Source organism: Falco peregrinus, chromosome 3 (assembly GCF_023634155.1).
Source record: "Falco peregrinus isolate bFalPer1 chromosome 3, bFalPer1.pri, whole genome shotgun sequence".
Lineage (NCBI taxonomy): Eukaryota > Metazoa > Chordata > Aves > Falconiformes > Falconidae > Falco > Falco peregrinus.
The window spans coordinates 33,214,136-33,346,059 of record NC_073723.1 but is presented as its reverse complement, the minus strand read 5'-3'; the positions used below and the strand labels follow the sequence as shown (position 1 = coordinate 33,346,059).

Here is a 131,924-nt window from a genome sequence, read left to right as displayed (position 1 = left end):
AGTGAAACAGAGCTGTAGTAGGGTTACACAGGAAGGTTTTGGTAGCCGGGGGCTACAGAGGTGGCTGCTGTGAGTAGTAGCCAGAAGCTCCCCTGTGTCCGACAGAGCCAATGCCAGCTGGCTCCGAGACGCGACCCGCTGCTGGCCAAGGCTGAGCCCATCAGCGACAGCGGTAGTGCCTCTGGGATAGCATATTAAGGAGGGGAAAAAAAAAAAAATGGCACATCTGTGCCAGCAGGAGAGAGGAGTGAGACTGAGAGCAACAGCCCTGCAGACACCCAGGTCAGTGCAGAAGGGGCAGGGGGTCCTCCAGGGGCTGGAGCAGAGGTTCCCCTGCAGCCCACGGTGAGGCAGGCTGTGCCCCTGCAGCCTGTGGAGGTCCATGGTGGAGCAAATATCCACCTGCAGCCTGTGGAGGACCCCACGCCAGAGCAGGTGGGTGCCCAAAGGCGGCTGTGACCCCCTGGGCAGCCCGCGTTGGAGCAGCTCCTGGCAGGGCCTGTGGCCCCGTGGAGAGGAGCCCAGGCTGGGGCAGGGCTGCTGGCCCGGCTGTGACCCCGTGGGGGACCCACGCTGGAGCCGGCTGTGCCTGAAGGACGGCACCTGGTGGGGGGGACCCACGCTGGGACAGTTTGAATAACTGCAACCCGTGAGAAGGACCCACATTGGAGAAGTTCACAGAGGACTGTCTCCTATGGGAGAGACCCCACGCTGGAGCAGGGAAAGGGTGGGGAGGAAGAAGAGGCAGAAATGTGTGACGGACTGACTGTAATCCCCATTCTCCTGTGCTGTGCAGCGGGAGGAGGAAGAGAAATTGGGAATTAAGCCTGGAAAGAAGGGAGAGGTGAGGAGAAGGTGTTTTTTCTGGTTTGAATGATAATAAGTAAACTAATTTTCCCAAGTTAAGTCTGTTTTGCCCGTGACGGTGATTGCTAAGTGATCTCCCTGTCTTTATCTCGACCCATGAGCCCTTTGTCATATTTTTCTCTCCCCTGTCTGCTTGAGGAGGGGAGTTTCAGTGGGTACCTGGCATCCAGCCAGAGTCAAACCACCACAGGAAGGTTTCTTGCAGGATTTAGCTTTTAACTTCTTTCAGATTACATTTTCTCTGCAAAGTAGCAGTACTTATTTTGAGTTTATATGTATTATTATATCCTTATATGTAGCTTTTCTTTCTTTTATATGGAATTAATTGACATCAGTTTCTTCAACCGCTGTTTCTTTTAGGGGCTGTTCAGTCATTTCTCCGCAAGGTAATTGCGATTAGTTTCCAGTCAGAATGCTCACATGAATGGGAGGGGAACTGCCTAGTGGTCTGCAATACATTGTGTACAGTATTCTTAAAGGGAAGAACTTGTTGAAAGAAATGGGTGCAGCTGGGCAAGTTGGGGCACAGAAGAGACTGGCTTCCTCTTGGTGGCATTTTAGCATTTGTCCCTGTCCCCTTAGTCCCTGCCCGGTCTCTGCTCTCCCTGCATCCCCAGCAGTGGGCTGCAACTGGCCTCAGAAAGCGGTTGGGAGATGGGAGACAGTGGGAGGGAGTGCAGGCCCGTCATAAATTACTCAAATATTCCATGACTTCAAGGACTTTTTAAAAGAAATATAAAATGCAATGAGGCACTGCTGTTCCTCGCACACATTAGTACAATTCTTATAACCTGTTGTGTTTACATATATTAAAATGTTACACCACAGTTAAAAAAAGTGGGGAGGTTATTTCACAACTACTTGCCTCGAAGCAAAATTGTCATTAGAGGTGCTTTTTGCCTCCTGCCCATGCTCTGTCCTTCCTCTCTCCTCTTTTTAACTAGCAGTTCAACAGGAGCTGTGACAGGCCCCAGGAAAAAACCCAAGGCTGAAATTTCAGTCTGTGCAGAACACGTCCCCTCTGCTCCTGCACTGTCTCAAGGAGTAAGAGGTGCTGGGCAGATGGGATGCTGTGGGATGGTGCCCCCCGTCTGCTGTGCTATGCTTAAGTGTAATATTGTTATGAACAACAACAGTGAGAATTACTGTGCTGGTGGCAGATGGGGTAGGGGCTCTGTCTCCTGCAGCTGGTGTCAGGGCTTTGCATTTTGCCCAGTTCTCCAATCTCCCTCCTTCACCAGTGCTGGTTGCCCTGTATCTTATGAAGCCACTGATGTGACAAGTGAGTAAGTGGAGTTAGGCAGCATCTCTTTCATAGATGATATGGGTGGTGGCAGCGCAGATACATTGGGGTGTATGTTCTGGGAAGCGCTGGTCAGACACGTTGCGTAGGTGTGCTTGGGTAAGTGGCATCTTCAGGGGAAAAACACCCTTCGTGCCAGAGGAGTGAATGCCGAGTGCCCCGGAGGCACCCTGAAGGCTGTGGTGAGAGTGGATGACAATGTCCCATCTCCATCATCCTTGTAGACAACGCTTTGGGCCATCATCTTTCACAGGCTGTGGAACTGTTGCAAGTGCAACTTTCCATTTTTAGTCCTCAAGGTACAACCTGCCCTCCTTTATCTCCCAGCTGATCTCCTGGGATGTATTTGTGAATGACAGGCAGCCCATGTTGATTACTTAGTCTGTGTAAGTAGCTGAGCAGACTTAAAAATCGGGCCTGACGTACAGGAGGCATTTTCTGTGCTTTCCTTGGCTCCAGTAAGAACACTAACCCACACCATAACATAAATGGATTATGATTATTCACTAGAGGCATATGTGGTATACATACATTTGAATACAGCTAAAATCCTTAAAAATTGCCTCTGTATGTTATAAACAGGTATATCATAAAAAGAACTGTTCACACACAAAAAATATTTGGTAAAATTAAAAATAAACTGATGTAGTCTCTATATTCCAGATTAAATAAATACATCAAGGTATCAACTGAAAAGCTTTATCCTCCTTACAAATTAGAACAAGTGGAGTGCATAAGCTTAAATAGTAAGATAAAAGATATTCCTAGGGACCTATATTTTCTGCAAAGGCTTGCTCAACTTCATCAGTCCTGCAAATATTTGGCATATTGGAAGAGATTAGATATGTGAAGAGTCTGAAGTTGCTGTGTTTGTCCAGACAAAAACTTAAAAACCTTCCAGATGTGAGTAACGCTGTTTTATTTTTCAAAGCTTTTTTTCTTCCTGTTGAAGAATAATGTCTTATGAAAACATCTGAGAAAGATATCTTTTTTGAAATTATTATGTAAGTCATGAAAATGCACTTTAATAATTGCATTCTGGAAGGTATTTGAATACTCTTTCGAGCAAGCTGAGGACCTGGGGCTCCAAAACCAGAAGCAGGGTAAGTTCTTATGCCAAGGTATGTTTCTGAAAGAGGAAAGAAAAGAAGGTAAGTATTTGCTGCTTTTCCTAGCTCATAATTTACTTCATAATATGAAAATATCTTCTAACAGTAGCATTGTATAACCAGCAGTCTCAAATGGCTGGGGTTTGGTGAGCTCCTTGAAAGAGAGACCTGTTTTGTAGCTTCACTGACAGCCTTCATTGCACCTGCCTGACTGGTTGGTAGAACTGCAGATTATTTCAATGGTTTTTAAAAACTTTATTTTAATCTCTGACATATTTATCAGTATTTGACATCCTGTGTTTTATGCCACTGGTTTAGTTGTCATGTTTGCTGTGTGCCTGATCTGCTGGCTGGAGTATGTTATCCATCTGTTTCTGAACATTTCATCACAATTTCTGCAAACTGCAGGGTTGACATGGAGGTCTTCGAGAAAACCTACATGGGACAAGAAGCTGGAGAATGTAATGAAAGAATACTTCAAATCCAGCTTGAAAAACTGTGCTGTTAGTAAAAACAATAACAAAAAGATTCTTAAGGAAAATTGCTGATATTCCAAACTTTTACATTTTTACTTTTTATGTCTATTTGTGACAATCAAGTAAAAGTTTCGGGTTTAATGCAGATGAAACTGGATGTCATGCCTCTGATAATGTATTCATGTTTTACAGATTCAGTTATTTCTAAAAGACTGGTAGCTTTCCCAGACATAACAAGTGATATTCCCCCTATAGTGCAAGGACACATTACAAAAAATATGGCAAGTGTCTTTTTCTAGTTAGACAATTTTGAGCTTCTAACATATTTTGTGAAACACCCTTGATGTTATATGTAGGAGTAGAGCTGTTGAGGTTGTTTGGTTTTTTTTAATTTAAAAAAGTGCCTTTAATGGGGGAGGTCTTGGGGCGATGGGGACGGACAGGAAGGACACAGATTGTTTTCCTGAATTAGGCAATAATTGAACTAAGACGTTTGGGCACTATGTGGGTGTACTGAGAAAGCTGTGTATTTAAAATCTGTGTACCAATACATCTTCTACATTGTAGGATATGTGCTGACCTATCCCACGTGATAGCACCTTTAGAAAAAACTTCTTAGCTACAGAGTTTTGGCTCTGGAGCTGGGAGTCTGTGGACTGTTGCAGATCTAGGACATCACTGGGAACAAAAAGAAATGTAGAATAGTTTGCATGACTGGAGCGGTGCACTGGATGGATGCAGGCTTTTTTGGAAGGACAGGCTGGGAAGGTGAGGAGGAGAGGTTTAGCTTAGTGCTCAGCTGTGGTACAGGTGACAGGTCTGGTCATAGCTTATGGGTCAGGACCAGAGGGGTGGCGTATGTAGGCTATGTTGTAGTGGGCGCCTGCTACACATCAACCAAGATGTTTTTACTAATTTTACCAATAGTGGGGTTTTGCACAGTTTGAGTTCCCTAGCCAACTCCAGAGCCTTAAGTTAAAAATAAGACAAAGCAGAGGCTAAATTTGAAAACTATTGCTTAGTAAATACATTTGATCATGAAATCTCCATCAAATCTTGTGTAGGAAAATCCGTGTCTTTTCCCTGCAAGATTTATTTATGTATTTTAAGAAGAATGTGCAAGACAGCCTATTTGTACAAGGTGAAACCAGGTCTCAATATAGGCTTTCTTGCTTTCTCACTTATTTCTCACAATGTATGGTACATATCACAGTGATGCATGTAACATCAGTTTGCCACATGCGCAAACTAAGGTATTACCTTCAAAAAGCAGGCTTTCCAAAACTGATAACAAGCGTTACATGATTTAAGAGTCTTGAAATTGTCTTTATAAACTGCATTGATATGCAATGTTTTCAAGATTAGAGCACTTATAAAAGGTAATTTCAAGGACTGTAATCAAATGTGCACTTTAGTAAGGGGAAAAGATCCAACCCTGTATTGTGCACCATAAAAACAGTGAACTGCTGACTAATATTATATTAGAAGCTAAATGAACAGTCTGAGAATAAACAGGATATCTAGTAAATGTGTAGGCTTAATTTTTTTGGCAGAATCTCTTATGCATAATTACTTATGCATAAGATTTATAAATAAAATACTTTTGGGGGGCTAGAAGTTATTTTAGCTAATTTAAACTATCACCTTAAATAGGAAGGCATAATTAGGATATAATATTAAATAGAAAAGTAATTCCTGAAATTTCTGTCATTAAATTTTAAAAGAAACTTAGCAAAGATCTCTAAAGCCACTTATCCATCAGTCAGAACTTATTCTTTGTTTCTCACAAAGCATTGACACAAGAGCTTTGATTTTGTTTGCACCATTATGTTTAAAATAAAAATCTATAACTGACAATAGTACATTAAAAATGATGCAAAGTGCACCTTTAGAATGATTAAAAAATGAATCTCCGTTCAGTTGTCTACACATCTGTTTTATTCATGGATGCATTCCTACTAATCAGGTGAGTGAACATCATCAGAAAAAATAACAAAGAAATGCACCAATAAAAAAGATAATCTGAAATTTCTTTAAATTCTCTGTATTATTGAAGAATTACTTTAAATAGTTGGGTTTGAATTACTTTAGTTATAGCAATTGGAATATTTGCATTATCTCACTGCTAGTCTTCAGAAGACCAACAGCTGCTGGGTTTTTTCTAAAGCACTGCATTATTCTTAACGGTGTAATTCCCTTAACCTAAAGTCCTCCCTTTATTTCAACAGAAAAGTTTGCAGGAGTTGGTAACTAAATAGTTTTGCTGCTTCAGTTTACATCAATTGTTTTACAAATTAAAAAGCTACTTAAGAATAAAGAAATAAAGACAGATGCTCCATGCATATGCTAAGTTAAAGCTCATCTTCCTTTGCAAAAATTTAGAAGCACATAGTCTCTTCGTGCTTCTAATAAATAATTCTTATATTTTAATCAAACAGCTAATCCTCATTTGCTCTACTAGATCAATCTTGCCACTTGAGTGATGGTTTACTAGAGAGCTAGAAATTGTCAAGCTCAGCCTATTTAAGATCCGAGGCGATCAGAATATCTGAGATTAACACATAAAAATGTCTTTTACTTGACTGATTTTAGATGTACTTTAATTCTGTTATCTGTAAGTGTTTCAGTGCAAATCACAGAGCAATTTTAATAGTAGATTGTCTCAGCATTGAAACACTTCTAGCTTCCAATTTTTCAAATGAAAGTTAATGAATTATTTATTTAAGCACTGTACATATTAATTACATATTGTCAAGAATAAAACTGTCAGTAAATCTTAATTGAAGAACCTTAAAAATTATAGAAGCAGCTTAACTTCTTATTTTGCATGTAGTACATCTCACAAACATTTGCTTTAGAAATAAAGAAGCCTGGGAATAGACAACTCATAACTATACTCAGTAACTCAAATTATATTTTGCATTATGAAAATATGGTTCTGCATGTTGCTCATCTGCCCATGGACATATAAGAAAATATATATATATATTCCACATACTGGTACTTAGGATCTTTTCCAGTCTATTTTCTAAACTAAAATAATATTTAAGCAAATTTCTGGAGTCAGTGCTGAACATATAACTGGCACACAAAGCACATGACATTCTGTTCATTCAGTTAATGGCTTCAAGGCTAGTTTGACCAAGTATTTGAAGGTCTACACACAAAGAGATATGCATTAAATATCCTTTACTTTTTACCTCTTAAGTATAATAACCTGTTTTTTAAATAGTATGAACTAAAATGCAAGGTGGTGGAAAGTGGGGTTGGAATGTGGGTCTCAACTGAGCAAGTACCTTCCAACAGTTGATTTGCAAAATGTCAAAATTTGCTCGTGCTTTTCTAAAATGCAGTGCAGGACAGATGAGTAAATATGAAGCAGGATTTTCGTAGAATACTTTAGTTTTGAAAGGAACTCCGGTAGTCCTCCAGACTGATATCCAGCTCACAGTGGCACTAACTTCAGGTAGACCAGATTATTCTCTTTCACTTTACAAGCATCATCCTTCTGTACAGGGAAAAAGGGGAGGAAAAGCCACTGAGAAATTGGTAGCCATGGACGGAAGAGAAACACTTGTTCTGTGTGTTTGCTTCAGGCTGCAGGTCCCTTTTTCCTGTGGCCTCAGAAAATCTTTAGCTGAAGATTTCCTCTGTTTGAGCTGAGTTTTACAGCTTCTTCAGGTTTGGCCTCCTAGGTCAAAGTGAGGAAGACATTTGTTCAGGGTTTTCTGCTCACTTTGTCTCTGATTGATAGAGCCAGCTAACAGACTAGAACAGCTTTAAAGGTATTTCATCCTATTTACCATGCTGGTGTGTTGTGTTCAGTAAGATTAACTCACCTGATGCTTATTCCTTTAGACAAGTCTTCCATTCCATTCTTATCCTTAGCCATGCGTTTCTCATATGAGCTATCATACTTAAGGCTTTTCAGATAAATCATCTTATTGGAAAGGAGCTGAAGCACTGCAGTGATGCACTGCAGCATCTTTCTGCTGGGGCCGGGGACTATTGAAGTTGTTACTGAAGAACTTCAGCCATTGACCTTAGTCCTTGCTTAAGATTCCTGAGCTCCCACCTGTACACCGTGGTGGCTGTGAACGCAGCCCATGCAAAGAGCTCTTCTTACCACATTTGGGCAGATGATGAGCAGTGCACCCTTCGTTTTCCACTTGAATTTCAGTTTCTTTCTTTTTTTGTTTGTATTTCCAAGGATCTTTTTATGATTGTACCTCCTCTAAATTAGCAGCAGCTGCACATGCCATTAAGGCATATTCTACTTTTTGCACTGCATTAAATGAAGGCCGTATAAGACTGGACTGGACAGCAGTAATGGGCTCCATCACACAGCATTAGCTACCTCACTCAGTGGGTGCTTTGAACTTTTGTAATTCACCCTGAGTGTATCTACGTCACGGAGCACCAGTCCCAACAAGTATGGAGTGTTTCTGGCAGACTTTGTTAGTTGGACATAAACTGTGCCAATTGTTACACAGAAATCACTCATTTCATGTGCTTTTCACCTCTTTTGAAAGGATTTCTCCATCTCAGAGTAGGTAATGATTTCTCTGCATGTTCAGTTCTTACTGCCTCTGCTGCCGCTGCTGGAAGAGTCCCAACTATGTGATGATTTTTTTCAAAATCTGAACTTCATCTGTGCGTATCTGCACTCAGGCCAAGGAGCTAACATCAAATTGTAGTAACAACTCTCAATTATTACTCATGGAGTACATAATGCAAAGAGTGACTTGGAAATGGAAAGTCCTAAATTCTGTTTCCATCTCCCTCAGCCATGCAGGCCCCAAGACACACTTTCATATGTATTTACTTTCTGTAGTGCTGATAACCCTAGCTTTTCCCTAGGTCCTCTTAAAGTTACAGAGTTTGGGAGTAAATGATTTGTGTGTTGGATAATGAACTTTCAACCCCGTAAGAAATGATGTAATGCAGTTAAAAACTGCTCTTGAAAGAGACTGAGGTGGATATGCCTCGTTCCAAATGTGTGTGACTTAAAGGGTCCCATTATGGAAACATAAACGCAGCTTCATAGCCATAATTACTTTAGCTGACATGTTTAGCTGAGCAGCAATAAAACATACATCATCTTAATATGTATTGTTAATCTTGCCAATGATTTATTCCATGCAAGCTAAAATTACCTCGCTGGGTTAGATAGAATGAAGTCAGTGAAAAGCAGCTGAGCTTGATAATTAAGCCAGACAAAAAGTAGGGTTTTTACTGCTTAATATGTTATTGCAATTTATTTAAGTACTAAAAGACAACATGAAATTCCTTTCTTTTAGCTATAATTGGTCCTGCTGTAGATATGTTCAAACAAAACAGATATTTCAGGTATTTCATAACATTAAATACACAAATTTTTATTTCGTTTGGAGAACTGCATTGGAATGTGCTAAGATTTATGTCAATAAATACTTCCAGCCTTGAAATTCTTCTAATAACTCATGGAAGGAAAGCAACAAACAAGAGAAGTTCACTATTTTTCAGAGGCTTTTTAAAATACATTTCTGTCTGTACTTGGGAGAGGACATTTTTGTTTAGGTGTTTTTCTTGCTATTTTTTCTCATCAGAGGGAAGTCAGCATGGCAGTGACAGGAACTGGGAATTTTTGCACTAACAGAAAAGTCAACTTGTGTATTCATTGACATTTGCCATTTGAAAATAATTATTATTTAGCTAAAAAGTACAGCATGTATATTTATCAGGATATTTTCAAGCACTTTAGCGTAAAGGGAGATAATTATATTTCATCAGCTAATAATATCTTTCTTTTCAATTTGGCTTTCAGGACAGTTTTTATAGCATTATTGTGCAAGATGGGCTTCTCAGTTTGTTAAATATTCTTCAGCATTCCATAGTGGTAATCAGACAAGCAATTTCATTTTTTAAAAATTAGAAGCAGTAATTCAAACCTAAAATTTGGAGAAAAAAAACCAACCACGCGTCTTTAATTTTTTTTTGTCAGTGTTGTTTGATATTCTGTAACAGTGTGGAGCAATGTTGTAGTCCAAGTTTTCAAACAGAATACAGTTGGCTTTTTAGTCACGGTTGCACAGTCGCTTAAGGGCACTAGCATTTACATTCTGTATGCCTATGGATATAGGAAAAGACAAATGTCTTCAAAGCAAAGGTCTGATTTGATAACCTATTTGTGGTTATGTCCTGGTTTCAGCTGGGACAGAGTTAATTTTCTTCTGAGTAGCCGGTGCAGTGCTGTGTTTTGGATTTGGTGTGAGAACAGCGCTGACAGCACACGGATGGGTCTGGTTGTTGCCTCGTGATGTTTATACCAAGTCAAGGACTGTTGCGTTCCTTGGGCCCTGCCAGCGAGAGGGCTGGAGGGGCACGGGGCACTGGGAGGGGGCACAGCTGGGACAGCTGACCCAAACTGGCCAAAGGGATATTCCATACCATGGGACGTCATGCTGAGTGTATAAACTGCGGGAAGAAAAAGGAAGGGGGGGACATTCAGCATTATGGCATTTGTCATCCCAAGTAACTGTTACGTGTGATGGAGCCCGGCTTTCCTGGGGATGGCTGAACTCCTGCTTGCCCATGGGAAGCAGTGAATGAATTCCTTGGTTTGCTTTGCTGCATGCCCGGCTTTTGCTTTACCTATTAAATTGTTCTTATCTCAACCCTTGAGTTTTACATTCCTTTCTGATTGTCCTCCCCACCCTTCTGGGTGAGAGGCAGTGAGCGAGCGGCTGCGTGGTGCTTGGCTGCCGGCCAGGGTTAAACCACGACAGTTTGCTCTTAGTTTTTGTTTATGACTGAGTTGTAAAGGTTGTGGTCTTATGCAAGCCTAATTTTTATGAGATGTTGTGAATTGCTGGTTGTTCTTCCTATACTATCAGTTGACCACAGGTGCATCTTTGTGCTTGTTACACAGATCACTGATTTGCTGTGGTAGATAAGGTCATCGAGGTTAAATAGTTTGTCTGTAAAATGATGAATTCTGCAACACGAAAGAGAATTGAGTTACACGTAGATGTGGGATGAGAAATTGAGATCGAATTGTAAATCTCTAGGAAGCATTTGGATGTGCAATACTGAGAAACTGGAAATCCTGAACATGTACTATTCAGCATGTGCATACATTTCTATGGAAGTAAATTAATTTTAATGTGCCCAAAGTATTTGAATTTTAAAGCTCTGTTGTTTTTCTCATTCTGGATGATCCTAAATAGGAGAACTTTTCATTGAAGGACTTGGTATTTGTTTGTTTTCTTATACAGCTGTTTAATCAAAGGCCTTATTCTGTTTTATAATTTATAGGTTTATAAAGCATTTCTAAGACATTGAATATGAATGCATTTTGGGTCCAATGTAAGTGACAGAAATTAATGTTGAAGATGGTCAACACTTTGGAAAACCAAATCTCTTAAGAGCTATTTGAAAGTGGAACTGCTCCCAGCCAACAGTAACAGCTGGATTTCACCACAGCTTGAACAACTTCCCAGCTGGATGTTGCTTCTGCTCCCACTTCTGTAGACACAGTTAACTATTATAAAAAAAATGAGTGAGAAACTTGAGGATCTGTTTACAGTATCTGCTTACCTCATTGCTACTGACAAGTCATCCATTTCATGGAGCTAGAGGCTCGCAGAATTGTCTTGGTTGGAGACATCTCCTAATATCATCAAGTGCAACTCCCTGCTCAAGCAATTGAAATTTCTGGGTCTGTTAGCTATGGATAGAAATGGAGTTAGGTTTTTAAAGATGTTGGACTGAATTTTGAGTAGCGAGTAATGCTAATAGCATCTTGAATTTTGAAGAGAGGAGTTGCTAATCTGCTAGATGCGTCACACAGCTGGACCTTGAGGTGGAAGCAGGGCAGAAGGCTGCTGCAGCCCACTGCCAGAAGTCAGGGTGGTTTTTCTCTGTTGCCACTCTGACTGTCTGACCATCCTGTCTCTTTAGCCTTAGGCTGTTCAGGATCAGATCTGCCTCTAGTTACATGGGTGTCACCCCCTGGCCATGAAGCCAAGTGGCACAGGCTGGCTGGCAGCCTGTCCGACGCTGTGTGGTGCAGCAGCTGCCTTGGGCACTCAGCTGGACCCCGCATGGTGTGCCCGTGGCTCTCAGAAACAGCCATTATTCTTTGTGTGCCTCTCTGATTTTGAAGTTTCTGAAACAAATAGAGGGCAGTTTGTCCAGGTCGCCAGGGCAAAGTTTTTATAGAATGGAAGCAGGTTTTGGAGTGCAGCAGGAGGATTTTTAGGGGTTCGTGGGGACAGAAAAACTTCTGGGATATAACATTGAAGGACTGAGTATCCAGAAAAAGACAGAACTGATGTAACCTTACCCGTATTGCCTTTTGGCCCTGTTTTTTGAAGTGAAACCTCCTCTAAGCTTTGCCTAGTTACCTGGGGCAGCCCCAAAGGTCCAGGGGGTGAGTGAAAAATGAAGCAGTGTGGACACTGAAGGGTCCGATGCATAAGTTCATTTTCTGGCTTTCAATTATTTATCAGTGTGGATGTTTTCCATGAAGTCCAATCACAGTTAGTACTGTGCTGCAGTGCAAATAAAAAATGGTCTAAGTTGGTTTTGTGGTCTCAGAAAACTTTTTTTCTGCAGCAACATTACTGTCCACTCCTTGTTCAATGTTGCCTACAACACAGCAGATAACAGTGGTCCCCATCCTAAGGAACTTTACATTTAAATATTAGTCTTGAAGACAAAATCTAAGTGTAAATTGTGCCTTTGGAGGCCTTTGTGCCTTCTAAACATTTGGAAAAAACCTAACACTTTACAGGATGCTTGACAGAATAGGAATTCAGCAGTATTTGTGGTACAGATTTGTGGAAGACGATTTTGAAATGTTGATGTTACAGCTTTTCTTCAGAAAGTTTATACAGTGTCTTTTATTTGCAGAAGAAAATGAAAATAAACTGAATGTACACCTGCTACCTATAGGGACGGTGCTGTGCTTCTACCCAGTGTGGTCACAGACCGGTTGCTGTTGCTGTGCCATACAGCAAGCAAGGAATGCACTCAGTAGATCAATCAGATTGCTCTCTTTGGTATTGTTTACAATAATTGTTAATTAGTTCCCTAGGATAGTACCTCATTTGTGGTCAAAATAAAATGTACACCAGATGGAGAGAAAATGAATTCTGAAGTAGTAATCTATTCATATATGTAATTATTTCTTGTAAGTCTGTAATGGTGATGTTTTTGGTTGTTTAAACTCCAGCAACAGACAGATCAAGCAGATGACATTGCTTAAACATTAGTTAGGGTTTTATTGGGTAAACCATAAACAATTGATATGTGATAGCTTTTTGACTGGCTTCTTCCATGTGTTGTAATCTGATATTGTGATCAACATTTTTTTGTTTAAAGACTTTTGAGTTCAAATTTTAAAGTTGCAGAAGATGTTTAGATGTGCATAAAGTGTTATTTCTAATATGGTTCAGCATTTTCATTATAAATTCTGCCTTTCCTTAGTTTTGAAATTGACTTTTAAAATGTGGTGGACAGATGTCCTAATATAGAAACAGATACATTGTTAAAAATAAAGAAAAAAGATCAGGTTTGAAATGTTTGGAGTTTTTTGGTTTTTTCTGGAACAAATTTAAACTGAAAGAGGCTCTCATACCTTATTGAAAAACGCTGAGAAAGCATGAATTTATCTTTAGAAATTCTATATTTATACTCGGTCTTTATTCCTATGAATGATTTCATGTGGAAACAGTATTATTGTTACTTTCTTTTATGCTGAGAATCTGATTATTGTGTAATTTCTCTCTCCCCTGAAATGACATTTGTTTCTTATTTCTCACCCTTTTGAAATGATCATGATGTTACAAAGAGAATGCAGATTCAGGAAACGTATTCCTACATGTAATTATATAATTAGTAATTTCAGTGGGATTCTCAGTGTGCTTGGATTTAAGGATGTGCTTAGTAAGCTTCTTCAACTGGTTCAAAGTTACTTATTTTGAAACAATTGTACTAAATCTGCCACTCCTACAGTAGATACTGGTAAGGCTTAAGAAAAAGTAAATAAAAGTTCCATAAACAGGTGCAGATTTTTTTCTATAGGTTTTCTGTTTAGAATAAAGGATGGCTGGAATGCAAACATTTCTGGAGAGTTTTGGCTCTGTGATGGAGCCAGTGAAGACTTTTAGCATGATCTTTTCACTTTGAACAATAAGAATGGCTGAGAGACAACGAACTTCTTTTATACATCTGGGCAAACGGTAAGAGGTATCTCACTAATACTCCAGGTATTCTGACACCTTCCCAAACCTGAACATTTCAGCAAGAGGGTAGTTTAAAAACACCTAAATATTTTTTATTTTGAGGTATAATAAAAATGTAGACATGGCATACTAAATTTATATCCTTCTGACATTAAGAGGATGTTAAGAAGGCTATGGGAGGTGCCCAAGTGTATTGGAAATGACAAAGACCAGAGCTGATTGGGGAACCTTATTTGTGCTTTCCCTTTGAAGGTCTATAAAGGTCACATTTTATATGCAATCAGATTGGATTTCCAAGAACAAAAAGATCAGAGTCAGACTATTTTCATAGCTGCTTTGTCTAAGATATAACATGACAGACACCTGATATAAACCCCAATTATTTCAAAAATTGAAAGAGAACCTAAGCAGATTTTATTTTTTATATTCAGCTAATTTATGTAATGCATATAGTGTTTTTCCTTTGAGTGGGGCATGAATCAAAATCCATTTATGACAAGGAGAAATATGTATTACTGAAGTTTATACAAGTGCTGTCACATAGCTAATGTCCTTGTGGGCACTTGTACAAACTTTGTCTGCATGTAGGAAGACATCCACAAACAGGTTTATCATTCAGAAACCTCAGGAAAAAATATATACATAGAGAATTTTGTAGAACTTAAAAAAAATCTCTGTAATTTATGTACAAAAAATAATGCGTGTCCCATACGGTTTTATTGTTGTGTAGATATTCTAGTTCACGCTGAAAGGTTTGTCCCCTTTTTCCTTTTCAAAAGCAGCTTCATTATAGCATTGTTTCACAGTGTTTCCTGTTTGATGTTACAGTGACATTGTTTTAAGTTGCTGACTCTTTAAGTAGCACACTCTCCAGATAAATGTACAAATAAATAAGGCAACATCACAGTGGGAGATCTTAATTATATAAGGGGTAGATATTAATTATATAAATAGGGACGAGACCCTCAGGCACTGGGGTCTAAGATGGCTCGTGGCAGCAGGAGGTAAAAGAAGACCTGGAAAATGAAGTCACGGTGTGGCAATCTGGGTAGCAGTTCTAATAGCTGCCCAAACCTTTGGTTTCCCTTAGGTTCCCTTTACTCCTTTTTAGTTCTTTACAATCTGCATAAAGGGAAGTCTGCGAGTGTCTTTACGCTGCTTTACCTTCTCATGAACTTCTCTGTAACATTTCCTCCTTCCCCTTATGGATGGCCAGAGAGCATCTGAAATGTAAGAGAGGAGCGTGCACAGAGCTCTTCTGTCCATGGAGACTGAAATTTTAGTTGAATGTGGCGAATTGGTGTCAGTACATGTAGGTGAAATTAGCCTTCTTTCTCATTCAAAATGTATAAGTAAGAACACCAGATTTCTTTGAAGTCTGAAAAGGAGCTCTCTGAATTAATTTAAGTTTCTCCCTCTCATCCTGGTAACAAGGTTTTCTGTACAAATTGTCCCGAGATGTGTCTTAAAGCAAGATATTTTTAGAAATGGTTGTACCTTGGAGAAAGTTTCCCCTCTCTCCAGTGAAACTCTATTACAATTTCAGCTTTGGCAAAATCAACTCAAAGTAACTACAGTCTAAACCAACAAATCTGTGCTACATATGGCTTATTTTATGCACTCTTCTGCCTAACGCCTAACATACAAATATTACAAATTTCTGAATGGAAGATTTGTTTGAAGGAAGTAATTCTAAACTGGGAAAGTGCAAAAGTGATCTGTGATAGAAGAAATTGGTAAATAATTGCATCAGCACATTTGAGCACAAAGGACAGGTTTTAATGGGGTGGAAGGGAAATGCCTGTATGAGAGCCAGAATGTAGAAATCTTGCATAAAAGGAGGAAAAGGAATTGTAAATCAGTGCAAGGGAAGGCAAAATCAACACGAGCTAAAAAGTCTAAATTTCAAAAGTAACAATAGAAAAGAAATTATGAGGGGAAAAGGCAAAAGAAAATTGTTTGTGTCATTTTTGAAAATATGGAACTAAACAAAAGCAACTGCTAAGCACCTGAATCAGCAAACTATCCAGCCATACGCTCAAGTGCATTTTTATTTAACAAAACACTCCACAGCCAATTAAGCAATCACTGGGGTCAGAAGAAATCTTTCCACAACTGAACTATTAAAATTAATTTAATCTCATGGACTTTTTTTTAAATTCACAGAGCCACAGAATGGTCAGGGTTGGAAGACTGACTAGCCCAACACCCTGCTAAAGCAGGTTCTCCTAGAGCAGGTTGCAGTTGTGTCTGGACAGGGTTTGAATGTCTCCAGAGAAGGAGACTCCACACCTTCTCTGGGCAGCCTGTGCCAGAGCTCTGTCACTCCCAAAGTAAAGAAGCTCTTCCTCCTATTCAGGTGGAACCTCCTGTGCTGCAGTTTGCTCCCATTGCCCCTTGTCCTGTCACTGGGCACCACTGAAAAGAGCCTGGCCCCGTCCTCTTGACATTTGGCCTTAAGATACCTGTGTGCATTGATAAGGTCCCCTCTCAGCCTTCTCTTCTCCAGGCTAAACAGGACCACCTCTCTCAGCCTTTCCCCATAAGGGAGATGCTCCAGTCCCCTCATCATCTTTGTAGCCCTGTGCTGGGCCCTCCCCAGCAGTTCCCTGTCTCTCTTGAACTGGGGAGCCCAGCACCGGACACAGCACTCCAGATGTGACCTCACCAGGGCAGAGCAGAGGGGCAGGATCACCTCTCTTGACCTGCTGGCCGCGGTCCTCCCAATGTCCCCCCGGATCCCACTGGCCTTCTTGGCCACCAGGGCACAGCGCTGGCTCATGGGCACCTTGCTGTCCACCTGCACTCCCAGGTCCTTCTCCACAGAGCTGCCTTCCAGCAGGTCAGCCCCAGCCTGTGCTGGTGCGTGCGGTTGTTCCTCCCCAGGTGCAGGACCCTACACTTGCCTCTGTTGGACTTCATTCAGTAAGACGTAGGTTTTGTGTTCCCATTGTGTATGGGATTACAGAAAAGGAGGCTGAGGAATGGATAAAAAAAAATATTTTGTAGTTTATATGTAACATTTTAAATGCATATACAGTGAAAACCACAGTATTCCTGATTACTTTCCAAAATGTATTTGCATATAATCAATCGCTGGTTTTCTGTTTTGGCAATACATGATAAAAATACAAGTCTTTAAACATTTAGGAGTGAGTAGTGGCACAGAATGATCTCAGTTGTCTGTGTTCCCTCACTGTGACAAGGGAGGGTAACAATTTCATAAGGTGTGGAGCTGTCTAGGGGAGATATTGATTATTTTGGAAAACAGCTGAAGTTCTGCCACAGTTGTCTAATAGCAGTGGTGTATTTCTCTTTAAGCACGTTTCAAACTTTTCAAACACCTTAAAAGTCTGATTTAATTAAAGGGGGAACAATTCAGTCATGATGATGAATTAATCATTTCTTTTTAGCGGACCATGGGCAAAGGTCTTATCCTTCTTCCCTGCTCCCTCAAGCAGATCATAGCAGTGCATGCCACAGCCACGCGAAGCACATCGTCCTGTCTTTATCAGCTGTTCTCCACCCTCTCCTTGGTGCCATTTTCATACTCCCAGGAAAAACGAGATGTGTTGTGTTGTGCGATGTGGATAATTTCCCTAGAACCCCAGGGTCTGGGATCATGTTTCAAAGCCATAAGGCTTTTACTGAGAATACATAATTTGCTACTATTCAATGTTAAATTGTCTGACCTGAGCAACAGCTGATACTGCAGAAAGCAGCAAAATGACAGCCTTTTTCTTCATCAATGAGGTCATTAGCCATCACATCAGAAGGGAACAGGAGTATATCTTAACTAGCATTTGAAGTGGAGTTATAAAGAGAGAATGCATTGCTCAAGATCACCTAGAACAGATTTTTCTGCAGTAATAATAGATCAGTAACAATTAGGGCAAAAATGACAGAGTCCAGACCATGCAAGTCTCATCATACATGGAATTACTTTCTTACTTAATCAGTTGCGTAAAATGTGCAGGTAGCTGCATTTGATTGGGTTGTCATATCAATTATTCTTTATTTTTTATGCAAATTAAAATGGACTTTGGCTTAAGAATCAGGGAATATGGATCTGTATAGTGTGAACTTTGAATAAAATATAGGGACTCATCTGGATGACGTCTTTGAATGAGCACTCTCTCTTTTTTTTAATACATTTTCATGGCTTCTTAAGGATGTGGCATGCAAGTCCTTGTGTTCTGAGTTACTGTGCCCAGTACTGTACTGAGTTCCTGACACTTTGGAAGAAAGTGCTGGAGAAATACAACAGGGTTCCTGATTTCAGAGCACTTGGCAAGTACACTGGGGGATTCAGTTTGTCTTATTTCTAAGCTGTTGGAATTATTTTTTTTTTTAATGTGTGGTGGAAACATGTATGGGGTGGTTTAAAATACTTTATTTCAAACTTAAGTATCTTGTGTGTGTGTAGTTCACCAAGTTGCAAGCAAGAATAAGACTTTTTATTGAAGTAAGCAAGATAGTTCAGTACAACTGTTTATTGTGAGTTTTCTGAGGTTACTATTCTTTATAGTAGTAAAGTTGTTTATAAAAATAATGTTCTCATGCCTCTGTATATCTTTCAGGCTTATTCCTGGAACCCATAAAAGTTGATGTTACAATTCAGATTATTAGTAGCACAGAAGTTTTTGACTTCACTCAAACTTCTTAGCCACGAGGGTAGCATTCCATGCAATACACCAGATTTGCTGATGATCATTAAGTCAGTGTGGCAAGCAACAGTTTTGAGGAAGGAAAGCATTTAAGTCTTTCTGGGCCCATCTTTGGAAAGCAACCCCTTTTTTATTTAGTATGCACTGTGCATTCTTCATGTGAGACTTTCTGTGAAGTATGCAGACTACAAGGTAGTCTCATAAAACATGTTTTCAAATATTTTTAATTAAAATGATGAAATAAAGGACTACATGAGTATGCTAATGGTTTAGAATAGGCTTTTCAAGGAGTGTTTTAGTTGTCCCACAGGTTTCATGGAATTTGCTTGGCTGTGGCCCTGGAATTCCACTGGTTTGCTGTCTCTGAGGCCAGAAAGATACTAACTGTTTAAATACTAAATTTTAATTATTACACTTCATAGGCTTTCCTTTTTGAATGGACTTACTTTCTGTCACATGTTGTAAAACCTGTTACCACTGCGATTTATATTATTACAGCCTACAGACCTGGATTAATATGCTGCTTTATACATACACTGTTAATTTAGTTTCCTCAGTGAGGTGGTTAAGTACCCATTTCAGCTGGCTGAAATTAAGCCAATGGGTAAAGTATACGGACACTCAAATCGCAGTTTTTTCTAAGTACTTGCATCAAATGATGTGTCTGTAAGTTAGCAGCAGCACAGTGCATTGTAAGAGTGGGTAGAAATAAGACATTTAGAGGAAAACAAGTGTGATGAGATTATCATGGGATGCAAAAGAAGGGATTTGGTCTGCTGAAGGGTCTGGAGGCAAGGTATTGCTGATTATTGAGGCAGTGGTATCTTCTCCCTGCAAGGGTGTCAGAACAAAAACTTGCCATTGAAGGAAGGCTATGTAAATTGGGATAATCTTTGATTTATTATCCATTCTTCTGCTCTAAGATGATGTAACTCTCACGAGAGAGAATGTGGAAAACTTTCTACATTGCCCACAGTATTTAATGTAGTGTACGTTTTTGGGAAGAAAGGGCAACCCAGAAGATGCTATAGGAAAGTGATTCTTTCTGCATCACTTTCAAAGCAAAAGACAGAGGACATAGATATCATATTTCAGCATTATTTTCCTCTTACTTGAAATTTGTTTAATTAATCTATTATATGACTATTAAAACTATTCTTTTTCTTGATCCTGATGGTAGCTAAGGTTTTCCTCTTTTCCACATAGTCACAGGCAGTAGAGTTACTGTGGCACAGTGGTGGCTTTCTTTTTAGTCACAAGTTGCTATTGTTCCACTAAAGTGAAGTTTGTTGCACTTAACCTTTTTCTGTCTGAAGGTTTGGAGTCAACATATGTTGTCTATTGATATGAAAGACAATTACCATTTTGATAAGCTTCATGTGTGTTTATTTTTCTAATAAGGCTGTCTTATTTTTTGAGTCCACTTGAAAGCGAAGTTAACTGAAGCAAAGGAGTCTTATGCCTGAGGAACAAGTAAAGGAATGTAATAGAGAAAACAGAACCAGGCTGTTGTCAGAGTGGAATAGCAGGACAAGAGGCAATGCTCACAAGCAGCAGCAAGGGAAATTCTGTTTGAGTGCACAGTGGGGAAAAATGCAGCAAGGGGGGTTAAACACAAGAACAGTTTGTCCCCAGAGCTTGTGGAATCTCCATCCTTGGAGATATACAAAATGTTCCTGAGCAGCTTGATCTGGCTTTGAAGTTATCCCTTTTATGATGAAGTATTTGGATGAGATGACCTTTGGAAGTCTCTCCCGTCTCAAATTATTTTATGATTCTAAGGATATCTGGAGATAAAGTTCTTCAGGAATGCTTGTTCCGTTGTTGTGTTCCCAAATAATTCTCTCGTCAGACAAGCTGTAATTGGTGAGCACCTAAACATTCTGTGGTTGATGAGAACATCATATTCATAAAAATTAACTTGAGGTATGAACCCTTTGGTGGCTTAAGAACAGTGAGTTGCATTTTTTGAACATATTAGCATTTTAGACCTGTCTGCTGTTTGTCTAACTAGTAAGGCTGTTGCACCTAAATTCCAGGAAAAATGGAGCCCTGTCACAGGGGATCAGGTCTGGTCTTCCCAGCTGCGCCAGTGCCTCAGTGTCCCACAGCCTTTGGTGGGCCAGGTCTCAGCATTATCATTTACAGATAGGTCTCAGACACGAGGATGAATGTTTCTTCAAGATATATTTACATTCTCAGTACCCACCAATTTGAAATGAAAGGAGACCTGGAGTGAGCAGAGGTTTTGAACCTCATTCTCTGGTGGTCAAGGCTAGAATTGAAACTGGTGAAGAGCTGCTTCTACACAGAGTGGCTGCTCTGCTCCACAGACTGCCAAGCACCTGCCAGCCCATAAGACATGCAAGGGAAGGGGGTCACTTGAGTTTGGATCTGTTGATTTCCAAAGTTACAACGTTCTGCTTTCATTGCATGCCTTATAGGCTGATTTGTGCACTTGATAATCAGAAAATCTGGTTTATGTACTCTGTCTTATGTTTCAATAAGTGAAATAACACAAAGAAACAGATGCCTGTGATTTAAACATTTCTTGAACGTGTGTTTTTGGTGCTGAGACCTTAAACAGCATGCCTCTTGCACAGACAAGTTTACGTCAAGACTAAGGATTACCACAAAATATTTCTGTGTTTAATGTCATTGTATGTGTATACATATTTATATGTTTTCCTTATGAAGATGTGTTCTCAAATGTATGAGTCCATAAATCTTAGTTTTCAGCCTATTTGGTAACACATTCCAGTTTAAAAATAAAAAAAAAGTTTTTGGTTTTTTTTACTAATTTGAAGGTATTTTCAAACTGCTACAAGAAACAACCTTAAAAGAGAAAAAAAATATTACATTTTCTTTACTCATGTTTTCCCCAAGAGATGGACAGTACTGGGTTTTTTAGGCTCATTTTAGATGTGTTAGATGATTTAATATAACTTCCCAAGAACTTAAATTTTTTTTCTTAGCACCTGTGTGACTTTTTATTAGCAGTCAGCTGTAAATATCTCAACAGGAACGGAGTTTAAAAGGATTGTCGCATTATCAGATTATTTTTTGTTTGCCTGTTCTGCACTTGCATTTCTTGTTCATGAGATGAGCTGAGAGCAGACGGTACCTGGGCACTAGGAAATCCTGTCTTAAATCTCTGACCAGTAAATAAGTTTGAAATGTAATGAGTGAACCTTTTATTGATGCTACAGGCTTTTGATTTTTAGCATGTTGTGTTCTTGAACTACATAGTTAACATTATCCAGTTCCAAAACCATCATGTCGTGAGGCTAGGTAGTGCTCTTGGGCTCAGCAATAAACAAAGAGAAATACCAAGTGAAGCCACTCGATGTCGGTGTTGCTTCACACAGTTGTGTGGAGCACAGCATCACCAACGGGGCTGAGAAGCCCGTTGACAAGGAGAGTGTTAAAAGCCGAGCCCAAGCCATTTGAGTCAGGTCTGACTTCTGTGTTGCCTGGACACTCACCTTTATCTTGTGATAATTCTGATTAATCTGTGGCAAAGGAGATATTCTGTCACCATAGTGGCTCCTAATCGTCCTGTATGAAGAAAGGATAGAGACTTAGCTTAATCTGTTTTGTGAAGGGCAAGAGTCATACCTTTTTTAAATTTAGGTCCACCTTGAAGTATTTGATGATGGAAATCAGGAGTACTTTTAGAGTTAGGTATCACTGAAAATAAATGCATTGCAATCAACCGTGGAAGATATATTGGCAAGCTTCAGAGTTTGTGAATTATGTTCGGGTTTTATGCACCAGAATTTCAGAGGACCAATTTCCTTAAATTTCAGTAGTAAATAATTTGCATGCTTAAACATATGCTTTCTCTGTGGTCTAGTTTAAAATTTTATGTAATATGTGTGATTGATAACCTATTTTTTTACAAATTCTCAACATTCAGGAATGCTTTTTTAAAGGTGTGGATTTTTGTCGCTGTTTTTATGTTGTTCCATTTGTTATCACTCTCTTATCTTTCCAGTAGCTTGTATAATAGCCTCGTGTGCTCTGTTCTGTGATTTATGAACTGCACAGTCTGGTCTCTTTGAACTAGTACCTATCACCCCTTATTTTAAATCTGACTTCCATTCCCATCCAGCTGTGCTTTGTCAAACATACTTGGAATTTTTAACAGGATTTCTCTTGGAATTTCAGCTATCTTTCCTAAAGACACAAGCTTTGTGTGATCAAGGTTTTTTTTCTTACATCTTTCATCTAGTATCCTCTTAATCCTTTAGATGTTGTTATCTGTATTTGACAGAACGATAGCAGCATCAAAACTGAGTTCATAGAGATTGTTGGTCAGGGTAGAGGACAAGGATGAATGGAAATCAGTTTCCCCACTGAAGAAAAGGTGAGAAAAGCTCAATCATTATATATTCAGTTGGATCATTTGGTGATATGTACAGTACTAGAATCATACTTTTTTGTGTTTCTCAGAAAAAGCAACTAATAACTAGAAAATAGGCTTTCCTTACATAAGATCATTGAAAAAGCTAATTGTAAAACATCTAACCTTAAAATTGTGTGTGAATATACTGACTTAAATGTATAAAACCAAATGTTCCTCATGCTTCGCTTTTGGTGTTCCAGAGAACGAAGTTTTATATGCCTGCTTCAGGAAAGGAGAGGATCTCATAGTCCTGATATCTCAGGTACATCATGATACAGTTTGAAGTATGACAAATCTGCATAGTCTGGGTGTTTATAGATTATACGTTCATTGGTTAATGAATTTCACCTGGTGGGAAAATGTTTAAACAGGGTGTGTGTGTGATACAATATGTGTTTCAGGATAGTGTTTTTTGATGTTTCTTTAAGATTCAAATGTTAGATTTGTCTAGTGAGGTATAGGCTTGCTGTTATGCATACCTATGCATCTGTTTTCCCTTCAAATTTTTGATTTCTTTTTTCTGGGGGGCTGTAAATGATATGTTGCTTTGTGTCACTAACTAAGAGTACTTTATTAATTTCAAAGTTACAACAAGGAATACTTATTTAAGACTGGCGACGATGTTATCAACTCCAGATTTAATGATAATGCAATTTTTAACTTATCTAAGTAACTGTTGGAGTAAAACAAAACTTCTGCACAAATTCCACATCAGCGTGGACATCCCAAAGACTTTGCATGTGCAGTTCTGTCTGCGTCTAACAGGGCTAATTTTCAAGTCTTAGCTGTAAAGATATTTGCCCTCACGCATGCACACACCCATAGAGAGAAACCATCCCTTGTTATTGGTGAGGGACAAAAGTCTGTTGATACAGCTAATCCTAGGAGTTCAGATACTAGTCTGGGATTGATGAAAATTGTCCAGATTTACTGACTCTGCAAATATAAGGTGGGAAAATCTCAATTATAGATTTTTTCGAACAGCTTCAGCATTTTGATGTGAGAAGTTTGAAGAATGGAGAGTATGTTCTTGTGTGTTTAGTGAAGGTTCTTTGGTTTTGTAATGGGTATTGTTTTGAATATTCAGAGCTTCTAGGGAACGTAATTTGTATTAAACAAAATGGGACTAGTCTCTTTCACACAAGTATCCATATTTGGATTTATTTTTGTACATACAAATTATGTATAGATGTGTTTTATTATATTTTTTCCCCAGAAAATGCTATTATAGTTAAAGGTACTGAACATTTTATCAAAACTAAGCACCTCCTGACAGCTGAGTAACTCTTGCTGTATCTAGAAGGATTCCTGTCTACTTCTGATCATTGGAAGTAGGGAAGGGTCTGTGTTGTGGAACACGTGGCAGCCGTAAAAGCCTTGATTATCCTTGAATTGCACTTCCAAGCTAAAAGCAGGAACACACACACATACAAAACCCCAAACCCAAACTCCACATTAAAAAAAACACTAAAGGAAAATACAAAAAACAAAAACAAAAAGAAAAAAGGAATCAATGCTTAGATGCTTATTCCAGTGAACAGAAGTAGGATAAACCTGTCTTGTGTTTCTTCTATTCTTTAAAAAGTGTGCATGGTTAATGGATGGGCAGGGCAAAGAGTAAGTATGCCTGAAATAGTTAAGAGTGAGAGTCTGTCTTAAGCAATCTTTTCCTGATATTTCTTTTTTTCTTTTTTCATTTTGCACTTCTAAGAGACACAACAATTGACACCACCTAAATGTCACTAAGTAGAATGAACTGTGCTGCATTTGCCCTTGTGTTTTTCTCCCTATTGCATTTGGAAACAAAGCCTCATTTTTCTAAAGTTTTTTCAGATGAATAATGCTTTATTTTAATCTAAATAATAACATTTAAATGAATTTATGTAAATACAATTAAAATATTAAAAATGCATATTTATTTTTATGCCTGATGCAGAATAGTGATTGAGAAGACACTTCACACATATGATGGACCTTACATTTTACATTAAATTTCTGTCCCATGCAGAGATAAAAAATACTTAAAGGAAAGCCACTGTGTCCTTGCTCCATATCCAACAAGACACTTAAATGACTTGACATTCAAAGGTCTTCCATGCTCTTATCACTTTGTGTCTGAGTACTGTGTATTGTACACAAGGTACATGACGTTACTAGTTGGCGAGGCATGTGAGGCACGCAGCAGTGGCAACGGTACGTCCTGTGGCTGAGCACTAGATTAAGGTGGACAGAGGGGTTCCTGGAGCCAGGGAAACCCAAGCAAGAGCTGAGAATCCTACCAGGAGCCAGCAGCTCTCATGAGCAAGGCTGATGCAGCTTGGGCATTGCCATGAGATTTAAATGACCCTGAGGGGTGCTACCATCCAGGGCGTGATGTGGCAGTTTGTGTGGCCATTTGTGTGGCAGGGTGCACAGGGAGGGCCCTGCGCCCTGCTAGCAGGGCCACAGTCAAGGGAAGTGCTCTAGGTCTCTGCTATAACGGTTGGGCACTGGCCTCAGCCTGAAAACCAGTGTTTCTGCAAAGAAAGTCCCTGAGATGTCTGGTGCTTCTACCCAGACAGAACTGGTAAGGAAGGAGATATTAGTACAAAAGTTAGTTTGCAACAAGTGCCCGGATCCTTCTCCTGGAGAAAATGTAAGTACATGCATAAAGTGTGCACAGGCTGATGTTCTGTTATGTCAGGTGGCCGAGTTGCAGGGAAGAGTTAAAAGGCTGTGCAGTATCAGAGGAGCCGAGATGGAGATAGATAGGTGGTTTCAGAACCATGTTCCTGTAGCAGACACCAAAGAAATGAGGCACCTTGGACCCTGGGGACCCACAAAAGCAGGGCTCTGCTTCTGTCTTCACCCTCCAGCATCACAACCAAACCAGATATGAAGCCTCAATGGCTATAGGCACCCACAAGCAAGGTCCACAAGGAGAAGCTGTACCAGCAGCGCACAGTGGATACAATAAAAAGAAACCTTGGGTGCTCATAGTAGGTGACTCTTGGTTAAGGGGCACTGAGACACCCATCTGCCAGTCTGACAAGTACTCATGTGAGGTGTGCTGGCTTCTGGGAGCTAAGGTCTGAGATGTTGCCATGAGGGTTTCACAACTTGCACAGACTACTATCCACTACTACTCTTTCATGTGGGCAAGCCAGAACCTGGGCAGAATCAAGGAAGACCATAAAGCCCTGGGGGTGCAAATAAAAATATTGGTGCCCAAGTTATCTTTTCTTCCATTTTATCTGTTAAAGGAAAGGGTGCATCCAGAAGCAGATGTATAATACAAATCAATTTCTGGCTTAGTGGCTGGTGCCATCATGAGGGTTTTAGTTTCTACAACAAGATATTCTTTAACGGCTATAGCCTGTTAGGGAGGGATGGGATACACCTGTCTAGAAGAGGCAAAGGATTCTTTGGTGGCAGGCTAGCCAACATGGTGAGCTGGGCTTTAAACTGAAGGACTTGGTGGGAGGGGTCTGATATGGCAACGCTTACACCATCACATCCAACTAGTGAATAGGCCAGGCCAACCAGAGCAGCGATATATGTCCCTTAGCTGCCTCCCAAGATGAGTATTCTGGCAAAACTCAAACAGAAGAAGGAAGTTTACAGGATGTAGAAAAAGGGACAGGCCATTTGGGAGGAATATAGGAATGTTGTCAGAGTATATAGGTAGGCGTTGAGGAAGGCTAAGGTCCATCTGGAATTAAATCTGATGATGGACGTCAAGGACAACAGGAAGGGCTTCATCAAATACATCAGTTGTAAAAGGATGACTAGAGAAAATGTGGGCATGCTGCTGAATGAGGTGGGCGCCCTGGTGATGAAGGACACAGAGGAGGCAGTTACTGAATTGTGCCTTTGCTTCAGTCTTTACTGCTAAGGCCAGCCCTCAGGTTTCCCAGACCCTGGAGGAAAGAGGGGAAGTCTGAAGAAAGGAAAACTTTCTACAGAGAAGGATCCTGGGGGGCATTAGGAGGAGCATGGCCATCAGGTTGAGAGAGGTGATTGTCCCCCTCTGCTCTGCCTTGGTGAGGCTCCATCTGGAGTGCTGTGTCCAGTGCTGGGCTCCCCAGTTCAAGAGGGACAGGGAACTGCTGGGGAGGGCCCAGCACAGGGCTACAAAGATGATGAGGGGACTGGAGCATCTCCCTTATGGGGAAAGGCTGAGAGAGGTGGTCCTGTTTAGCCTGGAGAAGAGAAGGCTGAGAGGGGACCTTATCAATGCACACAGGTATCTTAAGGCCAAATGTCAAGAGGACGGGGCCGGGCTCTTTTCAGTGGTGCCCAGTGACAGGACAAGGGGCAACGGGCACAATCTGCAACTCAGGAAGTTCCACCCGAATGTGAGCAAGAACTTCTTTACCTTGGGCATGATAGAGCTCTGGCAGAGGCTGCCCAGAGAGGCTGTGGAGTCTCCTTCTCTGGAGACATTCAAAACTCACCTGGATGTGACTCTGTGCAACCTGCTCTAGGAGAACCTGCTTTAGCAGGGCATTGGACTAGCTGATGTCCAGAGGTCCCTTCCAACTCTGACCATTCTGTGATTACAAGATCAAAAATTACTTGGTGAAGTCTTCATTGAGAGAGCCTTTGCTGCGTGGACTACCAGGAGTAGAAAGGAATAGCTGTGAAGGAGAGTGAACGTCACAAGCATTTTTGGCACTTCCCATGCAGAGCTGATAGCCTGCAGTCCTTCACTGCACTATGAGCTTGTTACATTTAGGTCTGAGGCTTCAGCCTACAGATGCAATCTGTGTATGTTTTTGTCAGTACTTATTGCTACCTGCTGTTTTGCATTTTCTACATAAATAAGCTCTTTACTGTCATTTAGAAGACAAAACATTGACGGAGTAAAACAAATTTGCTAGTACCAGGTTATGGAGGACTTCATGCTTTCCGACTGTGGCCAGAAAATCTACCCCCAGGAGAGGCAAGGCAGCTCTCCTGGGCTTGGCAGGGAGATGCCTGCTCCACTGGGCACTTCCCGCTCATATTAGCATAGCTCAGCCTATATCGCACACACCCCCAGTAATACCTCATTTTGCCACTGGACTGAGGCCAAAAGCACAGGCATTACAAGGAATATAAAGCGGGAGGTTACTGGAAAGAATCACTAACTAACTTGAGACTAGACTAAATTTTTGCAAAGAGCAGAAAATGTGATCTTTGCTACAAACGGTTCTTGAATTTCATTTAGCTCTTTATATGATTGAAGCATTTAATAAGTGTTTTTATTTAGTAAAGTTAGAGAGCAGCTGCAGAATTCCTAAGTGCTTCTGCTCATTTATTCTTTCTCTGTAGTTTTGGAACTGCAAAATCTCCGAAGAAAACTGGAGACTGACACAGATCAGGGTGATTCCTCAGCTGTGCACTCTTCTGAAAGAGGAACTGCTTTTGTGGGGTGGCAATGATGACAGGAGCAAAAAGGAAAAGAAATGCAGTCTGGAGGAAGATCCAGGCTGTTCGCTTTGAAGATGTCAAAGTATGGTGTATGAGAAGGCTGCCCATCTTGAAATGGGTGCCTGTCTACAATTGGAAGGAAAATTTGGTTCCCGATACAGTTTCTGGGATGATGCTAGCCATCCAACAGGTGACTCAAGGTACAGTCAGTTAACTCATTTCAAATTCATATGTTTCAAATCTGGTCATGCTGAATCGGTCTGGTCATCTTTTTCTTTTCTTTTCTTTTTTTTCCCTTGTTTAGTATTAGCATAAAGCTTTGGTTAAAACAAAGGCATGCTTGTATGTTTAGTGTTGATTTAATCTAAATATAAATATAAAGGAAAAAATATATGCTTTTAACTGTTATGTGTACATACTGGATGTGCAAAAGTGGATAGAAATACCTTGTGTTATTGTAGCTAATTTCTGTGAGCTGGAACTTTGTTATATATCCCACCTTTCTGACAAATTTTCACAGACTTAATATAGAAGATAAGAGAGCAGCAACTGTGTTCACACAGCGTATGGTTTTATACAATGTTTTATCAGTTAAATGACTACCTTTTTCCCTATTCCATATGGAAAGCAAAATACATCTACGTGATAATTGCATTGTAAGAAATGCGGTTTGGGAAGAAACATGGGCATTATACCGTAACCTTTGGAAGCCCAGAGCACAGCAGGAAATACTAACCTTCTGTGCATAAAGGGTGCTCCTGCCAGAGGCATTACCCACAGAAAGAATCTGCCTGCATCCATGGCTTGCGTACTTCTGCTTCTGCGTTGATTTAATGCTGTATTATGTTACCTACCACATCTCTTTTCAAGCAGCTATACAAGGCAGGGGTGGAGCTAGACTCCATTTGGTAGCTTAAAAAAAAAAAAAAAGGAAAAGGAAAAACTCCCCCAAAACAAAAGCCTGCACAATTACCTGCAGAAACCTGAAGTCCCAGTAATCTGGGTTTGTAAAGTGATTGCTACTGGGAATTAAATGTTTTTCTCAGTTTTTTGATGTGTCTTTGATAGTGTCACCTTCATTTGGCAATATTTTGTATTTGCCTCAGGTAAATCACAGCTGCTTATCTTGCTCAAATGGACTTTAACTCCTTCCCTTATGTAAACCATGTTGATTCTTTCTTAACAATTTCCCATATTAGTTATGCTTAACTGTCATTGATGTTGTTACATTATAAGCACTCCTTTAATTGAATTATGCTGGAGTTGGAAACAGCTAATTTGTGTAAGTATTTGTGCTTTTAAAGTAATTAGGAACATCTGCATTGGCATGATTTAACTTTAAGAACCTTAATATGTAACACTGCAAAGTATCGGATTTCACTAGTATGTGCCTATACAGCAATTGTATTTAAAATGCTGCTAATAACAGTATTGTTGAAATTCATCAAAAACATTAAGTTAAACAGCAGTTCTGCACTACTGTTAGTTTTAGCCAGGATTTTCTTGTTTGAGTCTTGTACCAAGAAGTAATTTAATGTAACAGATAAATTTAAGAAGATCCTGGGAAGATAGAAATACTGGTTTTATCTTTCTAGATTATTTTTAAGTACTCTAGAAAGAATTTTATCCTTATTTTATGCTGTTTAAAACCAAATACATTGAAACTCTTCCCTCCTGCTGATCTGTTTTTCCTTTCTCTCTCCTCACTACTTTTCAAGATTTCAGAATGATATTAGGGGATTCAAAAGGAGGAGAGTTAGATACCAAAATATTTTACCATGTTTGTGGTGCTTTAGCTTAAACACAACATATTTATTTAGACCCTGTTTGCATTAGCTCTTTTCCTAGTGTTGTAAGCCTTCCAGTTATCAGGACTATCCTTTAATGTCTTCACAGAGAGGGTTATGCAAGAAAATAAAGACTCATTTGTCATACAGCATGAAGGGAAAAGACCCTGAATTTTGAGAGGTCTTATATGTGTCTGTTTCATTCCACCCACAAAACAAGAAGTTTTGTAATTAAATGAAAGCAGAAACTCTAACAATGGTAAGAAAAATTTAGTAACCAGTGGTAACTGACATGCAGAGCAGTGTCATTTGGTGTTGCAGCAACATGTTTAAGTAAATTCAAGTATATGGAAATAAACTTGAGTTATGGTAGCATACAGAAAAAACCTGCAAGTTGTATTCGTAAGCAACAGTTTTCTGAGTGATGGAAGCTGCATATTCCAGGGTAGAGAGCAGTCCAGTAGCTTGAGAATAATTAAGAAAGACCTTCCAACTGGGCTGCATTTTTCACATTTTCCTACTGTGGGATTTCTTACTCATCTGGCCTTGGCCATGTTCAGACTATTCAGGTTGGCAGCTGCTCTGATCTGGTGTAATGTGTCTGTGTTCCAACATCTAAGCTAAATTTTAGATGATATAACTGGCTTCCCTTTGTAAAGGAAGGTAGGAAAGAGGAAAATCACTGTCCTTAGTGTGTCGTAGTGAACGCAACAAAAAAAAAATGCTCATAACTGCTGCTTCTCACAGAATTTTCAGAAACTCTTTATGGAGAATTCGTACACAATAGCAGGTTTTGGTTTCTGCCCTGTAAGTGGGAAAAATAAAAGAGCAAAGTAATATAAATACAGCAATCAATGTATGCAGGTAATGTTTTCTCCCAAAAAGTCTTTTATAAAGGTATAGGATAGTTCAGAATAGCTGTTCTTATGCCATCTTTTATGTTGGACTAAGTTTTAAAGAACTACTACTATTCATCATTCTCAGGGTCAAAATTACTAGATTCTAGATGTGACTTAAAGACTTCAGACTCCTGCAAGATACCTTCAAGTCAGCTACTTGAAAATTGAAACACTTGAGCTCATATTTAGGTTTAAATGTCTTCCATCAGGACACACATGAACTAGAAATTATGTCCCGTGGTGACAGAGTCTAGGAACGGAGTACAAGAAAAGCACGCTACCTGAGTAATTATGTACAGTGTGGAAGAAATAGATCTTTAGAAGGTAAGGTGTTACCTTGCCTAGCACTGAACTAAGTGTAAAACCATATGCCTCAGTGCCTAAGGTGTTAACCTTACTCTCTCACAATGTTATCCAATAAAGAATACAATAGCTATCAAAGAATCCACATGAAATTACGTAATAAATTCTGCAGAGAATTCTGCCACTACTTTTCAAATGCTTTTGAAACCTGTTTAAAGCATGCTGTGCTGGTTTTGTCTGTGGTAGAGTTAATTTTCTTCATAGTAGCTAGTATGGGGCTATGTTTTGGATTTGTGCTGAAAACAGTGTTGATAACACAGGGATGTTTTTAGCTGTTGGTGAGCAGTGCTTACACGGAGTCAAGGCCTTTTCTGCCTTGCATCTTACCCCACCAGCCAGCAGGCTGTGGGTGCACAAGGAGCTGGGAGGGGGCACAGGCAGGACAGCTGACCCCAGCTGGCCAAAGGGATATTCTATGCCACATGGTGTCATGCTCAGCATATAAAGCTGGGGGAAGAAGGCGGAAAGGGGGCGACATTCAGAGTGGTGGCGTTTGTCTTCCCAAGTAACTCTTACGCGTGTTGGACCCCTGCCTTCCTGGGGATGGCTGAACACCTGCCTGCTGATGGGAAGTGGTGAATGAACTCCTTGTTTTGCTTTGCTTGTGCATATGGCTTTTGCTTTACATGTTAAACTGTTTTCATCTCAAACTACAAGTTTTCTCACTTTTACTCTTCTGATCCTCTCCCCCATCCCACTGCGGGGAATGAGTGAGCGAGGGGCTGTGTGGGGCTTAATTGCTGGCTGGGCTTAAACTACAACACATGCCCAAGTCATATTTAACCATTCAGAGGGAATCCATTGATCAACAACATTCAGTACAACAAATGGATCCAGTGCTGGGGTGGAGGTGAGGAGTCCAAGGAATGTGGGAGATGGGAAGGAAAGGCATGGCATTATCACCATGTGCTGCTTGGCATTTGTGATGAGTCATGGCTGAAACCAAGTAATCATTTTCCAAGTTTTCCTGTAGTTGTTTCACTGACCACTAAAAATGCCAAATTAGTCTTAATTCATGAGCCCCAAAATTCAATGCTTAACTCTTATGTCCTATTAATCTATTGAGGCAATACTTCTATGGTCTCTGTGTATATCCTCTAATTTTAGAGGTGTTTAGCTAATTATACAGAAGATGAAGGAAAGTGTCAAAGATAATTATGTTCTTCAGATTTTTTGAAAATGACCAGTGGAAACAGATCCTCCAAGTTCTAAAAAGTGATAATACAAATTTATACCTTGTTAGGCATTAGGTAATCTGTGTAGAAAAAAAAAAAAAAAGAAAAAAAAAGCCCTTTCAAATGCATGAATTACTGGAAAAATTCTGCTGGAACTTGCACTGTCTCAGACTGTAAAGTCAGTCAGCCATGAATAAAAACCAGTAAAAGAATTTAGGCTTCATTAGTTCCAGCTATCATTTAGTAATACAGAGCTCAACACCTTATTTTTCAGACACAGTATTCTTATTATTACTCTGATACCTAAGGCCAAAAAATAACCCTTGAATCTAAAATTAGCTTTGTCATCCAGTCTTCAAGTTTGCTGTATATTTTCACAGACAGTTAAGAAATTTGATTTTCATGTTTTGGTAATCACTACCCAATTCGTCCGTGTTTCTCAAAGACCTGTTATTGATAGACTGCAGCAAGATGTCTCTACATGAACAAAGAAATCCTTTGCTGCTTGGACTATGACTTCATTGCTCTCTTCTCTTTTCCTTTGGAATTTATAAATACCCCATCAACAATCATCATGTAAAGATTTTTCTTTCCGTTTCATTCTGTGTTCTTCCCCCATACACACAAATTCAATTCCTAGGTCCATGTAGATGTCTCATAAATGCCTAATTTGTTTTTTTTTTCTCTCCAATTTGAAATTTTGCTAATAAAACAAACTTTCTGGAGTGTAAATATGTAGTTTGCAACAAGCCACTCTTGTATTTCTTACTAGTCATTGGAGATCTGGTTGATAAGACTTAGCAATTTGCTTATGGAAGTTCGTGAATGACTGCTTTTCCATGAATATTTTTTTTCCTTTTTCTTTTGTTCACTTATTAAACTGTATCTTGACCCACAAGTTTTCTCTCTTTTGCTTTTCTGGTTCTCTCCCCCACCCTTTGAGGGGGAGTGAATGAGTGGCTGGGCGGGTGCTTAGCTGCTGGCCAGGATCAACTCACCACAGGTGTGATTCATCTGACTAAACCTAATCCTTTACTTTGTTAAGTCTGATTGATTATATTGGTAAGATTTCCATGGAGTGTAACAGGCAAGTCACTCAGGTGTAAACACTGATGATGTAGACATCAAAATTTAGGTGAGATGTTTCTCAGCTAGTATATCTGTGTCATTGTGGGTAATAAACAGTTCATGCTCAACATGGTTAAGGCAAGTCTTACTGTTTTCTTTCCTGTAACTCATCCATTGACCTGTCACAATAACACCAGGATTCTTTTTGTGGCTTTTTTGTGTGACCTGGACACCACCTACTTGTATGAGAAGCATACTTTGATCAAGCTGCGTCTGAATTTGTCTCGGTTTCCTTGCATGATAATATTAAGATGCATTATGATGCAGTCTTTCATGTAGCTAAATCTCATAAAGATGTCATTGTGTTTTTTCTGCAGCCTTCTGAACATGTGCTATAGCCCCTTCATATCTCTTCAGAATGCAGCTGCTTAGCTCATTTTCACAGTCTGTGGTAACTTTTTATTGCACCAAGCAAATTACTCATCTTTACTTTCAAGGCCTTTCATAGCTGATCTTTCCTGGCATCATTTATTCATTACCAAGCTGTTGATCCATCTCTCATTAATCCATTTTGCTAGCCGCCTTCATCCAATCTTGTCTTTTTCAAACAAATAGCTTTGTGCCTTCTCTTAGGATTTAAATCATGCAAAGCGTGTTGGCTGGTACATCACATCTCAGTTTTTGCTTTTGGGTTGTTATTTAGAATGTGTTTCTTTGTTTGTGTGTTTGTTTTGGTATTTTTTTTCTGGGTAGAACCACGCATACTGTCCAAAAAGGCTGGCATCTAGAAGCCATGTAGGTAATGCTGCAAACCATCAGTAAGCTTCTCTGACTGTCATGGGCTCTAAAAAATGTAACTCTGAGTTTGTCTGAAAAAGTCTGTACAAATACAAACGTTGTGCAACTGAGTTAATTGATGGAGAACTTATCCCCAGTTAGTCTGCTTGAATATGTTTATTAGTGTACATAATTTATGTACATCATTCTCTATATAGTTAGAGGACACAAATATATCTGAAGTACTTCGGTTAGGATATTATATAATATGAAAATTAAGTGCTTTGCTTAACACATGAAGTTGCTTTACTCTTTCTGGATGTAAATTCCTAATGTAGGTATCTAACTTCAGGCATCAACCCTTCCCCGCAAGCTTCTTCCAAGATCTCGCTTAAGATTTTGGTGACTATAACACTATTCTGCAAGCCACTAATGATCAGAGAGACTCCTGCTTAAACAAACCCATGATTTAAATTCTGTTTTGTCATTCACTGGGTGATGATAATACTTGCAACCTGTACTTTTCATTAAAGCATCTTCGAGCTCTTTACACTGTCCAGTAATAGAAAAGTATATGGGGAAAGAAATTAGAAACACAAAAGTGCTTTTTCTTGAAACACAGAAATGCCTCATGCAAAATCATGTATTGATAGTTTATGGTGCAAAGAATACAGGTTTCAATTATTTGCTACTAATATGAATGTCCAGCATCACAACCGAGTTAGATCCTACTCTGGTTTTAACTGCGATAGAGCCACCAGTCGCTGCTTGGGGACTGGCTCGGCCTCAGTCAGTGGGTGGTGAGCAGTTGTATTGTGCATCACTTCATCTTGTTGGATTTTATTCCTCTCTCCCTTTTTCCTTTTCGTTATTTTTTTTCAAACAATATTTCAACTATTAAACTGGTCTTATCTCAACCTGTGAGTTTTACCTTTTTCGAAATCTCCCCCCACCCCCCATCCCACTGGGGCAGGGAGAAGGAGAGTGAGCAAACAGCTGCATGGTACTTAGTTTCCAGCTGGGGTTAAACCATGACAGTCTCTTCTGAAAAACACAAACCCACAAATGTTTTTTCAGCCTTAGAAAAAAGAGGACAAAACCAAGACATGGTACTTTCTACTTAAATATTTGATCTAAACTGAAGGCTCAGTACAAAATTGGGACTTTATCTCAGTTTTACTGAAGGATAATGACTTTGCACATGAGGGAAATGGTCAAATGCATGGATATGTAACCAAGTTTAAACACAGGAGTTGAAACATACTCAGATCAAGGGCTGAGACAGGTAATTATCATCTCAGAACTCTGAGGGAATACGTAAGTGACGTTGCAAGTCCGGTAACAAGTACCTTTGATGATCCTGTCAAATTTGGAATGATATTCTATGATTAGATCATAGTGAGTATAGTGTTGTATCCAAGTTACAAGTCTGTATTGCAGATGAGGGACTGGACCAGATGCAAGCAATATTTCCCTTCAATGATAATAAAATAATATTTGCATGTATAGCAATAAAGGATACCATAGTGATTGAATCTGCCACACAGTTCTGAAACAAGGCTCTAGGACAGCTAGTGGGTTTTACTTCAGATTTATGTATGCATTCTAAAGACAACTCTGCTGATGCTCTCATTTAGGGGTAATTTTAATGATCTGCTGGAAAATAATTAGCCTATTTGAAAAAAAGGGATTGTTAGGTGGGTTAGGAGCTGCAAAGAGGCTGATAACTACAGGTAGTGCTGACTGTTGATCCACTAGCTGAAATCCAATGTGTAATTTTGTTTGCCTCTCTTCATGGAAGATGATTTTAAGCTTCAGTAGGAGAAGAAAAGGCTAGAAGAAGGATTGGAAAAACAAAGTTTATATTTGGGAGAAGATTTAAATGGCTTGGACAGGTTAATTACAACCAGAGAAAGTTTTTTCCTTATCAGGAAAGGCATTTAACGTAAAAGACAGTTGCAGCACATGATTAAATGAGCATAAAGTAGCAGGAATAAGTTTAGACTTAAAAATGGAAGTAGTTCTAAAAATATTCATTACAATATTGGGATAAAATGATGCATCTGCTTATCACGTAATTGCATTCATAGATGTACTAAATTACATGTTTGCCTGTCATAAGAGGGAAAAGAATACAGAGCACAAGGGGGCTCCTTCACAAGTTTATAGTTCCTTTCAATATCTGCTGATGCTCAAAAAAAATGGGAAGCTTTGAACTGAGGTGTGTCTATCAATAAGTTAAGACAATTCTGTGTGTTTTTTCAAACTGAAAAACTGTCACTGTATTTCTGGATTCAAGCTTTATCTTGCTGAGTTCCTGGTATTTAGCTGAATTCATAAACATTATGTTATTTTTTTAAAATAAACATCTGTCCATGTGCTGTACTGCATATACTCAAAAGTTGCCCATGTGGGAGTATGAGGGTATAAGGTTTGGACTTTCAAATTTATCACATTTAGGACTATAGCGGTTCGTAATTTTAAAAAAAAAATATATTTTTTTGTATTCAGCTAGCGCATGGATATACTTCATATAGTATTTATAAGCAGTGTTATGCATTTGCTGCCTTTTCTATGACCTATCATGATCAAGAAATGCTTTGGATTAAGTGGGTTTTGGTGGGCTGTTTTTTGGGAGGTGGAGGGCTCTTGAGACATACTTCCTCTGAAAGCAAAATATGTAGATGGCATTCGATGAAATTGGTTTTGTTATTCCGGCCAACTTCTTTTTTTCATTCTGCAAGTCCAATAATAACTCACTGAGGATTGGTGTGTTTCGTATGTTTAATTAAAGTTAATTTAATCTTGAGCTGGATTTATTGCTGAACGACTGATTCCTTAACACTGGCTGGAGACCTTGCCATTAAGAAAATGAACTATACTGCCGTCATGCATTCCAGAACTGGTGCCCAGTGTTTTGGAAGGCATGATGCCAAAAACTTTTTATATATATATGTGTGTGTGTGTATATATACACACATACATATATATATATTTTATTTTTTTTTTAGCTTTTCATGGAGGAGCTCCAGCTGTGTCTTCTCAAGGGTGGTGGCTGCTGGGGTTTTTTTCAGACTCTGCCCATAAATGTAGACATAAATATTCTCTGAGCAGACTAACTGGAGCTAATAATTTTATTAAGAGGTAGAGCTGTCTTGTAAATATACATCTGGCATACAAATATCATGTGTAGATGAAACTGAATAAGCATATTTGGAAACAGAGCCAGAAAAATCTCCTAGAGAAGGCATTGGAGAATCCATGTAGGTCATAAATTATTCGTGAAAACGTGTCCAGCTGAACTCTGTTACAGTTCTCCCATACGAAGAATAATGCTGTAAGATGATCATGAAATGTAACATGTTAGTAAGCAAATGTAGGGCAATGTTGCATATTTATACGACTTTCCATCAGAGGAGAAAGGCACTAATGCTGCTGTGCATGCAATATCTCATTTCTAACCTCTTAAAATTGTTCCAAGTTACATATGTGCTAATACAGACCTTCTGACAGAGTACTAGAAATGTGAATTCAGCTTCTGAATGACCTCTAAATCCTTTGGGGCCTAATCTCCATGTGCACGTGTCTTAGTATGACCCGATAAGCCGCACAGATGTCCGAGCCCTGTGCCTGGGGGTGCCAGAGCACCATGGACAGGGACTGACAAGTCCAGGGAATGCTGACTCCCTGAAGGAAGAAGAAGAAATGACTTCACCTATAATCTTCCATGTCAGAGAGACCAGGAAAACCCTTTGTGCTGAGATCCTTGGCCACCAATTTATCAAAATGGATGCCCTTTTCAAGGATTTCAAGAAGTCAGGTTCATCTGATTGAGGCTTGTCATCAGTCACGACTGGTCTTTGTTTCTCCACAGGGTTGATGCTTCTCTGTCCTGGTTTTGGCTGGGATAGAGTTAGTTTTCTTCTTAGCAGCTGGTACGGTGCTGTGTTTTGGATTTAGTATGAGAATAATGTTGATAACACACTGATGTTTTAGTTGTTGCTAAGTAGTGCTTACTCTCAATCAAGCACTTTTCAAGTTCCCCATGCTCTGCCAGTGGGGAGGTGCACAAGAAGCTGGGCAGGAGCAGAGCCAGGGCAGCTGAGCCGAACTAGCCACAGGGATATTCCATACCACAGATCATCAAGCTCAGTATATAAACTGGGGGGAGTTGGCCGGGGGCTGCTGATTGCTGCTCAGGGGCTGGCTGGGCATCGGTCAGCAGGTGGTGAGCAATAGTATTGTGCATCACTTTGGGGTTTTTTTTCCTTTGGGTTTTATTCCTCTCTTCCTCTCTCTTCTGTTCATTACAACTGTTGTTGTTATTATATTTTCTTTCCTTTATTAAATTGTTCTTATCTCAGCCTGTGAGTTTTACCTTTTTCCAGATTCTCCTCCCCATCCCGTTGGGGAGAGCCAGGGGAGTGTGTGAGTGGCTGCGTGATACTTAGTTGCTGTCTGGGGTTAAACCATGACATTCTCAAAAGGCTACCTCATAGTTACCTGCTTGCCAGAAGCTTCTTATGGGTTTCATTCTCTATTTATTCTTACTGAGATGCAGACACCTTTCCCTATAATCCACTTGCAAAATGCCTCTTTAATTTTATTTTAGAGACAATCTCTGTTTGTCTGTCAAGAGTCATAGCTCTTTTTTTCAGGAGCTCCGTTAAAAGAAAATAAAATACTAGATTATTTCCCCCTCCCACCCCCTACCCCCATCTGTTTTTGTGTGTATCCAAGCTTTTTTATGTACAGAAGGGTCAAGCTATCTCAAATAGAGAATTCATAAATGGGTCACAGAGCCCACTTGTTTCTTCTACTGTAATACTTACATATCTTTTGTCTTGAACATGAGGATACAAATGTCAGTATCTGGAGATCTGCAAAGTGGCAGAAACAGAACAGTGCTTTCTCAAACATACCTTTGACACAGTTGTCACATGGTACACTGGCAGAGCTGCATTTCAGATAGTGTTAATTATTGTGAGTTCAGGTACTATGACTAATAGAGCTGAGATGCTTAATTCTCATCAGTCTGAAGGAGACAGTTGCATGGGAAGGAGCTGCACTGAAGCATCCTTCAAAAAAGAGAAAATGGTTGCTAACTCAACATTGTGTGGTCTCTTAAAGATAAATGGTACATTTTTTGAAAAATGTCCTCCCAGCTTGCTTTTACATTCTTCATTTGCCTCAGGCTTTGAATGACAGAAGAACTAAGGAATGATTTTAAGCTCTTATCACTTTCTCTTTAAATAAATCAGTCAGACAGAAGGTATAATGCACATGCACAGCCCCAGCAAATGGTGCCATTAGGAAAGAGATCTGCAAGCATGAGGTGTACATGTGCACCACCGAGAGAGCTGACACTGGACTTTCCAGGTTTTGGAGGTAAATGACATTATTTCCAAAGGATCATTCTGTGTTAATAACTTTTAACAAGCCAGTGTCAAATAATCTTCCAGAACTGTAGGACTGTATAGGAAAATTGTTATGAAATGTAGTATTAAAAGTGTTTTCTGTTTGTTTGGGTTTTTTTTCTTCAGTGAAAGTTAGCTATCCCAGAGTTAGAAATTAAAGCCTGTGATATGAGCCATTGGGTGCCTGATTTGTAGGTTCTCAAAGAAAAATTGGCAGGAGACTTGTTAAAATGTGTTAATTTTACATTTTAGGGCATCTACAGGAAATACTTTTCTTACTATGTAATTCAGGTTTGTGAACAAAAGGAGAAATTATCTTTTTCTGAAGCATCAGACAGTGACCACAACTGCAGATAGCATTTTGAGTGGGATAAGATGTATCAGTGTAATTTTGGGTTCCCTAAATTTGAGGTTGGACCATCTTAATATAGTCACATTTAAAAACAGAATATTACAATAATAAAAAGTTATTTGAATATATACACTACCAGAAAAACTTTTAAATTTATAGCTTTCCACAGTAAGTAGTAAATGAGACAAATTTTGAAACTCCTTGGATTATCTATAGATGTACTACTTTTCCTGCTTCTTCATTTAAATTTCTGATTTGCATATTGTATTTTCAAAAGACATGGTGTAGCTTTGCTCAGAATATACGTATGTAACATGAGTGTATTTCCAGATGCAGAAAATTGTTAACTAGTTGATCATACTCTGATGATTCATAGCTCTTTCTTCGGAAAACATATTTTTTATTGCTGTACGTTTGGCACTAGCCTACTTATCAGAAGCTATCAAACGGAGACCTTTCTCCTGTGATAGGACATGGCCTTGATTCTATTTGTATCAGGCTTGTTATTTTGTAGTTACCTGCATTTGACATTTACCAGAAGTGGTGCAGCAACTCTTGCTTTTTGCTGTGGCATACTAAAAGATTGTTACGCATCTGATGCTAGTCAGAAAGCATGGTTTTCAATGAGACTGTCACACAATGTTATCTTATGATAAGGAGGTAGTTAAAAGAAAGAACAACAATATTGATGTGCTGTATCTGAACTTATTTTTCATTCTTTGTTTGCATTTCTTTCCATGGAATTTATATACTTATTTGAAAACCTTAATGTCACTGCCATAGAGGCTTCTCCATATTACCAGTGAAGACTATGAGATCCTTATTTTATGATCTATTTCTTTTGAGTGTTATTACTGTTTGGAATGAAAAATTTAAAATAATGTTTCCTGTCTTTTGACTACTTCTGGAGCATATGGAATGCATTGTGGTGAAGTTTAATATGAAAATTAATGAAATGAGCTGAAATATACTACTGATTATATCTTTAAAAGTATTTGAACCTTTTAGAACATTATATGCCAAATCAGAAAGCCTGAAGACTTTACTAATTCTGTTTTATAATGCTTCTTTGTTCTTGCACACGATTGACCTGCTTCAGTAATGGGAGCAAAAAGCTAACAAACAGAGCCAGAACTGGAGTCAGAGGCTGGTAATTTTAGCTCTGTCCTGACTGCCATGACCTCACCATGAAAAAAACAGGAGACACAGCTTCTAGAAACTAAGTACAAAAAGATTCTGAAAGGTTTACGCATGAAAGGCAGAAAACAAGGGCTGGGTTTATGTTTAGATTGTCTGCCTGTAAACAAGAGATATTTCTCAGCAACAAGTCTGTGAGTAAAGAAAAATTCCTTTTGGATGTTGGGGCTTTGCTGGGCAGGGTAACCCCTTTTCCACATTTTTACAGGACTCATGCCAGATTTCTGTTGGCCAGTTCTGACTGTAAGGGTTTGCTCAGTTTGTGCCTCTTTGTTCCACTCAGCCCTGTTCAGATAGCTGAGCTGAGCTGTTGACAAAGTTTCTGTGTGGGTGATCTGGGACTGGATTGAGCTTCTTGTGCTCTACCCGCAACATGTACAGTTTATGCTGGATCAAACACAGTCTGACTGTAATTGTCAAATGTTTCAGACTCAGAAGGTCTTAGGAAACATAAAACCAAAGTAAACATATGTAGAGAAGTAAGAATTGGCTTTTACAGCCAGATGGTGACAGAATATCTTGTGGTAGCTGAACCCTTGTTTTCCTCATAAATGTTGAGAGGAAAGAACAGTGTATGCTGTTCTTAAACCTGGATTAATTGGAAATATTGAATAGTAAAAGAGCTAGGAGTCCCTCTTCTGGAAATATTTTAGCTTAGTGTCATGGTTTAACCCCAGCTGGCAGCTGAGCCCCGCGCAGCCGCTAGCTCGCTTACTCACCCCTGCAGTGGGATAGGAGGGAGAATAAGAAAAATAAAAGTGAGAAAACTGTTGAGTTGTCATGAAGACAGCTTAATGGGACAGAAAAGGAAGCAAATAATAAGAATGATGATAGTAATGATAAAAGAATTAGAATACACAAAACAAGTGATGCACAATGCAGTTGCTCGCTGCTCACCAACTGATACCCAGTCAGTTCCTGAGCAGCGGCCCCTGGCCAGGTTTCCCCCCAGTTTACATACTGAGCATTATGTTATATGGTATGCATATCCCTTTGGCCAGTTCGGGTCAGCTGTCCTGGCTGCGCCCCCTCCCAGCTTCTTGTACCCCTCCAGCTTTCTCGCTGGCAGGGCCTGAGAAGCTGCAAATGTCCTTGACTTAGCATAAACACTACTTAGCAACAACTGAAAGCATAAGTGTGTTATCAACATTATTCTCATACTAAATCCAACCCCCAGCAATATACCAGCTACTAGGATTAACATTGTCCCAGCTGAAACCAGGACGCTTAGCCTGCAGTGTATTACTGTACTCTTCAGTGTTGTTTTGTACAACTTCTAAGCTAGCCTCCTCTTGAACTGAGTGGTAAAGTTGTTTAAGGTCAAAATCAATTTGAACTGAACTGTGTCGATTTTATAAGGAAAACTTCAAGGTGCAAAATTAAGACAGCGGAAGCACAAACTTTACAATGATGTGGACACAATCTGCCTTCCGCAAAATGAACTTGATATTTCAAAATATATCTTCCAAAATTGTTAACCTTTCTTGGTGAAGAGGAAGTTTTTGTGCTTCCCTTGTAATAGCTGCTGAAAAGAAAAAAGTAAGGAGGAAAGCATGCAAAGGAACTCAGCTAGGTGAGTTTATGCATTGTGTAGAAGTTCTGCAGCACGCAGATAGGAAATTTTTGGAAATAGGAATGTTTTCAGATGAAAATGTTCTATATTTGTAATTCTCTGGTTCAGTGTTAGAGAATTCTTTTCATTTAATTAGGATCTGAAACAGAGCATTTTGCAGATCATCTTAACCAGGATTTATAGACCTCTTCCCAGTCGATCTTGTAAAGTACAAACCTGGCTCAACATTCAGTGCTGAATCTTGTGTATTTTCCCTATGCTTGTCCACACAGAGAGGTTGCTTCATTTCAATTATGTTGTTATAATTAAAGTATGACTGAACTCAGACTGATTTTACTGAATCCTTAACTTTTTGGAAAGTAAAATAAATTAGCCTTGCATAATGCTTTTTTTGTAAGCCTGGAATATCTGTGAGTGGTATTCTACTAGTGAATAAATTGCCACGTTTGTGGTTTCATGTTTTTTGTTTGTTTGTTCATAAATTGGTTATAGTGGAAGAGATTTTCAGTGCAAGCCTTAAAAATCTTTTTCTCCTTTTCTTTGTTTTTTTCCCCTGTGCTCACTTTTGTCTGGATAGGGTCATGCAGTTCTCTCCTGTGCTGTTTTTATTCTCCTCGGGCACACCCTTCTGTGTTGCTTTTGGGTCAGAACCTTCTTTTATGTCTATTGATCATGGGAACATGGATGTAGAACTATAATTTCAAAGATCTTTCTGGTTCATGATAATGGTGTGCTACAAGAAAAGAGCAGAAGCAATGATTGTACATATGCTAATTAAAAGGCAGAAGGGCAACAAAGTCTATTTCTGTTTTAAAAAGGGCATCAAAGTTTTGAAACATAAATGTTTTAAAATCTCTCCTCTCCAAGCCACAAGTGATAGTGCTGCTTTGTTGAGCGCAGTGTGAGTGAAGATGATCCATGTAAGATCCATCTCAGCAAGATCTTCACAGTAATGTTTTTCTGAGAACAGGTGAACTGTTAGGCCTTGTTTACTTCACAGGGAACTTGATGCCTCTGGCCTTCTGGTGTTTTATTGCCTCCCCCTATCATGTGCTCTTTGTTACAGACTCAAACGAAAATACAAGAGGAGAACTCTTGAATCAAAATTTTGAGAATTGCCACTGAAAGCCTATAAACAAAGATACTCTTTTGGCACTTTGCATATTATTCAAACCCCATACACCAATGTTTCAGGTAAAAAATGCTTTCTGCAGCAGTCAGGAAAGTTTGTGAGAACAATTGTGAGAACAATTAATACTATGCATTTAATTTTCTTTGGAAATTTCAAATGTAACACAGAAGGCAGCCCCATTTCATAGATCTGAATCACCTCTGCCATGTTCATTCTCTCAGCACACACACATATACACTAGCTTAGACTGGCCACTCAGGTTGAAGGTGGACCTTAGAAAAGCATCTTGTGTGTTACAGAAGCCAGTCCTGCCTTCCCCACTGCACGGCAAGGTATTCACCAAGATTTATGGGGCAGCTCTGCCAGGCCATTTCTCCTACTCTTAGTTCCTAGGGGCAGTGAAATGGCAGTAGAGGCTGCTGGTCTGAAGCATAGTCTGGTGAGTGTCTCTTTCTGCTGACTTACAAAAATTCAGTGCAGACTTGGTCGCTGTCTTAGGTTTCTAAAGTTAAACAATCAAAGCTGCTGCTTTGCAGGAATGTCTCTGGTAAAAGATGATTTCTTGGCATATTCTTAGGCTTTCTAAGAAAAAGATGGATGCTGTCTACAGCTAAGCAATAAAGGTAACTGGTAGGTTTGTAAAGTTAAATCCTAACCAATTCAGTTCATTTCCATCTCAATATGAAAATCAAATACTTTCTGTTTCAGGACTGACAGCTTTACATAATGAAAAAAATGTTAATAGCTAAAGGATTAAAAACTCAGGCATCTAAAGACAATGAACACTGGGATATTTTTTTATTTAAGAAATTAGAACAAAGCAGACTGAACGCGCTCCATCCAAACCAAAATTATAGGTTTTGAACTGTTTGTAAGAAATAACCATCTGACTGCCTGGAGCCCTGGCAGTCTCAAAGCCATGTTTGCGAGGGTAGGGGTGAAATGGTGCTGCTTCCTCCTGTGAGGACTGGCTAATAAAAAACGTTTGGAATGACTAATGGAGACAACCTGGAAACATGGTAGCTGGTGCCATAGATTGTATCTGTGACCTAATTGTTTCTGCTGGTGACCAGGACTCAGAAGAAAGTGTGAGGTTTTGGTGACAGGCAATTGATGAAAAACCTTCCATAGTCCTTCCTGATCCTAATTGTATAGTAGTTGACTTATGCTCAAGGTTTTTGTAAATGAAGGTGTGTTTTTTCCTGCTCTAATAAAATCGTAGATGTTTCCTCATTTAAAAAAATTGCATGCAGAACATTTTATCTTCATTAGTGAAGTAATGCCATTCAACTTTCTATAGGGCTGGCCTTTGCTGTTCTGTCTTCAGTCCATCCGGTTTTTGGTTTATATGGCTCTTTCTTCCCTGTCATTATTTACGCCATATTTGGAATGGGACGTCATGTTGCAACAGGTAAGTGTCTATTTGCTAAAAACATTTTCAGAAACAAGAAGTTGGAAACCAAAACTTTTTTTTGTGGGTGTTATAAGCCCAGTGGAAGGAAAGTTATCTGAGAGTAAACACAAATAAAATGGTTTTGTGCTTCTTTTTACAACTGGTTTTTTTGCCAGTTTAAGTACTTCAAAGAGCCTCATTAAGAATATATTGGAGTTACTCCTGCCATTATGATTTAGTATTGCATTGACACTTCCTTTGTAAATTAGTTTATTAAAGGCTTTTGTATTTTAATTCTAGAAATCTGCTTCGGGCTAAGATTTTAACAGAGGGCTCAGCCAACAAGATATGTGCAAACAGGAATGAAAAGGGCTCAATCACTTCTTAAACCACAGAAAACACACATTACTTCTCACCTGTCTGAAACACAAAACCTGCATTTCTCAGGAAAAAAGCTTTCTGTGCCTATTACCTGCTACAGTATTAAAGATAGAGATTCTCCCAATGAGTTCAGTATAACTCCTGTCCACTTGCAGACTAATTAGATGGGCAGTGAAAGGCGTGCCCTAGCTACTATGCTAGTAGCGCTGAGTTACTTGCTTACCCTCAGCAGAGCCAACGGCAGCTGCAAGCCTTGAATGGCTTTGATCTCCTAATAGGTTGGTGAATGCTCTGACTCCAAAGAAACCAAATTATGGATGGAAGTTAGAAATAATACTCACGAGATCGAGCCACAAGCACTTCAGGTGTGCAGAAGTGGGCGCTTGGTGGCCTCTGAAGTTCTCAGGAAGGGTGAGACAGGCCCAGTAGGACTGGGTGAAGGAAGGGAGCCTCTGTGGTTGTCAGAAGATTTTAGCAGGGAGGAGATGTGTTTTCCTTGTGGAGGAGGAAAACTCCTGAAAGGAGGAAAGATGGTTTGGGGTAATCACACACAAAATTAAGTCTGCAGAATCTGATTGCTTGAGTGTATGCTCTTGAGTGTATGCAATGTTTTACTAAGAATTTAGCCACATATTTTGAGCACTTTTTGTTCAAAGTTGCTGTTAAGTTATTGAAAATTGCTGAACAGCTATAAATAGTCTTAGAGAAACAGGAAAGCTGAAGGTTTGTTTTCCCTAGAAGCGCAGAAAATATTTGAGTCTTTTGGTGTTCGAGAAGGATCTGTGGATGCTGTTAGTGATCTGATGCTATAATGAGAGATAGAATGTATTCAACTCATGTAAAAAAAGAGAAGCGTTCCAAAAAAAGTGAAAATTTAGAATCTGGAAAGTAATTTTGACTCTTGAGTAGAGATAGATTAGTATATTTATTAAAACATGAACCTATGTTAAAAAGCTGTTTCAAAATGAATGATTTAGCAGTGTATTATCAATAGTTTGTTGGTGTAAGATTATTAGGAAGACAAGAATCCATCATATGATCATATGCAGGAAAACAGAAAAGTATCTGGCTGACACAAATTCTAGTAATGAAAATGGATGATAAAAAGGGTAAGTACAAGCTGTTAAGTCTGATTTTTATTCTTGGGAGGGATTCCCACTCAGAGAATGATTTTCTGAGTCCCACAGCTCCCTGGTTGTGTATTCCTGTACAGTCCTTGGTGTGGAACCTCCTTCCACAGGTTTCTATTACAGAATTTAATCTTAAGCAAAAAAAAAAACCAACAGAAATGTTCTCTTGTAGTCACGAAGATTTTTTTTAAATAAATGTCTTTGACATATGTTGTTGGTCCTTTCAGTAGAAATGTCTCATGCATTTGTCCCATCAGCCTTGGTTAAGGTGTTACGGTGTGCAGGTTGAACTGGAGCTATACCACCTGCCTCAGATTGCCAAATGCTCCATAATTACTCATGTACATTGATGACAATCTCTTCACCTGCCAGCATTTTCTGTAAGGTCAGCAGGGCTCTCCATATGTATACAGGCTATAAAAGTGCCCTTTGTTAGTGAAGTCTGCCATGCTAATATGAAATAGAAAATTCATCAATGGCCCAGTTTTGTCAACTTTTACTCACTTGAAATGTCTCTTCTGTGAGATAGATGATTTACTTTAAAAGATTACTCACCTGAGCAACTAACCCCTACACCTGTTTGTTGACTGTTTTTGGTGTAATTGAACTTGAGGCACCTTCTGAGAGCACTTCATCTGTCATCATACCACATACAGCTCTTTGATTTTGGATAAAATTTTATATAAATTGTTTTCAAATCCAATTTTATGTAAACTTTTTTGTTGTTGTTGTTGTTGTTAACGGGCAATCTGAAGAGAAAAATATACAACTATCCTGAGCGTTGCTTGAAAAAAAAATATTATAGGCCCAGGTAAAATGTGTATCATGATGCAAAAAAGAAAATGTGATCAAAAAAAATCCTTCATGGTTCAACAGGAGAATTAAGGGGGATGTCATAAGGAAGAGTTTAGCACTTGAAAAACGGAAAGCTTGGACAAATGAGATGAGCAGGAAAGCCATGAAATGTAACAGGTCAAACATATACAGGAAGTTAGAAGGCTAAAAGAAGGGATTTGAAGAATGCCATGGAGAGGATGATCCAACTGTTAGTTAAAGGTTCTTTAAATACAACTACTTCAAGACTTTGGGAAGGAAACTGGTAGGATACCTTCCTGACAAAGGTGTAACAGGGACATTCTGTGACATGGTCACAGAATTGTCAAGTTTCCAGTGTAATTTCACTGTCAGAAGGTCTTTGGAAGGTACCCTGGGAACTGCAGATGTGCCTATAATAAAAGTAAGAATTCTGAAATATATGTATAATCAGAGTTTGTTGGAGAGAAGTTAATATGACTCCCGTAAAGGAAAATCCTACCTCACTGACCTCCTAGAGTATTGTATGAGTGTCAGTAAGCACATGGGAAAAGGAAATACTTTGAATATAAGATATCAGAAGGGTCAGCTACTGATAAGGTTCCACACCAAAGGTTACTAAAGAAACTAAGTTGTCCTTGTGATAGAAGAAAAGTCCTTTATTAATTATTAGCAGGTTAAAGGATAAGAAGCAAAAGGTAGGAATTAGTGGTCATTTTTCATGGTGGAGGTGTCCCTGGTAGGTTCCCAAGGAATTCGTGCTAGGAGGTTTATTCTATGAAGTCTGAGGTGAAGGTAGAACTGTGTTCACTGTGCCCTGCAACAGCAGAAATATCACTTTAAAAGGCTTTTACAGTATAGATTAAAGAAAATACTACAGCAGATGATGAACTTCTGGAACCTGCTCCCAGAGGACATTGTGGAGGCAGAAAATACAAGCAGGTTCAAACAGAGCTTTGACTGATTCGTGAATGCTAGTCCATAAACAAAATCTAAAAGGGATAGATAAGGATACACTTCCCTGACACAACAGCTATGGATGCTGGGAAATTATGAGGGGACTAGTCTGCAGAAAATGGCCAGGCTTGTGTGCTCTCCCTGGGTAACACCTCTGAGGCAGAGTACTGGGCAAGATGGACCATTTGTCTGACACAGTAAGGCATTTTTCACGCTCCTAGATCTCTGCATGAATGTGTTTGTGCTTTTTTATATTGAATTACCATCCTTATTTATCTGCGTGTCATTCAACTTGCTTTACCTTTCTCAGCAAATAAAAAGTTCTCTCATAATCTGCCTCCATTTCTTAGAGTGCAGATTGATGAGGTTTTGAACTTGCACATCTGCTAACTATAATGGGCTAGGTACTGTATATATAGCATGAATTAATTGCCCTAGAAATTTGAATGGTAAACATTTGGGATTCTCAGACGAAAAGCTGTTTCATCTCATCCAGGGTGAGTTAAAAGCCTTTCTGACAGCTTGAAATAATTGTGGGTTGTGTTCGAACCTCTTTTGTTAACATGTCTAAATTAATATGGTCACCAAAAAATTTACATTTAAATTGTCTGTACAAATGGTATTTTACATGAAGAAATGTGTGTTACAAGATTACCTTAAAAATTGTTCTTATCATGACAGGGATGCACAACAATGGCACTAACGGCCAAGTTTTGAGAAAGAGACAGTGAGTGATGAGTACAGACAGATACAGAATTACTGGTGACTGATGTGTGGCTTTTTTTGTAGGTACTTTTGCCTTGACTTCCTTAATATCAGCCAACGCAGTTGAGCGTCTCCTTCCTTCAGTCAGCACTAATTTCACTACAAACAATAATTCAGAAGTTTTGGGCCTATCGGAGTTTGAAATGCAGAGGATTGGAGTTGCAGCAGCAGTTTCATTTCTGGGAGGAATCATTCAGGTCAGTGGCACATACACATTCTATATGCTACTGATGCATTGCACTGGTGACAGCTATGACTTTTGTAATGGTTTTTTTTTGGTTTTTTTTCTGAGAAAAATGAACCATGGATCTGGTCCAATGTTCATGAATGATGTAATTAATGTATTTTAAAAATTTTCTGCTCCTTTTTTTGAGATGTAGTATTTATGAAATTTAAATGTATACATGCTCCTAGGGTGTTGCAATATGAATTAAGACCACATTCAGTCAGCTCTAATATAATATTCAATTGCTGTTGGTGCCCTCTTTCCTTCTCCTTCAGAAAAAAAAAATCATGAATCAGCTCCTGGTAAGCACTGACATATTCCTGAGGTTTTCTATTGCTCTTGGCTTGAAGAGAAATACTATACAATATTCAATAATTAAAAACAGTAGGGAAAACATCTTTAAATTCTCTTTAGAGTTCACACACCCATCATTAAAGCAAAATAAATTAGTAAAACAGATGTCTTTAAGTGATTCCCCAAAGCTTATTCAAATGATCAGAGGTCTTTTAAATTTCTTCTCTCTTCCTATTCTGACCACAAGTGCTGAGTTCCTTTATCCATTGCCAGTTGCTTAGGTCTTCAAAGAAGGTTTCCCTCTTTCCTTGTAAATATTAAAATGGAAGAGATGTTCCAGCACTCAACATTGCAACACCTCCTGGGTAGAAACCTTCTCAAAGAAACCCAGACCCCTGCGCTCGGTGCTTTGAATCCCTCTACTGTGCATGGATGAGCGAAGGAGCCTGGAATGGGATCTCCAGTGGCTGACATGCTTGGCAGGAACTGGGGCATATGCTTATGTTAGTCAGTAGGAAATATCAGTAAGCATGATGATTTCTGTAGCACTTGTTTTCATTCTTTTATTGGTTACAGAACTATGACTTGGGGTAGCGGCATGAGGGAAACCCTATAGACAACGTATGGAGTAGAGCTGGTGCTCATTGTGCCTGGCTGCTGCATGTGTTGTCCCATTGCACCAGTGTGTGCAACACAACACTGCATCCATGTGCAAGGTGCTTGCAATAACAGAGTCCTTTGAGCATACACAGAGCTCTTCATGTGGGAGGGCTGCGTTCACAGCCTGACAATCTCCTATGTTGCCCCCAGAGAGGCCAAAATGCCTCAAGTGGGAAGTTGGTGCCTGCATTTGATTTAACTTCAAAACCTGATGCAGATTTTTTTTGCTTGGCTGCTGCAGAATCCCATTAGGTGTGTAAATCCTCTAGACTTCTTACTCTTTCATTCTGAAAAGTTCTGCTTTTTCACATGCCTCCAGCCACACCAGCTGACTCATCTCAGCCTATGTCCTGTTTAAGCCTGATTGGAATGAGAACTAGAAAATACTCTGCCTGCATCTTCAAAGTGGGTCTGATAGGAAACTGGGCTATGTGCATGGGCTTCTCTCCCAGGTCAGTAATGCCACTTGCATCAGAGTCATGCTAACAAAACTGGTGCTTGTAGTGCCACCACTAGTCATTTATGTGAGTTTAATGGTTAGAGATGAGATTAAAATACTTTTTTCCTAGACGAGTGCCTTGAAACTACTGATACACAATACGCAAGTAAAAGTCTGGATCAAGGCTGTGATCAAGGCTGACCTTGTTATCATCCCAGGTGCTGTTAAGCATTAGAATCCACATTTCTCATCATGATTCCAGGCTCCTGGCTAACAGCTGCTGCAGTTCCCAGATAAGGTGACAGGGCATATCTTACTGTTAATGGGGAGCTAAGTCAGTGACCTGCTTCTACCTATCATGTTAAACTAGAAGCTAATGAATAGCCTGGAATAGATGTGGTATTCTGGCACAAGAGGAATAAGTTGATGCATTTTGAGGCAACAGTTTTCCATTGAAGACACAATGAAATACACAAAGTGGAATTGTCAGTGTAGTTGACAGTTGGGATGGTACTCCTCTGTGAAGGGAGCAGATCTGAGCTATGGTGTCTACTGTTTCATTATTCTGAAAAAAGTCAAAATGCAGTGCTCTAACCAGCTGCTAACTACACAAAGATGACTGATGCTATGACTATTCCACACCTTGAGCAGCTTCCACACAAAGGATGAAATGTCCGTCTCCAAAACAGCTGGTTCCATCTTAGAAATAGTAGGCAAAGACCTGAACCTCCTTGGCCACAAAAGCAATTTGACAGTATTTTTCTAGTACCCTGGCTAAGTACTTTAATCGGCAAATAATGCTAAAGAAAAGAAAGGAAAAAACCAATACAAAATAGTAAGTCATGGAGGGAAGGCAAAGGCAAGAGATGTGTTTTTGCGATTAGCTGCTGTTGCTTGGCTTGTATTTTGTGAAGCCCATAAGTGCGCTTGTGTGTGAGGCAAGCTCTGAGCAGGCTTTGTGAATCTCAGTGCCATCTAGGTATGAAATAAATTAGAACTGGTTTCTGATCATCACATAAGAGTAGGTGGAGCTTATAAGATTTGAAATTTGGGGCTTAGCTGTTTAATTTTTTTTCAAGTAATCGATTTCAGATTGCTAAACTACTTTTTGTATCTAATGTTTGAGGAAGTGTTCATAGAAGAGGGAAGATATTTAGTTATCTTAAGAGGCATTCTGATGAAGATAACAGTATTAAAATAGAAAATAAGCAAACATAAAATAAGACCTGTAATTATCAGAAACATTTAATATAATGCATTCATAGACATAATTTCATTTTTAAAAGCGGAATTGAAGGTATAGTGCAGATTTTTTTATGTTTGTGTAACATACATAAAAAACATATAAACAGGGCATGAAAAGCTAATCAAGTTAATGGAATTATTCCCTGATATTAAATACCTCCGCGGTATTGATGGGAAGAGGAAATGGCAGAACATAACAGATGCCTGTGGAAGAATTTTGTAATTAGAATTGAATGATGCCTTTATAACATTAAAAACAAACAAACACCTCAAAAGAAAGGCTTTTAGGTAAGATTTTTCCCCCTATTATTATATTATATGTGCAGGAACGCTTGCATAAATATAGGTGTCTATAAAAAACATCAATATACTAAACTGAAATTCAACATTAAATTTGCTGAATAAACAGAGGAAAGCCACTTGCAGTGCAAAGTGAGAAAAAAATAATGGTCATCCTAGAAAAAAAAGGCTTTATTCTCTTAAGGACTGCAATGCTACAGACTTCAGTTGTGCTACTCTGCTGTAAATGAGAAATAGGTGGTTATTGCATTCGAGTCTTCTACAGTTTCATTGGTAAATTTTTCAGCTACTGCATTATAAAAACTTACATATAATTTGTTTCTAATATACAGTATTGAAAATAGAAAGTATTTCTGGTTATCAGGAGAACAAATTTACATGGTCTATTATCAGTTTACTTAGTAACGAATGAGCACATTTGAAGATGAAGTGTGCTTTTGCAAGGTTAGTATTCATGTCCAAAGATTTTTTTCCCTGTGGGGAAAATTATGCTGCACTATTCTATGTTACACAGAGTTTTTCATGAGGTACAAACATGAGCCTTTATTGTACAGTGATAATCAGGAAAAGAGTTAACTTTTCTTTCACAGTGGAAATAACTTCTTGCAGGCTTATTGAAAAATACAGGTGGGCTGGATGGCAGTCCTGGTTCCCACCATTGTACAGCATGCTACATATTAGTCCAGAAAGACCACAGAAAGAAGTCTTCTACAGGTCCTGGAGTGAGGAAAGGTCACTCCACACACCACCAGAAGCTACCAAACACTCTCAAGCCATCCAGAATGAACTTCAGAGCTGCATTTCAGAAGACCAAAAGCTAACAATTAGAATGTATATTGAAACAGCCTAAGAAGAATTTTAAATGGATGACTTAGTTAAGGGGAACTGTCTGTGTCTGACTGTTGTCTCCAGGTGGTCCATAGATGTCTTCACTTTTGCAACCTCTGATTTTGAGATAACTGATACAACATACTAAATGAGAAGCTCACAGTCTGCTCCCCTCCAAGAGAGATTCCTGATGGCTGACTTTGTTTTCTTGGCCCATGCAGCAAATTACCGGAAAGAATACCACCACTTTTTGTTCATTTTAATGGTGAAAAAAAGTTGCATCTTCCAGAACATTGAGTTTTGAGGGGTTTAAAATCTATTCTCTAAAACTGGATACAAGCAGCGGGTAACACGATATCAGCCTTTCAATTACTGTGGACAAAAAGTTTGACATTAGTGATTCCCAAAGAGCTGTTAAATGATAAAAAATTTTACTGGCCATAAAGCTAGATTGACTACACAGTGAGAGTGGAATTTTAACAATAATAAACTAAGCGTGTTGTCATGGGAAGAAAGTATTGAAAGTGGACAAGAACCAAAAGGGCTTGAATTAATGAACATAGAGGGCTTTGCTTTTTTCAATTACTCATTTCACTTCTCCTGGCTAAAACCCTGTTCTCTTCTTCTACTTGTCAAATTCCAGAACAGTAAAGACAGCTGCAGGAAAAGGTTCCCTGTGTATTATCTTTCTTCCATTCTAAACTTTAGTTTTCAATATTATTCTATATTTTTGTTCAGAAATCTCACCTTCCACCATTTCTGTCTAATCACTTGGTTTTATAACTTGTTTCCATGACCTTTTCTCCTTTACTGTGCATTAACTCAAGGCAGCTTTTCCTTACTTTCTCCTGTGTTTTATTCCTTTCCCTGACAGCTCCTGATTTCATTCACATTAATTTAATCAAGAATGTCTACCTGGCGAAAGCAAAGTTCATCTCAAGAAAGCTATTTCTTAATGAGCCTTTTTACATAGTATGATGTACTGGAAAAGCTGCACAAATAAACTAGTTATGTGCCTTTCAAACCGTTTTTGTCACTATAATTGTTCTCTCTCTAAAACACTCCTTCATCCCCTAGAAACTGAATTTTGAAAAACAGACAATTCTGGAGACAATCTTAAAATATATGAAAATTTTCTTTCTTTTACAGTTTAAGAAAAGCCTAGTATTAGTATAAATAATGAAAAGAGAAACCCATTTACCTTTGACATTATTTTATTTTTTTTTTAGTTTTTGCTGTTCTGACACTTCACTGTCAGTTTTCCCTGTAGTTCATCTGTAGAAGGAAGAAAAATCATGCCATATATCAGAAAATAAGATGGAAATTCCTCAAAACTGAGCATCACAACCACAATGAAGATAAAGTAGATTGTTAGAAATTTCCTTAAGAATATTTTACTTCCTACATTTTGGTTATTGCTTAGCGGGTGAAACATTTTATGACATAATGCAATGTGATGCAATTTTATGCTGTCAGCTCAGCTTAGTTTCAAACAGTGTTTACCCAAAAAGCAGTGGCAGCCAAGCTATGTGCCTGTTGCCTGGCACGGAGGGTTCACTGGAGAGTCAGTCTGGGCCTGTATAAATGCTAAAAATTTTATCTGTCAAGGAAACTCACATGCAACTGGATTTGGGAGACTGGTTTCAGAACAGCTTCTTGCCCCATCTTGATCTAAGCAGTTTCTGTAGATGACTCATGTTGCAAGGACAGCAGGAGTTTCTCACAGCAGCTTATGCTGACAATCCCACTCTCCTCCCTGGGTGTTTTCTGTTCTGGTGCTTCATTATTAGATCTTCACCATGGAAGATACGTGGATGCACATTATATTTATTTAACTAGAATGTAAATAAATACTAAGATGTACGTGTTGATGAAGCTTTTGTTTCTGGAGCTACCTTCTGTAGTAACAGGCGGGGATCAAATGTAGGCTGCTGCTTGTTTAACTGAGTGGCTGCAGAAACTGTCTACCTGAAACCATACAGTTTGGATGTAGTTTACATAACCTACGGTTATAAAAACCCAATAAAAACTGGTTTTGAAATATGACCTTTTAGTTACTATCTGTGAAGCATCTCCCTAAAATAAAATGAAGATTTAAAGTAAAAAAATGAAAGTTAAAAAAAAAGAAGTAAATATGAGTGGTGCTGAAGTTGTGAAGTCCTGCAATCATGTTTCCATGTCACTGTAATTCACCATAATAACTTCATCTGAAATGCTAATATTAACTAATATTTCTCTGTGACATTATGTAGTTCACAGAATTGTCTCTGTGGTTTTGATTCCACAGCTAAATAAACATCCATCTCATTCTCTGGAAAACAAGGTATTACACAGTTAGAAATTTTGCATCCATACAATGCAAACTGATCTTAGAAAACAAACAAAAATTCACTAGGGAAGGGAGAATTTAATTCTTATTGAACTTTGCTACTGTGAAAAATGTTCTAAATACATGAATAGACGCACTATTAGAACAAACATCTAAACAAAATATCTGAAGTTAGTAATTATCAGTTTTAGGCCCAACTAACTAAATTATTACTTACTGAGGGTAGAACAGTAATTATCACTATGGGGGTCCAATCTTGAATGGTAATCGATATTCTGATTGTTCGTAGTACAGTGCCATTCACATGCTATTAGGGGGAGTTAGAAAAAAAATCTCAGAATTAATCTCTCAGATGGAAGAGGAAATTGTTCACTAGAGCTTTCTGTAGTAAATTAAAAGCCACTCACTTTGGTATTTTTATATCTTTCGTGCTATTATGGCTCACTGCGTACAGGTGAGGTTCATGATGAAAACACAAATAGTGTTCAGGTATAAAGAATGATAACATTTAGAATTATTCTTTTAGCTTCAGAACAAAACAAAATAAAGCAAAGATGACTGTCACATATTCCAAAAGGATGATATTTAGTATGCTAAACACAAAATAATCCTCTTAGAAAGTATTGTAATGAACAACTTTATGCCAAGAACATGTACCTTTTCAGGCATAAGAATAACAAATGCAAGACTATAGATGTATGAAATTGTTTTTTTATCTAATGAATCTGCAGAACTCATTTTAAGAGGAGATGATTTAAATGTAACTTAATATCTTAATATGGATCTGAAAAGGATTAATTGTTATGCAAACCACAGTAGCACCTGTAGGTATGTAACAACCTTGGTCAAAGAATTAAGAGGTGTCAGATCTCATTCTTCAGAGGAAAAGAGTGATTGCCGTCTAGGATAAGGGGAGAAAATGCAGCAGGACACAATAATACCTTGGGTATTTGGCTTATATTGCTACGAAGTATCTACAATAGCTGTAGATTCAGCTGTAGTCCAGATTCCTGGATTAGAGAGGAATGTTATTCTTTCATTATATGCTTGTACTCTGAAATAACTTCTGTAAAAATTGCAACAAAGCTGAAATAATTGTCAAGGTCAAATACAGATGAGCCAAAGCCTGCTCTTCTATTTCTAGCAGAGAAATCCAATTTGTATATGTGATTGTGTTTATGAAATTGGACATTGAAGTTTTCTTCCTTTTTTAAGTTTTCTGACTATATACATATATTCTACTTTAAGTTAGGTCAAGCATTTGCCACATGCATAGGAAGCAGATTTTAAAGGTCTTTAAAATAGTTTACTTTTACTATAAGTTTATAAAGTTTGTTCATACAGAACACATAACTATATAAACATCCCTTTTTGTCTGTAAAGAAGATAAATATTTTTATATCCTCCACCATGTGAAGCAACTTCTGTTGCTTCCTCACCTGGATACCTGTAAACCCAGACACCTCAACATATGAAGCTGATGTAACTAGAGATAGTGGACTGGTGATACTTGATGTATTTGATATTATGATATTGCAGCATGAGAGCATCAAGTATCATGGTATATTGAACTGTATGTGCAGAGACAGTGGGATATCAGGAGACTAAGCGTCCGCAGGAGGAGCAAAGCAGTTGTGTGACTGCATGAGAAGGAAAACTGATGATGATGCAGCCTGGGGTGGGGCAGGGCTCTGTGGGATGATGGAGCTCTCACCATGGACTCATCGCTCTGTAGTTTTAGCACCTAACACATTTTGCAGCTGTTGAAATTGCTAACATTGGGAATCCTGGTATCAACGTGCTGGCAGTTTGTAAGCTGGACAAAGATATATGGCCCTTTGCCTGTGCAGGCTGAATAGCAGTGGGGCAGGAATGAGTCTTAGCATCACCCTTGCCTTTTGAGTTGCTTTACTTCATGTTGCTGTGTTGAGCTGACGTTTTTATAGTGTTTCTTGTGCTCACGTATTTAAGTGGGAGAGAATACTAAGCATTGCATGAAGACAGTTTCTCTGATCCTCCTTTTTTACTAAACTAATGTTAAAGTCTGGTAAACTAGTGATGTGAGTAAGATAATTCAGGTAAACCCACAGAGCTTCAGTGGGTTCTGTTTTCAGGTATTGTTGTCCTTCAAAGGATTTTTGCTTCTTATCTTTATCTTATTTATCTTACAGTTTATTAAAAGGACTCTGGCACATTTTCCTATCACCAGGAAGCTGCATTTTATTGTAATTGCTGATACTCGTACCTTTGCCTTTTAGGTAGCAATGTTTATGCTGCAGTTGGGCAGTGCCACTTTCTTGTTAACAGAACCAGTGATAAGCGCGATGACCACGGGAGCAGCTACACATGTTGTGACTTCTCAAGTGAAGTATCTGCTGGGAATGAAAATGCCGTATATATCAGGACCACTGGGATTTTTTCATGTGAGTTCAGTAAAAGACATGGGTTATTCCATTAGCTAATACTTTCTTAAATAACTGCACTATTTGGCTATATGTAAGTGTAAGAAATTTGTTAGGCATATGTGTGAATGAATGGAAGATGTAATATCAAAATGTTAATCTTGCTAGGTCTGTTTGTGAGAACAGATTAGGAAAACCTGATGAAGAATTAGCAGAAATGGGTCTTCTTTTGAAAGGATACAGTAATCAATTTGAAATATTTGTATTACAGCACCAATGATTACATTTATTATCCTGAGCAATTACACACTTTAACAGGGAGGATTAACTCTTTCTGGATCAGCATGTGGGAGGGATATATCCAAACACCAGTCCAAACATATTTTCTTCATATTTTGCTGAATGACAGCTGACAGCTTATTTTGGGGTAAAAGGAAAATAAACCATGATTTGTAGATCTCCTATGCAAAAGTTACCTTACCTATGTTACTCATTGCTTTATGACATGATACTACTTTGCCAAAACCACAGAAAATGTACAGCTTTAAGGTATTTTTTGTACAATGCATACAGCCTTTCATACAGTATCATGACTACTCCCTTTGGAAAGTAGATATTGTTGGCTGAAACCTTAAAGGGCCAAGCTGTATAGTCTTACTGCGTAAAAGTTATAAGAACATATTCTTTATGGTAACTTATACCAATAAACCCTGAGTTTAGGTGCTGTGAGCATAATCTCTTGGCAGAAGCATTAGTTACAAGAGTATTTTGTTACAAGAGCATTAGTTACAAGAGTATATTGCAAGAGTATTTGTCAAAATGGTATTTTGCTCATAATAAAATTTTATTTACTTGCTGAGGTGACATTTAATTGCATTTATAGCAACAAATGAATTGATTACCAGATGAAGTGAGGCTTCGTCTAGTTAGCCACTAGATTAAGACACCTTATTTAAAAGCACTATATTTTCTTGTAATGCTGTGCTCTTTATTTTTTCCTATTATTTGGGAGGATTTGTTAATGTGAACTCTGTGATGAGAATATGTTGGTTTTAGACTGCTATTTCATAGTATTTTATAAATTTGATAACATTTCTTATGACTAATCCATTGGTAAGTTTTTTACAGGACCAATTTATTAATGAGAATCAGGAGCATGCAATAAATAAAATTTATTTATCTTGACAAGTTATTTATCTTGTAGGGACATAACTAAAAGTGTCATAGCTATTTTTATGAGTAGTCAGTTGGCCTGTAAGACTATTCATCATATATCAAAATATTATTTAATTTTTTTAAAGCCTTTTCATAAATACTTCTTAATATAAAATGTGACTAGCCTTTTTTTCATGGTGTTTCCATGGTGACTATACTTATATATAGGAATATTGTCATCTTTTAGATATGACTGGTGTTAAGCACCACAGCCAAGACATAATCAAAATATACATTATGAGCAATAATAAAGAACAGCAGTGATACGAAGAAATATTTCCACGTTGGTGTGTTGGTGATATCATAAATGAGGTCATTGAAATTCTCTGAAAGAAATCTATTCCCTTATCCCTTGTATTTTTTAATGTATTTGAAGTAAGTTCTTTGCTATTCACTTCACTTTTGAAATGAAACCCCTCTGAACGTTTTTCAAAGAAAATATTTCCTGATTTTGCTAAGGTTCTGAATGGCTCTTTAGAATTGCATGAAAACAAATGAACAAACAAAAACCCCTCTGTACAACTTAAAAGAATAAGAAAAATGTCTCCTTACTTAGAAGGGACAATTTTACCATACAGGTATTTTAAAAGGTTTCTGGTACCTGTTCAGACTTATGGATTGCTTTAAAAAGATCCAGTACCTCAGTCAGAAGCATCAGATTCAGATTTTAATAATAATTTTTATATATAATAAAATAATAAAAATTATACTAATTAGATATGTGTTAGTGTGCACATGTAACTAGAGAGTGAAAGGCAAATTTGGCATGTCTCTCTGGGCATGTTCTTTACTCCAAATTCTTGAAACCCAAAGACTGGTATTTTTGCTCACATTTTCTTTTTCTTTCTCCACTCCAAATCACCTCCCACTCACAAAGCCAATTGCTTTGCCTCAGGCAGCCTTTGGGTTGGCAAAGCAAGAATAAGAATGTTTAATAAAGTGTGATAGGAGAGTTGAAAGTAAGGCAAGCCCGTGAAATGGATTCTTTATAGCAAGTGAGATCATGATTAAATATGTAAAAATGAGCTTTGCATATGGAGAACATATCTACTACACTGGCATTGAGCCTATGGGATCTTTGTGTTTACACAGTTTATGTAATTTATTAAATATCATTTTCGCTGTACGTGGTTTGTAATACTCCAACTGAGCTGCACATTGCAGCATCAATCAGTATTTTGCAAATGGGAAGGACAAGGTGAAGGTAAAGAAAAATGGTGAAGGAAGGTTACGTGTAAGATCTAATTTTTACAAGGGAGAAGAAAAGTGTCATCAAGATTTACTTAATATCTGAAATCACAAAAACATATTTTCCTTTTATCCCAGTGTAGATATATTTAATCCTTCCACAGGTTTCTGAGAAAATGCAGCACTGCATAATGAGCTGCAACATAACAAACTGACTTTCCAAAACAGGGTCTTTTGTAGTTGTGTTGAAAAATCCTTCATGTTCCTGCTATTACTCCTTTCCCCCCCCCCCCCCCCAGTTTATTCACTATACAGTTCACAGTAGTCGCCCGCACTTTTTTTCCCACAGTGTGTTCCAATTGTCTAATAAGCACCATAATGAAACATATTTGAAAATGCAGTGAGGTCATCTACTATTAAACTGTATTAAATATTTTAAGTAATATGTTCTCTTAATTCTTTTGTTTACCTCGACATCTATACTCACTTTAGAATCTTTTGGATTTTCATATCTACATTAAAGAAAAAGAACTCAGAGCATTTCATTAGCACATCAGAATACACATAGTTTCTAGAATATAAACCATTACATTATTCATATATGTGATATTGCCCTATGAAAGCAGGTGAAAATATAGTGGATTTCAAAGCCATTAATTTCCCATGAGAATAGGGACATTCAGTGTCAGTATATATATGTGTGCAAAGTTAGAGAATTGCTTTTTCCACTTATGTGCAAATTTGCATCGATTGCCAAAAAGTTCACTGATTCCTCCTATTATTGTCAGATTATTTCCATTAAAAATCTTTACACAAAACTAGCAACAACAATAAAAAAAGGCAATTAAAAAGCTCAATTAATATATTATTGCTGTGTTTTAGAATGTTGTTAATTATATAATGACACAACAAATTGTTTTGTACACTGCAATATCAAACTAAATTCTGCTACATGACTTCTAAATTATTTCTGTAAGTGCATCACCAAAATATGTAAAATACTGAATTCATAATGAGGTTTGTGATGAACATTTGTAAGTATTTCTTTTGAATCAGATGCCAGTGCTACGACAAGCTTGAACTTTAGGTCCTTATGTTTAGGATTTACATTTTCGGCTCGGCTGAATACAGTAACTGACTGGACAGTATAACATGTGAACTGTATAGCATAGAGAGATGGATTTAGTATATGTTAGCTACATTCATGTTAAGAACCACACTCTTTCTCTTTCTGAAGAGCCTGTGAGCGGTTTGATTACCTGGGAACAGACTAGTCAATAGAAGCTCTTTAGCCTGGTGTAGTAAATGATTTAATATCTATGTATTACTGCCAGCATTGTTTCAGTGTACCGCAGACACTGCAGAACTTGTACGAGCAACAAAACATTGACTGATGTAAACCGTATACTGAAGGGCACAATTTGAAGAGAAACACCACAGAATACACAAGACAGATCATATAAAGTATTTATTGCAAAGTCTGAAAAAGCTGTGACAAAGGTCTACAAGATTTAGCTATATATTTTAAGAATTAAATGGAAGCTTCTTTTTTATAAAGAAGAACAGAAATTATAAAAGCTTATACGTATCTCTTTGTAAGCCTTCATTCCAATCGTATTCACCCAATCTCACTCATGTCTCTCTTTGTCTAGGAAAATTAAATTAAATGCCATAAACGCAGAGAGCTGATACTGACACTTCAGTAGACACCGTTCATTCCAAATTAAGCCCATATCCCTTTGACTTCAACGATTATCAATCAGTCTATTTCTTCCCTTTTCTTACCACTTCATCTTAGATCTAGCACAGCCTTTCGTGAGTCTGTGGGCGCAGTTTGCAATACAGTTTTCCAGATCGCCTCCTTTTATCCTAATTAATCACATCTTCTGCTTCGCACAGAGCCAAATCCTGTGCTCTCTTGAAAATGTGTTCTTGGAAAATTATGGGTATAGAGACTAGTCCCAAGCCACTCAAGACACAATCCACACATTATCTGATTACAGTGGGGCCATATGTGGTTAAAAACTGTGGTTTCATTACCATTCTTCAGATTTATGACATATATAGATCATATTATTTAACAAGTAGATTTTGAAATGTTTTCCTGGGTTCTGAGAAATGTTTGTGCTGGGTTATACTGTGCATCCTTAATCACAATTCCAAGGGCTAAATTTCCAAGGCCTGGACTAAAATTTTGTCTATTTGTCTGTAACCAGTTTTAGGTGTTTTTCAAATATTTTTTTCCCATTGTAGATTATGAAAATATTCTTAGAAAGCATGAGAGAGGAAAGATCAGGAAATTATTTTAATTTACTCATTCTTCAAAATGAGCGTCATCTCTTCAAGGAGTGATAGAATCAGAACAGGACAAAAAAACTTTTATCATCATATTGACCACCTTTCTGCTAAAACAAGGTTCTTTCCTAAGATATTTTTTCTAGTACTTCTCCCTGTGCAATACAAATATATGTATTTAAGCTCCAAACTGTCAAACCATGTTAGCTTTATACATGTATTTGTGAATGGGTTCTCTGGGGCAGAAAATTATTAATGTTTATTTTGATAAAACGACAAGTGTCACTTTTCATTTATTTTAGTGGTCTGAGTCATTACCAGGGAAAACACTTTTTTTTTAATATTATTAGTTCAAGCCTCAACCGCTTGATTTTATTATCCATAATGTTGTGGTTTAAAAAGAAGTTACTGTGATGCAGTCTAAATCTACATCCTAGATTTTAACTTCTCTTCCCTCCGTGGTTTACATATCAGGCTACACAATAGTTCCCAGAATATAAATGCAGAATCCCAGGGACTGAGGCTACCTTGGTTTTTTTCCCCTGCAGCTTTAGTAAGCATGTGTATTATATCAATTTTCTTGCCTCTCTTTTCCTCCAGGCATTAGACTATTGCTTTTATTCATGAAGCCTGAAAATAATTTGTGATGGGGATCTAATTATTTCTTTGTTTATTAGGACCAAGGTTCCCTCTGACTTTCTTCACCTCTTCTAACCATTACAGTAAACTTGCAATTTTTTTCATTACTTTCTGTTAATCTGTTGTCATACTGATTTATGTCTCATTTTCCAGACCCTCAGATTCAGACCAGTACTGAAATTACAGTTCACTGTGTCATCTGTGCTGGTGTGAAGGCAACTGCATTCTTCTAAGGCTGTTACTTACAAAATTGCATTAATCATCAGTGATCCCTGTTATTCATCACTACTGGTCACTCTATTCCTATTCTATATTTCTATTCCACATCTTCCTTATGTTCAGCACCATATTTCCTTTCTTCATCATAGACCTGACTATACTCTTCTAGCCATCTTTTACAGCACACTGCACCACAACTTAACCTTTGAAAAGCTGAAAGCATCCTATTTGCAGCTCCATGTATCTGCTCCGGTCTTCTCGTTCTCTTTTAACATTGTAATCTGCATGCCAAGTGCAGTGATGTATCCATTCCCCAGCATCCCATGGACTGCTGTGGCAGGGCTGTGAACCTTGTGGTCCAGCACGCCCCACCCTTGCACCCTTGCACCTGCAATTCCTGCACCTTGCTGTGGACAGTTTCCCCTGGAAAGTACTTGCCACTGATGTGTAAATCACCCCTTCTTCCCTTACCCTCTTTTTACCTTTTTTTTTGCAGCTTTTAACTTACAAGTGTATGCTAAGGAAAGAAACAAGCCTAGCAGATGAACATTAGTTATTTAAATAAACAACAGCATACATACACAAGCTTGACAGCTCACTAGCACGTGCAGCATTTGAATGTGATAAAAGCATGGTCCATGGAGCACTTTTAGTGTAATGGGCAGCAGCAACCAATGGGGAGACTGAGTGGGCCCTGCTGAAGTTATACAGTTACTCTGGAAAAGTATTTGGATGGATTCCCTTGTGCACCGGAGAGGGTGTCCTGAAGAGGATGCTCATCTAGGAAGATTCCTGTTGCTTCTCTTCCATCCAGCCACTACTGCATTTTTCTTTCCCTTCTTCTTCTTCCTCTCTCTCCTTTTATTTATCCCTCCTTTCTGTCTTTTAAAGTTTTTCATCAGAAGTAACTTTTGCTACTAAACTTGACGGATGTTATGAGATATGGACACTGAAAATAAATCTTTGGGTATGGAAGCATCTCAACATTTTTGTGCAACACTCATTTATCTCACTAAATTTAATGAGACTGAATAAGAAAAGGACATGCATCACATTTACTGGAATCTTCTTGGCTTCTACCAACAGAAACTTGTAAATTCATATATACAAATATTCAGTGTATTTTTTGAGTGTTCAAAGTCCATAGTAATAGTAAATTGCTGACTTTCTTCCCTGCAAAATCTTAAGTGTAGGCCAGTTTGTCAGATGACTCAACTCCTGCAGTATCAATTCAGCTCTCACAGATTATTTAAGATGTTATGATATAATTTTTAATCTGTGATTGTTATTTACCATTCACTGTAGATTTATGCCTACATCTTTGAGAATATCAGGTCAGTTCAGTTGGAGGCTTTACTTCTCTCCTTGCTGAGCATTGTGGTGCTTGTTCTTGTCAAAGAACTGAATGAGAAATTTCAGAGAAACATTAAAATTGTTCTTCCCATCGATCTTGTTTTGGTGAGTACAAAATCAAATATCAGACTTTTTGCTTACAAAGCTTTTAGCGGTTCAACTAATCTGCTGAAGTTTGCTGTGTTGTCTATAGTTAGCCACAGCCACACCTGCCATGTATTAAATGGATAGCTCATTTTCATGGCTGTATGTTAATTGTAAGAACAGGAAAGAGTTTGGTTAAATAATTAAGAAAGAAATGGCATACGTTCCTAATTTGTTTAACTTTTTTCATGTGTTTACTAGTTTTTGCATAATCACAAGAATACAAAGCCTCGAATATTAAAGTGTAAGAAGTTTGAAATAGAAAATGAATAATTGGCATGTTGTAACTCCAGGCAAGTCTTGTGCTGGGTAGTTGTGGCTTAGATGTTGCTTGCTATTTATCTGCAACAAAGTTAAATAGGTATGCTATTGCTTTCTGTAATTTTACTTACATGGCCTTTCACATGTCATAGGCTAAGTTGAAATTAGCTATCACATTGTAAATCCCTGCTTTAAGGATTAAGCTGTAGTCAAATAATCAGCACCAGCACAGAAGGTTTCTGTTTTTCTCTAGATCTCAAAGAAAATTTTAAAAATGAAGGGTCGGTGCTTTTCAGAGTGGATCATCACAATTACTCTTCTTTCGCTGGAAAAAAATATTTACAAAAAAATAATTTTTCTTGGGCAAAATGCTGGAAAAAGAGGTAGCGTGGTTCTGGTCCCTGCTCTAAGATCTGTTTCTGTGTTACTTTTTAAGCAATACTGGCTAAAATGTACCGGCAAACAGAGGATCATGGACTGGTACCTGCGCCTGTTCTGCTGGGATTTGTCTGCTCATCTCATTGAAAGTGTAGGAAGTGAGTTTGAACCTTCTCAGGGACAAACTGTTCACTCCCTCCCCAAGATTTATACCTGCTGGAACATAAAAATAAGAAGCAGACCCATTTTTTGCTGTGTTTTGTGTCGATGTCGACACTGCCCATCTGGATTAGATGTGCTCGGAGAATATCAGCTGAATCAGACCACTCAGGAGCACCTAAATTATGAATCATTCTAAGCTGCTTGTGTGAATGGCAGTGGTCTCGGGCACATGTTGCACAGAGGCCGTGGGGACACTGATTGGCAATGTTCCTGGGGTTTCACACAGAATCGTACAGATCCCTTTCATGAACAGAGAACATACAAACTCCACCATAGTTCTTCTTCAGCTATCTTTTCCAAATTAGTTATTGCATACAGATTTTAGGGTTTTTTTGCATCTCTTCTATGTTTGCAAAATTTTTTGTGATAATACTTCATTGTCTTACTGGATTGATCTAAGGACAAATGAATATCATGTGCTTAGGTATGGCAATAATAGGGACCATGTGATAAGTAAAATGCAATAGAAACATAATGTTTTTTTCTATGTTGAATCAATAGATAATTGCTACATCAATTGCTTGCTACTATGCTGATATGGAATACATCTACGGGCTTGAAGTTGTGGGACATATTCCTGAAGGGTAATGTGTTTTTATTAGCTCGTGCCTTTCAAATATGTTTACTTCTGAGAACATTCTCTGAAGAGGTCAAAGTAGTTTTCTGAAATAAAAATTGGCAAAAATCCATTATGTTTATTTCCCATCTCCTCAAATACTGTCCCCCAATTCAACCCCATGTTAACAAGGTACATCTGTATAGATATCATAGAAATGCAGACTTTTCTTGCACATTTTCATAGATTATTACTTTATGGAATGAAAAGTAGGTACTAACTACCTGTTGATGGCTGATGGATGTATGACAGGAGGGCAGAGCACTCTCTACAAGATTATTGCAGGCTGCTTTTTGAGGGTTACCTTGGGTTACTGTAGCAGAAAGGACATGCAGTGAGATAAGGCTTGTAGATTACTCGACTTTGTTCTTCTCTACTCACTTATATAGTAATTTTAGGAAATGTTGTTTCTGAGGAAATTTAAAGGATTTAGATATGCTTAATCTAGAAAAGGGCATTCTGACTACAGATAGCATTACATTTTTCTCCATGACCTTGAAGAGAAGGAAAAAAAAATATTCACAATAATTAGCTGGAAAGAGAAATTAGATTAGATGTTAGAGAGGATGTTCAAATTCTAAGGGTTAGTAAGGAATAGAATAGCTGTTGTGTAATCTCTCCTTTGGAAATTGCAGGGTTTCCCTCAATTTCACAGAGTACAAGTCCAAGACAACATGGGTGCATATGTGGTAGCTTGCACTGATAAAGTAAAATAAGTGAAGTTCCTGAGAAAGAAAATTGTGTTAAAGTATTTAGGGCATGCTATTACATGCAATGTATCTGAAGTTAAAAGAGAGCTAAGTGTGGGCTTTTGATATGTGCTAAATTAAATAACTTCAGTTAAATTGTATTAATGTAGACTCAATCAGGAACTAATTTTTTTCCTAACTAATGAGAAGATTGTGTAGTGTTGAAAAACAGAAGTAGAGCCTGGACCATTCCTATGCGTTTTTAGGCGTTTACCTGAAATACCTAACTGCCTTGTCAGTGGAGAGTATGAAAAACCTTAAGAGCTCAATCTGGCTCCTAGGCAGTTTGATTTGTGCTCTGGGGAGAGTGAAGTCTCTTTGTGGAGTACAGAGGCAATCTGGGGTGATTTGATTCTTAACTGAGGCGATTCATTGCAGTCCCAATTAGAAGGTCTCATTAGATGAAATAAATGTCCATACTGTTCGTAACCTACAGGAATACTGTTTAAAAGATTTAAACTAAACATTACAGAAAAGTCAACTACAAAAAAGAAAAAGTATGCAGTAGAGTCTCTTTTATTGAGCATTACAAAATTAGGGAATGGTTGATGATTTCATCTGTCAGCAAGGAAGATAATTTAATCTTTTCATAGTTTCTCAGATTGAAGTTTACAAATGGAATACTCCATCTGAAACTAATTCATCTTCTACAAGTTTTCATCTGCAGTTCCCCATAGACTCAGATCTTGTTAATCTAAAATATTGAAAAATGTCACAAGTATTACAAAAATTAGCTGGCTGTGTGTGAAGATTGTTTTTCTTGTATTTTCATGAATTGCGAGTGTATTGAGGCTATGTATCAGGCTTTGTAAAAAGGACTGTCTTTATTTTTTATAGGTTACCATCACCAAAACCACCACCCATGAACGTCCTGCCTGAAGTAGTCACTGAAGCTTTTGGAGTAGCACTGGTTGGTTATGTAGCATCACTATCTCTTGCTCAAGGCTCTGCTAAAAAGTTTAAATACACTGTGGATGACAACCAGGTAAAGCTTTTTCTCCTTGCTGTCAGTAAGCCTTGAAATTGCTTCACCATTTTGGAAATGTCTTATAGATGAATGCCCAGTAGGAAAGGGTATGTTCCATGTGAGATCCTGAGGCCTTGCTCTGCAGAACACCCTAATTGGTTAAGCTACTTCTTTTGGGGAAACGCATCCTTCAGGATAATCTTGTAATGCTGCATTCAGTGCAGGCCTGGGGTGTTAATGTATTTCCAGTGCTCTAAGATGAGACATCTTCTCTGGCAGCTGAGTTCTTAAAAACAAGCTAAGATGTTAAATCAGCCACTGACTGAAGCAACAAAGCAGTTCTAAAACCAAACCAGGTACTTATAGCCCCGGGACATAACATTTTATAACAGGTTATAAAATTAAGTTTACGCCAAGTAGAAGTCTCATCCCAAATAAAGATTTATTTTTATTAAAGAAGCAGAGTGGGTTCAGACAGTGCTGCCTGAAATTTGCAGCCACAGAAGCTTTCTGTGCAAAGTTAAATAAAGTGGGATGCTTAAATAAAAGTAAGATGTTACTTTTTGCACAGCCCCACTGCTTGTCATGGCGGGTGATTAACTCCAAGTCAAACTGAGATCCACGGAGACAGTAATTCAAGCACTGTGGTAAGAAAAGCTCATATTTAGGTGACTAGCAATAGTGCGGTGTGGTAAAAATGCTGCCTCCACCTTTCTCTTAAGTGATCTGGGATAAATGACACAAGGTTGAATGAAGAACAGTTGGTTTTGCAGGTGGAGGTCTATTTGAACACCCTATCTACACAGGTTGGTCTTCCTAACATCCTTTCATGTCCTTTACAACTCTTGCATCATTGGAAAATCTGGTGGGAATGTTCTTGTCTACTCAGGTCTCAATTGCTTTTCAGAATGAATAGAATAGGTCATTAATTTCTGTTGATGCTTCAGAGCCATATTTTCTAGGGAGCAAAGGAAAAATGCTTGGAGCTCAATACGGGTTAGACTTCAGGGTGATATGCTGCATTGGCTCAAGAGCACTGAATGGAGCACAGCAACCTGTGTGTCTTTCTGCACCTTCAGAGATCTTGTGGCTTGCACAGCTTAATTACTGAGGTGTTGGAAACTATGTGTGTGTCTGCATTGAATTATGGAGCGAAAGAGCAAAACCTCTATGAGAACAGAGATGGCAATGGCAGTGGGGTGGTATAGCTGCACTGCATTCAGAGGCCAGGCACAGGGCTCTGCGTGGTGGCATGTGGGTGTGTGAGGCTGTCTGGGGACCTTTAAGGTGATGCTGTCCTGTGCTGTGAAGACAAACTTATGACCATGGCTGGACACAAAAACATTTGTGTCCTAAGCACTTCTAGCAGTACTGACTTCTTTTCTCCTTGTAGTCTGGGGAAGAAGGCTGATGTTGGGTAGCTAAGTTGCTGTGCTTTCTGTAGAAAACACTGTTCAGATTAGGCTGCAGATACAAGGTGGCTTCTCCACTTTTGCTTCTGTAAATCTTTGTTCAGACATAGCTGCAATTTGAGTGTGAATAAACACCAAATACATTTGTAATGAAAGACAGCATGCAGATAGTATTGCTACCATACTTCACTTTCACTAAAGCATGCTTTAAAAGAAATAAAATCAGTGGCTGTCTTTTTCCAGTAGAATCATAAGCCAGAAACAACCTGGACACCGTCCAGATCCCACTATTTGAGACTCTGGCCTGTTAAAAAGCAGATATGGATCAAGATGTAAATATTTTGGTTGAAGTTCATCTTCAAAACTTAGCAATACCATTTATTCTGTGAACAAAATGTGCCTCCTGCTTTTGATGACTCTTGCTCAGCAGTTCTATCATTCAGATTAGTTCTGAGTTGTAAGAAAATAAATTCTGTTGGGAGATCTTTTATGATACACATATGTGATTTTTTTTCCCAAAAAAACATGGCCATCCTTTGTCATTGCTAATATTTGCAATCCCTTGTTGACAAGAAGCATTGAAATGACAGAATAGGAAAAAAACCATATTCTTTTTAACATCTATTTAATAACTTTGCAGGAATTTTTGGCTCATGGACTCAGCAACGTGATTCCTTCATTTTTCTTTTGCATACCAAGTGCTGCAGCAATGGGGCGGACGGCACTTCTGTACAGTACAGGCGCCAAAACACAGGTAACGTGTTACAGTGAGGTACACAGGAGAATTAAGGCTATGGGAACTGCTCACTGGAACTTTTACTGAATTTTATTCGTTGTATTTCCCTATTCTCCCTTTCCTTCTGTCCTGGGAAATGACTCTGCTCTGTTATTTCTAACAATCTGCATGGAATGCAACAGCTATCTTACTGGAAAAGCTAACGGTTCCACTTATTCATTTTTACCTGTTTGATTCAATATAGACTTTAAAGTCTGTGGCAGTAAGGAGGTTTGGAGTTGTGTTGTAAGACTGCAGGAAACTACACACAAACCCTTTCAGTTTTATGTGATTTAGTCAGCACTGTAACATAAGTGCCCTCTAATGGTGTTTAATGGATTTAATGGTACAGGCTGAACTAAAGTTTTAGAAAAAAAAATGGATTTAATTTAGTGCTTCTATCTGATTTTCAAAATAAAGTGGAAGTAACCTTAATTGCTACTTGTTAAAAAAGTCCAAGTAATCTCCCAGCTTTGGCCTTTGACTACACAGACAGAACTAAGTTTACTCTGGCATATGTCATGAAAGAAATGCAAAATTCAGGGGCTCCATGCAGCCCTTTTTTCTCTAACAGCTATATCTGGGATTCAGTGATGTAATTTATTCTTCAGTGATATATTTTCCTGGGAGAAAACAGAAGTGACGGACTGTATTATTCTATGATTCTATTTTTTACAAGGACATGTAGTGACAGGACAAGGAAGAATGGCTTTAAATTGAGAGGGTAGATTTAAATTAGGTATCAAGAAGAAATTCTGAACTGTGAGGGCGGTGAACCCCTGGCATAGGTTTCCCAGAGCAGCTGTGGATGCCCCATCCCTGGAAGTGCTCCAGGCCAGGCTGGATGGGGCTTTGAGCAACCTGGTCTGGTGGAAGGTGTCCCTGCCCATGGCAGGGGGGTTGGAACCAGGTGATCTTTAAGGCTCCTTCCAACCCAAACCATTCTGATTCTGTGATTCTATGATCATGGGCTAGAAGTGTCCTTCAAACGGAATCAACGATTTTTTTCTTTTTCCTCCTCTTGGGAAGATGGAAAGAGGGAAAAGTTCCTTGTGACTTTACCAGCAGATTTTGCGTCTCTTTTCCTGTAAACACTCTGTCTATCCTTCTTGATGGTATTTTTCAGTACACCATGGCTTTAATTTTCTAGTGTTTTAAAAACTTGTCTGGTTTTGTTTTTAACAACTTGTCTGTTAAAATGAAACCTGATTATTTTAGTAAAGAAACATATTATCAATACAAAAATAAAGTAAGCATCTGTCTACTTATCGTCAAAAACCTTCTGTGAATCTGAACAGTATCTTAATGAGACCAGAAGTATTCTGCTGTGTGAGCAGTCAGAGTGGAGTAGGAGAGTGCAATTTTACTGTAGTTTTCCATGAAATTAATATCTTACAATACTGTGAAGAAACATAGTTCTTAGACCGTATATTTGTCTGGATTCATGTCACTGTGTTAAATATAATTTTTAATATATAAAAAAAATGTTCCTACATTTTCTAAATTAAAGTCTACTGATATTAACATGAAATCATTGGTGGTTTCTGACTTAACACAATAATTTCCTTTTAGTGTTGATCCCAGTAAAAGAAGTTAAAAATCTTGTGCAAAAATGACAACACATGACAGATCTGTTATTTAGTGCAGCATTTAGGGTGCATGGTTATAAATATGTTACAGAATGACAGTGGGTGCTGCAGAACTTCTGGGATGAGATTCTGCTCACACACACTCCATTTGATAACCAAGTGTGTAAGTGATGCTGTGGTCTGTGTCTGTGTGATGTCAGCGGAGTCAAGCACAGATGTTGAAATCTCTTGTTTTCACTGTAGTTGGCTGAAGATAATCACCAGAGAATAAAACTAAAATCGTACGCATCTGCAATCCATAGATACATTAATAGCTACCATCTTCAACATCTCATTCTTGACTTTGTCTGCAATATTTGATAATTAGTCCTTTCCACATATTTTACTTTTTTCCTTTTTTTTTAGCCTGAATAATCTGTTTTTCTTGTTTATTGTTTTAGGTGGCTTGCCTTATCTCTTGTGTATTAATTCTTGTGGTGATCTATGCAATTGGACCTATGCTGTACTGGCTGCCTATGGTATGGTACTTATCATCTTTTTAAAAGATTATATTAAACATTTGCTAATGACTTCATTTCTTTCAGGAAAAGATTGTGCTACTTCTAAAACAGCTCTAATTTTAATGGGGGAAAGAAAAGTAAGGGCACAGCAAGTCTTGAAATCGTAAAATACAGAGGTGACAACATAATACATACAGATTTTACACATGTATAGTTGAATATATAGGCTATCACATAAGTATATAAGAAAGCATTTCCTTTCTACTTACTTTTGGCACATAGTTTATGAAAAATATACATCCAGATTGCTGTGGATTTGTAAATCGACAGTGTGGTAGAAATTAATGAAGATCCTCAATTTTTCTTTAGTTATGCATATAATGGATGACTTTGCTTTTCAAATAAATTTGACACAAATGATTGTAGACAGAGATCTAAGCTTAATTACAGAAAGATTATAAGGTATTCTTATCTCTGTCATAGAATACATCTGCACTAAGGCTCTGAAAAGCAATGCGGTGTGTTTTCACATAAGCCATATCTAGCTTGGTATTACAATTAATAGTGAATTTTAATTAGAGGCATGTCAAAGATGCAAAATACATCTCCATAATTATCTGTAATTTTGCCGTGTTTGTACATTAAATTTTAAGTCAACAGTGTTTTAAATTCACTTTGTGCTATTGTTTACAGTGTCATTTGAAAGTTCTCACTTTTCAAACACAGATGCTTTCATAGCTTATTTTAACCATGCAAAGCAAGGACACTTGAAGATGGGTGCACAATATGTCCTTTTTCTTACTATCCTGCTTTCCTCCCTTCATTTTTTGTACGGATTATATGTAAATTTTAACTGTTTTCCTGTAGGCTTCTTTTCCCATGGTTTAAAAATCCTTTTCTGTGTTGCTTTCTTAATGTTTTATTTCTTTTTTATTCTGCTTTTTTTAGCCCTCCCCACCTATGCACTACAAGTCCATCGTTTTGTACTCCATCATTTTTGGTTCCAGATTATTTCTTCAGCCATCTCCTTCCCCCTTCTGATTCAGAGATCAATAAAGTATTTTGTTTGCCTCAGAGTTAATTGATTTTTTGCCTTTAATGTCTGTCATTTTTGTCTCACAATTAGGTGGCCTATAGGTTGTCTTCAGGAAAAGAAAAATGGGTTTGATACTGTTACTGCTTGTGTCACAAGGACACCTGTGTTCATCCCATTTTTGAAACACTAACTTCAGATTTTTGATAGATGAATTACAATATTGACCACTAGATTGAAAAAAACCAGTTCTGAAAACAGCCTTTGTTTTTTATTTCTATGCAGTGTGTGCTAGCAAGCATTATTGTTGTGGGCTTAAAGGGGATGCTAATGCAGTTCCGTGACTTAAAAAAATACTGGAACGTGGATAGAATAGACTGGGTAAGTGAAACATAACCTAAGGTGGTTTTCCTGAGACCCTATACCTGCTAAATAAACTTTAATAGTACCGTGGCCCAGAAGAGATAAGTCTGAGCCATTATTATTAAGGGTTATGTGTACTATTGGCTTATTTTCTTTCACCAAATAACAGTATCTGTAATGTCAATTGTGTTAAAAAATGGAATTTTAGTGAATGATAAAGAATCAAACCTGATTTAATGCTAAAGATGTGTATATGGACAGATCAGGTTAATCTGAGCAGATGTGTGTCTAATTTTGTGTGCATTCTCTAAGTGGTTAGCATGCTTTTGCTATTGTAGTATTATTGAAGAGATTCTGTTATCTCTGTCCTCTGGGGCTATGGAATGGTACAGGTACAGGACAAACACAACTGGGAACACTAGAGATGCAGAAAGATACATGTCTGAGGGTGCTGTGAGTAAATTGCCTTAACTTTTTCAGATTTTGCAGAGTGCTACTGTTTGATCGTAATGAAAGACTCTGCAGTATGAGAGGAGGAATACATCAGAAAAAAGAGAGAGATGGAAAGAGACATAGTATGAAAATCTAGTTTAATGCAAATTCTGAATAGCCTGACATACATTTGCACAGAATACCTAGCAAATGTGAAAGATGAGTCCAGGTTTAGGAGGACTCCTAGACCTCTCTTCTAAGGGAATTTTTAAATGTATTGGATGATTAGTGGAACCAAAAGCTCTAACCACTTCCATAAATACATACTGACATCTCATAAAGCTTTTGGAACTTCTGTTTTATTTAACAAGTATTCAGAAAGGTATTTTGGCCATATCCTCCTTCTCTGTGGTGAGAAATATAGTTTACTGGAGGTAATATTGGACTTCATTGGACTCACCAGTGACTTATTATTCTATAGCAGTAATGTTAGGTTTAGACTGAATAAAACCTTGTGTTTTTGTTGGGTTTTTTTTAAGAGTACTGGATTTCAGCATGAAAAGCAGCACTAAGTAAACAACATCAAGTTTGGCTATGCGAGATTTTTCACATTTCATTGCAGAAGACTATGGTGGGTTTTTGTTGTTGTGGGTATTTGTTTGGTGGTTCATTTTTTTATCATCCAGAAGAAAAGCTCTGTCTTTCAGGAAATCTTGTGTTCCTCAAGCAGCAAAATTTTGAAAATATTTTCTATCACTTGTACTGTATTGATCTTCAACTTATCCCATATTGCCAGTGACGCAAATGGTGTATGATGTGGATCAGGAATTATTTTGGGGACAGTGGACTAAAGAAAATCGGTAGTTATAGAAGAGAGAGATAGCTTCTCTATTAATGCATTGAGATAATAAGTAGATAAGTTTTCCAGCAGCATATTCTGTAATCTCACTATGTTTGATGCATCTTCACAGATAGACTAGCCTGACTGATTTTTATTTTTGTGGGTTTGGCAGGAAAGAATGGGTGAATAGTTAGTTAGTACATCTCTGACATGTGTCATTATATCTCAAAGAGAGGTTATAGAGTGGGGGAGTTTGCTGGGTTTATCTTTTTGAATGAACATACCTGAACAATAATTTATCTTCAAGTAGTTATACCATGAGTTCTTAGCCTGACAGGGTAAATCATCTTCCTTTAAGCAGTATAATCTAAAGTAAGGCTATAAACGTTGATCTTACATTGCTGCCTGGTCTGAGGAGCCCCACCAAGCCCAGGCATTTGAGTAACTACATTGGTGTTGATTTTGGCCTGAAAAGGTTCACCCCAGCAATCGACAACACACTGGAAATGAATCCGTTCCACTACTCAGGTTATCCAAAGTGTTTTGAAGATAGAAACTCTAACAAAACATTTGGAAATAATTAGCAGCTGTTCTTTCTGGAACTGATTCTTTGAAGGGTGTGTGTCACGTAGCATAGAAGTCAGGTTTGTTACGCTTACAGGTCTGGTAAATGATAGTGCAAGGAAACAGAATATCATGGGGTTTGTTACCTTGCTCCTTCATGCTTCTTTAAGCTTCTCATTGAATGCAAACAGGATGAGTAATATTCATTTGTTGATTAGTTCTTTTTAAAACATAATCCTTTTAAATGTAGAAGTATGTAAGGATGTAAAGATGATACTAATTCAGCAGTTAAAGTGGATCCAACAAGGAGGGTCACATTTTCGACAAGTAGCCTCCAAGATCTTGCCAGTGTGGGTTTCTGAGACATGGATCCAACCACCCTGTCAAACTATTTTGTCAAAATAGTTGGAGGAGGGGACCTGGGAGGGTCTTCCATGGAATTTTGGAACAAACTGGTGCAATTACTTGTATTTTTAGAACTTTTTAACATATTATCCTCAGTAGGCAGATGGACTTTTAGATTTGTTCAGCTATTCATCACACAGGGGTCCCAGTTTGTGAGAGGACTCTGAGAGCTCTGAGGGCTCTGCTATATAAACAATTTTCCACAAAGTAGGAAGCTGTCTCTTCTATGATAGTAATTTTACATGGATACTTCTAGCTTATGACATCCTAGGGCTATGGAGATTTTATATCTTTCCTGCATTAGTGAATATACTACCCTGAGTTATAATACTTTTGCTGTATTTAGTCTCGGTGGGGTGGGAAGGAATTTACAAATGCTTAATCCGTTGGAAGTATGATTACCATATAAATTCTTCTTAAAGAATATTATTTATATCAGTCCATCTGTCTCCAGGGCAGCTTGCAATCAAATACCCTCTCAACCATTGTGTATGGAATGCTTGTGAAAAATTATATTAAAGAACTACTATATACCACTTTACTATTGAGCAGTTCCTGCTGTACAGCTGCAGTGGTCCTCACTTCAACACTTCACAGAATCACCAAATCACAGAACGGTCAGGGGTGGAAGGGGCCTCTGGACATCAGCTAGTTCAACGCCCTGCTAAAGCAGGTTCTCCTAGAGCAGGTTGCACAGAATCATGTGCAGGTAGATTTTGAATGTCTCCAGAGAAGGAGACTCCACAGCCTCTCTGGGCAGCCTGTGCCAGAGCTCTGTCATGCCCAAGGTAAAGAAGTTTTTCCTCACATTCAGGTGGAAATTCCCGAGTTGCAGATTGTGCCCGCTGCCCCTTGTCCTGTCACTGGGGACCACTGAAAAGAGGCTGGCCCTGTCCTCCTGAGACTCACCCTTCAGATATCTGTGTGCATTGATAAGATCCCCTCTCAGCCTTCTCCCTAGGCTAAACAAGCCCAGCTCCCTCAGCCTTTCCGCATGAGGGAGATGTTCCAGCCCCCTCATCATCTTTGTAGCCCTGCGCTGGACCCTCTCCAGCAGTTCCCTGTCTCTCTTGAACTGAGGAGCCCAGAGCTGGATGAATCATAAGTTTTGAGGAAGGGTACCCTGAGGATGTATGCACACATCAGTCACTTGCCTGCAGAAGGATGTAGAAGCATGGGTGTGCTACTCAGCCTCTGTGGAGCCAGACCCTCCTCCAGGACTCCAGCATCTTCCTTGCCAAGGTACTCACTGAGTGAACAGGACTTCAGTAAGATTCTTCCTTTGGCTGTGTGCTGGTGACTGCTGCATGAGCCTCTGTTTAGAGCAAGCCATCACAACCTCACGTTACAGACAGTACAGAGCTGGTCAGTCAAGGCATGTTAGGGTACGATTCATCTCTTCCTCAAGTAGGCACCAGCATAATCAGGTGGGAGTTAGATGAACTGCATCCAGATTTCTCTTCACTCTTATAACTAAATCTCCATTGATTATGATGGGAATGTGGACAGCTCACCCAGCTGTAGGCATCTGTACTGTAGATCGTTAAGCCAAGTGAAATGAAGCCCTACCCATTCAGGCAATAGCTGATCATCTCCTCAATTTGCAACAAAAAAGGAAATTTATAATCTGATTTTGAAGTGCTACAGAAACATTTAGTATCACAGTACTTTAGTATTGCATTGTTTAGCCATTGGCTCACAGAGTATTCTCCCACTTCTCCTATTTATATGTTTTTTTACTAGCAAGTTCCAATTTTAGACTCCCCTCAGTGGTGTATGTGTAGACTCTGTGAGATGAAAAGGTCTAGGTGGAAACACACTGTCCACCGAGTTTCAGAGGCAGCTGCTGTATATAGACAGTCACTGTACCTCTCAATGCTTCTAACACTTTCTGATATATGCAGGATTCAACATAAATCCCTGTCTTCTGCTTGTTTAGAATTTCTTTAGATATTTTTTTTTTTAATTTTTACAGTACAGACATACTTTGAAGGTGGATTTTGTTTTGACTTTTAAGAATAAAATGTGCCTGTAACACATTATTGCTGAGATTTGAAGAATGATTACGTTCTATCTGTCCTGGAGTCTTTAATAGTCATCTTGAAATAAGTTGCTAAAGAGAACTTTGATATTTTTATGACTTCTTTGCTGAACCTAGTGACAACCTATGATTTAAAAAAATGTCTGTCATATCAACATAACTTTTTTCTACCAGTTTGATGCTACCCTACCTTAAAAAGTTCTGACTCCAGGCCAGTACAAAGCACTGAACCAGTGACCGACAGATGAGAGTATGATTGTTTTGGCTGGTCCTCTACAACAATGGCAGTCTCTGTTTACATTTAAGATGTAAGATATTAGGCTGCTGAAGACCCAGTCAACTAACTTTTGCAGTACTCAGCAGTACTTAAACATTTTGGCTTTGATTCTTCTTATATAGACCTTGTATTTGCATGCTTTCCATTTTATTCTGAGACAGAAGAATTTTGCAGGTCTTGCAGCAGTGATATAGTTACATGTGATGAGGCTCAGGTCTGCAGCTGAAGTGGATTGCTTGGTCTCAGGTGCTGGGAAGGGTTCACGCTTATCAGGACTGATAGTTCTTGATCCTGCCTGAATTTCAGGTTTGTAGTACTTCCCTTAGCCCTTTCATGTCCAGTAAGCTCCTTCATAAATATATATTTGATTTGTAAATGTTATAATTTTCTCACTGATTAATCAGAACTCAGTATTTGTTGCTTATAAAGGTATTCTTTGCAAATATATATGCAACAATTTGTAAAAGATGTAATTTTAAAATATAACTGGAGGTCAAGCACCATTTCAAAGAATGAACTAACTCTTTACCTAGCAGCTGTGCTGTAGAAGAGACTGCAAAAACCTTTTGCAATGGCTTAGAGTTTTGAAGACGGGGGAGGAAAAGGTTTCTTGGTAGAGTCATGTAACACACTGTCCTCTGTGAAGCACAAATTAGTATGGTATGACTTATACTGTATTATTCATAAACTAACTGTTCTGAAATCTGCTTGACAAAATTCCTGTGGTTAAGCTGAAAGTATTCTATTGTCTCTGGCTTTCCTGAGCTGAGTGAAAGCATCAGAAAGGATAATTTTAACACTGATTGTGCCATTGTAACATGATCTGTTCCTCTGCAAACATTAACAAGAAGTGCTGTAATTGTTGAAACAGGCACCTGTGGAGATCAGTATATCTAGAGGAGTGAAAATACTTTCCATTTTTCTTTAACACTTTTTATATAAAGATTATGTGGCAGTCTTTGCTTAAGGCTCCCTCAAGGAAAGAAATTTGTGCTGACATTAGGTTGCTATCAGAAATCAAGTAATTTGTTCTTTTCTCCTTTGAATCATATCTGGATATTTCTTAGCCCTACACAACATTGATGCATGGAAATATAATTGGTCATTTCTGTTTAGAAAATATTTTTTAAAAATTCAAATGTTAAAATCTTTTGGTTTTTTTAATATTTTAAATTCCTTGCCAAAGTGATGTTTGTTTCAGATACTCTTCTTTGTATTTTTTTAATTGTATTTAAAATTAACCCAAAGTTTTATTAATAAATATTGAAAGATGGGGAAGTAATCTGAAATCTCACCATTTCCAAATGAAGAAATTAATTCCCCGATACTTTTTATTTGTTATAGAATTGGTTTAGGCAGCTGTACTTTGATAAATGCCACTTTTAATTAACCTCTTTGCAAATTATGATTCTCACTTACACAATTAGTGGAAGAAGAGCTCTCTGTTTTTGACCTTTAGGGTACCTCATTGTGTAAAAGGAAAGGAGGATTTTAAATGGGTGCAGTGAAGAAACTGACAAAACCTTTGAATGTGAAAAATAAATACAGGTTTTACAAAACAACTAAGTTCGTTCTGAGTCATGCTGTTAGTGCAACTACATATGCTATTTTAAGTAACTCTGAAAGGAGCCTCTGTGAGCATTGGCATGAGTAGCGCCATGTCATATGTGTTCTCCCATAGAGGGGCATTTTTTCAAATCACTAATTCAGTCTGCAATATCTGCCAGTTCAAAGATCCAAATGTTCACCTCTGAGAAACTATCTTCATTTTTAAAATCTTTATTTCTGATTCATAAAATGCACATTGTTACAAAAATGAAAACAACTAATCACCTCTTTCTGTTTCCCTCCTTTTAAAGATCATATGGGTTAGTACCTATGTGTTTACAATATGTTTTGCTGCTAACGTGGGACTGTTGTATGGTGTTGTCTGCACTACAGTAACCATGATTTTCCGCTTTCCCAGGTGAGAAACAATTTATTGAAATGTTCTAGTAGCACATCATTATGTCTTCTTTCTGGTGCCGCATTGCTTCACAGTCAGGATAGACATACGGTATACTAAATTTAACAATGAAACCAGTTTTTTAGTTGCAGAAAATATAGTATACTACAATTCAAAAGAAGTCAAACGTGTATTTACTGTAGGCTAAGGATCTCCAAGACATTTCATACTATGGTATTATTTTGTGATTTCTCTTAGTATTATACATCTGTATGATTCATTAGGTAAAGGTAGCATAGGATCAACAGGAAGATCAATAAAATTATTTTTTTCCATTAGATACTTGTTTGCTCCTTAAGGAGAAACTGTATCTGGCAAGTCTTAATAACTAGGCACCTTTGTAAACTCCTAGGAACTATGTTGCACAGGAGTTGATCGTTGACATTTGCACTTCTAATATTTATTGATGAAACATAACTGCACAACTATTCTAACACCTAATAAAAAATATACGTTCTATGTATGAATTAGAAAAGTGAAGACAAAGAAACAAGCAAACAGAAATTCATATGTTCTTTTGCATGCATTACAGTTGCTGCTTTGGATCATGAGTAAAGGAAAATATCAGCTAATGTTCATGATCATTTTGTGCTACACAATTAATCCATAGCTCACCAGTACTAGAAATGACTTGCTGCTTGCAGGCACTTGTTTGCACGAACGTTGAAATTAAGCACAATACAGACAGCTCGATTTAATGCTTGTTAAAGTTAATAGCTCTGTTCTCATAGGGTAAGTTGCAGAACTACCATGAAAATAGCTCAAAATTGCACAGCAATTACAAATTATAGAAGAATGGTTTCTGTTAAAATCAATCAGTACATTTGTGGTAACCTTCTTCTACTCAGCCAACTAAACTTTTGATAAATTCTGATGGTAAAGGAAAAGGCAAGTTTTCACATTGTTTACGTCTGAGGTTCTCCAACAGCAGAAAGGGAGGGATATCTGACACAAAAGACTGTGGTCCTTTGTTGCCTAGTCTACCAGAGACCTCAGTCTGAACGTGCACTAATTAAAGTAAATAAGATTGTTCCCAGTGTTTTCTGTTCTCTTCAGTCAGGTTGCACATGATTGTCCCTGCAATCTAAAGGCACTGAACAGCTAATAGACCTAAAATCTGTACTGTGCTGATGAGGTTAGCAGGAGAACATGTAGTAAGCCATGGGTAAAAGTGTCAGCAAAAGCGAAGCAAGAAAAATACCATAGATGATTTATTGTGAAGTTTCTGCTCAGATGCCAGGGTATTGGACATAGTACATTATATACCAGAATGTATTAAAACCAGCAGCAGCTACAGCTTGATTTATGCAAACGGGAGAGAACAGCTGACTTTTGCAAGCCTCATTTAGCCGACCCCAGTACCTGCAAATACTCCTTGCACATTGACGCATCTAGTAAATGTTTGTATTCTGGTATTATTTCCATTACCTGCTTTAGGCACAGAGCTGTTGATAGCTGGTTTTGTAGTCTTCTTGTTCTGCACAAGGGATGTATTGAAGCACAAGGTCCTACACTGAGCTGCCTTGTCAAGGCAACGTCCTCTTTTCACTGGCTGTGTAAGGAGCACGGGGTACTGGCTTTTCCAGTTAGGTCCCTCACTTTGGTAACTAGAGTGCAATGTTTAAATGACAAATAAAATGTCCTTAGTTTTCATGGCCCATAGCTCTCTGTTATCTTTTCTTTTTTTTTTTTCTTTTCCTTCCAATATGATTTTGCAGGTAAAAAAATATTAATTATACCTTTCTAATTTTGAAGCCGTGGATTATGTTTTAGCTACCTTGACTTAAGAATAGCTCTCTGGCCAGCTACAAAACAGAAATTTAAAATTAAGATTTTATTTACCATAAATTTCCATTATTCATATCTTCAAAGTGATATATTGCAACTTTAAAATGTGCCTTTTACTCTTCAGCTGGATCATTATCACACACAAAAAAAAAAAAAAAAAAGCTATGTATGCTTGAAAATATGTATGGATTCATTGCCACAACTTTATAAAGTTCTATGCTGTAGTTTTGGGATGTGTCTCTTGCTGCTTCTGTTCCAGACTGCTAACAATTTGCCTTACAGAATTTCTCTGTGTATTGATTACAGAGCAAAGACACTGAACTTGAAAAATGTGAAAGTGGAATATAAATACAAAACAGAAGATAATTGTGTAAGTTTTGTGTGTGTGTGTGTTCCACTCATTCAGATTTATGTATTTTCTCTAGTTGGTTACCAGATTGTAATCAGTGAGCCAAGGGAACATTTTTATGGTATGACCATTTGAAATCTAAAGCCAGTATGAAGTAGTAAATACAAAAGCAGTCTGGGAATCAGAAATTGGAATATTTTCCTGGTTCTGTTTTTGGTGTACAAAGTGAAGTTAGGCAAGTCCTGTTAGATCTGTCTATCTTTGTTTGTTTGTTACTTTTAAGTTAGGAATTGCTCTTTGTAAAAGTTTCTTAATCCCAAAGTCTAAGGAAGTGTCTTGGCAGCAAGGGCAGGGGCCATCAGAGCAGACAATAGCTGTCTTTATATTCTTATCAGACTTCCTCATTTCCTGAAAGTCCTTTGATATTCTCATCATCTGCAGTCTCTTTTCTGACCCCTTTTCTGCCACCAGCCCCTTGGGATCGGACTGTCCCAGAGGATACTGTGTGTGGCTGGGGAAGGAGGGACAGCAGCATGAAGTTGTCACAGACTGCTCCACACATCTCGCCACTGTACCCAAACAAGGGTACCCTCATGTGAAAAATGAATGGAACAATCTCTCCCAAAGACGGTGCTTTTAAAATGTGGTTTCTTACAAACTTAAACCTACCAGTCAGAGATTTTAAATTATTTTGGTTATTTTCATTGCAATTATCATTGAAGTTTCTTGTGGTCATGCCTATGGTAAGAAAAGAGGGGTAATGACCCAGAGAGGTGAACTCCCTCCTCTGAAATAAAATGGTAGGTCAGCAGCCAAGAGAGAAGTAGAACCATGTGTCTTTTCAGTGCAGAGCTCCATCATTAGGACATTGTGCCTTCTCCACCGTAGCAGTTTCAACTATGTCCTCTTTCCTAATGCTTATGAAGGGTCTTACATATCAGTAAGCAACATGCTTAGCAGTTATTATCTCACCATTAAGAAACTGTCCTCTAAAGAACTTATTTTTTCTGACAAATGTTTTCCATAAGATCTATCTGGGGTTCAAAATCTAAACTTGGCTCAGAGGCATTTACTGTTTTGGCATGTTGAACAATGATGGAATGTGAAAGGTATATGAGGATGGGAAGGACTCTGAAATGTGAATTAAAAACACTGTTGTTGAGGTTGGCCCAGATGTCAATTATTAAATCACTTCTCATTCTTAAGAAAAATGTTGGAGTAACTTTGTCAGAGATGGGTTACCAAAATTTGATATGCACACTTTTTTTCATATAAGTTCATAAAATACTTTGTACAAATCCCATCCAAATGTATGTCTTTTTTTTTTTTTTTTTTTTTTTTTTCAGCTAACTGCTCCCCTGGTTTTTTATCTTAATCATTAAGATTAATGCAAGTAACCAAGTAATAACACATTAGTGTCTGCAGGCAGTGGGGAAAATAACATCTTGTTAACAAAGCAAATTGCTCAAGAGCTTGTTACACAAAACAAAGAAGGAAAATATTTTCAAGCTTTAGAAAAATGCCTTTAATTGAATTTAGAGTCACTGAGCTGCAGCAGGCATTTAGAGTAATTTTTAATGTATGAATATTTGACTGATCCCAGTTTCTCTGGTAAATAACAACTTAGACATAAACAACAGGACTTTTAAACATGAAAATATGCAAGCTTAATGATCTACTCTGCCATTAAGGTCTGTGGATTTATAGGGGTTATTTCATCAATAAGAGAAAAGACAATTTAATGTGGAAAAAATCAAGAGGGTATTTAGAAGCTTATGTGAAACACATTGCATCACAGGCATTCACTGAGCTGAACTCTTACCCAAGCCCAGACAATGCTGTGCAGAGTGCATGGGGCAATTGCCAGTATCCTTCTAAGTGGCAGCGGGGATAGGTCACCTGAGATAATTTTCTTTCCTAGTAAGGACATGACAAAGTCTATTTTTCTCATAACACTTCTTATTAAGAAAGGAGCTAGAACCAAGCCAGAGCCAGAAATAACTTAGCCAAATTTGGTACAGTTGTCCTTGCCCATCTTGGACAAAAGATTGTGTCTAAGTCTGCCATCTGCTTGATTTAGTCTCATAATTTAAGCCTTTCCAGTTTTCCACCTCGTATTTTTGGAAGCTTATTAGCTTCTTGATCATACAGGCTTTGACCTTTGCACATTAGTCTTCCTTTTTCTTAGTTTTCATCTTCCATTTTGCCAGTTCTGCTATGCCACCAAGATGCTCCCTTGTATCCGCACTGAGCTGTGTATAACACTGTTTTTATGGGAATCTGTGGGATGTTGGAGTATTTCTCCATTCAAACATATATTGCCCTCCATTTTTCCCTTACTTTAGAGCTTTCTTTCATATAATCTTAGCTCTTTTAATTGCCAGTTAGGCTTTGCCACTTGATTGACCAAAGTATGTTGGTGATGTGATATTTACCACAATCACATTTATAGGTAAATTGCACAAAGTCCCTATACATAGTCTGAGGTTCATTGCCTCAGTTTTGGATGTTTGAAATGTTTCCTTTGTGGTGGTGTCCAAGACATCATCTGGTTCCCAGAAGTCTGAAGAACTCTACAATAAGGGGGTATCTTGTGTGGCTTGTGGTGAAGTTTTCCATTCCTGTTTTGCTTGAAGGTCTGTTGTGTAAACTGCATATCTTCAATGCAATCCCACACATTTTGAAACTACTTTAAAAAATAGTCTGTGTCAGCTTCACTTACTTGTATTTGAGTGTGACCCTGTTACATGACTTTTGTTAGGAAGAAGAGTGGCTTTTTGACCTGTATTCTCTTGCAAATTCTTGGGTTTTGCTTCCTGATACCCATTGCCACAAACAGGAGAGCTGATACATAAATCAGATATTTTATTTAAGTAGTAAATGGATATTTTCTGTATCCAGACCCCTTTTTGCACTTAGTGATAGCATACTTTATTGCATATAGCACTTTTGTGGACTGAAATCCTTTTGGAGAACTTCCTGGAACCAGATCTGCTGATGTGCCCTCACAGCCTGCTGCTGACCTGCTGTGGTGTTGTCAGCTGCAGTGTATGCCCATTACAATCAGCAGAATGGTGTCTTTCATCCTGCTCTCATTCTTCAAAAGTGAGCAAAGTTTTTTGTGAGACTGTTGAAGCTGGTGATAGGCGGTACCATTTTTTGCATGTGAAATCACCTAGTGGGAATCATTGCTGTGCAATGCGGTAGTGCGATCAAGGACCCATTTTTCCCATTTTCCACCTGGAAGAAGAATATTCTGAACTTCTACATGTAACCTAGAGATAGCCAGCTTCCATAAAAGATATGCCTGAAAGGAAAAATAATCCTATTATGTTTTTGGCAACTGGCATTTATGAACAGTGTTGTTGTGACTATTTAAGATTCTCTAGTTGCATGCATGCTGGTCAGGTAGAGAAAGAAGAAAATGCTACTGAAAATATTAGTAACTTTTACAGGCCACACATGATCCTGCTTATTCCTGTTTACAGCAATAGATGTGTAAAAGCTTAATACAGTTATTTATTGGAATATACATAAAGAACTTTATAAGTAGATGTAATATCTTTTACTAGATCAAGTAGTACAACTGGAAAAAGTAAGACTGCAACAACCGACAGACTTTTCCTCAAGTCTGAAATAGAAGCAACAGAAATCAAAGCAACTGTGGTCCACATTGAATTTCATCTGTCTCAGACCTAATTTGCCTGAGGAAAAGAGAGGCATCTTTCACAACCTGTGGAAAATTGAGAGCTTAGTAGAATTACCTTAATTCTACCTACCTACAAAACCAGTATTTCAGCTGAGATTGTGATTGTTGATATCCAATATATTTATATATAAATATGTGGTGGTTTGACCCTGACTGTATGCCAGGTGCCCACCAAAGCCAACACTCTATCACTCCCCTCCTCCAACAGACAGGGGAGAAAAAACATAACAAAAGGCTTGTGAGTCAAGATACGAACCAGGAGATCACAATTACCATCAGGGGCAAAACAGACTTGACTTGGGGAAATTAGTTTAATTTATTACCACTCAAATCAGAGCAGGGTAATGAGAACGAAAAACCAAATTGTAAAAACACCTTCCCCCCACCACTTCCTTCTTCCCAGGCTCAGCTTCAGTCCCAGTTCCTCTGCCTCTTCCCTGTGCTGAGTGGCATAGGTGGACAGGGAATGGGGGTTGCAGTCAGTTCATCACATGTTGTTTCTGCTGCTCCTTCCTCCTCACACTCTTCGCCTGCTTCAGCGTGGGGTCCCACCCACTGGAGACAGTTCTCCATGAACTTCTCCAACATGAGTCCTTCCCATGGGCTGCAGTTCTTCACAAACTGCTCCAGTGGGGTGGGTCCCTTCCATGGGGTGCTGTCCTTCAGGAACATGGCTTGTAAAGGTGCTTTATAAGTCCACCTTGAAAGAAATAGTCCTTTTCTTGTGGGAAAGGTTCTCTTCTGGAACCTGGGGGTTTCTGACCTCTATCTGATGCCCTTCAGAAATTGTTCTGCTTTGCAATGTCCATGTTATCAGCTACACAGTTTCATTGAAGGTACCTGGTGAACTGGTTGAAACTAATTCAAGGAAGTGCAGAGATGGGACTTGGGTCAGCTGATCGTTCTCTTGTAGATTATTTATTGTGTTGGTTGTAGATATGTCCTGGCAAAGTTTGAAATGTGTCACTCAAGCTTGGTCTGGAACCACTAAGTATTTCCATGGAGAAATACCCCTGTTGTACCAAAGCCATCTTCAGATGACCAAGATGAGCATTTCCAGTGTCCCCCAAACCATTCACAGTGTTTGTCCCAAAACCTTATGCACTTTTTCCAGTACATGTGTTTGTGTGATAGAAAATCTTCCCTGTCTGCAAACCTTGTCTTGCCTACGTTTGGGGATCATACCAACTGAAACAGTGCTACTATTATTTGCCAGATAATAGGTCTTAGTATTATGCATCATAGTGAATATGATTTTTCTTTCATGTTATCTTGAATTAAGGGTATTTTCCTTATAGGTTACTTATATTTCCTTTTTTACTTCAGTTATGTGTGAAGACTGATCAAGATAGTTATCTGTTAAATCATTTTCACAATCCAAAGCTCCTTCTAGGTTGTTATACAGAAATTTTCAGGATTTTTAAAGAAATTAGTTTGGTTTTTAGTCTCCAAACCCAAGATAATCTTTTCAGCATTATGTTTACTTCATTCCACAGGAATCATTAAAACAGGTAAAGATAGTTTCAGTCAACAACCCGTTAGTCTTTCTGAATGCCAGGAAATTTCATGCTGACCTGACAAAGATAATCCAAAAGGATAGCACCAGCAGCCAGGCATGTGAAGATGTAAACAAGGTAAGATGTGCTATATGCTTCAGTAATCATCATGACAATGTTGAAGATCATGATTGCTTTCTTTGCATTTCTTAGAGACTGCAATGAGATACTGAAAGAGATAAAAAAAGGTAATATTGCAAATGATTAATTTAGAATAAAGTTAATCCTTATCTTAATCAGATTCAATATGGATTATTTTCTTATTATTGCTTGAAAAGACTCTCTCTACTATTTCTGTATATGATCTTGTAAGAGACATTAAAGCACTGTCCCAAAACTCTAAAAATTTCTGGCAGAACGCACATAACCTCAGCTAATACAAAGCTGTGATTTTAAAAAGACAATGATGAGCTACAAATCTACTTGAACAGAATGTGTTGGTTTTTTTTCCCTGGAAATAAGTCCATAAGAGAGACACTTCATTTCTGTTTCTAACTATAAATAATTCCAGGAGACTTAGAAAGAAGGTACAGACTGGCTAAAGTTTTTCTCAAAGGTAGTTTTTCATTTTCTGCACTGATTGCATTGGAAAAATTAACAGTATACAAATAACATATAACTTGATTTTAGAGAAAATCTTTGTAAGTATAGTATTTTTTGAGTTTATCTGTACATAACTACTGTGACTTCCTACAACATTCCCTAAAAGGGGGAAAAGTGTTATTTATCAACCATTTTGATTAACATATTCCAATACCATACAATGCTTACTGTAGGCAATTTCATGCAGTTTGGTAAATTGGGCTACAAAATTCAGAGCTATTTCTTAGATAGGTTGTTAAGACAGTGTTCAGCAATGTGGGTCTACCACCTCTGCTGTCTCTTGCCAAAGAGTTGTGCTACCCCAACCTACTTTGATGGGTGACTTCTCGTTGTTCAGAAATTCAGCTCAGAAATTGTGCTGCTTTTTTCCTTGATTCTACTAGGCCAACTGATTTGGATTAGCATGATAACAAACCCCCAAACAGAGGAAAATTACTGAGGATTTGCATGGAATTAATTTATGACTTAATAAGTGTAATAATTTAATAAGTTAATGTATAAGTACTTAGGAAGAAAATTTTTATGCTTTGTCTCTTTTGTAAGGTTCTTGGCAGTAAAGCTGCCTGAAATACTGTGCATAAATATTTTTTTTATGGAATAAGAGTCTTTCTGTAGCACCTAATGGAAGTGAAAAAATTGCATTTTGCATTTTGGTTTTGTGCTGTATTTCTGGTTTTAACATATATTTCTCCTGCGAAATTAACAGTCATATTGAAATCATAAAAACATTTATCCAGGTAAAAGTAATTCCTTAATAAATTTACTTGTCAAAGTGGTTTCACTGAAATATTAGCATAGCAGATGAGAATGCAGCAAGAAGAAAAATGAATCAGAAGATACTCTTATAAAATCACTGTCTAGAATTTATCTTTTCAAGAACGTCTTTCCCACTTTTGACCACTTCTTAACCAACCCCTGCTTGCCCAAAAGCATCATGTTCATTATATGCTTTCTAGTGGATCCAAACATGACAATAGTTTGAGACACCTAAAAAGAAAAGCAAAATACCAGTTTGGTATGACTTTAGAATACTGACATACATACCAGCGAATATTACATATCCAATAGGCTGTTGCGTAGAACATGATTTTGGAGAAAAGGAATTAACTTTGATATTGAGAAACAGAATTCCTATGGATTGCATTGATTTTTTCTGGTTACTTTGCATTGGACTAGTTTTCCTTGGTACGTTAATAGTTTGTTGCTTTTATTTCAGTGTGAGCAGAACACATTGCTCTGTTCATTTTCCAATGGAAGTTGTCATGGTGAGTTAATTATCTATTAATGATATTAAAACCAAGACAGATGTAAGTGTGCAAAATGGCTCTATACTTTTCTATTTATTTCTAGGTGAACTTAAGTTGTCTGGAAACTAATATTTTCAGTTAGATGAAACATTCAATGAAGCATGAGTGATAAACAGTGTTAAACTTTGTTAACCTTGGCCTAACAGGTTCTATTTTTTTTCTGGTTTTGAATGACTTTTGAAGATTTCAAAAGCAGGAAGCCCATGACAATACCTTTTCTGCAGGAGTCCCTACTTACTTCACAGGAACCACTGTGTGTGTACTGAGACAGGTACACAGTGGTGGGAATCACTTCCCACTTTACTGCCTGGGTTGTCTTCAGACGAAGGCCTAAGAGGCTATTTTGCTAAGTTCTGGTCTTGTTTTTTTGCATTCACAGTGAGCCTTGGATATTAGTATGCAAAAGTAAAAATAGGACAAGATTACAGCTGTGTTAAATCTTTGTGACCTTTAAAGCCACTTAGGAGAAAATCTCAGAAAATGTCAATTGAATTATCAGTGACACAATGGGCACCAATATTGTACAATATATCAATAAAGTATAGAATAAAGAAAAAAACCTAAGGGTTTGCTTTCAATTAAGGATTAAGCTGGATAATTCCACTCTTCTCACACATTGAGAATATATATATATATATATAACAAACCAAAGCACATACATTCCCACAGAAGAGCTGCAGCAACCTTTTGCAGAGGATACTTTATACAGATTACTTTATTACGGATGGAATTAAACCACTGTGTTTATTTAAAACACTTATAAGCATTAAGACCACAGTAGAGAATCTGATTTGGAGGCTGTTGTCTGAATGTTTACATTTATTAACTAGTATCATGACATTTGTATGATATTACAGTGTTTAGTTTACTTGGAGGTGACAGGGTGTTTTTCTGTAACCCGTAGCAACATAATGGTAATGGCTACTGAAGAATATATACTATACTGTAAAATACTAAAAGACTGCACAGCACCCTATGTGTGAGAAGATCTTGACAGTACATATGTCAGTCTTTTTTTAGATGAACTGGTTTCTCATGTTACAGAACTGACAGACAGCACAAGACCTCCTTTCTGATAGCATAAGTCCTACCCTGAGGACTTAAATGCCCTGTTGTTCCTTGTACAAACCAGCCTATGGTGACACTTCACAGAGGCTTTAACACATCCCCCACCCCCCACCCCCCCAAACCCAGAAAGAATAAAGAAAAATTCCTATAAAGAGAAAAACAAACCGTGGAGCTTAAATTTTCAGGAAGGATGGGAGCAGGAGGGCAAAATCTTTAATCCTTAATGGCAGTCATCCTGGAAAATGCAGCAACTTACATGTTTGTCAAAATCTTTCTCCCTCTGGGGAATACCAATTTGCCATTGGTCTGTATCAGCACCAAACTAAACAGCTGCTGTTGCCCTTGGCACTGGTTCAGGGGGGGAGCAGGTCTGCCCCTACTCCCCATTTAGAAGCCAGGCAACCTCTACTGCAATGCAGGATGCCAGCTGGGTGGGAAGGTAGCAGGGGTGAGTAACAGGGAAAAAGACTATGTTCTTTTGTTTTGGAGGCAGAGGAAATGTATACAAATGATTACAGTGAGCAGCTAGGAGTTCTCTTACGTCCCTTCTGAGTTTCCATTACAGTGATGTCAAGCAGGAGATTCGCTTTAAAATTCTGTATTTTTGCTCGGTATGTATCTGTTAATGTATGTTGGACAGTACAAAGGCAGTAAATCTCTGGAGGTGTAAGTCCAAAAGGCTTTCAGACTACTGTCAGAAAGGAGTTAGCTCCATTTTAAACCTACACCATGGGGAAATACTGTCCCCTCAAGAGTTTAAAATCTTTACCTCTGTTTTCTTTACATTCAGAATTCCTTTTTTTTTTTTTTTTTTTTTGAGTTTTGTACATTATGATAACTATTATGAACATTTGTTCACAGAGAAATGTAAATAAGATGTACATTATTTTCTAGTTTTCCTTTCATGAAAGCCAGGAATCGTTTAGCTATGTGTTAGTTCAGGACACATTTGGAACAGTGCAGGCTTAGCTTACGCACAAGGTGGCCTGGGGTTGAAGTATGAGTATAAGGCCTTCACAAACCATACTAGCATCTTTTTTTCTCCAGCATCACTATGTGATATTATATTAAAAAAAATTAACCAAACAAAAAACAGCACAATAAAACCATAGGAAAATGAAACACTTCACTTTACATATTTTTCTTCATTATGGGCAGATATTAGTTAAGCCATAGACAGGTGTTTAAGCACTACAGAAATAAATGTCATATCAGAACTTAAAAGAGAGCTATATTCCCTGTGTATCCTATGTAAAATCTTCCAATCCAGCCAAGGTATTATCCTGACTCATTTAGAAAATCAAATCTAAAGAAGCAGTTCTTAAATTCTTGAAAGACTATTCCTGTCTAAAACATCTCACTAATAATATGTTCTGCCCATCATCACTCCATCTCATTGCTTTGAAGGTCCTCCATTTGTGCTTGTAAAATATGCCATATGCTTAATGATACCCCAGTACCTAATAGTAATTTTTAATTGTGATATTCTGAGTTTATTTTGTTGAACTATCATTATTCTTATACACATTTCTTGACTATTCTCCCTTTTAATTAAAGTTTTTCGTTTATCAAATGTGTAGGTGAGTCGCAGTCATGTCACACTGAGCGATGTGTTTTGATACTAGACTGCAGTGGACTGGATTTTTTTGACTACACTGGAATATCAGTGCTGCTTCAGGTATTCATAACATCAGAAAATTCTGTACATGGAAATATAATTATACATATGAGTTATTGGGGCAAGCTTCTAGTCACTCCACCTATATCAGTGGATAAACGTGTCACTCATGGAAAATATGAACACAGATTTGGTATTAAACTGCACTGTGTTTATATATAAAATTATATGAAAAATAATTCTAAAGATTTTGAGTGACATTCAGTGCAAATATAAATATCTGTATAGAATGGAGAAGTGTTTCTGAACTTTTTTTTTTGAAGTTTTAAAGATGTTTTAGGTCATATTTGACCCTGTCATGTCAGCTGAAGTGGAGCCATGTATAGATTTGCTCCTTTAAAATTTCAGCTTTTAATTCTGTGATTTTATCTGTATGTCCTGCTTTCTGCTAAGTCTAAGGTCTTAAAAATCTCCATGTTTTCTCCTGTGGGCTACATACCTAGCAAGTTGGGTTCCTCAGGCATTACAGGAGCTCCAAGAAGCTCTCAGAAGACTAAACCCAGTAATCATTGGTTACTGTGATGAATGGAGTTACATCCAGTTGGCAGCTGGTCACAAGTGCTGTCCGCTGGGGCTCAGTGCTGGGGCCAGTCCTGCTTAATACCTTTATCAGTGATCTGGATGAGGGGATCGAGTGCACCCTCAGTGAGTTGGCAGCTGACACCAAGCTGGGGAGAGTGTTGCTCTGCTGTTGGGCAGGAGGCTCTGCAGAGGGATCTGGGCAGGCTGGACCGATGGGCCGAGCCCAGTTGTAGGAGGTTCAACCAGGCTCAGTGCCGGGCCCTGCCCTTGGGTCACAGCAGCCCCAGGCAGCGCTGCAGGCTGGGGCAGAGCGGCTGGGAAGCTGCCTGGGGGAAAAGGGCCTGGGGGAGCTGGCTGACGGCCGGCTGGGCATGAGCCAGCAGTGTGCCCGGGGGGGCAAGGGGGCCCACAGCATCCTGGCCTGTATCAGAAACTGTGTGGCCAGCAGGACCAGGGCGGTGATCGTCCCCCTGCACTGGGCACTGGTGAGGCCGCCCCTCGAATCCTGGGTTCAGGTTTGGGCCCCTCGCTGCAAGAGGGACATTGAGGTGCTGGAGCGTGTCCAGAGAAGGGCAACGGAGCCGGTGAAGGGTCTGGAGCACAGGTCTTGTGAGGAGCAGCTGAGGGAGCTGGGGGTGTTTAGTCTGGAGAAAAGGAGGCTCGGGGGAGACCTTATTGCTTTACAACTACCTGAATTGCAGCGAGGGGATTGTCAGTCTCTTCACCCAAGTCACAAGTGACAGGACAAGAGGAAACGGCCTCAAGCTGCACCAGGGAAGGTTTAGATTGGGTATTAGGAAAAATTCTTCACTGAGAGGGTTGTCAAGCATTGGAACAGGCTGCCCAGGGAAGTGGTTGAGTCACCATCCCTGGCAGTATTTAAAAGATATGTAGATATGGTGCTTAGGGCCATAGTTTAATAGTGGGCTTGGCAGTCCTGGGTTAACAGTTAGACTTGATGATCCTAAAAGTCTTTTCCAACGTAAAATGATTCTATGACTGTGATTCCACATAATGAGCGATTCTATATAGTGGATGAAAAATTGTGTTCAAAAGCTTTTTCTTATGTTTCCATTGTTGTGTAGCAGGTACAGGTTTTAGTGGATATGCACAGTTGGATTCATGCAATTTTTCTAAGATAGAAGACTAGATTTGGACTTGGGTTTCAGCCCAGGCCTTTGCTTATCCTAAACATCTTCTCAGTTTACTGCAGTGATTAAGCAGTGAAGTAAGTGCTGCCTCAAAAATGTTAAATTAAAACTACATATATAGGTGGGGATATATTCAAAAAGAAAATTGGAAAAATAAGGTTAGTGGGAGTTACTCTTTACAAGATCACCCCTCAAAGTATAGGACATTCAATAAAGCATTAATTATAAAAAAATTGTGAAATGATTTCCAAAAGGTTGAAGAGAGCTCGGAACTACAAATTATGTCAAAGAAGTGTTTGACAGTTTTTTGACAGGTAAGCCTGTTGTGGGCTGTGAAGTGCACAGGTTGGGAGTGCAGCCTCTGAGTGAATGACTGGTCCAAAACTGAGTTACTCAGAGGAGGAGCACATTCAACATGTCCTTGTTGTTACACTCCTCGAAATATCATCACTACTGCTAGGGTTGGAGAGATTTTTAGACTAAGTCAGGCTTTTGGTTTATTTTTAAAAATAGAGTTTTCTCATGTGGTTCTCATTGAATCTGTTCTCTCAGCATGGTTCCACTTTACATGGATTATTTAACCGTTTTTTGAAGCAGGGACTGATTTGGATGTTCCTTATCTCCCAGGAAAAGGCCCTATGCTGGTTCTAAAGTTATTTTCACTTTTTCTTTTTTTATTTTTACTTTCTAGCTTACTGAATACTTAGTCTCTGTAAAGTTGAACATTTCACAGAATCACAAAATGGTCAAGGTTGGAAGGGACCTCTGGACTTCAACTAGTCCGACCCCCTGGTAAAGCAGGTTCTCCTAGAGCAGGTTGCACAGAATTGTGGCCAGGCGGGTTTTGAATGTCGCCAGAGAAGGAGACTCCACAACAGTTCTTTGTAAAGAAAGAATAAAGAACAACTTACTGTAGAATGTAGCATGATGGTTATGGTGCTTTTCTGATAGACTGACAAAAGTCTTAAAGTTTCTTAGATCTGATTCCTGTCTTGTGGACTGGTAGATAAGCATAAGGAGAGGAGATGGGAAAACTTGCTAATAAAGAAGATAAAGGAGAACTTGGGGAAAAAAAACCCTAAAAAATATAGTAAAAAATGCAAAATTGTCAATCAAGTTCAGATTTATTTTTCAGCAGAGCCGTATAGAGTACTTTGGGGAGCGGGGAGGAAATTGGTGTGGATTTGTGGTGTTTGCATTATAGAAGGGCTCGCTCTGGTGGCTGCTGGCAGTATAGCTTCAACAGCAGCACTCCATGCACTCTGCCTTGCTTTGAATATGTTATTTTTTTGCGTATTTTATTCTCTGTTGGTATTTTACACAGTTTTTTTGAATTTCATGTTTTCACACATATAGATTTACATGGACTGTAAAAGCAGACACATCGATGTGTTGCTAGCACACTGCAAAGGCAAGTATCAGCTTACTGCAAAATTCTTAACATAATGGTTTATCTATCCTCACTACCTTATCAGTACTCATATGTTTGTTTTATTGCAGCTTCCTTGATAAAAGCAATGCAGCATGGTGGAAATCTTGAATCTGAAAAACCTGTCTTCTTTGAATCTCTTTCTTCAGCAATTGATGCCATTCAAATTCACAGGGTGAGACTTACAGCAGGGGTAGGTGAAGTGGAGTGCTTCTTCTCCACACATGATGCTCACAGCAATTTCTTAAAGTCTGGGAAAATCTTATTTACCCAGTGTTCCGTTTAGATAGAGATTTTTTATCTGTCTATTCTCTACAACTGCTCCTCAGCATCTGGATTGCAGTTACCAAATTGTTCCTGCTAGCGCTCTCTTCCCATCACCATCTCTCCTTTAACAACAGCTTCTCAGTCTTCTAAATCCAGAGATGCTGTGTTGTGGGGCATCAGTCTGGGTGCATTCTCCACTGCAAAGTGTAATGTCATCTAGAAACACCTAATACAGCCTCTCAGGGAGGCAAACTACCTCGCACCCAGTTCTGCATTTTTGAAACTACACTCATCCCTTCCTCAGCCTGGCTTGCTTAAATCAGCTTCACACAGCACTGCACTGTTCTGACCGTGATGCTTCTGGAGCCTTAGCAAGTTTGTTTCAAGCTAATAAGTTTGTCACTATCCTGTACTGTAGTGTGCTGTGCCTGCTCACTGATGGATAAAGGGGAGAAGAGTTGCATGAGGTGGAAAAGAGAGCTAGACGGAGAAGGAAGGCTTGGCTCAGAAACTGAGGCTTGAGGCTTGAATATGCATTTGCTTGAACATGTATTTACTTGCTCAATAATTCTTGCATTCCTTGTTAAAAGGCTGTAAACCTGGGCTTTCCTCATAAACCACGTGAGCCTTTTCCATTGTAATCCCAACGTAACTGAGCATGCATTACAAGTAGTGTGCTTTCCTATGGTTTTATTTATGATTCCAAACATGGCTAGAACTTGGCTCAGAGCCTTCTCCAAGAGACATTAAAACTCATAATGGTCTGTGGTTTAGGGTGGGTTTTTTTCTTCACTTTATATTTTACTAATTGAATTAGAGTTACTTATGGACAAAATCACTTTCCATTGATTTATCTCGATAAGGTAAGTTGCACAGCTGATCCAGTGGATTGACCAGAAAAAACATGTTCTCTTCAGAGCTTTTCAACATTTTTCATTTTGTTGTTCTCAAAAAATAATTTACTGAAATGGTAACTGCAGGGCAAAAATAATGGGGATGGCTGTTGAATATTTTGTCTGGGTCTGATTAGATGAATTAGGATGATTGTTGTGTTATAAAATGTCTGCATTCTTTATAGACATTAATTAATGTTCCTATATTGTTGTAAGATATTTATGTGCTAGCATTTCCATCTTACAAAAATGGGATAGGGACAGACCAGGACAAATGTTCAAAGAGAAAAGGCGGAGTTAGAGCTCAGAAGCCCACTTTTCTAGGAACTGATCACGTGTTTCTACCAGAGCTGCTAGGCAAATCAAAACTCTGAATAGTGGTTTAGCAGATTAATCCAAAAGGCTCACTCACAGCCTCAAATTTTAAATGTAATTATGAACTGTGTATATGTGCTGCTGATACTTCTTCAGAGTATTCAAAGCATGTGCTTTGGGGTTTTTTGTGTGTTCCTTATGTTTAACACCTGAAGATAAGCTGAACAGGAGTAAAAAGGCAGAATGATTGCAATAGCAGCACCGCACAATAACTGACACAGTCTGTGTACCTCTCTGTGTCTTTTAAAGATGCTAAGGTCAATAGGAATTTTGAGTATTTCCATGACGGAAAAAAGGCAGGATGGAATGGGATGGGATGGGATGGGATAGGGTAGGGTAGGGTAGGGTAGGGTAGGGAAGGGAAGGGAAGGGAAGGGTAGGGAAGGGTAGGAGGAAGGAGTTGGAGATTTAGGGGAAGTCTTTCATTCCAATTTACATTTGAGCCTCACCCCACAGCAGGAAATAGTCTTTCACTGGCAGAAAGGCAGAGGCAAGAGGCCTTCATGGTTCCTTTTAATCTCTGCTGCTGTTTGGAAATGCAAAGGTGCTTTTATCTACATTCTCCAAGGATAATGTTTTGTAATGCTCGTGTTTATGTTGATAAATTGATGAGAAACTCATCTGTTCATCCTCATCATAATTTTTTTAATTTATTTATTAGTCTTTATAATGGTGGCATTTTCAAGCCAGCACTGCTTCATTTGCTAATTTTGCATTATATTCTAGGAAAATATTATAATATGTTTTTTTTTTCCTGTTTCTCCCCTATTTAGAATTACAGCAAGTTTAGTGAACAGAGTGAAGTGTGATGTCAACCCATTGAATATGGCTAGTTTAATCTGCTCATATTCAGAATGAACTACACCATGGTTTCTCCTTAGCTTTTTTCTCCAGGAGATCTCGTAGATGATCTTTTGTATGCCGTATGTATTTGCTACATTCACTAATAACTGATCTGCCATTCAGAGAAAAAAAAAAATCTTTCAGCTGCCATCATTTGGAGAATGTTCATGCAATTCTTCTATAGTGGTTTTATATAATATTTTTATATACGTTTAGATACAAATTATTAGAAAGCAGACACGAGGTACTGACTGCTTACCAGTGAGATATATTCTTTTAGATATCTTCTATTGTAACATTAGTTGTAATACACATCTGTATTTTTGTGTATGGAATAATGAGATGTTATGAACTCTTAAAAATAGTGTGTTATAATCAATACAGTAGATGCAGGAAGGCACAGAACAATGCATACTGTTTCTAATGGCTTTACTTACCCTTCCTTCTGTTCAAGACAGCCATTTGCAGGAACAGCATTGTATCACAGCTAACGTATGCTTCCATTTTTCATACTTGGTTTTGTATGCTTTTTAATGCCTGCCAGGGTCAGTGGGAGCACTGTATATTCAGAGAAGGTAGATGCATGTTGGCTAAGTGCACTGACTTGCCTCCCCCTCCAGTGGCTGTCATGAGTTATTATTATGGTTTGCTACATTTTCAAAGCCACAGGTATTCTTTAGCTCAGATTGAAGAGGAAAAACTGGTAATATTCTTCCAAAACTTGTTCTGCATTTCCATTCTGAGCTATGATTTGTTCGGTGTTGAAATCTTCAGCTGTGGTAGCTGAGATGATAGCGGAGAGACACATATGGTGTGTGCCACATTTCAGCCCCAATCCTGATGTGCAGTGCTATGTGGAGCACACAAATGGGGTGGAGGAATTCACAGGTTGAGTATTTGGCTTGTAACTATTGCCAGCAATCGTATCAGATTATGCTGTCATATCAGCATCATGTTATGTGGCAACATGTATGATTTTTTTCTTCTTGCCTTTGTTGCCATACATGAACACTAGCAGTAAAACATGAGTTGAGCAAAAAGCAAACAAAAAACGAGAAAGGATGAGGAAGTAGGATTTTTCCTCGCTGACTTAAAAAAACTATGGAAGGTAAAAGGTAAATGAATATGGCACAGCCGCAATGGCCATCTTAGTATTACAGAGAGGAGAAGTACAAGGGTGTTTTGTGCACCTGGAGCGTATAGACAAAATCTAATGCTAAGTATCCTGTTTTCAGCAACAGTTACATATGTATGCTTGTCTGGACTCTCCTTGCTCTGTCTGCCCAAAGCAGCTGCCTGCTTCATAGAGTGATTTTCACATCTCCGCATAGTTGTGTTAAGGCTTTTCTTCTGGTATTGGTGAGTCCACGCTTCTAGAAGACAACGGGAGAGAGCCATGGGTTTTTTTACCCTTTCAGTCATGGGTGACTCTTGGAGTTATTCCCCACTTTGTCCCACAGATGACCAGAATTGTTCTGTACATGTTCTTCTGAGACTGCCTTCGTAATTAATATGCAAAGGGTTGATTAGTAACTGTGAGATGCTTGCTGTACACAGGAGAAATAAGTTCTGTATGTTGTCCCAAGTGCATTCATTTCAGATGCTGTAGTTGAATGCAAATGACTCATTACATCCTCAGACTCAGTAACAGACCATAACATTTGATTAATAATTTCCTCAAACAGTTTTAGTAATTTATTAACTCTTCAGAAACTATTTACAATGTACTTTCATTGTAGAAGCATCAATTTTATGTCACAGCTGAATGGAGATCTCTACCTAATTGCAAACTGAACAAATGAATAAATGGTGTCTTCTCTACCAAGTTCAGTATTTATTCTTTGATGGCTAAATGTTTTTTTCTGAAAATTTACAGATAAGTTGATTAATGAAATTGTTAAAAATAGGTCTTTAGCAAAGATAGCTTCTACCAGGGGACCTCTGGTTTTGTTCTGAATTATCTTGTAAATGGAACAACACAGATACTATTTGTACTATTAGCCCTTGATGAAACCCACTGTATCTCTGCATCGAATTAACAATTTTGTAGTGCTAATCAAAATGGCTCCCAATTCCCACTGCCTTCAATAAGAATAACTTTTCCCAGCTAAATGGCTGGTTTGGGATGGACATTTATTTCCCATTAGTTCAAAGACCTTCTTGTGACACAGTGTCATTTTTAAAAGTGTTTCATCAGTGTAAGACTTCAAATTTAAAGTCTCCTAATGATGTGATTACTGCTTGATTGCCTCTCAGGGCAGAATCAGGGATGAAATACGTGCCTTTCCTTAAAATGTTTAATCATAACTCTAAATTTCCTAACCTTTCAATACTGGGCTTTGGGATACTTGTAATATTCCTGTAACATATTTTACCTTATATAATTAACCTAGATTTCTTTCTATTTCTGAGAATATACATGGTTAATTAGATTCCCTTTCTGGCAAGTGACAGCACTTAGAATAGTTGTTTCTTAGCAGAACAGAGCATTCAAGGGACTTGTGACTATAGCTGCCCTTTTAATTGCTTCTAAAACACCTGTACTGAGTTTAAGCTCCGTCAGACTAGAACTGCTTTACAGAGCCATGGTTAATGGGTGAGGGAGGGTAATTTCTCTTTTGCCATTGACCTAGGTGGGCTAATTACTTCACTACTGAAGAATTTCTCCATCACTACCCCTCTGAGCTATTGACATTTACTAAAACTGGTGATTGCACGTTGCCTGTCTTCAAACGACCTGGTTGACATGCCATCAGTGCTCATGCACTGGTGACTGGGCACCAGGAGATCGCTAGGTGCTCTGCTGGTGGGCTGGGAGTTGCTTAGCGTCTTGCCCGAGTTGTTCTTTGCAAATCCCTAGGGGTGGTGGTGGTGTGTTTCCTTCATTTGCGGAGTCAGCTGATAAACAGCTGCTCAATTCTTTGGTGAAGATTTGAAGGAAATACCCTAAACCTTCTAGATTAAATTTTGGAGGATGCTATCTGTTTCAACCCTTTCCTCAATGCTTCTTTGTATAGACTGTCCACTGGCCTCCCTCTGGCTCTCAGGAAGAATTACTATGTAAATATACAGGAGCTTAACCCAAAACTTCCCAGTTAGTTTCACTAGAATAGAATAAATAGAACAGAACAGAACAGAATAGAATAGAATAACATAGTTCGGTTGAGAGGGACCTACAACTATCATCTAGTTCAACTGCAGTTATTATAAAATAATAGAATATTACAGAATAGAAAAGAATAAACCATATTTATTCTTCTGATTCAGAAGGGCTGAGTGAGCCAAACTCGCCCTGTAGCAAAGAGGCTGCACAAAGTCTGTGTCTCCTTATGGCGGTGCAGACCCCGGTCTTGCCATCCACGTGGAGGTGAATTACAAGACAGTAAAAATAAGGGTTGTCGTTACTGTGCCCTCCTGAGGCAGGCATTCATCTTTCTACTTTCTAGCCTTATTTACTTGAATATCCCTAGGGAGTTTTGAGAATAATGCAAAGTTTTATTAAGTGTGCCTGTGTACATAAGCTTGTGCCATGTTAGAAATATGGGCAGAGTCTGCCAAGTGGGGAGCTCTCTCTGTTCTTACCTTCTTTCTAACGGCGTGAGGGAGAGACTGCACCCTCCAGCAGAAGCTCAAAGAAGTCTTTCATTTATGAACAGGTTTCAGCTAATAAAACCAACAAGTTTAGTATTCTGGGTAGTAAGCAATTCTGAAAATCTAACCATTCACTTTGATTCCCATAGGTATAATTAGACACTCAGATTTTACATTCCTAAACTCAAAAGGTATGGCTCACCTAGTTTATGAAAATCATTGTTTCGATTTTGAACATTTTGGGGTTTTGTATTTTTCGTTTTGGTGTATTCTGCACTTCCCAGGAAAACATTGATACAAGATTGTTTTCAAGAGATGGCCCAGTATTTTCAGACATTATATTTGCTTGATGTGTTTAGGAATATTTAGCTATTTTTAGGAATTAATTCTAAATATCAGATAGTACATTATGTGAATGAAGAGTTTTCCACAAAAATTAAGATGTGCTAATTGAAGTATATTAAAATGGCGATCTGATCATATGCTTCTTACAGAATTTGTGTTTCACACGTTCCAAAACAAAGCAAGCAATGAGGAAAAAAATAGAGTGCAAACTGATGTTAAGAAATGAATATAGTGACGATTATAAATTAGGCATGAAATATGTAATAAGGGAAACACTGTTAACATTATATTTATGCAAATTAAATGTTTCCAGTTCTCATCATATGTCTTTCATTTTAAAGGTTATTTGCCCTGATTCTATGATTCAAGTGTCACAAGGTCTGGCTTTAGCTGCTTTGACATAATTTATTTGACAGCTCTGTGTGTCATAAATATATAATGTAACAAGGAAAGGTATCTTCACTGTTGAATGAAAACATTAATGCATCAATACTGTGTACGAATATTGTTTGACATTTACTAGTTACTAAAATAAAATACACAGTATGCTTTGAAAATATGGCACTCCTATTTTTGGAAGATACTTTCTTTGTCTACAGAAAGTAGTGTCTCATAAATAAATGAAGGAGTGCAGTTCCAGAGTGGATGCTAAATGGTGCTTTCATCATTAAGATGGAATTTTAGTAAAGATCACATAATCTGTATGTTTCCATATGTTTTACGATGCATTTAATTTTTTTTTCTTGTTTAAATTCTGTGTATTAGCATATGCAACAATAAATTTCTATGGAAATAAATTGGAATATGAGACAATTTACATGTAGCAGGAAGAAAATGCCCTCATTATTTCGATACTTAAAAGACTTTTTTTTACGTTCTGCACTAACCAGTCTGTAATGAGATATGTTGCCTTCTTCAACCTCAAAATGTATTAAATCTTAATAAGGAAAAAGGAGAAATTGTATTAACATTCATAAGTTTGACTACCTCACAGTTCTTAGAGGTGTATGGCATATAACAGATGTTTTTACCTCCATAAGAGACATAGAAATCTTGGGGCAATTTTTCCAATATTGCCTCTATGCATATACAGTTGTTTGAATATGTCTTTTTGTCATTTGCATCAGTAAATGGTGCACCTTATATCCAATTTGTACATACTGATAGTATTGCTTATATATAGTCTGTGGCTTACCCGAGTAGAGAGGAAATTATGGGTAAACCCTCCTCCTCTGCCAACAGTTAGGATGGCATTAATGGAAAATATATTGACATATTTTTTTAAAAAATGGCCTTGAAAGTAGCAGCCTAATTTTTCAAGTCTGGTAATACATGACAGCATTTGCCTCTACCAAAATTAATGCAACCTCTACATTTTTAATTTTACAGTGGCTTGCAAAAGTATAAACAATTTGCCGTGCCATAAACTCCTAGATGCTATACAGCTAAATGTTCTTAATGATACACTTAAAGATAAAGGCTATTTTCTAGAGTTATACTTCTCAATTACACTCACACAATAGCAAGGAAACCACCTTGGAGTGAGATGGCCAAGCAACATCATTCTTTTCATTCCCAGAATGTGCATGCAAAAGCCCAAGATGAGCTCTCACCAGGGACTTGAAAGGTAACTCAAGAAGCAAGTCCTTCCCTAACAGGAATCCTCTGGCTCTGCAGCATTTCTGTAGAGCATGACGAGCAAAAGCAGAGAAATGGCTGGTTAATTTTTTTCTAATATGCTCTCCAATAAAGAGGTGTTTTGTGCTGGATACATTCAGGTGGTTATGAATTAAGAAAGACCAAGGGAGTGGCTCGTAGTGTTGCACAGATTGTAATTTAAATCTGGGTTTTTGCTCTGACTGACTCAGTGGTGGTAATACTTTTGGTCCCCACATTTTGATTGTGATGCTGTCACAGTTTAAACTCTTAGGAACTCTTAAAAACTCTACAATGCTGTGGAAATTTTCTTAAATATTACTTAAATAGTTGTAAGTTTTGGGTGAAAGTACTTTTTGCACATTTTTTGCTTTGTTGAGTAAATCATAAACTTTATTAAACAATGCCATCAGCAAATAGAAAAAACAGGCTGTCATTTGTAGACCCAGGTAGTATAGTTAAAAATGCTTGCTGCTTGTTAGTTCAGAAATTAGGTGTCTATCAGTCCACAGGCAAAGTGATGGAGTGTCACAGAATGATACATAACATCCCTTGGATGGTTTCAAATTTGCACTACTTGTAGCTTCTGGGGTGATTGAACCAATAAACTGATAGAAAAAGTAGATGATTTTACAAACAGAGGACTGGAAAGGACCTGTTCCATCATCAAGTTGCCTTTTCTGTGCAATCCGGTAACCATGCTTTATAATCACAAAGAATAATCTTTAAAGCCATCACTGCCTGGGACTTGACTTGCTATTTGAAGCCTGAACAGGCTATAGCGATTATAGCAACAGTTCAGTTGTGGTAGTTGGCGGATGGAGGGTTTTTTTCAGAAACGAAAAGTAATGTTACCCAAAGAGTAGTCATACAACTCTATCCTGAAGTACTTCATACACCTCCGCTTGCTGTTACCTGCTCTAATACTCATCGACCTTCATACATGCATGTTCTTTATGCAAATTCTTTAATCTGCAAACTCCTGGGTCAGCCTGTAAATCTGCCTATGAGCTGGGGGGAACAAGATTCCTGTCTTTTGCTCTTGTGTATAGAAGGAGGAAGGAGCAGATGGTATTTGCTCATTCAGTCTTGAGAATAAAGTAATTGGCAGATCATGTCCATCCTGCATGCTCTCTGTGACAAAGGGGGAGTGCAGAGTTTTGTTAGTCCTGCAGTTTTGAGGAGGACTGTCCATTTGTATACACCAGGGGTCCTCAAACTACGGCCCGCAGGCTGGATATGGCCCCCCCCAGGGTCCTCAATCCACCCCCCGGTGTTTACAGACCCCCCCGCCCCCCCTGCCCCCCGCCAGGGGTTGGGGGGGGAAACCAAGCAGCCGCAGATGACTGCCTGCCACTGCATCCGCACGCCGGACCCCTGGTTAAAAAGTTTGACGACCCCTGGTATACACCATGCACCAGACACTGAACATCATGTCTGCCTTAGGATCCAACTCTCTGTGGTATCAGTGGTCATTATTTTGCTGTAACATCTATAGCTAATTTTCCATTCTGCCTTTATGGACCTGCTGTGTTTACATCTCTGTTAGTAAAGTCCTAAAATATATTTTGAAATAACATCATGACATTTCCTGTCCAAGAGAGTTTAATAGTCACAGTACTGGAATTGTCAGTTGGCTCCCCAGTGTGGTTTGTTTATAGCCCAGTACAAACTAATAATTTCAAACACTCTCAGCATTTTGCTTCAAGTTCCTTTCTCTCTTTGCTCTCTCTGCAACTGTTTTTAAATCTCTGGAACTTCATTGCTTTCTGTTTTAGCTTGTTTCCTATAGCCAAATTCTTAATTCAGAGTAACTCCATAAAGGAAGACATGTTTTGAAAGAATGAGAGCAATCCTAAGTGATAAGAAAAAAAAGTGCACTTTTTTGGTCTTGGAGTGCTTCCAGATTTGAAACAGGTTTTGGAATATTACATTTGAAATCTGCAATTTGTGATCGTTTTCGTTTTATTTTCAGTAGTAAAATTGTATTTAAATCTGCCAATCATAGCTCAGGTTCAGCACTGGCCTGGGTCCACTGTTGCCCCCATTTCACACATCTTCAGTATGCCTCTTCAATTCCCAGTCCCATGAAACGGAGATGTGACCTGTAGGGGACTGTCTTGGTTTAACCCTGGCCAGTAACTAAGCCCCACACAGCCACTTGCTCATTCCTCCCACAGTGGGATATGGGAGAGGATCAGAAGGGTAAAAGTAAAAAAACTTGTGGGTTGAGATAAAGACAGTTTAATAGGTAAAGTAAAATCCGTACATGCCAGCAAAGCAAACCAAGGAATTCATTCACCACTTCCCACCTGTAGGCAGGTGTTCAGCCATCCCCAGGAAAGCTGGGCTCCATCACACATAACGGTTACTTGGGAATACAAACACCATAATGCTGGATGTTCCCCAGCTCCTTCTTCTTCCCGCAGTTTATACACTCAGCATGACGTCCCATGGTATGGAATATCCCTTTGGCCAGTTTGGGTCAGCTGTCCCAGCTGTGCCCCCTCCCAGTGCCCCGTGCCCCTCCAGCCCTCTCGCTGGCAGGGCCCAAGGAACGCAACAGTCCTTGACTTGGTATAAACATCACGAGGCAACAACCAGACCCATCCGTGTGCTGTCAGCGCTGTTCTCACACCAAATCCAAAACACAGCACTGCACCAGCTACTCAGAAGAAAATTAACTCTGTCCCAGCTGAAACCAGGACAGGGACCCATGATGTTCTCCAGGCCAGTGGACTGCTTGCTTTGCTCCTTCCTCCTTCCTATCCCTCCCAGCAGGAGACAGTCTGCTCTACACAGTGCACAGCCCAAGTGCTAATGGGTGCAGTATTGGCTGAACTACATGTGAGACAGTGCAGATGCAAAGCTGGAGACCAGAGCTAAGATATTGGTAGCCTGTGAGGCTGTGGTGCATGGGACTGGGAGGAGAAGGGCACTGGGGTGGGCAGCAGGGTGTGGGAAGAGGGTGTATGGATGAAGAAATCTCAAGGCAATGAGATTGTGTGATATTGTGAATGGAGGAAAAAGCTGAAGAGCACAGGGTGCAGCTGGGATGTCAGGCTGCATGGAGGTGTTGGATGAAGGAGAAGCAGACAACAAAAAAATTTAACCAGTTGCTATTGGCAGGCCCTGGGTCAGCATGCGAGGTCATTTTCTTCAAAGTACAGTTTGCCTCACACAAGGATAGTTTCCCCACACTGTCATTGATCCTGCTAATGTGCTTTGAATAACATTTCAATTATATCATATCAATAACAGAGTTGTGTGATTTTCTAGAGTAAGACTTCTTTTTCAAACAAAATGCAGCATCATAAGTGTTTCATCCGTATAAGCATGAGATACATGTATAAGCAAGCTCACATCTGCCTCTTTTTAGCCTCACAGACTACACTTTTTCAGGTGGTCCACAAGGAGGAACAGGTGTATCCCAACCATTACCACTTCTGTGTTATGGACAGTCATTGCAAACACTGTGTTCAAAGCACTTCAATTGCCTCTCTATCAATGTCACCACCCAGATACTTCATCAGGAGCCAGCAGGGGTAGTGGCAGCTCTGTTCATGGCATTTGTCCAAAAAAATTTAGGATAGGAGTTGAGAGAAAGGTCAAGGGGAAACATTTTCAGTTGAAAGGTTAACTCAAAACTGCGATAATGGTTTTAGAATAACCTGTCAGATAGGACTAGTCATCAGTTAGCTAAGAACAAAGCTGATAGAGCTTCATGGGGACATGACTCCCTGTGCCTTGGTGCGTGTCGCCACTCTGCCCACACAGGGGAGTGTAAAACGAGGTGGTACAGTAGACAGATGTCTTTAGTACCCTCCATGCACCCTCAGAGCTGCACTGGAGTACCCTGGAGATGTGCAGGCACTACACAGAGGACTACTGCGACCCACTTAGCACAGGGCAGCCAGGCATTACTGTAGCCAGAGGCATTACTACACTGTTTATCAGGAGAGAGGCATCTGTGTGGTTTTGAACAGCTGCTGAATCTGTCTTCTACATGGTCCTCAGCTTGGAAAGGCAGCATCCTGCCTGCCTGGGCTGTGTGTACCACAGTGTGGTCTGAGAGCTTAAAGTGAGTATCACCAGATCACTAAAATCTACTGTGCCCAGGTCTGGGCTTCCCAGCAGAAGAGGTGGATGTATTGAAGTGAGTTCAAGAAAAGCCATGAAGCCTGACATAGGAACAGAGGCTGATAGACCTGGGGCTGTTCAACCTGGAGAACACAAGGCTCAGGGGGATCTTACCTGGGTGTATCTGATGGGGCAATAAAGAATCAGACCCTTCTCAGTGGTGCTCAGGAACAGGACATGAGGCAATAGGAACAAACTGAAGTACAGGAAATTCCATTCAAACATACTTTTACTATGAAGGTGTTCACACACTGGAGCAGGTTGCTCAGAGAGGCTGTGGAATCTCCATCCTTGGAGATAATCAAAACCCAACTGAACATGGCCCTGAGTAACCTGCTGTAGCTGACTGGTCTGAGCATGGATGTTGGACCTCCAGAAGTACCTTTCAACCTCAGCGTCTCTCTGAGTCTGTGTGCCTGAGGGACCACAGCAACTTTGGCCAAGTGTGCCTTCTTGCTACACATGCTGGCTGCCACCCTGCCTCTCATCAGCTCTTGTAAAGGCGCCTGGTGGCAGCCCTCTCCCATCTCCAGACAGGCAGCAAAATCTGATGCAACTGATATTGCAGTCTTAAACACTGGCTATCAGCCAGTATGTAAACAAGGACACAGTCAGGTGGTCTGGACAGTCTTATGTGAATATTGTTCAAATATAAAGCACATCCTGGGTTGTGGAGACCATGGTGCAATAGCCCTCATTTCCCAGCCTCGGCTTCATAAAGGTGGGTACTGACTATTTTCTTCTAACAAAGTAAAAAAGGTTCCCTCTTTCCTTTTCAAGACACAGCTGGAGAAGGGCTTAGGCTTTCTGTGTCCTTTTACATGTTCTCATGGTTTAAACAACCTCCTGAAAGCCAAGATGTCCAGATTTAATCACTGTTTCTGGCTGGATATTTTCAGCCATGCATTTCCTGTTCCTCTCTTGGGAAGGTGCCTTAACTCTTCTACAATTTCTCCTTCCTATGGACATTACCCTTCTGCATGGAAAAGAGAGCAACAAGATTCATTGGGGTAAAGGCAACAGAGGGCATGAATTGGCCATCTAATGTGGAGTTCCTGGGATCTGGTCTTTGTAGTGGTGGTTTAACATTAAATATATAAATTGTCCTGAGAAGAGGGATTGGTGCCCAGGAGCTCCCCATTCATATGGCTTGACCAGGCACTAAAACAGAGTCTCTCCTTTTCCCACACTACCCAAATTCAGGCTTAAACTCTTCTTAGTATAGCTTTGGTGGAATGTATCCTATCTCACCAGTGAGAAGGCTATTCCCCCGAAGATAAAACATAGATTTTAATCTTATTAGCCTGAGAAGGAGTTTGTTTCTGGATTTCTCAGCTTATAAGGTAAAAAATGGGCTACTGTACTGAAGGAGCTGCCCCAGCTTACATCTGAAATGCGGGCCACCACTAAGGATTTTAGCTTTTTGTTTTCAAAATGGTGGAAACACTGAAAGAGCAATGAGGAGCATCTTTATATTTCTGCAAGGAGTAAGGGAAATGCTTTACTGCTTGGCCTGGTCAGTGGTGGGACAACTGTGGTGCCACCAGAGCCACAAGTCTGAACAACAAGTAAAAGCAAATAAAGTGCTCTAATACTGCAACACCCCCGAGAGTCAGGAGCAACCGCCAAAACCTTTACCAGGTGTTGGAGGTGCTGCCTCTGCCCATGCAGTTGTCAAAAGGGATCTTTCCACAGAAATACTATTTCCTTTAGCCAGTACCAGAAAAAAAAAAAAAAAAAAAAAGTCATGTTTAATTCTGTGGCATGTAAAGTGTGTCTGTGTGTCTGCATCAGTGGTTTCTTCCCCATGGAAAATAGCAGGTAGGTTTTGGTGACAGTCAAGCTTAGGCTTTTATTTTTCCCCTCCAGTTTCCTGGCATTTGTAAATTTAAGATAGATCCTTAATGTTATATTAACATAGATTTTTATGTGTCAATTAACAGATAAATTCATTATAAAAACTCATTTAGGAGAAGGCTGACACCAGACAAAGCCTTGAGGCAGCTGTGGAGTGCTGGGATGCAACATCTGCTCCATCAAATCGCACTCAGATGCTCCCATTCCTCGGCTGTTTGCTGCTGCTCCTCAGCGTCTCAAGCAGCAACTTACCTCCCCAGGACATACAAGTTCGGACACAGACCCACAAAGGCCAAATGTCTCCATTAATTCTCCCAGGCATAACCAGCTAAAGAAAGTTGTCAAGATACACAACCCTTTGACATCGTCAAAGAAAAATTCTGAACAAGCTACATACTGTGTTGATTTGTCATGTGAGATTTGCTTTCATTGATTTATTTACTCAGTATAGAATCTGACATTCATCTGAAATATTGAATCTACCTTTGGAGCCCACGTATTTTCTATGCTATGAACCTCATTTGGCAATTTAGGTAATATTAAAATGCCTTCCATTACTAGCAGTGGTGCTTCTCATGACATAACAGAAACTGACTCAGAAAGTAGCATATGCTGTTATCACCCATAATAGATCAGCCATATCTCAAAGACTGGAAGCCAAAATTACCATTTGGCGTGTCTGTAAATTCAAATATACCGTCTGTCCCAAGTTGAAAATTAATGGAATTTTATCTATTTTATATATATATATCAAAGACTTTGCTTTCACTACTGCCATGAAAGATTTTTCATTTAGTATTTGTATTATAGTAACTCTCCATGGGTGTTTAATGTTGTTGAAGAGCTCATCAGGCTGCAATTTGTAAAACACATCCCCTTCTGCCTCTCTGCAGACTGTTTCCTCCACATCGAGGTTAGAGCTTCCAGAAACACAGAGCTGGGAAAGGGACCCTGAGAGGCTCTTCAGCCATCTCCCTGTCCCAAGACAGGACCCACTAAACCATTCCCAAGAGGTATTAATAAAGAAAATAAAAGGCAATACTAATATATATACACATCTTTCCATATATGTGTAGTATATGTCAAAAATTCCTCCATATGAGCTGGCATTATGTACCCTTAGTTTTAAAGGGCTGATAATTCAGAAAAGGACAATTACTGAGGAGGAACCATGTCTGCACCTTTTTGGAGCAGAAAACTCCCTGACAGCAGGCAGATTTCCAGGCATACACATGGCAGGATCAAACCTTTCCATGGGTAGCTCATTTCTATACCTGTAGTTGTGGTGCATTTTCAGCCAGCAGAGAAGTTCCTTTTGAGGGTGTGTGGTGGGTTTTTTTGCCCAATTGAATTCACAGACTTTTTTTCAGGCAGCCTCTGCCACTCAAGTGTTTTTCATGAAGGCTTCTTTTCGACAGCTACAGTTTCTAAAAGGGACAAATTATGCGTCCAGTCCTGCAAGCCTGCCTGTGATGAACGCCTTTAGAAATCAGTGGAGCTTTCACATGGCAGATGGCTTCCTAGGATTGAGCTCTACATAATTTTGCGATATTTTAGCTGGGGATATTTTAGTGGCTTTTTCCCTATGCATGACAGCACGATTTGCTGGCTGCTAGAAAATGTCATCAGACCCTTTCTCATTCCACAATGAAACCTTTGAATAGTTGTTTGGGTTTTTTTTAAGAGCAAAAATGTTTTCTTTCCCTGTTGTACAGGATGCTCCTATCTGATGAAAAATATTTCCAGCTAAAAACAGTGACAGTAGAAGGGTAAAAGGGCAAAAAAGCTATGTTATGTTTCAAAATAGACCTAAAGCCAAAAGAAAGGGGGAGAGGTTTCTCTAACAGCCTTTAGGCAAATGTCCTACTATTGAAAATACTTCTGTCCATTAAAATCCTTTTGGAGGACTCTCTCATGATTTCATTTGTGGTGTCATCTGATTCCTCCTACAATGCAATAAATGCAAAAATGTAATAAATTCACCAGGTTGAGCTTTTTTTGCATTCACTCAAAAACGGTAGTTGCTTAAGCAAAAAATTCAGTGATTGCAGATCTGTCCACAGCCAGCCTACTAAAACACAGCAAAAGAAGAAAAAAAAATTAAAATCACTGTCAACCTCCCTTTGTTTTGCCAACATTTGTCTCAGTCCCAGAGAGAATTAATTCATTATCCCTGGCCAGGCCTGTATCTGCATGCAGAGATTGCAGCAGATTACTTTGCACTAGTTTTGTTGATAGACTTTGCAGTGTAGATACTTCTCCTTGAAGTTGGTCACACAATTGGTTAGTGGTAACAAGACATATTCTGAGCGGCTACTATATTGCTTAAAATGGACTTGCACACCCAACAGATGTTTAAGTTCAAGATACCTGTCACTGAATGAAGCAACGGTTGCCTAGTTTCTTGGGCAGTCTATAGAATGACATAGGAGCCCTATTTGGATAGCTCACATTTCCCAGCATGTCGTTCCCGTAGAATGCATGTGTAGCTATGACTTATCACCTCTGGCTAGAAAGATTGATTCTGCCACCAATTTCTTTGAAGATATGTGTAATTTTAAGCAAATATGTCTGTATTATAGACCAACATAGTCTGAATACATCTCGCTTCTCCCTAGACCTAGGAGTCTGTAATATCATTTGCAGCATACACAAATACACAACCCTCTTTGTATTTTTTTCATTCTGACCTTGTGAATAATTATTCCCTTCCAATGTTTCCACTTGTTTTCATTAGGCATTCATTCTTCTTTGACCCTTCACTATGATGGGTATTCAACAAAACTAAAGTTAATGTGGCTTCCTCATCTCCTTCTTTATACAACAGCATAATCAATAACACCAATTGATCTCTGGAGCCAGGAACTTCTAGTTAACCTTCCTTGCCTCTCTTGGATGAATAGTTGCCTAGCTTTTCAGGGTGTAAGACATAGTAAATTACAGAAAAGATGTGGTTATCTTTAAAAATCTGGTGATACAGCAGTGATTTTAGCAGCAGGATGTTTTGATTCATTGTTCACATTCATTGTACACATAATAAACACTTCAGGATTTGAGTCTGCGCTATTGAAGAGGGTTTTTTTGTTCAAAATAATTCTTAACCATTGGGCCAATGATACCCTGAGCCAGACACTAGATCAGAAAGGCCTGGAGGCTTGGGGGAGTATTCAGAATCCCACCTGAGGTTTCCATGCAAATTTCATGTGCTGCCCTGCCTAAGCCTAGAAGTACAAATGGGAAAAAAACTCCCCAAAAATGCAGTACTAGGCATGATGTGGGATCATTCTTTCCTTTGCAGGATGATACTGTGTCAAACAGACTAGAGGAAGTTATAAGAAAGGAAAACAGATATCAAAGAATTTGCTTTGGCAGTTGAGAATCATTAATGTTTTTAGCATCTGGTAACCAATGCAGCCAGGGGGGAAGAGTGTTCGTTACTGCACCAGTGACAACAAGTCAGTGTGTGAAGAGGTAATAAGCCCAATTTGAGAAAAGTAGGGAAATGTGACCTTGAGGAAGCACTCTAAGGCATAATATGCAAAGCCATTTTTGCTGATCAAAGAGGCATTGCAAACTTGGCTGACATTTGCTTTAATGAAAGACTTTCATTGTTGTCCAGTGCCTCCACAGAGCACAAAACTGTGTAGCTGAACTCCAAATTATCTAATATTTTGTGCTGAAGGACTGGATTCCTTTTGCCAACAGAGAAATCAATGGATTATGAGTTCCCATTTTTCAAACTGTGTCCAGCCAGTGTGGGTGACCTCTTGCTTACATTCATAGACTTGCAGACCTGACATAGTTCACGAGGATGAAAAGGGAATTAATTTTGTAATAGGATGAATACAACAGAATTAACATTATTTGCACAAACTTACTGAACCAGACCATTAAGTTCCTCTTTATGTCTCACTATAAAAAGCCCACCATTTCCTAAATATGCAAGCATTGTTCTCCATATTTTGGAGGAGTCTGTTTTTTGACGTCTTAATATATTGTCATCTAAGCAGTAACTTTCACATACACATGTGCTAAGCAATACTCCAGAAAAGAGCCAATATCTTGGTCTCCTTTTATATTCCAAGAACTAAGTTACATATTAGATTGTAACATCAAAACTGATATATCTATGAAAGATAGTCTCTGCCAAACATCCCTAAAAGGTTTAGTTAGTGTTCACTTACATCAAAATTCAGTCACAAAGGAAAGAAAATAGGGAATACTTGTTATCAAAGGTAATATTTTTTGGAATTGTCATAATTTTTATAATAATATGCTTTGTGGAATCACATCTGGAAGAAAGGCAATGATGTCTTCTCCAGTCTGTTATTTGAGTGGAGCTAGTCCTTGCACTGGCAGAAAAGGGAAAGCATACTTGAGACACCATCAGTTTGCTGGTGTCGCGGTTTAACCCTGGCTGGTAATTAAATACCACGCAGCTACTTGCTTATTCCTCCCTCATGCAGAGGGATGGGGAGAAGAGTTGGAAAGGAATGTAAAAACAGTAATAATAACAATGATGACAAAACAGTTATAATGAAAAGGGGGAGGGGAAGAAAGAAATCCAGAGGGAAAGGAAGAAAGGAACACGAGGTGCACAACGCAACTGCTCACCGCCCGCTGACCCATGCCCAGCAGGTCCCCAGGCAACCCTCTGCCCGCCCCGGCCAGCCCCTCAGGTATATATACCAGGCATGATGTCCCATGGTATGGAATTCCTCTTTGGCTAGTTTGCGTCGGCTGACCTGGCTGTATCCCCTCCCAGTTCCTTGTGCCCCTCCAGCCTTTTCACTAACAAGGCCTGAGGAACAGAAAAGTGTCACACCAAAGCCAAAACACAGCACCCCACTAGCTCCTAAGAAAATAACGAGTCCATCCCAACTGAAACCAGGACACCTGGTTGTTAAAAAATATCATTGAAGATGTGACAGATTCATGGATTAACCCTTGAAGAAGAGCTGGCGTACCTGAGATATTCCCTGCCCTGCCTAGAAGGTGAATTCTGACACTACCCAACAGCATCATAAACCAGAGATGGTTAAAGAGAGGATAAGATTGTCAAAACAAATTAATTCTTACATTTTATTCTGAAAAAAACCTTTACCTCAGTCTTTTAGGTTGGACTGGGGAGGGGAAAGAAGTTCTTTTGATGAAAAAAACCCAACCCTTGTTCCACCAGTTATATTGATCTGATGCCTAAAACATGAAAGTAAAGTGCTTTTTGCCTGTCAGTGACAGGAAACATATTTAGATTTTCCATGTGAATTTTTGTACCACTAATTAAAGGGATGAAGCTTCTTGAATTCTTTTAGTAAAACTTTCATGTTAATTGCAAAATCATTTTTCACAGGGGAAAACATTTTGATAGAAAATTGTCAGTTTAGCCTGATGTAAATGGGAATTAAATCCTTCCATGTTGGTGGAGAAAAACAATGTTTTAAATGAAATTATAATCTACTGGGGAAAAGTAAGTTTAATTTATGGGAGGCAAGAGCCTCAGTGGTGGTTCAGCTGAAAATCCTTAACATCCTTCCAAAGGCTCAGTCTGAGTTGCATCCGATGTTTTAGTTGCTTATGAGATCCAGATTTTAATTCAGAAAGCAGAGCTGTCTTGACCTAAACTTCTGCAGTGTTGTGTTTCCAAGTTGTTACCCATTCCAGGAGATGCTAATCCAGGCAGATTGTGAAGACCTGACACCTTCCAATACTTTGATGCTGTTTCATGGACATTAACTAAGCTGACTTAATTTTATTTTTTTCATCTTCCAACGATGATAAACAGGAAACCCAGTTAATTAATCCATGTATTTAATAGAGTGTCAATATTGAAAAAAGATGAGTTTTGATTGATATTTTGCGTCTAATTCTTACTAACATTTGAAAAACAGACTTGTACAGATGCTCTACTGATGCAGTATACTGTACAGACGTTAGTGAGTTTGAAGTATACACAGCTGTGGTTGGACAATATTTGCAAGAATGAAATAAATAATAAAAATACTCTTAATCTAAGAACAAAACCAATGTAATTTGATTGCTTTATTTATACTAGATGATTATAACAATAATGATTATACAATGTATGCATTATTATATGACCATAATTAATATTATTGATTCCATTAATTTGTTGTTATTTAAGTAGACTTCTCCTGAAAACTGTTTGCACTTGATTTGTGTTTGAAAATGTTTTAAAAAAGCTGAACTAAAAATGAATGACAAACTGTATGTGAATTTCACTGACTAACCAGACTTATGACTTGCTATCTAAGAGTACCACTGCCTAAAACCAGATTTATAGAACAGCTTCCTGATAAAAGTGTGGTTTCATTATTTTCAAAATACTTCATCTATTGATTCTGGGAAAATGTAATATGAAAAAAGTAAAAACAAGATTTATTTCTTCTTTAATTGGTTTAATTTACTATCCAATTCAAATTCCTTGACTATTGTATTATAGATAATTAATATTTTAATAAAAAATAAAACCCAAACAAAATATCTAAAATGATAACTGGAAACTTGGAATTTTTCCAATTTTAAGTTGAGGGAATTTTATTTTGTTAGAATGATGTTATTGAAGTCAGAATAAAGCAACACTAGATAGATTGCTAAAATAGATTGCTTCAATGAGCAGGTAATAAATTTTTCTGGAATTTTTATTCCATGAGAAATTTTGGAATTTCAGCTCACCATTTCAGTTAATTTAGAGCATAGGAAAAGGAAAATATTGCTCGAAATTGAGTGGCACTACACAATAAATGCAATTTAAAACTATGAATAAAGAAAACAGAAAATCTTGGTCTGTGAGGCTGTACTTACATGCATAACAACTGATTTTACTTATTATATTAACAAATCTGTATATCTGCATACATTAAATAAAACCAAGGATTTTGATATGACACTTAAAATATTCAGTAGTTCGTCCTCTGTATTGCCTTAGCTTGTATATTTATCACTTTTATGAGGACACATAATTTATACCTACTCTTCACTTTACCCGAGCCACTAAAGCAAATGGATTACCATCAGTTCAAGTCAGTTTATACAAAGACTCTTTTCACTGACAATGTGCTGCTCCAGCACAATAACCTAACAAAGGCCCCACATAGAAGACTTTGTAGTGTATTTTTAGGACACTTTGTATAATTTTGATCTACTTCAGTATACTCTGCATACCTTCTGCGTGTTGATATTATTTGAGTTTTAACTACAATGGGCTTTGTATAAAACGACAGAGGAACCAAACAGGGAATTAAAGAAAAAAGAAGAATCCCTTCTATGCTTTCATTTGTGGTCAGTCACCACTGTACTCCCTCTCACTTCTTTTGAGATTTGTAGCCAAGAGCACATCTACGGCCATCTGTTTTTAATCTGCTATTCAGGATGATAGTCTGTGGATCAATGAACTCTATCCATAGTCTATAGAGAAACTGCAAATCTTTTTGGGATAATTTCCAGAGGATAATAATATTCACAAGAGACTTCTTTTGCCTTCCTTATCTCCACCTACAGTTTTTCATAAAGGAATGGTATCATAGCTGCCTGTTCCAACAATTGCTTCTGTCATGATGCATTATTGCCAGTGAGCTAAACAATTGAAGTCATAAATCTTTGAGCTTTTAACTATGCTACCACTGCCCAAAGGAGATTTTGTGAGACAGTAGTGAGCTAAAGAGAGTCAACTGACTAAACGCAAGAGGGTTAAATGGGACAGACAAGCTTTCCTTCTGAAATATGGTTTGGATTTTCTAGCAAGAACATAGCATGAGATAAAGTTCCTTGGCAAGTCTGAAATTAAACAGGGTGCACTTGCTTCAGCTATGTCCGATAGACACTAACCATACTGACATAGGTCAGTAATGCTCCTGACTGTACATTGCACTCAGGAAAACATTTCGGCAGAAAATAAAAACTACTACTTGCTGTCCTGGTGCCTGTTGACTTGGCATCTGCTGAGAATAAAATGCACAAATTCATGCACTAAAAAGTGTTAATCTGCCTGGCCATGGTATAGCTCACCTGATAACACTCCCCTACATCCACACTTCTGCACATGACCTGCAGCCATCCTGCCAAAGCCAAAAAGTACACGGTTTAGTGAATCCCTGAGAGGGGTCTGCAGTGCTGCAGCTTTTCCCCTCCTTGTCCTGAAAAAAAGTGGGGAGATTATTTTGAGCTGAAGTAGATACAGGTTCTCCATTCTCAATGTGAATTCACTACAATACTGCTGGACAACAGAGTAGTCACTTCATACTTGAAATCCCTTGACCCTAAAGGATGCTCATTACCACATGTGAATTGTCATTACTTGCAGAAGCGCATGAAGACAAGTTATCCCCCCAAACTGCTCCAAATAAAAATAAATAAGCAGCAGCTCTCAATTGTTAACTCTACCAACATGCTTTTTTATTTCTTTTAGAAATCCATCCAAAAGGAAACCAGCATAAACTCAGGAACGCTTACTGATCTGAAATGCAGGCCTCTGAATTGCACCACTGCACTTAAAAATCCTTTCGATGTGAATACCCATTTTTTCAGATTTTTGTTATATACCCCCAGTAAGTTGCAGCATCCTCATGTCTCTTGAGAAAAAACTAAGCTGACCATTCTTTCAGATTCTTGCAACATTAAGTATGTTGAAATTCTGCATTTTAAATATGAACAGCTGAATCCTCCCATTAGATACAGAAATGCAGTTCCCACTGAAATCAATTAAGTCTGTCTTGAAATCTCACAGAGTACCCTAAGCTTTATATCCATTATATATTGGAAGTAATTGGAGATATATTATGTGAATTGTCTAAACGAATGATGAATCGCCCTCATTTCACTGTCTGGAAGGAGAGTTTAGATACTTGATCCACAGCTATTCACTTGCTCTAAATTTTCAGAACTGCAGCTTCTCTGTACACCTCCAATTCTATAAATTATTTCAATTTCATGGTGCTAATCCTGTTATTTGTGAGCTTTATATGAATTTCCTGCCAAGGAAGAAAGAAATTGGGGAGGGGGGGGATTGTATTTTAATTTTTAACCAAGGCTACTTATATAAAATATTTCTACTCTATGGTATTACAGAGAACATTTTACAACAAACCAGATTTCCTAAGAAAGCAGAAAGACTATGATACTAACCTGGGAAGTATTTGCCAGAGAAATGACTACAGTGATGGTGATTCAAATTGTTGGAGAGTAGTGCTTGCCCTGTCCAAGTCAATAGAGGGTTTGCCACTAATTTCTAATTTATGTGCTGGGCAGGATTTCACTCTGCTCAAAGGGTGGGACTTCTGTCTTGCCAGTGGAATCATTAGAGCATCTGAGAAAAAAAAAAAAAAAAAAAAAAGGAAATGTATATTTCTTCCAAAATACTGTTTTAAGAGTGCCTAGAAACACTGATAAGTGTGTTGCTGATTCTAAAATGACTCTTCCAAGCTGTCTCTGTTTTCTATTAAAAATACTAAAGATTTTAAGGTTATACAAAATATTCAAAATTAATCACAGAATATTTTCTCTGAAGCAATTTCTGATGTTTTTTTTTTTTGTTTTAACAGCAATGTTTTCTTGGTTTGAACTGTCTTAATTTAGATTGAAGTAAAGTTAGTTTGGGGTGGAAAATCCATTTTTAAAGACATATCTGGCTGGGAGACATAAGCACAGGTCAGAATCTATCAGTAGTCCTGTTAAATAGCTAGTGGAAAGCATAATTGTTGAGAATGGGAGTGTGAGGAGCCCTATAACCAGGTGGTAGCACCTGGAGCCAGGGACAGGGGAAAGCAGCTTTTCTGTCTTCCTTTCATTTCTACCACAGAGCTAGTTAGTTTCAGCTTTACATAAGAAATCACCTTCCTGGCCATATTTTTAATAGGACAACCATAAACTTTTAATTAAGGGATAATCTGAATGAAACAGAGTATTTTCGTAGAGTAATAGTCTCCTGCTGTCAGACAGGCAAGGCATTTACTGAAATGAGATTTATCTTCAAAGCAGAAGATATTGATCATGTGCTATTACAAGAACAGTATTATTTCTTTTACCAGGTGATTGATGGTGACAGAATGATTGTGATTGATGGATGTCAGTACACAGGAGAGACAGTGGTTTAATGCACTTACTCAGTAGTAGACCTCTGAATAGTTCAAATCATAATTGCCCATTCTGGGGGTCAGAAAACTAGGAAAATTTTAGAAAACAGTGGATATTACTTCTATAGAACAAATTTTCCATTTAAAACACCATATGATTAGGGTACTTCTTAATCAATGGGCTTATAAGTACTTAATTGCAGTAATTTTAAATTCTTTCAACAAATTTTTCCTAGCAAAAAATCAATTTTACTAATAAAGTGTAATAAAGAATAATTTTTTACATTCATGTTCAGAGTTTCATCCAAGATTCATGAAGTGTTCCTATGAACATAGAATGCACCTGCTGCAGTCCTCCCACTGTGTATTTTTGAGTGTGACTTCATTTGTCCACAAATTTTCTGCTGGGGTTTCTGGTGCACCTCTCTGGAGCGTACGAGAATCTCAATTATCTCTTAAGATCAGTGAGTAATTGTGTGTGTGTCTGTGAGGTGGGGGAGACACTGTCTCTCCTGGTCCTCATTCAGCCCTGCCTAATCTCACTTGTGTCATCCATTTCCTCCTTAAAACGCGCACAGTTTGTTCATCCTTTCTCAACATATATGGAAAGTATATGAAAATATAAGACAGGTGGGAAAAAAACAGGTTTCTTTTATGCTGACAGGATAGCCTTTTCAAGAAATATGGTAAGAACTCTAGTTTACCCTCTTTTTTCAATTTATTTTATATCTTGTTCCTGAGGACTTGGTATATCTCACAAACCAGTGAATCTGTCCTAAATATTGTGGTTTATCAGTTTTCCAAAGCTTTGGGCCTTTCTGCCCTAACAAAACAATATAATAACATTGGGTAAAAGTGCTTAAGCTTTTTTATCTTTATTTCTACTTCTTTAATTAATTTACTGGGGTTTTAGCAGCTGTGGAAAAATATTTGTTTCCTGTAGGCTGTTAGATATTACGGTGGGTTGGTAGCCTTACAGAAAAAATGAGAAGTGGTGCTCATCCCCATTTTCACAAGTCTATTTGGTTGACTCCAAGTCCTCTGTATTTTCAAAGAAAAACAGATATAAATATAAACACAAATAAAGCATTTTTAAGTTTGAAAACATTATTTTGCAAAAGATGGGGCATGACAGGTCTGTCACTGTCTGCCAAATGTAGGTCCATGCTGTGGGTACCTGATGAAACAGTCCTGCTGAACTCAGTGTTTTTATTCCCCAAAGAAGGGACCAAAAGAGGTAAGTAGCTTTGAAGATCTCCAGAGGCAATTTTTTCTGGCAAGTTGAGTCACTCGATGAGTAACAGCCTCCCCTCTGGGGTCCTGAAAAGGAATCTAGAGTTACCTATTGATTATGCATGGTATTGCTTTAGCCAGACAGACTATGCCAAAGTTTAGGTGCCCATCTTTGGTGATCCTTTTGACCAAATGTCGCAGTCCTCCTACTCCTGCTGTAAGAAGGGAAGGGCAAGGACAAGGACAAGGTGCATGAGCCAGAGTTTTGGCTTTCACAAAGCATTTTCTCAGCACACATCTCACTCTCTGTGTCTCCTTTGGTATTGACCAGTGTGTGGGCTTGTGTTGTCACATAATAGCTGTGCTACAGGGAGACATAGGGATGTGTTAGGGCATGAAAAGAGGAGCTAGGATACAAGTGAGAATGAATACAGGACTTCCCTTCTGTTTTGAAACCTATCTTTGTTGTTTTGCTAGGCAGGATTGAAGCTCTTGATGTTTCAGAGCTTCAGGGAGTGGCGTGTTTTACCTCCTGCCTCGCCTGGCTCACAGGGCTCTCCCTGACAGCGTCGGTAAGGATGTGATGGGGCCCTGGTAGCTGCCTGTCCACTGAAATCCCACAGCCATCAGCCCTGCCCTGCTCCTCTCATCCACAGGGGAAAGGTAAAGCAGACAGCTCTGTGTCCTCAGGGGTGGCAAGGGCCAGCCCCTTCTCCGCTTCTTGACTCCTGTCCACGCAGGGGCCTTCGGTGCCTGCACCACCTCCTGTGCTGCCGGCTGGGAGCGGTGAGGGGCATGTGGAGGGTCTCACCCGGCTGCCTGGCAGCTACACCAGCTCTGGGGGGCCGCAAGGCTCTGCACGGGGGCACACACGCTTCCTGGCACCATGTTGTTCCCCTCGTGATCAGCACCGCCGCCGCCACCGCCAGGGAGGCCGCCTCTCCCTCCCCGGCCTCACTGCCACTCGCACTGCAGGCGCAGCTTGTCCTTCATTTGAATAAAACCATCATCAAAACCATTCGGTCGAGTCAGCTATTAAACCACTTAATTCCAAAATCCATACCATGGGTGATTTAGAAAGGACAATTAAAAAGCCAGAGAATGGTCTCTATGGTTCTTTTATTGTGAACTTCATCAGCCTGGAGTGCTGCCTGCCATCCGCTTTGCTAATAAAAGTCTTGATACACAAATTGAAATAGTGTTTTATAGGTGCTGCTTTGCTTCCCCTCCTCTACCCCAGTCTGTCAGAAAATGCTTTCTCTGATATAAATCACCATTTTATTTTATTTCATTTTGTTCTGACTGCAGATTTAGGGCTAGATTAAGAATGGCCACGACATAACCAACAGAGAGAGAAAGGCAATGAAACAGTCACCCAGTGGGTGCAGTGTGGCTCTTCACAGCTGGGTGCAAGATCAGCCCTGGCTGTGTTGTGAGCTTAACACCCTTCTCATGGTCAAAGGACAGGGGAAGCAGGGCTTGGGAATGAGCCAGCTCCATCACAGCTCTGCTACCACGACAGCAGACCCTGAACACAGCCCCTCCTCAGGACCGGGACCAGGGGTTCAATCACACCCTTGCCATCACAGACAAAGAAGATAGGACTGATATCTGCAATTAAACTGGGCAAAATTCTGCTTCAATATCTATTAATTCTGCAGTAGCAAAGCTGAGAGGAGAGTGACGGAAACAAAGGAGTTGCAGCAGGATTAAACTGAAGTTAATATTTTGTTCTCATGTTGTCCTCCTGGCTGCTTAAAAAAAAAAAAAAAAAAAGCCTAATATCATGCTAGTGTTCCTTTTCATAGACACTGCATGAAACTTGCCTGTTTGCATCCTGCAGTGTTTGAATGAGAACCTGGCCCAGATCGTATGTTCTGTGGCTCCATCTGTGCTGGTGGGTCAAACTGCTCTGTGAAAAGAGCTCTCCCATAGCTCCTCATACTCAGCTGAACCAGTGAGAATCTGAAGTGCCAGGAATTTGGATTGCACTCAGCTTTCCTTTTGATTAAAAAAATCCTGACAAACTCACAACTGAAAACCTTCCCCTCTTTTCCCAGGTGAAAAGGAAGGCGAGTTGGAGCACTGAGTGGGAAGGGCTTTGCCATAGTTCCTGGAGTGGAGTGGGGGGACGGTGCTAGAGCAGCAGGAGTAGGAGCTGCCTCTCATGCCTAGGGCAAAACTTAGCAGATAGAAGTCCCCAAAAGAGTTAATCCAGCCCACAACGGAGATCCCTGACTGAGCCTCCTGCGTGTGTGGGCCTTTGTGAAGACACTTTTTCCCTTGTTCTCCTCTTTGACAATGTGCCATCACGGACAATTGACAAGGCAGCGCTCCTAGCTGGATAGCTTAGTGGAGGTGTGTTTCCTTGCAGTTTCTACAGCTGTCTGGTTTTCTACTTCTCTCCCCCTTTCCGTTTCCTGTTGGCACTGCATCCTAAACTCCTAACTCTTACACACATGCACACTTTTTTTCACTTGCTGGGGGAGGTGCTGGGCAATGAGATCCGTGTAGTGAGAGTTCAGTTGCCTCATGTCGGAGCACCGCATACGCTAGCCAGTTTTCTCACCCACACCCCTCTCCATGGGATTTCTCAGTACACTTGCTTCCCAGATCCTGCACTCAACATGTGGTGCAAAGTGCAGTGGAATATCCGGGTCTGAGGCCCTGCACTGTACAGGAGGACTCTTCCTGGCTTGTATTAATATTGCTGCCAGCGAAATCTGTGGCATTTTGATTGCTTTGGAGTTCCAGTGCTGATACCGTGTTTCTCTCTGCTTACCCATATGACTTTCCTTTCAGCTTTTTGTCTTCACATGAAAGAGAGGGCAAAAAAATTCTTTTGATGTTTTTGAGAATATTGCAAGATATTCTCAAGAAAACACCATTTCATTTGCTCAGACTCTTGTTCATACAGGCTTTCATGACTTCCAGGATTGACTATTTTAATTTGTTCCTGGTGGTGTTCCAGATTGTTTGCTAAACTGGCTGCAGATGGTTTTGAATGTTTCTGCTGCCAGAATTGTTACTAGGACTTGATCTACAGATCATATTTCTCCAGTCTCACGTTCCCTCTACCCTGGTGACTGCTAAGCAGCATATGGCTTTAAAATTCTTTCACTGACTTATAAAGCTTGCACTGGCCCTGATTTTCTTTACCTTCCTGACCTTTTTTACTCTTTAGACTTTGGCTTAGGCTCACTGCCTGTCTGAGGTACTGTCCACTGACAGTTCAGAGCCAGCATCCAGAAACCAAGGTCGTGTATGGCTTTGGGTTTTGCTCCTTGTCATGCTTTTCTCTAACTTCAGTGAAATGAAGGAAGCGGGTTGATTTTTCACTTCTGTTGCCTAATACTCAAATAAATATCCCAAGCTTTACACTGAACTTCTCACAGACAGATTTACACACAGGCACAGGCACACAGAAAGTCAACTTATAAACAGTATGCTGCTCCTTTAAATTTGAAAAGTGCAATCAAAAAGCAGTTTGATTCCCAACTGATGTACAAGAGAACTGGTCTAATAAACTCTGGAGAGCCACTGCCTGACTGCACTGGGTGAGGAGTATGTACATGGCATGAAAAAAATTGAAACACCACCTTCTTTTATTGGCATGCCCTTGGGGTACTTTGGTGGTTACTGAAAGCTCAGGAGTGCCACTCTTAGCATTCTATCAATTCTGTGTCACCTCAGCTGAAAAGCAGGTATGCAAAAACACTGCCTTGTCTGGGTATATTTTGTCACACGGTATTTGGTTCCCTACTATCTAACTAGACCTTGCTGCTGGTTTTCATCCCAGTCAGATGGAGAACTAAGGACAACAGAAGGGAACTGGGTTCTTTTCACCTGTAACTGGATGTTCTTGTAGAGCTTTTCTTAACAGTGGTATAGCACAAACGCACAAAGGGTGAAATCTGGTATTTACTGAAATCTGTGAATTTTGTTGATGATTTTGTTACAGCCAAGTCTTTAAGGAGTGAGGCTTAGAAGGATCTTGGATTGCTGAAGTTGGCAAGTGCATGGGAAGAGTTCTTTCTGTCAGTTACCTAAGTCAGGATTGCTCTGGATTGCCACTGAGATATGGTCAGGGAGTGTCATAATTTTAGAGCCCCTTTCCAGAGAAGAGCAACTCTGCAAGCCTAACCAGTGGTATTTATTTATTCTTCAAGGGTTAGTTCAGAGTGGATTCCTGTCCTTTTGCTAGCCTTGAGTGCCTCTGGAGCACTGAGATGTTTGTCTCCATCTGGAAGGAATTGGAAGTGTTCCTTTCTGCTCCCACCTCAATGTGCAAGACCGAACCAGGACCACAGTGCATTTCACTCCTTTGCCTTCACTGACTGCAATGCAGTTATTTCTGAGAAGATATGTAAGAGCTTCTTTCATCCTAGTAGCTCTGATTTTACAGATTTCTTTTTCTTCTTAGTCTCCTCAACCTGATTCCCTTGGTGAGTCCCTGTATCTTTTGTACTTATTATTTACTCTGTCTTTCTACAAAGTATAAAGCAGAACAGTTCTACTTCCCTATGGAAAAACATCCCAACCTTTTTTGCTCCTTTTGCTTCTTCCAAAGTTGGTCATAGCTGCATATTATATTTTTCTGCAGAAACGAAGAAAAAAGACAGGAAAATTGAACTAGAGAAAAAAAAGAGGAAAAAAGAAAAAAGGGGGGAAATAGAAGAATTTGAAAACTTCTCTCCACTGCCCTTTAATCTGAGTGAATTCTGGTTGTTTTGCTTATGTATTGTTCTCTCTAAAAAGAAAAAAAAACAACCAAAAAAACCAAAACAAAACAAAAAAACCCACCAAAAACCAAAACATAACAAAAAACACGGGGAAAAGAGGGAAGAAAGAATGGACACGTCAGCACTTCTTTATAAAAAACATTCTCTCAAAGGAATTGTATATTTTATGGAAAAAGAAGTCAAAGTTCAGATTACTTTTTGGAGTATAGAATATATTAAGTTTATTCCTGTATGGTAAATTTGTCAAGAGAGAATTGCGGTACTCTATAAAAAGTTAGAGTGCCCTAGTAGAGTTCATGAAGTGTACAGAAAGCAACTGAATAAGGCAGGGAACATAAGACACAGGGCATGGAAACTGATTAAAGTTCACCAGAATTTACTGCTGTGATGCTGAGGCCAAATGGCTTACGAAGTCCCCAGGTATATAAGCAGGTCAGTGACAAGTAGAAATTAGGAGTTACTTTTCCTCTGTGTGTGCACTGTAAGACATGAACACATAAGAACATGGCACATGGGTCTACAGTCAGCTTTTTAAACAAGATACTGAGCAACTGGAAGAGTAAAGGAAAATAAGGAAAAAGAATAAACAAAGTTATCTGAGCGCTAGAGAAGTTACTTTGTTTTCACAAACTTGAAGCTCAGTTTGTTTATTTGAGTGAAAAGATGGATGTTGAAGTAATCTTCAACTGTGGCCAAACAGATATGGTCACAGCGAGAGTTATGGCTGGAAGCTTGGGCCAGATGAAGTCAGATGAAAACATGAAACATACTCTGAGCAGCGAGGGCAAGCAACTGCTGCAGCACAATACCAAAAAAACCAGTGATACTGCCTAAACAGGTCTGAATACTTTTCTGGAAGACCTGTGTTTTCTCAACACAAGTTTTACTTTAGTCACACGCATTACTGAGCTCACTCAGTATGTGAAGACTGGATGAAACATTGTGCTCTGGGATGTGCAGGAGAACAGACTAAAAGAGGTGTTGGTCCATCCTGACCTTTAACTTTAGCATACTGGGAGGTGACTTTTTGAAGCAGGCCAGGTTTCTTTTACCCATTGCTTCACACAGAAAGGCAGAACAACAACCTCGAGAGATTATTTGTCTTTGTTTTTATAATGAGGAAAACAATGAAAATCAATCTTTTTACACAACTACTTAAAATGCATTTCAGCAGATCCTTTACATCCCTTTGACTGAAGTTAAATGCCTTAATATTTCAAAATAAAAATGTCTAATTTTGGTTTGTTGACTTGAACATTTTAGTTCAGGAATCAGAAGGACATTTATTCCTTGTGGGATCTGTAGTTCAAATGCAGCATTCCCATTTTTCCACCATGGTTTGGGGTCTCCAGCTCAACTGGGTCTTGACTGATGTTTCAGCTTCAGGAATTTCTATGGTGTAGCTCAGACAAGGAGGCTTTTGCAAAAAGAAGAACTGGGACATGTATGATCTGAACTAAACTCCCGTGAGACATTGCTATGACTTTTGTGACCATGAGGTAAAGTCTGACCTGATGTGAGGTGTTTTAACTAACAAAACTGTTTCCCTTGGAGTCAGCATTGCCTGGTGAAGATTCAGAAACTTCAAGGAATATTATTAATATTTCCTCACAGTAAAGTACAGTTTTACAGAAAATGCATTTTCTATGAGAAGGTATTCATGGAAATTTCCCGACTAGTTTTATGTAAGAACAGAGAACCAGCTCTTAATTGAAAGGGGGAGAGTGCCAAATATTAACACCCCCAGGGACAGCAAAACTGATTAAATATGTGTCTAATGTTCTGTTTTTAATCCAAGGGAAACTGCATTGACGGCATACATGTTGTTTTAAGTTTTTTTCATTTTCCTGAAAAAGTGTCTGAGTAAAACAGCATGTTCTTTATGCTGGGGTCTCATTCCCTCAGGTTACTCTCATCGTGGTCGTGGTGCGTAAGTGCTGCTTTTTTCTTCATGTGAGCAGACACACCAGCAATGAGAGGACTAGAAGCAACAATGAAGAAAAGTGAAGTGGTCCTTGTGTTTGCCTGACTAACTGCTAGGTCATGAGTCACGGTGATCTAGAGACCTGAGTTTTCTTACAAAGGCAGGGTTATAGCTCCCATTGACTTCCTGCGCAGTGCTCACTTTTTCTGTCTTACAGTGCTGGCAGTGGCAGTGAAAAAGTCAGGCCATAGTGAGGCTACAAAAAGACAATTGTCCTCAGTCGACTTGTCCCTTCCTGAAGCTACAGCTGTTATGAACAGCCACACATGATAAATAAAATGAAGGGTGTGGGATACTAAAAATAGCAGTTTTGCTGCTGAAAAATCCAGCTTTTTTTCAGAATCACAGAACCACAGATTGGCTGAAGTTGGCAGGGACCTCTAGAGGTCATTTGGTCCAATCCCCCTCACTCAAGCCAGATCATCTAAAGGCAGTTGCCCAGCACCATGTCTAGATGGCTTTTGAGTATCTCCAAAGGTGGAGACACCACAGCCTCTCTGGGCAATCTTTGTCAGTGCTTGGTGACCCTCACAGTAAAAAAGCGTTTCCTGATGTTCAGAGGGAACCTCCTGTGTTTCACTTTGTGCCTATGGACTCTGGTCCTGTCACTGGGCACTGCTGAAAAAAGCCTGGCTCCTTGCTCTTTGCCTTCTCCTTTCAGGTATTTGCATACATTGATGAGGTCCCCCCTGAGCCTTGTCTTCTCCAGGCTAAACAGTGCCAGCTCTTTCAAGTGTCTTCTCATAGGAGAGATGCTCCAGTTCCTTAATAATCCTGGTGGCCCTTCATTGGACTCTTTCCAGTATATCCATGTTTCTTTTGTACTGGGGAGACCAGAACTGGACACAGAACTCCAGGTGTAGCCTCATTAGTGCTGAGTAGAGGGGAAGGATCACCTCCCTTGACCAGCTGGTAATGGTTTGCTTAATGCATCCCAGGACATCTTTAGCCTTCTTTGCCACAAGGGCACATTGTTGATTCATGTTCAACTTGGTGTCCACCAGGACCAGCAGGTCACTTTCTGCAATGCTCTTTTCTATCTGCGTGGCTCCCAGAATATAGTAGTGCATGGAGTTGTTCCATCCCAGGTGGAGGAATTTGCACCTGCCCTTGCTGAACTTCATGAGGTCTTCCTTATAAAACTAGGTGTTACCAAATAATAATCTTTGCTGGACAGACACAAATAACATTAAAATATTGTAGATAATTTAAAGAAAATAATTCTGAACTATCAGCACTTACTGTTTATATGTCCATAAACAGCACTATCAAAGTCATTAAAGTATCTTACCTCCTGCTATACCAAATCCACCTTTTCCAGCAAATGCGCATGTTATGGATCAATATACTCTAACAATGATGAAATTCTAAGGACGTGGAGCTCTTGAGACTACCCTTAACACTGAAATAACATATACCAAAGCTTTCAAATCTCTGCTGCCAATAGGAGAAAGCAAATGCCTTGGGTTTTATCCTGTGACTTACTACCATTACTGCATATGCTGAGAGGCACAACGTATCATCTCTGAAAGCAAATCCACGTCTCTGTAGTACAGACCTTTAACTTACAAACAGTGATCAAATGGTCTATTGCAATACAGCTCGGTGTCTTAAGGAGCTATGGATCATAGTCTTGCCTTGGTAGCTCTAGCTTCTCAATGGTTTTAAATCTGTAAGATGAGTTATAGCAATATTATTGTAATTACTGTAATATCAGTTGTGTTAGTGCTCATTAATCTACATCAACCTGCATGATTTTTCTTGAAATATATTGCATATTTATGTCTGTGTGCATATGCAGTTTTTAAAAATTATATTTGTAAGATGGCCAGCTGACATGAATCTAGGTATAGTGCCACACTCTTCACTGCTACATATTTCCTGGAAAGGCTGATGAATTATTGCAATTCCAGCAAATATATTTGCTTAGGTGACTCTAAGGCTGAAAGCCGTCTTTATAATCTGAAGTGTTAAATACCTTTTAAGAAAAAAATATCTCATCCTAAAATCATGTGCAAATGTAGGCAAAGGTTAAATCAGTTCTGAAGCTCTTTAACAGTACAGAAACGCAGAACTGAGGTCACATTAAAACCATGATCCAATTCTGTAGACAACACCCTGAGAAAAAGCAGAAATTCTGAGAATAACTCATCCATCCATAACAAGTGGGTTCTTCTCATCGGTAAGCACAAAACCAGAGAAGCAGAAAAGACCAGCAAAGCATTAGTGTAATTTTGCCACTAATTTGTGGATGACTAATTGGAGAGCACTGTGTGACAGCAAGCAACAAATGCTCAATGTTTATATCAAGTAATCCAGTGAAATAGTCAAAGACAAGCCAAATCATTTACAGGAAGCTTTCGGTGTGGCAAAGGGTTTCAGAGTGGCTTTGCCAGCACACAGCTAACCTCTGTCGGAGACGCTGTGTGTAACTGATTCTCAGCAACTGATCCTGGGCTCTGCATTCAAGAGTAGTGACCGTGTCTGTCTGCATAAAAACATTAGGTTTCTGGCTGCTGCTCTCTCTCAAATGGTTAGAAACATGGAGTTGGACCCTTCACCCTAGGAATGTCAAATACAGTCTCTAGCAAATAAATGCATTAAGTATTTCCTTTCATAAAGACACCTTTAAAATATGATACAGAGCTAATAAATTTTGAAGTCACTATGAATTAAAAATGGGAAAAGGAGGGAAACCTCTTTAACAGCAACATTAGAAGAAAGATAATCATAATAGTTCAGTGTGATGGGGACAGGTAGTACACCTTTGATCTATAATGTCAAAGACGTGCTTAAGGGAGGAAGCAGAAGAGCTGCAGTGGTTGGCACTTGTTTCCAGATCTGCTCCTGGATTAGATTGGGACTGCCATATCTGTGACAAGGGTTTCCTGGCCAGAAATATATGTGCATGCACCACCCAGATGGCCTACACATGGACTGGAAGTGCATCCCAACCTCAACATGTCTGATGTACTGTGCATGTGCTATGCAGCTGTGCTCACACAGTCAGTCAGATGGATCCAGTACATGCTGCATTTACACTGTCATCTGTACAGTCTATAAACTACTGGGGGAATGGGACATATGGCACATGTACACAATGTAGGATTTCTGGTTGATTTTGGACTTCCTACATCCTAAGATTCATCATGGGGGTAAAAAGAGGACATGCCTGGGACAACCCAAACATTCTTTTTTTACGCGTGATTTATCCAAAAGGTGATTTTGTAGAAGCTGGGAGATACCTGTCACACGTTTACAGGCTGGACACACAGTATGAGCAAACCCAATGCTTTGTTCATCCAGTGAAAGAAAGTGTTTAATACATGACTCCTGGACCAAGCTGAGAATGAAATCATATCAAAGCAAAAATGCACCATTCAAACAATGCAACATAGCTCCCAGATGCATAAACCTTTGGTGTAAAATAAAACCACATGATCCCCATTCATAAAAGAAGCCTTTGGTGGCATTTGCTCTGCCTTTGACTTGCAAACATTCAAGTGTGAAAGCTTTTGTTCACGAGGATATTTGCAGGGCTGTGAATACTCCTACACGTACACTGTTGTATTAAAAAGCATATATGTATGCAAACCTCTGTGTAAATAGGCATCTACAATAGTGATTATCTTGAATGCTTCTCTTTGGTTTGGGAGTCTGGAAGCAGGCAGTTTATGGCTTTGATGAGCAAATGCAGGGTCGGAGGAACAGAGCAGATAAGCAGTTCATATAAACTGCTATTATACAGAATTATCTGAAGAAATGTGTGAAAATCAATTCTGCACTTTGGTAAAGCACTGTCTAGGAAAAAGAATGTAATGGAGATGATATATTGCTCATAGTGATAGGTGTGCACAGTTTTCAGCTGTGTATAAGTTAACATTTTATTGTGCACAAGGAGAGAGGCTTGAA

The 131,924-nt window shown here is 38.8% G+C and overlaps 1 protein-coding gene across 1 annotated transcript; it reads left to right on the top strand.

Moving 5' to 3' along the window:
- Positions 1 to 28,434: 28,434 nt before the first annotated feature.
- Positions 28,435 to 98,342, top strand: SLC26A7 (solute carrier family 26 member 7). The gene is made up of 18 exons (XM_055799030.1): positions 28,435 to 28,653; positions 45,494 to 45,604; positions 49,657 to 49,829; positions 58,212 to 58,376; positions 65,217 to 65,369; positions 66,771 to 66,853; positions 68,472 to 68,619; positions 70,654 to 70,767; positions 72,818 to 72,895; positions 74,196 to 74,291; positions 80,693 to 80,799; positions 82,933 to 82,996; positions 88,181 to 88,318; positions 90,060 to 90,108; positions 92,799 to 92,896; positions 95,926 to 95,980; positions 96,070 to 96,173; positions 98,307 to 98,342. The coding sequence occupies exons 1-18, from the start codon at positions 28,461 to 28,463 to the stop codon at positions 98,340 to 98,342; spliced, it is 1,965 nt and encodes a 654-aa protein (XP_055655005.1). The 5' UTR covers positions 28,435 to 28,460.
- The last annotated feature ends 33,582 nt before the right edge of the window (positions 98,343 to 131,924 follow it).

Bases quoted from the DNA above. Each gene is read 5' to 3' on its own strand.
- SLC26A7 (XM_055799030.1), top strand. From the start codon at position 28,461: ATGATGACAGGAGCAAAAAGGAAAAGAAATGCAGTCTGGAGGAAGATC. The intron at 70,768-72,817 runs GTAACGTGTTAC...TTATTGTTTTAG, and splicing joins GTACAGGCGCCAAAACACAG to GTGGCTTGCCTTATCTCTTG. The intron at 90,109-92,798 runs GTGAGTTAATTA...TCAAATGTGTAG, and splicing joins TTCCAATGGAAGTTGTCATG to GTGAGTCGCAGTCATGTCAC.